The sequence below is a fragment of the Pleurodeles waltl genome, chromosome 1_2 (assembly GCF_031143425.1).
Source record: "Pleurodeles waltl isolate 20211129_DDA chromosome 1_2, aPleWal1.hap1.20221129, whole genome shotgun sequence".
In the NCBI taxonomy this organism is placed as follows: Eukaryota; Metazoa; Chordata; class Amphibia; order Caudata; family Salamandridae; genus Pleurodeles; species Pleurodeles waltl.
Window position 1 is genome coordinate 1,319,246,735 of NC_090437.1, and position 144,179 is coordinate 1,319,390,913.

The window sequence follows — 144,179 nt, forward strand, 5'->3', positions numbered from 1 at the left end:
TGGCTGTGCACAAAGGAAATCCTGGAAGAGTGCACAGGAGCCAGAGCAGCTGCAAATCATGCGGTACCCAGCAATGCAGTCTAGCGTGGGGAGGCAAGGACTTACCTCCACCAAACTTAGACTGAAGAGTCACTGGACTGTGGGAATCACTTGGACACAGTTGCTGAGTTCCAGGGACCACGCTCATCATGCTGAGAGGGGACCCAGAGGACCGGTGATGCAGTCTTTTGTTGCCTGCGGTTGCAGGGCGAAGATTCCATCGTCCCACGGGAGATTTCTTCAGAGCTCCTGGTGCAAGAAGGAGGCAGGCTAACCCTAGAGCATGCACCACCAGGAAACAGGCGATAAAGCGGCAGGAGAAGCGATACAAGGGTGCAGTAGTCGTCTTTGCTACTTTGTTGCGGTTTTGCAGGCGTCCTGGGCAGTCAGCGGTCGATCCTTTGGCAGAAGGTGAAGAGAGAGATGCAGAGGAACTCTGGTGAGCTCCTACATTCGGTATCTGAAGAATTCCCCAAAGCAGAGACCCTAAATAGCCAGAAAAGGATAGGCTAGTAAGAAAGGTAAGAGCCTATCAGAAGGAGGCTCTGACGTCACCTGATGGCACTGGCCACTCAGAGCAGTCCAGTGTGCCAGCAACACCTCTGTTTCCAAGATGGCAGAGGTCTGGAGCACACTGGAGGAGCTCTGGGCACCTCCCAGGGGAGGTGCAGGGGAGTGGTCACTCCCCTTTCCTTTGTCCAGTTTCACGCCAGAGCAGGGCTGGGGGATCCCTGAACCGGTGTAGACTGGCTTATGCAGAGATGGGCACCATCTGTGCCCATCAAAGCATTTCCAGAGGCTGGGGGAGGCTACTCCTCCCCAGCCCTGACACACTTTTCCAAAGGGAGAGGGTGTAACACCCTCTCTCTGAGGAATTCCTTTGTTCTGCCTTCCTGGGCCAAGCCTGGCTGGACAGCAGGAGGGCAGAAACGTGTCTGAGGGGTTGGCAGCTGCAGCAGCTGCAGTGAAACCCTGGGAAAGGTAGTTTGGCAGTACCCGGGTCTGTGCTAGAGACTCTGGGGATCATGGAATTGTCTCCCCAATGCCAGAATGGCATTGGGGTGACAATTCCATGATCTTAGACATGTTACATGGCAATGTTCGGAGTTACCATTGTGACGCAATACATAGGTAGTGACCTATGTATAGTGCACGCGTGAAATGGTGTCCCCGCACTCACAAAGTCCGGGGAATTTGCCCTGAACGATGTGGGGGCACCTTGGCTAGTGCCAGGGTGCCCACACACTAAGTAACTTAGCACCCAACCTTCACCAGGTGAAGGTTAGACATATAGGTGACTTATAAGTTACTTAAGTGCAGTGGTAAATGGCTGTAAAATAACGTGGTAGTTATTTCACTCAGGCTGCAGTGGCAGGCCTGTGTAAGAATTGTCAGAGCTCCCTATGGGTGGCAAAAGAAATGCTGCAGCCCATAGGGATCTCCTGGAACCCCAATACCCTGGGTACCTCAGTACCATATACTAGGGAATTATAAGGATGTCCCAGTATGCCAATGTGAATTGGTAAAATTGGTCACTAGCCTGTTAGTGACAATTTTGGTATACAGAGAGAGCATAACCACTGAGGTTCTGGTTAGCAGAGCCTCAGTGAGACAGTTAGGCATCACACAGGGAACACATACATATAGGCCACAAACTTATGAGACTGGGGTCCTGGCTAGCAGGGTCCCAGTGACACATAACAAACATACTGAAAACATAGGGTTTTCACTATGAGCACTGGGCCCTAGCTAGCAGGAACCCAGTGAGACAGTGAAAGCACCCTGACATATACTCACAAACAGGCCAAAAGTGGGGGTAACAAGGCTAGAAAGAGGATACTTTCTCACAGTACTTCATTTATGTCTCCCCCCCCTCCAAGCTCCAGTATCCCAGCCAGTCTATAGTAGTCACCATAACCTGCCGGCAGCCCTTCACCAGATGGCCCACATGGGACGTTCACCCAACATATCAGTTTTCTTCTCCTGTGGTTGATAGTCAATCAGGCCATGGCAGTGTCTGCATGGGCTTGCAGTCCTTCACACCTGTGTCTTTATTGAAGGTGGTGGGGGATGGGCAGCATGGTGAGGGTAGCCCTCTGAAATAGCACTGGAGTGGGAGCGGGCAAAGCCCTGGGGCCATGTCATGTCTCCAATACCTCCACAGTTGTGTTACAAGGGAGATAGGGCACGTAATTTAGGTCTCTCATGAGGTGTGGTAAAGATAATTGAATTGGGTAAACTATAGCTGGGCATTAAGGGACACCCGTTTAACCTGATCCAGGGTCATCTCCCACTGCTTAGTAGGCATTCTGCAATGCAGAGTCAGGGCCTCCCGACCCATCGTCTAGCTATTCCTGCTCACCATAACTAAAGCATTGTATGCAAGGAACTGTCCAGCTCTAGTGCGAAAGCCAGCTTGCAAATCTTCAAAAGAGTGCAGTATCCATTTGTGATACAGTTCTCCTGTTTCTGTCACCCCGTCTCTCTTAGGGTCATGCACTTCTAACAGAATTCTCATTCTAGGCATGCTCCAGAGCAAGAGAATACCTGGGGATCAGCCTTTGTAGTGGAAGAATCTTCCAGGTCTTTTTACTGTTTGGCTTTAGAATATTCCCTCTTCCCCTGACATGCTGCAATTGGTCTAGGATGAGAAAAGACTGATGCCAAGTTGTTTGTTACATAAGTGGGTGGACTGTAGCTCAGGCCCCACCCAACCCTGACAGAATGTCCTATGCTGTCAGCAATTAGTTCCCCTTTCTCTCACCATGTAGGAGGAATTTATGAAGGTTAACCTACAAAAAACCTAGTCAAGTGACCCATGGCACAGGCTGTTATCACCAAATGGTTAGAATGGAGGAAATGTCAAGTTTCTCAAGGTGGCATTTTCAGAATTGTGACTTAAAATCAGTCTTTACAATTAAAGAGGATTTTAAATTATAATTAATTCGAAATCAAACTTGACATTTCTACCAGTTTAACATTAGCACTAAATTTAATTAAGTAGCCTAATGTTATCTTAAGGGAGATGTAGACCTTGCAGTAGTGAACAACAAATTTAAGAGGTTTTCACTGCCAGGACATGTAAAACTTAAAGGTACATGGCCAACATTTTATATACACAGTACCCTGCCCTAGGGGTGGCTTAGGGCTTACCTTCAGGGTGAAGTATATATATTAAAAAGGACGTTTTAGGTCTTGCAGAATATTTATGCTACTCATTCTAACTGACAGACAGGTCCGAGAGATGTTTTAAAGGGCTACTTGAGTGAGAGGCACAATGGGCGCTGTAGGCCACCTAGCAGCATTTAATATATAGGTCCTGTGTACACAGAGTAGCATGTTGCTAGGTACTTAAAAGTAAATCAAATGCACCTATTGGGTGTAAGACAATTTTACAAAATTTGAAAAAGTGAGCATACTCACTTTAGCCAACAAAAACGCATTTCAGACAACTAGAGGGGAGAAAGCAAAACATTTCGGAGACTCTGACATGACCTGTAGATGTTCTGCTGCTCATCCCCCCACAGTGGCTTTCTGAAGAGGCAGCAGGGTCCTTGCTTTTGCTCCATCAGAAACATGCTGGCCAGGAGCTTCAGCAATGCACAGCTTTGTGCCAAGCTCTGACTCCTTGTTTGGGCCTTCTAAAGAAAATGCCATAAATGCCATGAGGTCTACAAATGCATCTGCCAAGCAAATCTTTCTGGTTGTGAAAATGACTGATTAATACATGCAGGTTAAGACCCCAGATAGAGGTCAATCCTCCAGGCAAGGTTTATAATGTAAAAATACAGATTGAGGGAGACATGGTGAGCACAATTAAAGCAATGATTAGACGGTATCTATCTGATGCCTATGGCATAATTGTAAGAGAGGACAACTGGCTTCCGCGGTGGGAGGAGGTGATACAGGTAGCCTTTTCCTCCATAGTACATGAGGTCTTTGGGAATATTTAGGCCTGCAAGTTGGCTGTGTAACAAGCCCCAGCCTTGTACGGAAACCAAGCAAGGTGGGCTAAGCATTCTATTCCCTATGTCATTGCCCTTACAGAGTGAGACCCACATACAGAAATAATATCCTCTGAAACCAATAGCAAAGCACAATATAAAAGCAATTTTAGATTAGTTTCAAAATCAGGCCATTATAGTTTCTTGTAATGCAACAATGCACACTAGATTGCCAATAGGGTACAGAACTATCTCTGGCTTATTTGCAGCAGTCATCATGGACATCTTTAAACGGGATTCCGAGGCATTATCTTTTATTGATTAAATGTACATCACATTTGACACACCTAACTAGAGTGGACCAGATAATGAAAATATTGACTTCACATATTAACAGAATAAAGTTTAAAAATCTAAGATCACTTACTTGAATGTGATTTCCTCGGATACAACTATCCATTGAAAGCAAAGGGTGGCAAAAGATTTCCTTCAGAAATGTGCTACGTTTCAGCCTCCAAACATGTGAAATAAGTTATAAGCCTTAATGGGGGTTCTCAACTTTGGACGGATCTATTTACCACACTGTCCTGAGTGAGCAAAGCCCTTGTATGTTTTGATTTCTCCCACTTTTTGGTCAAAATACTGAGCAACACACAGTTATGTTGCATGCACTACAAGCAGACATGGTAGATTCAAAATATTTACAAATTCAGGAAAATATGGCTAACCTAGATATTCTAATTGTACCAAGCACCCAAGGCTACCCATACATAGGTTATAATGAGGGACAGACACTCCTGTTGCTTACAAATCAAATTTGTATTCAACTTCAGAAGCATGATGTGCTACGACAGTGAAGATCCTGGCAGCTGTTATGAAGGAGCTCCATGTGGCACAGTGAAAGTTAATAATCATACTTTCTCCTGTTCCTACACTAGAAGTGGCTACTCAAACAAGTGATCATCATGCTCACTCTCTGCACCCACGTTGGGTGAGGTGAATCTCTTCATTAAGTACAGTTGATATTAAATGTGAGTATCTTCCTCCTGCCTGGATGCAAGAGTTTCTCCAGTACGCACAGAATATACCTCAGATTCCCAAATCATTACACATTGAGTAATAACACAGAGTATTTCAGACAGACTGCCGTGGGTAGGAAGCAGAAGTACTCTTCAGTCTGCACTGCAGGCAAGGATTACAGACAGTTAATTAAAGCAGCAACACACTTGCACCCACTTTTAGGCTGTTGCACTGCTCAGATAGCAGACATTCATGCTGTGTGCCTTGAGCTGTAGAAAGCTGATCTTTCAGTTCCCACTCTAATAGTTTTAGATTAATCTTTTTGCTCTCAAAGTGACAATGTTGATTTAGCACGTGTCAGCACCAAATCAAAGATTCGAAAGGGAAACCAATTACAAAAAAACTGCTTTTGGGAAAGGCAGCTTCCTTACAAGATGAACGTCTCCAAGTCCACGTCAGACACATCAGTGCCCATCAAAGTGAACAAACTCACACTAAAGGAAACTGTGCAGCCAGCTCAGCCCCAAAGGCAGTCATGCAAACTGGTGAACTAGCAGCAAAAGCCAGATGTCAAGCAAAGGTTGAAACAGACATATTGGCAGTAATACAGGCAAGATCAAAGGGTGAAAAAACCTCCATATGGCTTTACCTGTAAAGTAAATTTAATACTTTTGGGTAGTCACAAACTGTACGTTTGCTGTAACGTACACTTTTGTAGTAAGTCCAGCATTACACATGACCAACCACTTTTACTGCAACATACTCCTATAGCAAATAATAGAGGAAGGGACTTACTTGAAAAGTGTAAGTCACTATAAAAGTGCAGTTTGTAAATACCAAAAGTAGCAAACTTACTCAAAAGTGTAAGCCACTGCAAAAGGGCAGTCTCAGAATCACACCCAGTGTGGCAATGTAATATTTGCCAACAAATTAAACATTGTACTATTAAAAGGGCAGTGTAGGCCTGTCTTGTCATCTCTATTCACCTGATTGTTACCTTGTATTTAGCGAAAGTCTGATCAATACAATTTGCTAATCCATATATACATGTATATTGGTTGCATTAGATTCATGTTCTTGATTCTTGTGGGTTTAGCAGGAAATGCTAATGCTCAAGCTACATAAAGGACTTGCAGTGCCTAGTATCGAAGGGAGCAATTTCTACCCATCATTCAATGTCAGATATTACATAACTTGCCTAGATAAGCATTGGGTGATTGCATTCCATGTGAGTTGCTCTTCGGACTATTTGTGTACGTACCTGACCTGGATATTCCTGGGAGGGTGGCGTAAGAAAACAAATTGACCCATATTAACATTTAAATATTTTGCAGAACATCGAAGAGGTCACAGGCAAGCTATCTTTGAAGCATTCTGAGCCTCCCTTTGGTGAAGAAAAAGTTTTGCCAGCTTCTGATGGAAGCATCAGCAAAGTGGGCGATCTAGTGCAAGGGAAGATCCCCAATAACCAATTATTTGGGCAGTCATACAGACCACCTGTTCCAGTTCTTAGAGTAGAAGACATACAAACTGTAATCCTGACTCTATTGCCTGGTTGAAAGTGAAACAGTCAGGCCTTCATCAATCATGTTAGAAAGCACTATGGCACATATTTATACTTTTTTTGCGCAGCATTTGCGTCATTTTTTTACGCAAAAGCGGCACAAAAAAGAATAAATATGGGCCTATGTGGCTGATTCTCTATAGCAGAGCCTCTTGGACACCAAGGAGACTTCAGAGTAGAGCCAAGTGTCAGGAAACCAAAGGCAGTTCATGATCCCTCTCTCCAGGTATTGGGTGGGGCGCACTTCACTGAAGAGAATTTTGGAGACTGTAGCCTTTTTAAAGCTGTGGTAAATTAGAATGGTGTTTCAGGGACAGTGTTCGTAACGCTTGTCTGTCGAGCAGTTTAGGGTTATCCTTTGAGTGACAGCGCTGAACGGACGAAAATTCAAGGCTTCCACAAGGCCTCAAAAAAATAAGAATATCTGAGGTTAAGGCTGAGGAGACATACCGGCTCTTGAGGAGATTTTAAACTACCGAATAATCTCCCAATAAACTCGTTTCCAGTAAAGTAAGAATTGAAACCACAGAATAATCTCCTGACATACTCGTTTCCAGTCATGCAAGTATTTTCTATTTAAAAAAGAGTAAGGAGAACATATTATAAATGTTGCAGCCTTGACTAAGGTGATATCATTACATGTTCAGTACATGGTATTTAGTACTACAACTATTTACAAACAATTGAATGAAAAGAAAGAGCCTCCTAACACTGAGGTAGGTTATACAACAGTCTTAATTAGAATATAATGTTTGTTTAAAAAAGAGAGATAAAGACTAGTGCGGAGTGTATTAATGTTTTAATTAATTTTACAGATCGTGCAACATTCTCACTGAGTCCCTAAGAAGATAGACGAGGTGACAGACGAGTGAAGCGTAGGAGGTGAGGCAGTCTCATCTCTTATCCCCAACCCCTTTCCTCCCCTGGAGCCCTTTAGTCTCCATACATTAAGAATCTTAGTGGAGACTGAGAGCTTGGGAGAAGTATTGGGTGCCAGCATCATTCTGCTCCTGTGAAGTCTGGAAAATTAAGGCACCGCTCCTGACACCAAGAAACCTTTCCCTGCTCTGGATGATCTACATCTTGAAGAGTGCAGTAACATCAAGGGGTCTATTTGCAAGCCCCTTGAGTCATTGGAGCATCACTTTTTGAAAAGCTCAAGTGGCCTGCTCCATAAATACAAGGCAGCATTAAGCCGCTTTTTGTGGCTTAACGCACCCCTGTAGATATGGGTCACCCAGCGCAGTTTTCTGTGACAAAGGGCTGTGCAATGGGTGTTGCTGTGGGCATACCCACGCAACACCCATTGCTTTTTGACACTGCCAGAGTGGCACAACGAGGAGAAATACTTTCATTTCTACTTGTTTTTTGCTCGTTTACATGTGCTGCATTCTGCAGCACCCATAGAAGGAGCAAAATGGCATCAATGATTGTTTATGTGCATGAAGGTGTCCCTTCCTGCACATAAACAATCACCCCTGCAATGCAGGCATCCTTGCACCATTGTGCACGGGCGCCTGCGTTGGTTCAAGGCAGCTGACTAAATGCCTGCTCTGGGGAAAACACACAGATGCGTTGTATTCTGGTAAATACAGTGCATCCTTGCATTTTGGAAATGATCACCTTGGCTTAGCAAAATTGCTTCCTCCTAAATGAGATCCAACGAGGGCTTAAGGCCTGATTTCATCTCGCACACAAAGTGATATTTGAGTCTGCTGTGTCTTCATCTTTACACCAAACAATAGATTTCATGGAGGCATCTGATGCTGCAGTTTCCACAGTTGCAACTCTTCCAAATAATGCTGTGGTTTACTAAGAAACCCCAACAGTGCCAAGATCAATTGAAAAAAAGAAATAATGCTTTATGAAAATTACTGAATTGGATTCAGGTGATTTTCCAACACACTCCACAGTCACTGCACACCATCAATTTCTTCTTGTTCATAATTTGTTCCATGAAAAGTATTTAATGCCAACGTTGTCCAGCGTTTGGATTACTACAGGAGTGTTTTTCATTTTGTTGCTTTCTATGCTACTGTTTACGGGACATTACACTCCTGAAAAAACTGTGCCACTACCTATGATTCAAGAACTAGAGCTGCATTTGACCTCCTACAGAGCTCAATTAGATATATATGCTGGGAACATTAAGGTCTATCCTGTGCACAATGCATTGGTTTGGGAAAGGGTTCCTTATCAGGTTATGAGACCCACTTATCATTGAAGTTGCACTAGTTTTAAAGATTTGAATGGATGATATGATTATTCCTTGTTCTATTTCAGATAATTGGGACATTGGGAATGTTAAACACATGGGGACATATTCATCATTGTGTTGAATTGCCCTTGCAGCAACAAGGGGGTGCAAGCCTCAGTTGCTTGATAAATTTGGAGTAGCGCAAGGCAGCACACTGCCATTTGATACTCTGCCTCAGGGAGCCATTCCATGTGTGCAGCGTGGACATTCCCACGACTGGGGTTTGAAACATTCCCAGGTTTACCAACATTGGTATATGCCTGGGAATGCACTAAAATGCTACACCTTCCAAGGGGAGGCTCAACGAGGAGACACATTTTTATTTCTCGTTCTTGTTTTCCATTTCTAAATGTGCTGCATTCTGCAACACACTTAGAAAGAGGAAAATGCCGTAGAGTATTGTTTTTGTGCAAGAAGGTGCCCCTCCTAAACAAAAACAATCCTACCTGCAATGCAGGTACGTTTGCACTATGGTGTAAGGGTTGCTGCTATGGTTCAATGCAGCACATTGTGTGCCAGCCCAAGGAAAGGACAGGAATGCACTGCATCATGTTAAATATGGCACATCCCTGCCCTTTAGATTTTACAAGGCGCAGCAAGGTGGCTTGCTGCTCTGAGTGAAAGAATGATAAATCTGCCCCCTGGTGTCAAACTTGCAAGCATACACCCTCCTTGATTGGCAGGATCTGTATTTAAACGCGAATAAAAACCTAATCACCAAGAATAAACGTATTTATTCAAGTGAGTTTAACACAAATCTGGTCATACAAGGCTATGAGTGTTGGACAGAAAATATTGCTAAAGAAAGCTTCTATTTTCGGGAACCACATGTTGGCAAATTTGAGGCGAAGAAGTCCTATTCCTAGCATGCATAATAACCAAGGTAGTGACTTTCCTGAACATAATAATCCAGAAGATCACTTATTTGTAACTATGAAAGATCAGAAGTAATTCTGAGTCCTGCACCTGCCTATAGTGCAAAATGCTCACTTTAAAGGACAATCCTCACCATCTGAGCCACTACCGGATGATTGGCTTGAACCTTTGATGTCATTCGTGCTACAGCCTGAGGCACACTCATCACCTCTGAATGCCATAGAGCCAAAGGATTTATTCCAATGTGCTTGTCCATATCACAAGAAGCTGGTGCCCAGTCAAAAACACCTGTTCATCTCATTGATCATTCTTATGCTGCCTGCAGTCCTCATTCTGCTGAAGAAACTCTAAAGATAACTAGCATTGTTTGACATTGCACTTATTTGGAAAAAATGGACAAGTCCAATTTCAACTCCAGAAAAGGAAGAGAATGTTCATTGTGAGAAATCGGGTGTTGGTTGTCTGGGGTGTCATCCCTGGTCAAGAAGCAACTACAGTCCTTGTCAGGGGTAAATCACAAGCAAACCCCACCTACCCCACCTTGTAGCTTCACACAGAGCAGTCCGGCTTATTTTAGAGGCATTGTGTAAAGCATCTGTGCAACACTTCAAACAGTAAAACAGAGAAAACACCACAAATTAAGTCACCTCTGAAGCCCAATCATGGAAGACTCCACTGTTAAGTTAGCCTGACACAATCATGGACAATGTACAGATTGCACTACAGCACTTTTCAATAAATAGCACTTACACAACAATTCTGTCTCTGGGTAATGTGATACATCAACTCAATAGATAACTGAAATGTGCCTACTTTCAAATCATGTAGCTTGTCAATACAGCTGTCCTGATATCATGTAGTCAGATAAATCTGCACAGTGGCCAGGATTGCATCATACCCTGCCCTTCCTGAGGGTAATAACTGATGAAGTGAGAAACCATACACCATCATGCTGTGTTGGACAGAATAATGCTTCCTCAAGGGATATCTAAGTCATCAAATAGTGGCAGCTAAATGTTGTCACAATGCAATACTAACGCATATAACAGTGCACACAAATCTAAGCAAACACTACAAAACACTGCATGAATTAAGCTGTCTGAGTTAACATCCAAATAGGTAATCATGCTGAACAGTGTCACAAATTATCTATGTGAGTAATGAAGACAAGAAGACAAGACCCTAATCTACCCTGACTACTCATTACCCACAACTGTCCCTAACTAACCTAAGCTAAACTTACTCATCACATGTAACAAATCATTCTAAACATCACCCCCCACCCCCCATTATGAGACGGGACACATGGAGGACAACACATACTAACCTCCACACATACTATCCTAACCTTAACAATCATATTTGTTTTGTATTTTTGTTTTTTTATATTTTTTTCTTTTTTATGAAACACACAAGAACCCCAACATTGACCCCCACCCACCCACCCCCCACTAACACTAACTAAACTAACAGCCTATACTAACCTAACACTAATTCCCCAAGAACACTAACCATGAGAACAAGGAAAGAGGAGGGAGGGGAGGGAATTGTGTCCATTGCAACTCAATGTCTAGAGGTTGGCCCTCCGGAGGGTCCGCTTGATTGATTTGACCCGGCTGCTTATATAGCGGACATCCCGGGTCAGATTGCTGACCCGCCTCAAAACCCAGTCCATCTTCCTTTCCAAGTCCCGGAATGCCGCTGGGTCAACAGTTGGTGCTGGTGCTGTTTGGGTACCGGCGGAGGTGCTCTGTGGCCGTGTGGAGCCTAGGCCACTGGACTGTCCTGCAGCTGTCGCACTGCTGGGGCCTGGGTGTGCACCTGATGTAGGGACAACTGTCCCCGCTGTGGGTGGGGCCACCTGGGGAGAACCGGTGGTTGTGGTGGTGGATGCTGTGGTGGGCAACGTTGGGCCACCCTGTGGTGAAGCCCACCATGCTCCGGAGGTCCGTTAGGCCTGGTATGTACGGGCCATCCTTCTGAACCCCGACTGTACCTGCAGGATGTGTCGGTACCTCATGGCCTGCCTCGCAAACTCATGCTTCTGGCCGGGTGTCATGTTCGCAGCTGTGAAGACAAAGGCCAACAATTTACCATAGGAACTGCATTGTGTGAAATGGCACAAGCGGTCAATCTGACAATACATCTACTGTACTTCTAACAGCTCATATCACCATACAGATCATTGAAAGTCTCAGAGGAAGTACATGGAAAGCCTGCCTACAAAGGTCATCTCACACATAGCACACCCAAAACCTACATGATCGGTAACAACTGGCAATAACTTGCCGTCTGAGTTCTGACAGTTGTCAGATAACAATCATGCTGCACATCCTCCGCCAATGCCTGGGCTACATATATCAGTGTATGTGATGATAAACAAAAACCACAAGGTCTGCTATTTGTAATAGGACTTGCTAGTACAGTACTCATGTGCCATACCTGAGTGTGTATACTAGGGGCCAGATGTAGCAAAGTAGCAATTTGCGACTTGCAAATTGCGAGTCCCTGCGACTCGCAATTTGCAAGTCGCAGATTGCTATGCAGTACGGTGTCTCAGACACCGACTGCAACTCGCAATGGGGTCGCAATGACCCACCTCATGAATATTCATGAGGTGGGTCGCAAATTGCGGCCCCATTGCGAGTATAGGCACTCGCTAACATGGAGGCCTGCTGACGTCAGCAGACCTCCATGTTAGCGACCTGCTTTTAAATAAAGCAGTTTTTTTTTTTTAAGTGTAGACCGTTTTCCCTAAGGGAAAACGAGCTGCACTTAAAAAAAAACCGAAACCTTTAGTTTCGGTTTTTTTTTCAGGGCAGGGAGTGGTCCCTTGGACCACTCCCTGCCCTGAAAAAATATTTTGGGGTCCAGTCACAAACTGGAAGGGGTCCCATGGGGACCCCTTACAATTTGCGATTGGGTTACCATCCACTTGAAGTGGATGGTAACTGCGATGCCATTTGCGACCGCATATGCGGTCGCAAATGGTATTGCATCCCAATGTGACTCGCAAATAGGAAGGGAACACCCCTTCCTATTTGCGAGTCTGAAATGCATTTTGCGAGTCAGTAACGACTCGCAAAATGCATTTCTGCATTGGGATACGCGCTTAGCGAGTCGCAAACGGCAAATTTTGCCGTTTGCGACTCGCTAAACGTTTGGTACATCTGGCCCTAGGTTCCAAACAAACATTCAAATAGTCACAAGTATGTGTAACATACTGGTAGCATCAGTCCTAGGTACCCTATTCACACACCCATGCCTGTATTTGAGGTGGGGGTAGAACAACAAACAATTCCAAACAACATGCACACCCAGGAGTGTATAGAAACCTCAACACGTGTTTGACTCTACACACACACCACGGGTAAGGCCTATCAACAATTAGAAGTCAGCTAAACCTTCACCAATCCTAGCACCACACATGTCTGAAAATGCAGACCTTGGTCCACATCAAATACTTCCAGTGAGGCATGACTTTCAACAGACACAGAGTAGCAAGAACACCCATGATCATGATTAGCATGCACACCTAGGCCATTGCACTCTAGTTCCACACACTTGCAGTACTACATGTGGAAGTACATGCTACCAGAAGGTTCTACCTACAGTGTAATCAGTACATTGGTGAATAGGGAAGCAGCAGTCTTTTGGAAAGCAATTTGCAGTACCAATCTGGGAGAATGTGAGTCTGACATGCAGACTCAATCTGAGACGAGTCCCAGTGCAACTCTTATTGTTACAAGTGTAATACACATGACTCACCCCAGTTCTCATTGCGGGCCCTACAGGAATGGACTACAAACCCTAGATTATACAATTTGATAAGCATTGGGCAAGTCTAATTTTTAAAGACTGAAATCCCACTCATGGAACAAGACAAATGATTGGGCAGAGCATCACACCTTGCTATGTGTTCAACACACAGGAGTCCATCACACATCACCAGCACACACATACCATAACACACATGTCAACACTCACTGTAGGTGTCGAGGCCCTCAAATCGAGTCACCTCTCCCACTGTGTACGGTGCCGGTCTACCTGTAAAGCATGGAAGGAAGAATGTGCTCAGAATCTGTGCACTGATCAACAATTTCAATAACAAAAACAATGTGTAAGCTGACATAAGTAATGAAACCCTTTCAGACATGCTTATACTGCATCGAATATCTCACGGCCAACATGTACATAGGATGGGTCTCCTGCAACAGTTACACACAGTTCTACACACATGCAGTGGCCCTGACTATCATGTGGTGGCAAACATGCACCTTCATTAGTGAGCAGCAACAATATTGATGTGTATTCGTCTCATCATGTGCATCCAAGAGAGACATCCAAAGGCTGGTTACTTGAGGACTGCATTACCTGTCAAACAGCCTATGTGGTCATAACACATTTATGACAGATAGGTACAATGTACAGAGGGGCAGGGACTTTTGCAAGACCTCATGTTGTTACAGTTTCTTCATTTGATATGGCCAGCAATGGTGATTGGCACCAAACGTAGATATTTGGACCCTTGTGCATACCTTTGGACTGCCATCCCTAATCGGAATGTGGCACAACAAACACCAAATACCTGTCTAAGATGTTAGCTGAGGGCACCTTACTCCTTTTCCAAAATAGTTGAAGTCCAGATCTGATATGTATCCAAAAAATATGAAGGAGCACATTAATCCCTAACAGGCATAGCACTTCCGTGAATGCTTTCCTTACACACTCACCAGACACACATGAGACAAATGTCTGGGCCACATTACTATCATCAATTGACGTGAAGGCAGTACTCATTTTCTGCATCATGTAGTGTTTCCAAAGTCAGTCTAGCTATAGCGTCAACATATGTGGCAATTATGTTAGTACATCTACACTTCACTGGCAATTGTGACCTGTAGAGTCATGATTGGCTCATCTTTTTTTTGGTTGTCTGACACAAAGGCGGCACTAAATTACATTAAGCAACAAGCATCCTGTAAGTTTGCAGAGCATGAGCTGGCTGACTGCTAGCATTTGTGATCCTTCACATAGTGCATCAATTACCCTGTATGTTTCCGCAGCATTACACACACTCAGCAACTTAGCTGGCAGATTTTGTACCAATCATCTCATGTCACTACACAGCTTTTAATTGTGCACATTTACATGATCTGTACTCACCAAAAGGGCCACCAATCATGATTCCCAGGTGGTCCAGCAGATATTGCTCCCTGGAGATGAGGTCAGCCCAACGGTGCTTCAGCTGGTGGTCATTTCTCTGGCTCCCGTACACACGCACCAAGTGATGCAGCACCTTACCCCACTGGACTTTTCGGGCCTCAGTGTGATACCCCTGTATCACCCTGCCCCCTGCCTCGATCATCAGTGGGAGGAAATGGCACACCAGCCATATGAACCCCCCCAACTCCTCCTCACCCATCCTACCTGACATTTCAGTTCAGGAAAGGGAAAAAGGGGAAAAAAAAAGAAGAAAGGCGAAAAAGGGGGAAAGTAGGTGTAAGGAAATACAAAGTAAACTTAACAACTAAAAGAGCCCAACTATCCCCAAACTAGCACTACCCACAACAGACTCCCACAAACAACAAATTCACTACTGTACTGGACAAATGTAAACAACACACACTCAGACAGTATAATACAACAATATTTAATTCACAAACCAACAAGTAACTTGTATAGTAACTTGCACACAGGACACAAAAGCACAAGATCACTGGACAACACTCTGAACACAGCCACACAGTCTAGAAGAATCACAGACTGCAAAGTGAAAGTGAAAGTACACCCACTGTACAGATTCTGTAAACAGGATATCCTATTACATCACATCCAGCATAACATGGCTGCCGTTTTTTTTGACTATGCGTCATATTTTCACGCATACAGCTTGTGCGTCATATTTTTCGACGCACAGGAGTGCCTCCAAATAATATTAATTTTTGGTTAATATTATTTGGATGCAGCATAATTTTCACTTCTGTGTGTCGGAAAATATGCCGCATAAGCTGTATGCGTGAAAATATGATGCATAAGGAAAAATATGTCTTTTTTATGGCCAGATATTTCAAGCAATTTTGCATTCGCTAACGGTGCGATTCGCAAAATACTGCCGTTTGCAAATGCAAAAAGGCCTTTCAGGCTGTATGGAAGGCATTCGCAGTGCAATTGTAAGGAATTGGCAAAATAGCGATTCCTTAAAATTGCGCACCCATTTAGATTATCTCAAATTGCGACTCTCTAAATATGAATTTGCTAATAGGGTGTCCTTATTTGCAAATTTGTGAGCACCTGTATCAATCATTTCCTAAATGTGAATTGGGCATTTAGGAAATGCAATTACCACCAACAAAATTTTGGTTGTAACCATGTGCAAATTACAAAATACATTTTTAAGAATAATTTTTACAATTGACATGTAGCGCACACATGCCCCTAAAGCATGTGTGTGCTTCACGTGTCCGTAAAAATTATTTTTGGGGTGCAGCAGAGGGGGCCTTAGGCCCCCAGCAGCCTGGGATTTGCTGTTCCTAAATTGCAAATTCCTAAACGTAATTCGCAATTTAGGAAATGCTAAACCATTGGCAGCAGGCCCATAGATGCAAATGGAGTTGGATTCTCTATTTACAAATCAGTAATAGCATTTGCGCATTTTAAGTAGTCGCTATTAAGGCTTTGGAAAATTCATACATACCACTTAGCATTTCTTTATTAGCAATTTCTTCAAATTCCATATGTTAGAATAGCTATTTGTTTTTTTGATACATCTGGCCCTTAGTGCATTAACTGGTTTTAGTGGCATGTTTCAATCTTCATGTTAGGTTACTTTTGGGACACTACTGTGATAGGCTGCTCGCAACCACTTTGGTGATTGGTGGTGTATGTTCATATGTGAGACATCATACTGCAGCGGACAATTCACCACTACTTCCTTAACTGGAGTTTGACGGGAGGCTGACACACTAGATGACCATATGTGTGGCCTACATATATGTCTTGCACAATTTGGCCATGTTTGCCATCAGGAGAAGATAGCAAGGTGACGTACATGGGTACAATACCTCAATGCCTATGGCTCAATGTTTGTGCAGTGTTCACTAATGTAGTTGTAGGCCCAGTGTGTGTGCATCACAAGATGCATTATAGAAAATATACTTGTAGTATGTTTAGTCAATGTGTCCATACCATAGATGCAAGTCAATGTGGAAATGCGATAGGACATGTCTTAGTCATACATGTAGCAACATCCGTTGTGTGCCCCTCCAAGGTTTTGGGTAACGTAGACACCACAAATGGAAAAACATGCACCAGATAGATGGCTGACATTTGGTCATAACAATTGTCCACAGTTTCACCATCCTATGGTCCTAGATTTTTGTAAACTGCTTCCTAGGCACTTGTTGGTGAATCTAACAGTCAGTCAGGCAAATGCCTTGACGAAGTGGGTACCATGTAATTGGGTCAGATAGCCAAAGGTGAAGCAGAAATGTATTATGACACCACAGTTGAGGACATATTATGGAGCCACAACTCTCCAGTGGCTGTGGTGGAACAGAATACGAGGCAGCCCGTGTCCAGATATTTCCTGTGATCACTTGCACAGAGGTGTCATGTTCATGTGTGTGGTCCAATGTTGCTCCTGTATAAACTGTTGAGGTGTATGTTGTCACGGTTACGTCCAGGTCTCATCATGAGTTAGTGGCAGCTAATCGTGTATCTACTGAGTATCCTTCAGAGATAAAAGTGAGTAAAGTCATTGAGGACATGCGAACATACATGGGGATGGTCCCACACTGTCACTGAAGACGTGTAATGAGACTTTCAACTGGGCAACCTTGGTGTGCTGAGTGAGATAATGTCTCAGGTGTCATGTTCCGGCAGGTGTCATTATAACATTTGTACACAGGTTGGCCTCTGTGGATCCCACTGCATCTGGGAACATCATAGCCTCTGTGCAGATTAATTTGCCTGCTATTCACCACACACGGCACATCTATATGTTTTGGACAATGTAATTCAGCGTGTGAACTGTCAGGGTCCTAACATGTGTAGACTTTTCATGGACATTATCTGAGGTTGCTGGTTCTGCTGGAGGCCACGTACACAATCCCAGGCTTTGGCCCAGGTACACTGTCACACTTCGTAGTTCAGGCATTAATGAGACCCAGACAAGGGATGGGCCATGATTTTGCGATTCAAGGGCAATGTAACAAATATGGTACAAATAAAAGTCAGATGATGCTATACAATGTATTTGAGTATGCATTGATGAGGCACATGACAAATTAGCCTCTGAGGAATGAGAGGTTTTGTACAGCAAGTGTGGTACATATGTAGCCACAGGGAATCTTTAGGGTGACCCACGGACAGGTGCCAGTCAGGCTGACAGGATGCAGGGTCAATCAGGATCCAGCAATTTCACAAGTTACATGATCAGTGGTCTGACTAAGACTGGTTGGAGGGTGCAGCAGACAGTTGACATGTCAAACTGTGTATGTCCTGTATTTTTTGAAGGTGACACATGAACCCAGGAACTGTGTTACATGGCTTCATTAGTAGCAATGCTTAACGGTGTATTTGTCAAAATGTCAACTTCAATGCTGTTCGAGGCATCAGCAGGGGCAGTGCATGTTAAATTGGGTGGTGTGCATGGAGGTGATCACTGGTGTGGGCTGCATCAGTCTCTCACAAGTCCTGTAGGTGAGATTTGCATTCAAATGGCCGACAGTACCTTTCACACAGGAAGCAATCTACAGGTGATACCAGGCCTTAGAAACTCCAAGCCAGTGTATTATTTGACCTGACGTCCATGCAGTCAGATAGTACTATGACAATGGTATACCATAGGAAAGGGTGTAGCACACTGGATGACTCTTGTTAGTGTGTGTGTGTAGAGTAGGGAATATCAGGGTACACATATTTGTATTCCAGGGACCTCTTCAGACAGGTGGCTTGTGACCAGGCGCATGGGTGTGTCAGGATTTTAGAAATTGGCTGACATGTCGATGGAATGCCATGTGCGCAATGCTTGTCATATGTGTGGCACTTGTGCTGTCTATGTTCTGCTTATATGGAACTCTAGTCACAGATAGTCGTTGCAAAGATTGTATGTAGTTGGACTTACTGCTTACTCAAGGGTCTGGTCATACAATCCTGTTACTGAAGCAAAAGCACCTAAACTGCCTGATGTATGAGGCCTGTTTTCCCCTAATTGAGTGATGGTGTCTTAGTTGTGTGCCATATGCTGCGATGAACCATGTTTCCAACATTTATGTGTGTAATAGGTGTGGTCCTCTGCTCTTGCCCTTCAAAGGTGAAATTTACAGGATCTCAGTCATTTACAGTGTGTGTGTACAGTATGTGACCGTTGTATGATACACATCACATTTGTTGTGGGATTTTCTGTGTCCTGATTGGTATATCAGCAATGCTCCATGAGGCAACACTCTTCTTCTGATAGTTAGAGCTAAAGGTGTGCAGAAATAAATAGCCAGACCATGATGTGGTGTTTATTGTCAGTGTTTATTTACATTAGTTCATAAAGTGGTGATGGTGATTTAATTTAAAATAAATTGTTCATGATGTGTTGGTGCCTACGCACTCCAGCAGCCGTGTTTGGTTGTTCCCCCTCATATTGCAGGCCAGCATCCTCCTCTTCCTCCTCTTCAGGCATGTGTGGGTCTGGTTCTAGGAGGGGAATGTTCCTTCTTATGCAAATGTTGAGCAGGATGGCACATGTAAGGATGATCTTACAGACCATTTCAGGGGAATATAGGAGGCTACTACCAGTGATGTCGAGGCACCTGAATCTCGACTTGAGGATGACGAAGGTCCTCTCGACTATGCTGCACGTCCTCCTATGTGCATCATTGTAGGCACGCTCTGCTGCAGTACTTGGATTGCCAAATGGTGTCATGATCCATGGCTGGATTCCATACGCCTGATCAGCTGAAAGAGAAAGAGAATGGGATCATTTAGATGTAGCTTGGCCCATTTATATCAGCTTGCATGGCAGTAGTTGTCTTGTGTTGTCTGTGTCTCTTTTGTGTTATTGTGTTGCATCCTAGGCTTGTAGGATGTACCATCTGCATTGTGTTGTTTTGTTGGCTGACCGAGTGTTTGGCTGGTGAGTGAGTGTCAGCAGTATGTTTAGGAATTTGCAGTACAGTGTGCCCTCCCTTGCACTGTGACTTGTGATCCAGGTGTCCTTGTGTCTTCATTGGGGGTGAGATGATAGTTCCATACACAGGTTAATTTTCACAGTGTTGTTAACACGTTCCTATCAATGTACCATGTACATCCCATACCTTTAGACTTATGCAATGGATTGTTGTAAACATGATTGTGACGCTTACTATTTGCAGGGGACATTTAGGCAACCCACTCCAAACGTTGTGACTACAGATGTCTTAACATTAGGCTGTACAGTATTGTCAGATGTGTGACAGGTTCAATGGTGACCAATGAAACATGGCTAGCGATGTCACGACCTTAGTGTGTCCTTGTCGACATGTTGCAGTTGGGGTGTATGTGTTGTGTGTCCTATAGGGTTTCTGTGCAGTGTGTATATCAGTAGGGTTTCTGTACTTACCAACAAGTAGTCCATTGCCATAGCATCCATCCTGGAAGTGTTGATTGATGGTGCTGTTACGGAAGATGAAAGAGTCATGGACACTCCCAGGATATTTAGCCACAATGTTGATGATCATTCCTTGGTGATTGACAATGGCCTGCACATTGATAGAATGTGTGTGCTTCCTGTTGCGGTAGAGGTGTTCAGTTGCAGCAGGTGGCACAAGGCGTACATGTGTGCAGTTGACTGCACCAAGGACGTGTGGGAAGCCACTGATGAGATAGAACCCCTGTTTTGTTTCTGCTGCTTCTGCAGTGTGTTAGGGTAGCAGATGTGTTGGGGTGTGAGTCTGATGATGGCATCCAGTACTTTGGGCAAGAAGGCAGAGAATGACGGCTGTGATATTCCGGCAACCAGGGCACTAGTTGTTGGAAAAGATCCACTTGCCAGCATGTGGAGTACAGCAAGCAGCTTGGTTTGTGTTGGGATGGTGCGGGGTGTCAGCAAGATGGGTGCCAACTGTGGCTCAATGTTGCGCAGCAGGTGCTGAATGGCTTGCCAGTTCAACCTGTACCTCTGGATGATGTAGTGTTCCCTGAGGCCATGAAGTGTTGTTCTGGTGCGGAATATCCTCTCCTGCCTTTTGCGCTGCCTTTGGGGTCCCTGCTGGTGTTGTGGTAGCTGCTGTTGTTGTTGCTGTGCTCTGCGTCTACGTGCACGCAGGATGAGAAGCACCTCCATGTCTCCCTTTTGCTGCTCTGCTGTTGCTTCTGATTAAGTACAGGTGTGTTGGCCCCATTTTAACGCCTGCCCTGACCCAGGCGTTAAAATCGGTCTGTGCGTCATTTTTTGAGTCCGCATCACGGCCGTGCGTAATTTTTGCCCGGAGGCATAAATACGACGCACGGCCATTTGAGTCATTTTTTGGACGGGAACGCCTACCTTGCATATGATTAACGCAAGTGGGATTCCCGCCTCCCAAAAACGATGCAAACGCTTTGATTTTGACGCCCGCGGGCCTCAGAGTTTAAATATGGAAAATATGGCGCATCATGGCGCAGGGTAGGGGTCCATAGCATTAGAATTCCTGACACTATTGATGTACTCTGCAGGAGTAGCGCCAACATTTTGGCGCTACTCCTGCAAAGTACATAGGGGCTCATTATAAATAATGGTATGCCCCCTTTTCATAACTGCTCTGAGCAGGCGTTAAAGGTGCCAAAAAAATAGTGCAAGGAAATCTCTTTAAGGAATGACGCTAGCCTAGCTGGCGCTAAGGCCCGGTTAGCGTCAAAATAAATAATGATAACCGGGTAGGGGAGGCGTAGGGAAGACTGGAGGTTGTGCGTGAAAGAATGGCGCTAGTTAGGTGTTAGTTAGGTTAGCTGAAAAAAAAGGACACCAACCTGACTAGCGTCATTTTTTGACACAGAACCCCCACGGTCATGACTCCTGTCTTAGCAAAGACAGGAGTCATGCCCCCCTGCCCATGGCCATGCCCAGGGGACTTGTGTCCCCTGGGCATGGCCATTGGGCACAGTGCCATGTAAGGGGGCCCACGTTAGGCCCCCCTATGGTACTTTAAAAAAAAAAAAAAAAAACTTACCTGGACTTACCTTGGATGGGTCCCCCCATCCTTGGGTGTCCTCCAGGTGCGGGTGGGGGTGGCTGGGTGTGTCCCTGGGGGCAGGGAAGGGCACCTGTGAACTGCTTCCATGGTCTCCGACTATGGAAATTAGCCCACAGGCCCCCTAACACCTGCCCTGACCCAGGCGTTAAATAATGGTGCAAAACAGGCTTAGCGCCATTATTGAAGGCCCTCCTCCTCCTGTGCGTGATTTTTGCACGGGAGGATAAATAAGGTGCAATGGCCTTAGAGTCATTTTTTGCCCGGGAATGCCTACCTTGCATCTTATTGACACAAGGTAGGTTTCCACAGTAAAAAAATGACGTTAACTGCAATATTTTGACGCTAGACGGGTCTAGCATCAAAATTTAAATATGGAATTAAGTTTGCGCCGGATTTGCGTCAAAAAGGGCGCAAATTCATCACAGAGTATAAATATGCCCCCAAATGTCTTATCTCCAAGGGTTATTTGTTGTTGTGAGGGCCATTACTCGATCTCTGAAAGAAGAACACACACAGCAGTCGCTGTTTATAATGATTGGTTCTTTATTATGCATAATCAGCACACACACCTTGTGTATCATAATGATGAAAATTATTCTAATCTTAGCAGTCATAATATAAAACAAGATGAATATTAGAAAAGCCCAAAGCATATGATATCCCACATCCCTTCTATGTCTAATAATTAGTCTAACCTTTATCTAACAGTTAAATCTACATTGTCAGCCACCTGGTTATATTACTGTTGTAATGATCAGTACCTTCTCTCTCAACCTTATAAATTATCCCTGTATAACTCTAAAGCACTCTTAGGCTTTCAGATGGATATCAGTTCACCGGTATTCTCTCCAAACAACCAGTATTTGTGCCTACTTGCACCACATTCTTAGTCCTCTTTGCACCTTTCTTGTCTATAATTCTTTACGGACAAGGGAGGGAGTTATTCTGTAGGTTCATGTACCTATGCAAGCAATTGCATCAATACATGCTTCCCTCCACATTAGCTCTGTGCCCAGCCAAACAGATTTTAATGTTGCTCACTAAATATAATTTTCTAATTCGCAGAATGGAAGTTTCAGCTTTATGTCTTTCTGTTATATTTTTTATCATGATTAATGTCAAATTGTTTATAAAGTGGTAATCTCGCCCACTCTGTTAGCTATGATATAAATATTAGTTTTCTAGGCCCTAAGCTTCTCATATATACACCCTAAAAGAGTTAACATCATCATGTGTGTCATACAGTTAGACCTGATTGTATGTATAATGTGCATATCAGAGAAAACCCAGCCGCACACGTCACTACATTTCACATTTCAAATATTAAGACTAAGGGTGACATTAAGAACCCAGTGGGCAATCCTCCAATTCCCTCAGAGTGGGGGAGACCTCACCTCCAGACACCCACCAACATACTTGGGGGCATATTTATAGTCCCCTAGCGCCACCTTGTGCCACATTAATGTCATTTTTTTTTACTTTAATGTGGCCTGACGAGGCCGAAATCGATATGCTGTGTTTACAGAGTGGCGCAATGCATGCATTACGCCACTCTGTAACCCTTTACGGTAAATTATGCCTGCGTCAGACATAATGTATGCAAAGGGGGCTATGAGATTTCCTTGCGCCATTTTGTACGGCACTTTTAATGCCTGCTCAAGAGCGGGCTTCCATTCTTTAGAATAGGGACCTATGTACTCTGCAGGAGTAGCGCCAATATTTTGGCGCTACTCCTGCAGAGTACATCAATAGTGTCATGAGAAATGAGGCTATTGCCCCCTACCCTGTGACATGGTGCACCGTATTTTAAATACGGCGCACACGGTGGCGGTAGGGGGGTACTAAAGGGCGCAGGGAAAGTGGCGCTGCATGTGGTGCAGAGCCACTTTCCATAAATATGCCCTGTGTTTCCTTAAATTTAGTTGACGACTGCAATGACAAAAATGGTCTCACCAACATGGTTGTATGATTTGCATCAAAAAAGATTGCTAAGCATGTAGCATGATTTTAATATTGTTTTTCACAAATAAACTTTCAAAGGGAACTTAGTGAAAAAAAAAAAAAAAACAATAGCCCTGCCATGCACGTCTGCCATAACCCATATGGAAGACCCAGGCAGGTGTAAAGAGTGCCCCCCCCCCAATGATTACATCATTGTATTTTTGTAATAACTTTAAAGCTTTGATTTGCAATATGATGTAAGATATTTCTGAGTAACTAGGTGGTATGGAGGCTACTCACAATCCAGGACGATTGTCGAAACCAAATGTATGTGTACATGACGTCTTGTTAATGGCTTGGACAATGACTCATCTGCAACAGTGGTGGGCTTTTCTTCTATAGGCAGAAAACTGATAGGCAGAGGATTCTCCACACATTTTTAATGGACCACTGCCTGCTCTGAAAAAATGAAAGGAAAACTTTTCATTTTTGATTTTCAAATGCATCTTGTTTTCCTTTAAGGAAAATATCAGACATACCTTTGGTATCTGGCAATCGTGTTTGGCAAGCTTATGAGTTGAAACCAAGGGGCATATTTATACTCTGTTTGCGTTGAAATGGCATAATTTTTTTGACGCTATTTCAGCGCAAACTTAACTCCATATTAATATTTTGACCTTAGACCCATCTAGTGTCACAATATTGGAGTTAACGTCATTTTTTGCCTGCTGAAAACTACCTTGCGTCAATGAGATGCAAGGTAGGCCTTTCTGGGCAAAAAATGACTCTAAGGCCCTTGTGCCTTATTGATCCTCCCATGCAAAAATTGTGCAGGGGAGGGAGGTGGGCCTAAATAATGGCGCTAAGCTTGCTTACCACCATGATTTAACGCCTGGGTCAGGGCAGGCGTTAGGGGACCTGTGGGTTCATTTCCATGATGGAACACCATGGAATGAGTCCACAGGTGCCCTACCCAGGCCCCAGGGACACCCCCATCCACACCAGAGGGAAAGCGGAGGATGGGGGACGCCATCCCAAGTAAGTATAGGTAAGTAAAAGTAAGTAAAACACTGGAAGACAATAAAAATTCTGGTAAATAACTCTTTACAATTGTTGAGGAGTTCTCCCAGCTGGTAGGCCTTTCACAAGCCATTACTCCTATAGTCCCCCACTGTTGAAGTTTTTCAAATTACTTCGAAGATACAATTTACAACATTTATTTCTCCTTTGCTCCTCAATCGTCGCTTTCTGAGTTGGATTGGGACCGTTTTGGAGTACATTTTGGTGAATTTGCTACTATTTCAAGAGAACAGGTGGAAAAGATAAGGTTGGAGGTGAAATCTGGCTCACTATTTGACCCCGCCTTCATTCTGTTTTTTCCAGAAAAGTGTCCATTTTAAGTCTGTATTTTACTCAAATTTTTTATTTTTCCTTGAGAAGGGCCATTTATCCCAACACTTAGAGGCAAGCACTGATTCTTCATTTAGCTAAGAAAGCTAGACTAGATGCCTCTGTACTCTCTAACTACCGTCCAATGTCTTTACTTACTTATATGTCCAAGGTTCTGGAAAGACTAGTTAGCACGCGGTTGACAAAATTGTTAGAAGATTTCAATACTCTTGACTCTTCTCAAATAGGTTTCAACCCCAAGAAGAGTACCAAAACTACCCTTTTGGTGGACTTGGACAGTATACGATGGGAAGTAGATCAGGGAAAAGCAGTTGCCCTGGTTCTACTAGACAACTAGACAGCTTTTGACTGTATTGCAGTGGTTTTGTTCCTTCTTAGCTAATAGGACTCAGTCAGTTCAGTCAGGCACTATTAGCACTATTAGCACCTCCCCCTACTTGGTGAAGTGTTTGGTGCCGCAGGGTTCATTGTTCAGTCCAACCCTTTACAATGTATATGTTGCAGCCCTTGCTAAGCTGGTGCATAAGTGGGGTTTTGAAATGTGTTCTTACGCGGGTGATACTCAACTGATTTATTTAGGTGGACAAGATGAGAAAATTAGACATAACCTTTGAGATTGCCTTGAGGATGTTATTAGTTGGATGAAGAAACACTATTTGAAGCTAAATGCTGATAAAGCAGAGATTTTACTTTTTGGAGATGCCCAAAATACTTGGGACACAATGTGGTGGCTGGCCTCTTTAGGAAAGGTGCCTATACCACAAAAGGCGGTAAGGAATTTGGGGTTTCTAATCGACGACTCTCTATCTATGTCAGAGCAAGCGGTTGCTACCAGGGGCAGATGTTTTGGCCTATTGAAACTTCTTAGGAAACATATTTAATTGGATCCTGGTAGACTGGGGTAGAATCGTTGTCTATGCCCTTGTGATGAGCAGATTGGAATATGGCAACGCACTATGGCCCTCATTCTGACCCTGGCGGTCGGCGGAGAGACGGCGGTCGGACCGCGAACAGACCGGCGGTATTAAAAATGGCATTCTGACCGCGGCGGTCCCCGCCGCGACCGACCGCTACTTCTCCACTCCGACCGCCACGGCGGTCATGACCGCTGGGCTGGAGTTTGCGCACTCCGGCCCGGCGGTCGTCCCAAGACCGCCAAGGGTATTATGACCCTGCCTACCGCCGCGGTTTCTTGCGGGCGGGAACCGCCGTGCGAACCATGGCGGTAAGCACTATCGGGGCCAGGGAATTCCTTCCCTGGCACTGATAGGGGTCTCCCCCACCCCCCACTACCCACCCGAGTCCTCCCCCCACACCCTCCACCCCCCTGCCACCCACCAGAGGTGGTACGAACCCCCTCCCCACCCCCACCCCGACATGCACATACATGTACCCCGACATGCACACACCCCCAACATGCACATATACACACCCCCTACACACACATACACAACGGGGACACATACCCGCACACATACATGCCGACATGCGCACCTGCCGAACAGCACACATTACCCATAGACACAGCAGCACCCCCGCCCGCATACACGCACTCACACACCCCCTCTACACACTCACACGCACACCCCCATGCACGCCCACATCACACAACACCCCCCCACCCCCTCCCCTCACGGACGATCAACTTACCTTGTGCGTTGGTCCTCCGGGAGGCGACGGGAGCCATAGGGACGTGACCGCCAACAGAAGACCGCCAACAGAAGACCGCCACACGGAAATGTGGGTCGTAATTCTGTGGGCGGTGTTCTGCTGGCGTGGCGGTGGAGGTTGACCAGTCTCCACTTTCCCGCCGACCGCCAGTGTGGCTGCTGGCGGTTTTCCGGCGGAACGCTCCCAGCGGTCAGAATGCGCACAGCGGCACACCGCCGCGGTCGGCGTTCTTCACCGCGGCGGTAACTCAGCGGTCTTGCGAAAAGACCGCCAAGGTCAGAATGAGGGCCTATATGTTGGGATGTCAGACCATCTTTTCTCTCATCTGCAGATGATTCAAAATATGGCTGCTAGATTCATTTGCAACAAAGATAGATATTGCTCGGCTTGCCTGAAAACCTTGCACTGGCTTCCTATTCGTTCAAGGGCTTAATTCAAACTCCTGTGCCACGCACACAGGGCACTTCATAACACTGGCCCTGCTATTCTCCAATCACAGCTGGAGTTTTATTTCCCCGCAAGAAGATTGTGTTCTATGAATCTTGCCCTCGCTAAAGCTAAGTGAGTGAAAAAACTAGAACCCGGGGGCTGCTCTTTAACCCTTTTGGCGGCTTCTGGAACTCACTGCCATTAGACCTCTGTTCCACTAATGATTATCTCGGATTTACAAAAAAAGCTCAAAACTTGGCGCTTTCGCAATCAAAGGGCTGTCTGGCCTTGCTTCACTCAGTACTCGCTTATGGCAGTTGGCATGACTTGGCGCCGTAATATCCCTTGCGAATGAAATGAAATGAATTGACTTAAAATTCATGAAACTGAATATTGGTAATGCCTTTGAATTCAAGGCTGGAGATCAATATATGTAAGTGGACCAGCCCAGTGTGATGTCAGCCTATAGTTTCTTCACAGTTTCAGATTAAAGGCCAACATGTATTTAGTTAGAAAAAAATATACACACACCCCTAATGTAAAGAGGCTGCCCTCAACAAACATCCTTAAGAGAAGAATGATAAAATAGACATGAATTAAAGAAACTATGCTGGCCCTACTATAAAAAGTCATCCATGTTTAGATTGTTGTTGCTTAAATCTCCGGCAGCACTTGCCCCTGCCAGTACAGCCTCACTAATGCTCTTCTTTTCTGCTTCTGACATGGGTGGGATGGCTGCCCCCAGCTGGCAGTTGATTCTTTCAACTCTGGCCTCTACACTCATGTCAAACTCTTGTTTCTTTGAAATTACTAAGTTCTGGATTTCAGTTTGTGCTTCTTCACAGCCAGTTTGTAACTTCAGGCGCTCTAAGTTGAACTCTGGGTTTGAGGGATTCATACTGAGGAATATTCCTAAAGAGTTGACACGGTCCATCAGGAAGCGCTGAGACACTTCGGAGTAGGTACTTGATATCATGTGGACCAGGTAGCCTATGTGGCTAGCTTTAGATGCCTGCATGAATATCATGTCCTTCACGAAGGCTTCTGCAGAATAGCCGGTGATGCTCTGCACAGTTTGGGCAGATTCCACTAAGTCACTGACAGACTTCACAAGGCAGGACTCAATGAGGCTGGACATCATCTGGAAGAAGCAGGTCATCTTCTCCCACTGCTCCTTGGTTTTCGCCAGGGCATCCAAGCCTTTAATGAGCAGGTTCTTGGCTGAGTCAAAATCAATCTTGTCCAGTTTGTGTCTCCTCATTTCAACAAGGATTTCTGTTAGCTTTCTGTTTTCTTTTTTTAGATTTTCGAAGGTTTCCATATACATGGCCTGGGTGTTGTTTAATTGCACTCTGGCCTGTTCCACTCTGGCCCAGGCCATCTGTGCAGACTGAGATCCTATCCCACCACTGCTTGCAGCTGCAGACAGATTTGGGGGCCTTACCTGCAGAGGATGGCCACCTCTCACTTTTTTACAATGTGAATCAGCTTTCATTGAATTGGCAAATAGGGTTTTTATCTTTTCAGCAATGAGCTTCGAGTTCTTCAGATCGAAAGTGTCAGATTTGGCAGCTCTTTGCAATTCCTCACAAATAGCAATGCCACTTTGCAGAAAATCATGCATTAGTTTTTTTGCAGTACAAGTGCCTTCATCACTTATATCCTTTTGTAGGCCCAATAAACGATCTTTATAATAGTCTGTTGTGATGGTATGGTCTCTCTCATTGTAAACCTTTTTCATGTTAATGGTTTCCTCTTGACTGTCTAAGACATTTCGAAGATTCTTTGCGCTTAATGTCATCTCATCGGATCTGGCGCAGACATTAGTGTTGCAAAAGGTGGACTTCGCATCATCCTTGTCACCAGTACCATCTGCAGGACCACCTGCCTCTAACTCTTGTTTTACAGCTTTGCTTCCAGTGGAAGATGGTTGGTTAAGAATACTTCCTAGAATATCAGCACCAACAGTTTCCATCACAGAGGGCAATTTGTCCATTGTGTCCTTGTAGGCGTCGATTGCATCCTTTAGCTGTGACTCAATAGTCTTCTTAAATGCCTCGACCATCTGCAGAGATTGTTTTGAGGATGCTTCTTTTATGCTGAGCTGCTCCAGGGCGGTCTGCACATCGGTCAGCTTGTTCTCGTAGCCCTTCTTGGAGTTCACACAAGCTTCAAGCACCTCCTGGATTAGATATATTGTCTCATTAAAGCTTGCCTCCACAGACTGAGCTAAGGACGTGCACTCCTTGGACACGCGGAGTAAACCGTTCAGCTTCTTTGGGAGGAGGGCATTAACAGTGGCAGTCGGCATGAACAGAATCTTGACTACTTCTGCATTGGCCCTCGGGATGAAACCTGAGAGGAGCCTGATCTGGTCCATGTTTTTGTTTGCTGTGTTGAAGGCAAACCAGGCTGAATTGCAAATCTGCATTAGGGAGGCAGCAAAGGAGTCTGGGTATTTCATGAACTCGTGTCCACCTTTTGGTGAATTCAGGTTGATAGAGAAGTCCCCTCCGGCGGATGAAATGGCTGCCAGTTCTCCTAGGATAGCGATGGAGATGGGGGCGGGCATCAAGAACTCTTCCCAGCTGGCGTAGGGTTTCATCTTCAGCGCAATATCCACCTTTATGTCCTCGTCTCTGGAGACACTATTGATTGCATCGTTGAGATTAGCAGCTGTGGTTTTGCAGTCCACTTTTCTTCTGTGCCCTAGAGAAAATGCAGTTTCATAAATATGTTGTAATGGGCAAAACATGAATTTAAATCAACTGTTGTCTAGCAGTAGCAACAGGTGTACAAGGGAGTAGCCAGAAAATCAAAATATCATCCATTTTGAAACAAATGTTTGATGGCACCACACAAGCAAACCAAGTAAGCCTGCGTCTCCATAGAAGAGTTCATTTGTTTCTTCATTCCATCATCTATCCATTCATCCTTTCACCCTTCCATCCACCCACTGGTAGCCACCATTTCATCTTTTCAGTCTGTCATTCATTCATATTTTAATCCATCATGCAGTCTTTCACAATTCCATCTATCCATCCATCATTTGACTTACCCATCCAACAATAAACCTTTCATCCATCAATCCTTTGGTTTATCCATTATCTCAGACTTCCATTTACTCTGTCATACTTTCATCCACCCATCCATCTTCTCAGATTTCCAATTAATGTACCATTTTTTTAGCCATCCTTCTACCTGTCCTTTCTCCCACTCATCCTCCAATCATTTTACCCACCGATCTACCATCCTCTTACCCACCCATCTGGCCACCATCTTACCCATTCATCCATCCTTTCACTCTTCAAACAGTTCATCCATCCCTCCTTTCACCCACACATCTATTCTTTCAACCAGCCATCATTTCATCCCACCTATCCATGTATCCTTTCATCCCCCATCCGTTTAACCACTTATCCATCCACTCACTAACCAATTCTTTCATACACCATCTTTCCACCCACTCATCCATTCACTCACCAACCCATCTTTCACACACATACTTTTACCCATTCATCCATTCACCCTTTCACCAACCCATTCTTTAACACACTCATCCATCCATCCACTCACCCATCCATCATTGTTTACCTTTTCTATTAACCAATATTTATTTTGTCCTTAATTGTAAGCTTTTATCTGCCAAGTTGCAGAGAGAGGAAGACCATAAAGTAACTCACCACCTCTGTAGCTGCTAAATTGGAGGGTGCATGGTGCCACACCAGTGTGTCATAGAACCCAGTGCCCGGAAGGAAATAGCCTGGCTGCTAGTTGAATTATATAATATAACAATAACCAGGGTTCACTGGGACCCTGCATGTGCTGCACCAATGGAAGCTATGTTTTCTGATGTCCATTGATAAAGGTTAGGTCCACTGATGCTGCACATACATCTAACCCTCTGTACCTACTGTTTTGTTAATCTCTTGCACAAAATTAATCTTGTCATGTACAGAATCCTACACAACATTTATCCTCCCATATATGAAGTTAAGTTTACTACACAGTTTTGTGATATGAGTGAGGTAATATGACACCATTAAAATATCTACTGTGACGATCCATGAAGGAGAGGGGTCATCTCAGCCAGATGGAAAGTGTGCTGTTCCTGCCAAGTGGAAGTTGCACTCTCTATGACATCATACTTTGTGAATTTATGTTTCATTTTCTGTCTCGCTTTATTTTGAAAAGACTCACATTCTGAACAAAGAAGGCTTGTTCCAGTAAATCACCCATGAAATGTGGGGAAATGCAGGGCCAGTGACAAGAAGAAAAAACTAAAAGTATCAAAACAGCATGATCTCTCAGCAGAAAGGGCTATTAATGGCTTTGCACCTTGATAATTAAAGGGTCTGGACAAAGTAATGAACTATGCGGTAGTGAATTGGCCATTACATTGTCAAAAACCATTCGTCATAACCTCATTCAAAAGGCCAGGGAGCAAATAGGAGCTACTGGGTCCAACCATAGTGGTTGAGCCCTTTCACTTCTGATGTCCAGGGCCTGACCTACTAGGGGTCCTCAGCAAATGGGCCAAGTATCCTATCAGCACTTGAATCTCAGTGGTAACACTGGTCGAGCAGTCTATGGATTTTCAGGGGGGAGGTGGGTGCAGGGTGAGCACAGGCTGAAGACTGATAATACATCCAGCAACCCCAGCCAGATACTTGCTTTAATGACAAAGTAGTTTTAATATGTGAACACAAAGTGGAATCCGATACACAAACAATATACTGAGCTTTCCTAATGCTTGCAATTGGTTCTAATCTCTACTCCATCGGCAGTAGTTATTCTCCATTTGACATAAGTAACATTCAGGGATGGCCCCTCTAGTCAGTCTGAGTATTAGAAGTTCCGCAATAGCTTTGTAGAAGTCACAGATTTACTGTGGCATAGTGCTATGTGACAGAGCCCCACAGGGCTCCACAGCTTGGCGAGCAGAATTACCTGCTCCCACTAGTGTGGTGATACAGAAGACCATGGGAGAGTCCAGCATTGTGGTGGATTAGTTCAGATGCCAGTGTTGAGCAGTAGGCTTGTCACAGTAGGCAGAGCAGCTGGTTGCCCACAATACACCTCAGATGATGCAGTAAGCGCCTCTGATCCCTCTGACAGGTCGGGGCAGTCACTCTGCTTCCAATGCTTCAATCAGGGCTCAGGGGGCATGGGTCCAACCTCACTGCTCTTCGTGGTCTCGTTCTGAACACTGCAATGGTCCTTTTTCTTGACATATAGTCTAACCAGAATGATGGCCCATGCTCCTAATAGCAGGCAGCGCATGGGCGACGGGCCAATGGGTACAGTAACAATTATCTTCACTGCAGCCATTTCTGCAATATGGAGTCACTGACTCTGTGCAGGACTTCACAGCGGCTCCCTTTGGCATACAGTGTCACTGATTTGTTCAGCCCACAGCAATGGCCCAAGTAGTGCGATAGCAATTATCTCACACCTCGTGGCAGGGTTTAACTCGCCAGTATACCCCACTCCAGGCAGTCTCCTCTTCCTCACAGTGTCCTCTAGTCTTGAAAAGCAGGCGCTGGTGCTACAGGCTCCAGGGCAGGTGGTCTTGATTTTCCCTCACCCAGCTGAGGGACTGACAGTCCTTGATCCCCAGTCCTAGTCACACAAGGCAGAACTCTTGCTGATACTCTTCACAGTGAGGTGCGGGCACAGTTGACCTCATTGTGAGAATCAAGCTCCCCTTTTTATAATCTATATTTAGACACCAATTTGATTTTGTGTCTCAATCTTTGAAGTCCAGGTTGAGAGGTTGCATCCTTTGAAGTAACCACTCTTTTGTCCTGTTCTTTGCCCAGGAAGACATCTCAGCAGAAGTGACCGCAACCCCTTAACACAAGCCATGGGAATGACTTGAGGATCAAACTTGAATGCCAGCCTCACCAATATATGCCTAGGAAAAAGTTACAAAGGCCTCAGCCATACTCTTTATAATTCCCTGTCTCTGTAGTGTTGCTATTGTTAGCTCCATTTCCTTCCTCAGAATTTCCCATGCCCCTGAGACCTGTGACCTTTCCAGGAATCAAAGAGCCTCTTTGAAGTGCACTGGAGAGCTGGCTCTCTCTTCTTTAGGAGTGTGTTCCACCCAGATCACACATATGTAGTGTAATGACCCTGGTGTACTATATGATATGTTTGTAGTGATTTGTTGTGAAGTGCACTCACAGATACCCTTCTGGGTCATCAGTATCTTTTACTTAACCTTAGTTCAACCGTAGGTACGTGTGCCTGCAAGCAGTAAGCCTTGGCAAAGGAACTTAAGGCCTGATTAAATCTTAGCGAGATTCTCACCATGCCTCTATGGTGGCGCGTTTCAAATACTCAATCAAGCTGATGGAGTTTCGACTCCTGAATTTAGATGTATTGCAACTGAGACTCGAACCGCCTCAAAGGAGTGATATCTGTTGCATAAGAGGTGCCCTGCTGTTGGGGCAACAGACTCCTATGCTGACTAACATTACTAGGGGTAGTGTGGATGAGCAGCCAAGCCCTAACTAGGAGACATGCAAAGCTCATGCAATACCACTGTAGTCACACAGTACTCACACATATGAAAGAAAATACTCAGTGTTACAAAAATAAAGGTACTTTATTTTGGTGACACAAATGCCAAAAATACCATAGAGACTATACTCCCTTAGGAGGTAAATAATACACAAATTATATAAATTAGTATGCAGAAATAGTTGTAAAAACAGTTAGAAAACAGTGCAAATAGTGAAAATCGCAATAGTTAGAAATGGGCCTAGCGGGAACACAAATCTTATACCAAGAAAGTGGAATGCCAAAGTCGATTTCCCCGCTAGGCAAGTGTAGAATGTAGAGGGGCGCTGGGAGTATTAGAAAACACCAAAGGTAAGTAATAGAACCCACCCCAGAACCCAGCAAAGCAGGAGTAAATCACAGTAACTTTCCTTGAACACACAAGAACATGTGATAGAAGATATTGCAAGAACCAGAAAAGACTGCAAAACACCAATGATGGATGCCTGGACCTGAAGACTAATTCCAAGAAGCACTAAAGAAACCAGGGAGAACAGGAGCCCCTGCTAACCCGGATGACGGTGCAAAAGAAGATCCACCGGTGAAGAAAAACAGTCAGTACTACACCCAAGAAGACGGATGTGGGTTCCTGGTTGGTGCAGATGATGTCCCACGCCGGATGGATGATTGCAGTCTGGTTTGCATCACTGGATTCCGCCAACAAGCCTTGGGACACGCAAAGCTCATGGTTAGCGGAAAATGGTGCTGCCCGGGACCAGGAGGGACCTGGTGGACTCTACTCAGAAGGGGGAGTCAGAGGTGGCTCTCAGCAACTCAGTGATCCCTCAGGAGACCAGGCATAGGAGTCCCACAGCAGGAGGACAACGTAGGTGCAAAAGGATGCCCACGCACCACTACACAAAGGGATCCCACGCTGCTGGAGAACTGTGCAGGAAGCAGGATAGAGTGCTGGGGGCCGGAGCTGCACGGTGCATAAAGAACTTCGTGGAAGGATGCAACAAGTCTTGGCAATTGCAAAAAACGTGGTGCAAGGGGGAACTGTCTTGCGTGGGAAGGCAAGTTCTTACCTCCAACAAAGTTGGACAGTTGGACGTCTGGACAGTCTGGACCACTTCAGTCCACCACCCGTTTTGCTGGATCCATGCACTTCTTCAGGATAGGGGACCCAAACCACTGGTCGTCAATGCAGAGGGGTGCCTGCTGAAGCAGGGAAGTGACTCCTTCACTTCTAGGGAGATTCCTTTGTTCTTCTGGTGCAGGCTGAAGACAGGCAGTTCTCGGAGGATGCACCACCTGGAAACAGTTGCAGTTACAGTTTCTGGCAGGAGCTGAAGATACAATGTTGCAGAAGTCATCTATGCTTCTTTGTTGCAGTTTGTAGAGTTCGTGGAGGGTCCAGATGTGGTTCAGTCATTAAGAAGGTGAAGTAAAGGATGCAGAGGATTTTTGCTGGAGTCTTGCAATCTGAATCTGAAGAACCACCCAAGAGAGAGACCCTAAGTAATCCTGAAAGGGGGATTGGTCTGCTCCAAGATGGCAAACCCCAGGGACCCTCTGTAGGGTCTCTGAGCACCACCACTGGGGTGGTGATGGACAGGGGAGTGGAGTGGTCACTTCCCTTTCCTTTGTTCACTTTCATGCCAGAGCAGTGATTGGGGTCCCTGAACCGGTGTATACTGGATTATGCAAGGAGGGCACCATATGTGCCCTTCAAAGCATTTCCAGAGGCTCTGGGAGGCTACCCATTACATGCCTGTAACACCTATTTCCAAAGGGAGAGGGTTTAACATCCCTATCCCAAAGAAAATGCTTTGTTCTGCTTTCCTGAGCTTGAGCTGCTCGAGCTGCTTGAGCAACAGGAGGGCAGAAACCTGTCTGTGAGGTTGCAGCAGCTGGGGCTGCCTGGAAAACCTCAGAAGGCTATAATGGAAAGACTGGGGGTCCTCTAAGGAAGCCCCAGAGTGCATGGAATCATACAACCAATGCTTGCAAAAGCCGTTGGTATGATTCCAATATGTTTGATACCAAACATGACCATATTCGGAGTTACCATTGTGAAGCTGTGCATAGGTGACATGGGGACCTATGTCCAGTGCACGCATAAAATGGCATTGCCGCACACACGAGGTCTAGGAAAATGGTCCTGGATGATGTGGGGTCACCTCTGCTAGTGCACAGGTGCCCTCACACACAGGTACTCTGCACCCAGCCTTCAGGGTTGAAAGGCCTGGCATATGGGTGACTTATAAGTGACCTGGTGCAGTGTAAATGGCAGTGAAAGGGTGCATGCACCATTTCCCACAAGCTGCAATGGCAGTCCTGTAGAAGCTTCTGCATGGGATCCCTATGGGTGGCAAAAGAAATCCTGCATCTGATAGGGATCCCCTTGAACCCCAATGCCCTGGGTACCTAGGTACCATATACTAGGGACTTCTAAGGGGGCACCAGTACGCCAATTATGAGTGGAATACTGTGTTAGCAGTATCCAACAAGTTTAAAGGGAGAGAGCATAAGCACTGGAGTCCTGGTTAGTAGGATCCCAGTGACACAGTCAAACACACTAACAAGAGGCCAAAAAATGGAGGTAACCATACTAGAAAGAGGCTATTTTCTCACACCCTCTTTTTGGAAAGTTACTCCAATTTCTGCATGATGTCAGTGTGTTTGACTGTGTTCACTGGGATACTGCTAACCAGGACCCCAGTGATTTTGCTCTCTCTCCTCTAAATTTTGACACTGCATACTGGTAACCCAGGAGTTTTTTTATTTAAAACTCCCCAGGGAGACACGTAAGAGCTTCCGTGTCTCCTCCCCCACCCGCCCCTTTGTGCCATCAGGGCGGCGCAAGGTGCGCTGATGTCACAATCTGTTTTCCCCACTGGAGCAGGAAGCGGAGGTAAGGCCGCTTCCTGCTCCGGAAACGGGCCAAAGCGGGCCTCCCTACCATTCGGGAAGGCCTCATTTGAAAGGGGATATTCTCCCCTTTCAAATGAGGCCTTCCTGAAAAGGTTTCCTGGCCCCCTCTGAAACAGGGGTTAAAAAAATAAAAAATAAATCTTTTTTTTTTTTTTTTAAATGAAATTGACAGGGGGTCGTCCGTGAGCAGTGCAACCCCCTGTCGGGGCAACTTTTTTTTAATAGTTGTATGGTTTGCCTGGGGACCACTATCTATATATATATATGGAGAGAGAGAGAGAGAGAGAGCGAGAGAGAGATCACTTTTGTCAATGCATGTGTGGTTTCCCTGGGGGCTGCGATCGCCCCCCAGGAAAACCACACCCACATATAAAAGTGATCTCTTTACATATATATATATATATATATGGATTCTCACCCACGTTCATTTCACCCAGCATGGCGCGTTTCGGCTGATTGCCTTTCTCAAACCAGCATGACGCGTTTCGGCTGATTGCCTTTCTCAAATGCCGGTAAAAAATAGACATTTTCTCACAGGTGCTTTAAATAGTTTTCCTTCATTGTTATTTCATTATACTCATAAGTAAAAAAGGACTCAAATGTCTCCATAAATCACACAGCTAGCAGTGCCGCCATGACCACATGTACTTTCAGATGTTGCTTAGTCCCAGTTTAACTTTTCTTAAGTAGATTTAAATACCCAAATGGCTCTGGGCACCTCGCTGTTCACATTATAACTGGTGCGCTTTTAGCTGTAATCTTTCATCTTTCATGTTGTTTTAAAGCAAGCAAATGTCTCTTAGCACAATAAATAAGCTGAGCCTTTTAATCCAGCCGTCTCTTGCCCACTTTTCATATCTCCATACCTGAAAGCTGTAATCTTGTGACTAGCACAATAACAAGTAGCCATGTCCTGAACAAAAAGCCGGCATTTTAGACTTTCCAGGGCTGCGGCAGTTCTGGCAATAACAATTTAATCCTTTCACAAATGCCACCAATATTTGTAGGAGGCTGGACTGGCTTGTAGTGAGTACCAAGGGGTACTTGCACCTTGCACCAGGCCCAGTTATCCCTTATTAGTGTATAGGGTGTCTAGCAGCTTAGGCTGATAGATAATGGTATCTTAGCAGAGCAGCTTAGGCTGAACTAGGAGACGTGTGAAGCTACTACAGTACCACAAGTGTCACTTGCACAATACCATAAGAAAACACAATACACAGTTATACTAAAAATAAAGGTACTTTATTTTTATGACAATATGCCAAAGTATCTCAGAGTGTACCCTCAGAGTGAGGATAGCAAATATACACAAGTTATATGTACACAGTACTAAAAATATGCAGTATAGTCTTAGAAAACAGTGCAAACAATGTATAGTTACAATAGGATGCAATGGAGACACATAGGGATAGGGGCAACACAAACCATATACTCCAAAAGTGGAATGCGAACCACGAATGGACCCCAAACCTATGTGACCTTGTAGAGGGTCGCTGGGACTATTAGAAAATAGTGAGAGTTAGAAAAATAGCCCTCCCCAAGACCCTGAAAAGTGAGTGCAAAGTGCACTAAAGTTCCCCAGAAGACAAAGAAGTCGTGATAGAGGAATAATGCAGGAAAGACACAAACCAACAATGCAACACCGATGGATTTCCAATCTAGGGTACCTGTGGAACAAGGGGACCAAGTCCAAAAGTCAGAAGCAAGTCGGAGATGGGCAAATGCCCAGGAAATGCCAGCTGTGGGTGCAAAGGAGCTTCTACTGGACAGAAGAAACAAAGGTTTCTGCAGGAACAAAAAGGGCTAGAGACTTCCCCTTTGGTGGACAAATTCCCCATGCCTGGGAGAGTTGTGCAAAAGTGTTTTCTCTCCGAAAGAATGCCAACAAGCCTTGCTAGTTGCAAATTGTAACGTTAGCGTTTTTGGACGCTGCTGTGGCCCAGGAGGGACCAGGAGGTCGCAAATTGGACCAGGAGGAAGAAGAGACGTCGAGCAAGACAAGGAGTCCTCTCAGCAGCAGGTAGCACCCAGAGAAGTGCCAGAAACAGGCACTACAAGGATGCGGGAAACGGTGCTTGCCGAAGTTGCACAAAGGAGTCCCACGTCGCCGGAGACCAACTTAGAAAGTCGTGCAATGCAGGTTAGAGTGCCGTGGACCCAGGCTTGGCTGTGCACAAAGGATTTCCGCCGGAAGTGCACAGGGGCCGGAGAAGTTGCAAAAGTCGCGGTTACCAACAATGCAGTCTGGAGTGGGGAGGCAAGGACTTACCTCCACCAAACTTGGACTGAAGAGTCACTGGACTGTGGGAGTCACTTGGACAGAGTTGCTGGATTCAAGGGACCTCGCTCGTTGTGCTGAGAGGAGACCCAAGGGACCGGTAATGCAGCTTTTTGGTGCCTGCGGTTGCAGGGGGAAGATTCCGTCGACCCACGGGAGATTTCTTCGGAGCTTCTGGTGTAGAGAGGAGGCAGACTACCCCCACAGCATGCACAAGCAGGAAAACAGTCGAGAAGGCGGCAGGATCAGCGTTACAGAGTTGCAGTAGTCGTCTTTGCTACTATGTTGCAGGTTTGCAGGCTTCCAGCGCGGTCAGCAGTCATTTCCTTATCAGAAGGTGAAGAGAGAGATGCAGAGGAACTCGGATGAGCTCTTGCATTCGTTATCTAAAGTTTCCCCAGAGACAGAGACCCTAAATAGCCAGAAAAGAGGGTTTGGCTACCTAGGAGAGAGGATAGGCTACTAACACCTGAAGGAGCCTATCAGAAGGAGTCTCTGACGTCACCTGGTGGCACTGGCCACTCAGAGCAGTCCAGTGTGCCAGCAGCACCTCTGTTTCCAAGATGGCAGAGGTCTGGAGCACACTGGAGGAGCTCTGGACACCTCCCAGGGGAGGTGCAGGTCAGGGGAGTGGTCACTCCCCTTTCCTTTGTCCAGTTTCGCGCCAGAGCAGGGGCTAAGGGGTCCCTGAACCGGTGTAGACTGGCTTATGCAGAATTGGGCACATCTGTGCCCAAGAAAGCATTTCCAGAGGCTGGGGGAGGCTACTCCTCCCCTGCCTTCACACCATTTTCCAAAGGGAGAGGGTGTAACACCCTCTCTCAGAGGAAGTCCTTTGTTCTGCCATCCTGGGACAAGCCTGGCTTGACCCCAGGGGGGCAGAAACCTGTCTGAGGGGTTGGCAGCAGCAGCAGCTGCAGTGAAACCCCAGGAAAGGCAGTTTGGCAGTACCAGGGTCTGTGCTGCAGACCACTGGGATCATGGAATTGTCCCAATAATGCTAGGATGGCATAGAGGGGGCAATTCCACGATCTTAGACATGTTACATGGCCATATTTGGAGTTACCATTGTGAAGCTACATATAGGTAGTGACCTATATGTAGTGCACGCGTGTAATGGTGTCCCCGCACTCACAAAGTTCAGGGAATTGGCCCTGAACAATGTGGGGGCAACTTGGCTAGTGCCAGGGTGCCCTCACACTAAGTAACTTGGCACCTAACCTTTACCAGGTAAAGGTTAGACATATAGGTGACTTATAAGTTACTTAAGTGCAGTGTAAAATGGCTGTGAAATAACGTGGACGTTATTTCACTCAGGCTGCAGTGGCAGGCCTGTGTAAGAATTGTCAGAGCTCCCTATGGGTGGCAAAAGAAATGCTGCAGCCCATAGGGATCTCCTGGAACCCCAATACCCTGGGTACCTCAGTACCAATACTAGGGAATTATAAGGGTGTTCCAGAAAGCCAATGTAAATTGGTAAAATTGGTCACTAGCCTGTTAGTGACAATTTGAAAGAAATGAGAGAGCATAACCACTGAGGTTCTGGTTAGCAGAGCCTCAGTGATACAGTTAGGCACCACACAGGGAACACATACATATAGGCCACAAACTTATGAGCACTGGGGTCCTGACTAGCAGGGTCCCAGTGACACATAACAAACATACTGAAAACATAGGGTTTTCACTATGAGCACTGGGCCCTGGCTAGCAGGATCCCAGTGAAAACACCCTGACATACACTCACAAACAGGCCAAAAGTGGGGGTAACAAGGCTAGAAAGAGGTTACTTTCTCACACATCCCCCCCCAAACGAAGGACAATAAGGCTAACCTTGGCCATTTGAAACTTTATTGTCTAAGTGGTGATAAGTAGAGAGTAGCTCTGCAATAGACTGGTTACTCCCTTTATCATCCACTATATGGTTACTTTCCTGTGGGGATGTAAACCACCCTGTTTGAAGTTTTTTAGCTAAGCCACAATGTGAAGATGTATTTTCAGAGTTTCTATCAGTAAGTTTTAGTTTAGAGCAGTGGGAATTATCCACTGAACCTACTTGTAATGATGGAAATGCCAGACAGGGATGCTGTCTCAGTAAAGCCATAGCTGGGCAAAAACTTTGTCCATATGGCTGGAAGAGAGAACAGGGATGCTGTTTCTCTTGAGTTGGAGCAGGGCAGGGATGCTGTCCTATGAGCTCCACACTAGGGCAGGGATGCTGTCCTAAGTGTTGTGAGGCAGTGCAGGGTTTCTGCACTAAAGTTTCTCTGGGAGGGTTGGAGGGATGCTCCATGTTAACTAAAATGGTGCTCTTTTTGTCACCAATGTTAGTTATCCCACAGAGAGGTACTTCTACCTCAGGGAGTCCAGCTTTGCCAGCTGATGATTCCCTTGGAACAGGTGCCACCCCAGGAGAGGTTTCTCCCACCACAGGAATGGTATCCTGAATGGTAGGGTGGTTAGGGGATACTGTGATACCCTTTTTACCTGTTGATGGAGAGGGATCCTGAGTTTTCAGGCCTTCTCTCCTTTGCTTTTTCATTTCAGTAGAAATGAGAGGGAACAATTCCTCAGGGATGCCCAGCATGGCTGCATGGGCATAAAACTCTACATCAGCCCAACCTGAGGCCTCTAGGTCATTACCTAAGAGACAGTCTACAGGTAAGCTAGGTGATACCACCACCTGCTTAGGGCCAGTAACTCCACCCCAACTAAACTGAATTATAGCTAAGGGGAGAAACTTAGTGGAGTTATGGACATCAATAATCTTATACTGTTGTCCAATGATGTGTTGATCAGGGTGCACTAGGTTTTCAGTCACCAAAGTGATACTGGCACCTGTGTCCCTGTAGGCCAAGGCCTCAACACAATTTATTGAAACTGTCTGCCTGTACTTATCCATTGTAAGGGGACAAGCAGCCAGTGTGGCAAGGCCAATGCCACTAGGTGTGACAGAAACTGTCTTGGGACTGACTATCCCAGTTTCTATGATGGACCCATAAGTGAACCCAACTACACCCTTTGCTTGACTGTTGCCAGCAGTCCCACCACTAGTACCACTACTGCTAGGGGCACTAGAGCTTGATGTATTAGTGGTGGTAGGCTCAGGGGGTTTACCTGGACAGGACTTATCCCCTGGCCTATGGGCTCTATTTTTACACACAAAGCACCAAGGCTTTTTAAATTGTGTAGGTTGAGAAGAAGAGGAAGAATTTGTTTTATCCCCACCCCCTGAAGAGTGTTTAAGATTTGAAGTTGGATCTTTGGTTTTACCCTTATCCCCATGCTTATCTTGAGATTTTTCACCATCTTTCTTCTTAGTGTTCTCTTTGTCACCCCCTGTATGAACTTTTCTGTTCACCCTTGTTCTGACCCATTTGTCTGCCTTCTTTCCCAATTCTTGGGGAGAGGTCAGATCAGAGTCCACCAAGTACTGGTGCAACAAATCAGACACACAATTATTAAGAATATGCTCTCTCAGGATTAAGTTACAGGCTGTCATAATCAGTAACTTTACTGCCATGTAACCACCCCTCCAAGGCCTTCACTGAATGGTCAATGAAATCAACCCAGTCTTGTGAAGACTCCTTTTTGGTCTCTCTGAACTTTATCCTGTATTGTTCAGTGGTTAAGCCATACCCATCCAGGAGTGCATTCTTAAGAACATGGAAATTATTGGCATCACTTTCTTTCACAGTAAGGAGCCTATCCCTACTTTTTCCACTAAACGATAGCCATAGGATAGCAGCCCACTGCCTTTGAGGGACATCCTGTACAACACAGGCCCTCTCAAGTGCAGCAAACCACTTGTTAATGTCATCCCCCTCCTTATAAGAGGGAACTATCTTGTGCAGATTCCTGGAATCATGCTCTTTTACAGGATGACTATGGGGAATACTGCTGCTGCCACCATGGGTTTCAAAACCCAACTTCTGTCTTTCCTTCTCTAATTCAAAAGACTGTCTATCCAAATCCAGCTGTTGCTTTTTAAGCTTCAGTCTGGTTTGTTCCACCCTCAACTTATTGAGTTCCCTCTCTAACATTCTGTCATCAGGGTTGGTGGGAGGGACATTCCTAGATACAGAGGTATGATGGGAATGAACAGAAGGAGACCTGTCCCTTACAGAAGCCACCCTAACAGCTTGGCTGACAGTGTAATGTGAGAGCACATCATCTGGATGCTGTGACTCCACTTCAGAACCAACTATGCTAGACTGTCTAGTAATGGGCAGGCTAGGAAGTTTCTTCCTTGAATCTTTTCCTGGGAGAGTCCCTGGATCAGATTGGGAACCACTAGCTACCTTTTCAACAGATGTGGCACTTATTGCCTTATCTTGTTCTCTAAGCATGTTAACTAACAATTCCAAGGAAGGATTCTTCCCTACACTCAAACCTCTCTCTATGCAGAGACTCCTTGCTCCTTTCCAGCTAAGGTGATCATATGCATGTTTGGACAGATCAACATTTTGGCCTGTGCCAGACATTTTAAGAGAGAGTTAAAGTGATAGAAAAAGAGAAAAAAGTTTTCAGAACTTTTTGGAAAGACAGAAAAAAACTTTTTAAACTTTTAAGAACTTTTTGAAAGTTTAGAAGTACTTTTCAGCACTTAGAAAACAGTAAAAAGAGGAAATGCAAAACTTTTTAGCTATGTGTACACAAACTGAACTTGTTTTGTATATTTTTCTCTTATGAAAAGTACAATGACAAGATTGGTAAGTAGTCTCAAAGCACTTATCCCACCGCTGCACAACCAATGTAGGAGGCTGGACTGGCTTGTAGTGAGTACCAAGGGGTACTTGCACCTTGCACCAGGCCCAGTTATCCCTTATTAGTGTATAGGGTGTCTAGCAGCTTAGGCTGATAGATAATGGTAGCTTAGCAGAGCAGCTTAGGCTGAACTAGGAGACGTGTGAAGCTACTACAGTACCACAAGTGTCACTTGCACAATACCATAAGAAAACACAATACACAGTTATACTAAAAATAAAGGTACTTTATTTTTATGACAATATGCCAAAGTATCTCAGAGTGTACCCTCAGAGTGAGGATAGCAAATATACACAAGTTATATGTACACAGTACTAAAAATATGCAGTATAGTCTTAGAAAACAGTGCAAACAATGTATAGTTACAATAGGATGCAATGGAGACACATAGGGATAGGGGCAACACAAACCATATACTCCAAAAGTGGAATGCGAACCACGAATGGACCCCAAAACTATGTGACCTTGTAGAGGGTCGCTGGGACTATTAGAAAATAGTGAGAGTTAGAAAAATAGCCCTCCCCAAGACCCTGAAAAGTGAGTGCAAAGTGCACTAAAGTTCCCCAGAAGACAAAGAAGTCGTGATAGAGGAATAATGCAGGAAAGACACAAACCAACAATGCAACACCGATGGATTTCCAATCTAGGGTACCTGTGGAACAAGGGGACCAAGTCCAAAAGTCACAAGCAAGTCGGAGATGGGCAAATGCCCAGGAAATGCCAGCTGTGGGTGCAAAGGAGCTTCTACTGGACAGAAGAAGCAAAGGTTTCTGCAGGAACGAAAAGGGCTACAGACTTCCCCTTTGGTGGACAAACGCCTCTTGCCTTGGAGAGTTGTGCAGAAGTGTTTTCTTGCCAAAAGAATGCCAACAAGCCTTGCTAGCTGCAAATTGTAATGTTAGCGTTTTTGGACGCTGCTGTGGCCCAGGAGGGACCAGGAGGTCGCAAATTGGACCAGGAGGAAGAAGGGGCGTCGAGCAAGACAAGGAGCCCTCTCAGTAGCAGGTAGCACCCAAAAACATGCCAGAAACAGGCACTACAAGGATGCGTGAAACGGTGCTTGCCGAAGTTGCACAAAGGAGTCCCACGTCGCCGGAGATCAACTTAGAAAGTCGTGCAATGCAGGTTAGAGTGCCGTGGACCCAGGCTTGGCTGTGCACAAAGGATTTCCGCCGGAAGTGCACAGGGGCCGGAGAAGTTGCAAAAGTCGCGGTTACCAACAATGCAGTCTGGAGTGGGGAGGCAAGGACTTACCACCACCAGACTGTGGGAGTCTCTTGGACAGAGTTGCTGGATTCAAGGGACCTTGCTCGTCGTGCTGAGAGGAGACCCAAGGGACCGGTAATGTAGCTTTTTGGTGCCTGCGGTTGCAGGGGGAAGATTCCGTCGACCCACAGGAGATTTCTTCGGAGCTTCTGGTGTAGAGAGGAGGCAGACTACCCCCACAGCATGCACAAGCAGGAAAACAGTCGAGAAGGCGGCAGGATCAGCGTTACAGAGTTGCAGTAGTCGTCTTTGCTACTATGTTGCAGGTTTGCAGGCTTCCAGCGCGGTCAGCAGTCGTTTCCTTATCAGAAGGTGAAGAGAGAGATGCAGAGGAACTCGGATGAGCTCTTGCATTCGTTATCTAAAGTTTCCCCAGAGACAGAGACCCTAAATAGCCAGAAAAGAGGGTTTGGCTACCTAGGAGAGAGGATAGGCTACTAACACCTGAAGGAGCCTATCAGAAGGAGTCTCTGACGTCACCTGGTGGCACTGGCCACTCAGAGCAGTCCAGTGTGCCAGCAGCACCTCTGTTTCCAAGATGGCAGAGGTTTGAAGCACACTGGAGGAGCTCTGGACACCTTCCAGGGGAGGTGCAGGTCATGGGAGTGGTCACTCCCCTTTCCTTTGTCCAGTTTCGCGCCAGAGGAGGGGCTAAGGGGTCCCTGAACCGGTGTAGACTGGCTTATGCAGAATTGGGCACATCTGTGCCCAAGAAAGCATTTCCAGAGGCTGGGGGAGGCTACTCCTCCCCTGCCTTCACACCATTTTCCAAAGGGGGAGGGTGTAATACCCTCTCTCAGAGGAAGTCCTTTGTTCTGCCATCCTGGGACAAGCCTGGCTTGACCCCAGGGGGGCAGAAACCTGTCTGAGGGGTTGGCAGCAGCAGCAGCTGCAGTGAAACCCCAGGAAAGGCAGTTTGGCAGTACCAGGGTCTGTGCTACAGACCACTGGGATCATGGAATTGTCCCAATAATGCTAGGATGGCATAGAGGGGGCAATTCCATGATCTTAGACATGTTACATGGCCATATTCGGAGTTACCATTGTGAAGCTACACATAGGTAGTGACCTATATGTAGTGCACGCGTGTAATGGTGTCCCCGCACTCACAAAGTTCAGGGAATTGGCCCTGAACAATGTGGGGGCACCTTGGCTAGTGCCAGGGTGCCCTCACACTAAGTAACTTGGCACCTAACCTTTACCAGGTAAAGGTTAGACATATAGGTGACTTATAAGTTACTTAAGTGCAGTGTAAAATGGCTGTGAAATAACGTGGATGTTATTTCACTCAGGCTGCAGTGGCAGGCCTGTGTAAGAATTGTCAGAGCTCCCTATGGGTGGCAAAAGAAATGCTGCAGCCCATAGGGATTCTCCTGGAACCCCAATTCCCTGGGTACCTCAGTACCATATACTAGGGAATTATAAGGGTGTTCCAGAAAGCCAATGTAAATTGGTAAAATTGGTCACTAGCCTGTTAGTGACAATTTGAAAGAAATGAGAGAGCATAACCACTGAGGTTCTGATTAGCAGAGCCTCAGTGAGACAGTTAGGCACCACACAGGGAACACATACATATAGGCCACAAACTTATGAGCACTGGGGTCCTGACTAGCAGGGTCCCAGTGACACATAACAAACATACTGAAAACATAGGGTTTTCACTATGAGCACTGGGCCCTGGCTAGCAGGATCCCAGTGAGACAGTGAAAACACCCTGACATACACTCACAAACAGGCCAAAAGTGGGGGTAACAAGGCTAGAAAGAGGTTACTTTCTCACAATATTGCCGAACACTTAGGGATGGGTGCTTCCTCCGTGCAAGTGGCATGCACGTGAAATATAGCCACCAATCAGGCTCCACTTCAGAGCCAAGAGGAGAACTCTACGGATTCTCAGCCACATTCATTTCACCCAGCATGATGCGTTGTGGCTGACTGCCTTTCTTAAATGCCGGTGAAAAATAGACATTTACCCACAGGTGTTTTAAATAGTTTTCCTTCATTGTTATTTCATTATACTCATAAGTTAAAAAAAACTTAAAGCAGCGCAGAGGGTTTATATGCCTACTACGAAGATCAAATCTGTATTTTATCTAAATAGCTGAGTGGATTAATAAAGCCAGTCATTACTCGCGCTATAATACAAATGAAATGTATGTGCGGGGGGCTATGGAGAGATGAAGGGCACTTTTGTTGGGTGGTAGTGAGAGAATCCGAGGAGGAGGGAGTGGGAGCACCAATAATGATTGTTGGACTGGGTGCCCGAGGCGCTAAAGACTGTGATGACTGGTATGTGACAAGGTGAAGTAGTCTTGAGAGAACATGCTGATTGAGGGAAGAAGCAAAGGAAAGGTGACTGACCTTTACTGTTGCATGCATCGCACAGACACTCGCCAGCAATTTTGTGACTGTCTACATAGGCTAGTGTTTTAGAGCAACAGTTTAGCCAGTAGCAGAGATGGCGCCTCGTTGGATGACAGCTGCTCAAGCCCTAACTCAGGTTATAGAGGACAGCTCTGACGTGAGATCAGAGACTGAGGAGGCTTATACTGAGACAGCATCTGAGGGATAGGGCAATGGTTCAGACTCTGGGAGAGATTTTTCCGACAACTCCTCTTCCAGTGATTCTCAGGGAGGTGATGAGGACAGTCCTGCTGTCCTTTCGCAAGCACAGTCTGTGCAGCGGGACATTAGTGGGTTAGCCCAACACAGAGAGAAGGTACATGTGGCGGCAAGCTCCCCAATTTAGTTCAGCCCCACATTCCACTGCCCAAATCGTATTGTGGAGACATCAAAATTATCTATCACAAAACAACTTGGTTTTGTTAGGCAGGCACCTGCGTTTTTGGTCCTGGGCTCGGCGGCCATATAGGGAAACCTACCAAACCCAGACATTTCTGGAAACTAGACTGCCAGGGGAGTCCACTGAGTTGTCACTTGTGTGGATTCTCCAAAGTTTTCTTACCCATAAAACCCTGCAAAAGTGAACTGTTGAATAAAAACTCTATTTGTTCTTGCATTTCTGTCACAAAAACTATAGGAATATGCTGGGATCCACAAAATACATACCACCCAGTGTTTCCCCACCTGTCCTGATAAAAACACTACCCCACTTGAGTGCCTGTACCTAGTGGCTGCATCAGGAATGGATCACCCCAGGGTCAACAATTGCCCTCATGTAAGGACCGTTGTGTGATCCATTCCTGACGCGGGCACTAGGCCTACCCACACAAGTGAGGTACCATTTTTATCGGGAAACTTGGGGAAATGCTGGGTTCCAGATCTTTGCAGCACCTAAACCTGAGAGAAAACTGTTTTTTTTTTACAAATTTTGAGGTTTGCATGGGTAACAGAACCTGGTGAGAGCCCCACATGTCACCCCATCCTGGATTTCCCTAGGTGTCTAGTTTTACAAAATACACAGGTTTTGTAGGTTTTCCTAGGTGCTGGCTGTAGGAGGCTGGCCTGGCTTGTAGTGGGTACCAGAGGTACTTACACCTTGTGCCAGGTCCAGTTATCCCTTATTAGTGTAGAAGAGGTGTTTCTAGCACCTTATGCTGATAGAGGGTAGCTATAGCAGAGAAGCTTAGGCTGAACTAGGAGACATGCAAAGCTCCTACTATACCACTGGTGTCATTTGCACAATATCATAAGAAAACACAATACACAGATAAACTAAAAATAAAGGTACTTTATTTTTATGACAATATGCCAAAAGTATCTCAGTGAGTACCCTCAGTATGAGGATGACTAATATACACAATATATATGTACACAATACCAAAAATATGCAGTAATAGCAAAAGGAAGTAATGCATGCAGTGTAAAGTAACAATAGATTGCAATAGGAGCACATAGGTATAGGGGCAACACAAACCATATACTCCAAAAGTGGAATGCAAACCACGAATGGACCCCAAACCTATTTGAGCTTGTAGAGGGTCACTGGGGCTGTAAGAAAACAGTGAGGGTTAGAAAAATAGCCCACCCCAAGACCCTGTAAGGTAGGTGTAAAGTGCACCTACAACCCCCAGAGAGCACAGAAGTTGTGATAGGGGGATTCTGCAAGGAAAAGCAATACCAGCAATGCAACAAGAGTGGATTTCCGGACCTGAGTACCTGTAAGACAAGGCGACCAAGTCCAAGAGTCGCAACAGTGTCGAGAGTGGGCAGGAGCCCAGGAAATGCCAGCTGAGGGTGCAAGGAAGCTGCCACTGGATGGAAAAAGCTTGGTGTATTGCAAGAACGAAGAGGACTAGGAACTTCCCCTTTGGAGGATGGATGTCCCACATCGTGAAGAAGCTTGCAGAGGTATTCCCATGCAAAAAGACAACAAACAAGCAATGCTAGCTGCAAGAGTTGCGGTTAGGGTTTTTGGATGCTGCTGTGGCCCAGGAGGGACCAGGATGTCGCCACTTGGATGAGGAGACAGAGGGGGCATACAGCAAGTCAGGGAGCCCTCACAGAAGCAGGCAGCACCCGCAGAAGTACCAGATAAGTCACTTAGAAGAGGAGTAAACCAGAGTCCACACGAAGTCAGAAAAGGGAGTCCCACGACGCCGGAGGACAACTCAGAAGGTTGTGCACTGCAGGTTAGAGTGTCAGGGATCCAAGCTTGGCTGTGCACAAAGGAAGTCCTGGAAGAGTGCACATGAGCCGGAGCAGCTGCAAATCACGCGGTACCCAGCAATGCAGTCTAGCGTAGGGAGGCAAGGACTCACCTCCACCAAACTTGGACTGAAGAGTCACTGGACTGTGGGAGTCACTTGGATAGAGCTGCTGAGTTCCAGGGGCCATGCGCGTTGTGCTGAGAGGGGACCCAGAGGACCGTTGATGCAGTCTTTTGTTGCCTGCGGTTGCAGGGGGAAGATTCCGTTGACCCACAGGAGATTTCTTCAGAGCTCCTGGTGCAGAAAGGAGGCAGGCTACCCCCAGAGCATGCACCACCAGGAAACAGTTGAGAAAGCCGGCAGGATGAAGCGATACAAGGTTGCAGTAGTCGTCTTTGCTACTTTTTTTACGGTATTGCCGGCGTTCTGAGCAGTCAGCGGTCGATCCTTTGGCAGAAGGTGAAGAGGGAGATGCAGAGGAACTCTGGTGAGCTCTTGCATTCGGTATCTGAAGAATTCCCCAAAGCAGAGACCCTAAATTGCCAGAAAAGGAGGTTTGGCTACCTAGGAAGGAGGATAGGCTAGTAAGAAAGGTAAGAGCCTATCAGAAGGAGTCTCTGACGTCACCTGATGGCACTGGCCACTCAGAGCAGTCCAGTGTGCCATCAACACCTCTGTTTCAAAGATGGCAGAGGCCTGGGGCACACTGGAGGAGCTCTGGGCACCTCCCCTGGGAGGTGCAGGTCAGGGGAGTGGTCACTCCCCTTTCCTTTGTCCAGTTTCGCACCAGAGCAGGGCTGGGGGATCACTAAACCGGTGTAGACTGGCTTATGCAGAGATGGGCAGCATCTGTGCCCATCAAAGCATTTCCAGAGGCCGGGGGAGGCTACTCCTCCCCAGCCATCACACCTATTTCCAAAGGGAGAGGGTGTCACACCCTCTCTCAGAGGAAATCCTTTGTTCTGCCTTCCTGGGCAGGGCTGCCTGGAACCCAGGAGGGCAGAAACCTGTCTGAGGGGTTGGCAGCAGCAGCAGCTGCAGTGGAGACCCCGGAAAGGCAGTTTGGCAGTACCCGGGTTCTGTGCTAGACACCCGGGGGATCATGGAATTGTCTCCCCAATGCCAGAATGGCATTGTGGTGACAATTCCATGACCTTAGACATGTTACATGGCCATGTTCGGAGTTACCATTGTGACGCTATACATAGGTAGTGACCTATGTATAGTGCACGCATGAAATGGTGTCCCCGCACTCACAAAGTCCGGGGAATGTGCCCTGAACAATGTGGGGGCACCTTGGCTTGAGCCAGGGTGCTCACACACTAAGTAACTTTGCACCCAACCTTCACCAGGTGAAGGCTAGACATATAGGTGACTTATAAGTTACTTAAGTGCAGTGGTAAATGGCTGTGAAATAACGTGGATGTTATTTCACTCAGGCTGCACTGGCAGGCCTGTGTAAGAATAGTCAGATCTCCCTATGGGTGGAAAAGAAATGCTGCAGCCCATAGGGATCTCCTGGAATCCCAATACCCTGGGTACCTCAGTACCATATACTAGGGAATTATAAGGGTGTTCCAGTATGCCAATGTGAATTGGTGAAATTGGTCACTAGCCTGTTAGTGACAATTTGGAAAGCAGAGAGAGCATAACCACTGAGGTTCTGGTTAGCAGAGCCTCAGTGAGACAGTTAGTCATCACACAGGGAACACATACATATAGGCTACAAACTTATGAGCATTGGGGTCCTGACTTGCAGGGTCCCAGTGAAACATAACAAACATACTGACTACATAGGGTTTTCACTATGAGCACTGGGCCCTGGATAGCAGGATCCCAGTGAGACAGCGAAAAAACCCTGATATAAACTCACAAACAGGCCAAAAGTGGGGGTAACAAGGCTAGAAAGAGGCTACTTTCTCACACAACCCCTCCTCCCAAACGAAGGACAATAAGGCTAACCTTGGCCAGTTGAAACTTTATTGTCTAAGTGGTGATAATTGGAGAGTAGCTCTGCAATAGACTGGTTACTCCCTTTATCACCTATTATATGGTTACTTCCCTGTGGGGATGTAAACCACCATGTTTGAAGTTTTTTAGCTAACCAAAAATGTGAAGATATATTTTCAGAGTTCTATCAGTAAGTTTTAGTTTAGAACAATGGGAATTGTCCACTGGACCTATTTCTAGAGATGAGAATGCCAGACAGGGATGCTGTCTCAGTAAAGCCATAGCTGGGCAAAAACTTTGTCCATATGGCTGTAAGAGAGAACAGGGATGTTGTTTCTCTTGAGTTGGAGCAGGGCAGCGATGCTGTCCTATGAGCTCCACACTAGGGCAGGGATGCTGTCCTATGTGTTGTGAGGCAGGGCAGGGTTTCTGCACTAAAGTTTCTCTGGGAGGGTTGGAGGGATGCTCCATGTTAACTAAAATGGTGCTCTTTTTCTCACCAATATCAGTTATCCCACAGAGAGATACTTCCACCTCAGGGAGTACAGCTATGTCAGCTGATGATTCCCTTGGTACAGGTGCCACCCCAGGAGAGGATTCTCCCACCACAGGAATGGTATCCTGAATGGCAGGGTGGGTAGGGGATACTGTGATACCCTTTTTACCTGTTGTTGAAGAGGGATCCTGAGTTTTCAGGACTTTTTCTCTCCTTTGCTTTTTCATTTCAGTAGAAATGAGAGGGAACAATTCCTCAGGGATACCCAGCATGGCTGCATGGGTATAAAATTCTACCTCAGCCCAACCTGAGGTCTCTAGGTCATTACCTAAGAGACAGTCTACAGGTAAGTTAGGTGACACTACCACCTGCTTAGGGCCAGTAACTCCACCCCAACTAAGCTGAACTATAGCTAAGGGAAGAAACTTAGTGGAGTTATGGACATCAATAATCTTATACTATTGTCCAATGATGTGTTGTTCAGGAGCCACTAGGTTTTCAGTCACCAAAGTGATACTGGCAACTGTGTCCCTGTAGGCCTGGGCCTCAACACCGTTTATTGAAACTGTCTGCCGGTACTTATCCATTGTAAGGGGACAAGCAGCCAGTGTGGTAAGGCCAATGCCACTAGGTGTGACAGAAACTGTCTTGGGACTGACTACCCCAGTTTCTATGATAGACCCATAAGTGAACCCAACTACACCCTTAGTTTGACTGTTGCCAGCAGTCCCACCACTATTACCACTAATGCTAGGGGCACTAGAGTTTGATGTATTAGTGGTGGTAGGCTCAGGGGGTTTACCTGGACAGGACTTATCACCTGGCCTATGGCCTTTATTTTTACACACAAAGCACCAAGATTTTTTAATGTGTGTATGTTGTGAAAAAGAGGAAGAATTTGATTTATCCCCACCCCCTGAAAAGTGTTTAGGATTTGAAGAAGGATCTTTGGTTTTTCCCTTATCCCCATGCTTATCCTGAGGTTTCTCACCATCTTCCTTCTTGCCATCCTTGTCACCCCCTGTATGAACTTTTCTGTTCACTCTTGTTCTGACCCATTTGTCTGCCTTCTTTCCCAATTCTTGGGGAGAGGTCGGATCTGAGTCCACTAGATATTGGTGTAACAAGTCAGACACACAGTTATTCAGAATATGCTCTCTCAGAATAAGATTATACAGGCTTTCATAGTCAGAAACTTTACTGCCATGTAACCACCCCTCCAAGGCCTTCACTGAACAGTCAACAAAGTCTATCCAATCTTGTGAGGACTCTTTTCTGGTGTCTCTGAACTTAATCCTGTATTGTTCAGTGGTTAAACCAAGTCATTCCAAGAGTGCATCCTTCAAAACTGCAAAATTATTGGCATCACTTTCTCTAACAGTAAGGAGCCTATCCCTACCCTTTCCATTGAAAGATAGCCATAGGATAGCAGCCCACTGCCTTTGAGGGACCTCTGTACCATACAGGCCCTCTCATGTGCAGCAAACCACTTGTTAATGTCATCCCCCTCCTTGTAAGGGGGAACTATCTTGTGCAGATTCCTGGAATCATGCTCTCTCACAGGATTGCAATCAGGAATACTGCTGCTGCCACCATGGGGTCCAAACCCCAACCTCTGTCTCTCCTTCTCCAGATCTAGGGATTCCCTGTCTAGAGCCAGCTGTTGCTGTTTAAGCTTCAGTTTGGTCTCTTCCACTCTCAACTTTTTGAGTTCCCTTTCTAACATGTTGTCTTCAGGGTGGGTGGGTTGGGAATGCTTGGATACTGAGGATATGTTGGAATTAACAGAGGGAGACCTGTCCCTAACAGCTTGCACTCTAACAACCTGGCCTTCAGGAACAAAAACATCCCTACTATGACGGGAGCTTCTATTACTACCAGCATTGCTATGTGGTCTGCTAAGGGGCAGATTTGGAAGAGAACCCTGCACACCTCCCTCAAGGGGCTCCTCTGAGTCAGAGTGTGAGCTATCTACTAACTTCTCAGTTGAAGTGCCAGCTAGGGACTTATCATTCTCAATGAGCATGTTAAACAGAAATTCTCTAGAAGGGTTCTTTCCTACCACTAAACTTCTATCAATGCAGAGACTCCATAGGCTCGTAAAGTTAAGATTGTCATATGTTGTATTGACGATTTTAAGAGAAGTTCCTACATCAGACATGATAGAAGAAGGTTTAGAGACAGTGAGTAAAGAGAAAAAGTTTCAGGACTTTTTAAAGAACAGGAAAAAAAACTTGTTCAAACTTTTTGAAAGTTTAGGAGTACTTTTCAGCACTTAGCAGAAAGTGTAAGAGAAGAAAAGCAAAACATTTTGGTTAGGTGTACATACACTGAACTTGTTTTGTATATTTTTCTCTTATGAAAAGTACAAAATGACAAAGTGGTAAGTAGTTACAAGTACTTATCCCACCGCTGCACAACCAATGCAGGAGGCTGGCCTGGCTTGTAGTGGGTACCAGAGGTACTTACACCTTGTGCCAGGTCCAGTTATCCCTTATTAGTGTAGAAGAGGTGTTTCTAGCAGCTTAGGCTGATAGATGGTAGCTATAGCAGAGCAGCTTAGGCTGAACTAGGAGACATGCAAAGCTCCTACTATACCATTGGTGTCATATGCACATCATAAGAAAACATAATACACAGATATACTAAAAATAAAGGGACTTTATTTTTATGACAATATGCCAAAAGTATCTCAGTGAGTACCCTCAGTATGAGGATGACGAATATACACAAGATATATGTACACAATACCAAAAATATGCAGTAATAGCAAAAGGAAGTAATGCAAGCAGTGTAAAGTCACAATAGATTGGAATAGGAGCACGTACGTATAGGGGCAACACAAACCATATACTCCAAAAGTGGAATGCGAACTACAAATGGACCCCAAACCTATGTGAGCTTGTAGAAGGTCGCTGGGGCTGTAAGAAAACAGTGAGGGTTCGAAAAATAGCCCACCCCAAGACCCTGTAAGGTAGGTGTAAAGTGCACCTACAACCCCCAGAGAGCACAGAAGTCGTGATAGAGGGATTCTGCAAGGAAAACCAACAGCAGCAATGCAACAAGAGTGGATTTCCGGACCTGAGTACCTGTAAGACAAGGGGACCAAGTCCAAGAGTCGGTACAGTGTCGAGAGTGGGCAGGAGCCCAGGAAATGCCAGCTGAGGGTGCAAGGAAGCTATCACCAGATAGAAGAAGCTTGGTGTTTTGCAAGAACGAAGAGGACTAGGAACTTCCCCTTTGGAGGATGGATGTCCCACGTCGTGAAGAAGCTTGCTGAGTTGTTCCCAGGCAGAAAGACCTCAAACAAGCCTTGCTATCTGCAAGGGTCACGGTTAGGGTTTTTGGATGCTGCTGTGGCCCAGGAGGGACAAGGATGTCGCCACTTGGATGAGGAGACAGAGGGGGCACCCAGCAAGTCAGGGAGCCCTCACAGAAGCAGGCAGCACCCGCAGAAGTACCGGAAAAAGGCACTTGGAAGAGGAGTGAACCGGAGTCCACCCGAAGACACAAAAGGGAGTCCCACGACGCCGGAGGACAACTCAGAAGGTTGTGCACTACAGGAAGGAGTGTCGGGGACACAGGCTTGGCTGTGCATGAAGGAAATCCTGGAAGATTGCACAGAAGCCGGAGCAGCTGCAAATCATGCAGTACCCAGCAATGGAGTCTAGCGTGGGGAGGCAAGGACTTACCTCCGCCAAACTTGGACTGAAGAGTCATTGGACTGTGCGGGTCACTTGGACAGAGTTGCTGAGTTCCAGGGACCACGCTCGTCGTGCTGAGAGGGGACCCAGAGGACCGGTGATGCAGTCTTTTGTTGCCTGCGGTTGCAGGGGGAGGATTCCGTCATCCCACGGGAGATTTCTTCAGAGCTCCTGGTACAGAAAGGAGGCAGGCTACCCCCAGAGCATGTGCCACCAGGAAACAGTTGAGAAGGCGGCAGGAGAAGCGATACAAGGTTGCAGTAGTCGTCTTTGCTACTTTGTTGCGGTTTTGCAGGCGTCCTGATCAGTCAGCGGTTGATCCTTTGGCAGAAGGTGAAGAGAGAGATGCAGAGGAACTCTGGTGAGCTCTTGCATTCGGTATCTGAAGAATTCCCCAAAGCAGAGACCCTAAATAGCCAGAAAAGGAGGTTTGGCTAACTAGGAAGGAGGATAGGCTAGTAACACAGGTAAGAGCCTATCAAAAGGAGTCTCTGACGTCACCTGATGGCACTGGCCACTCAGAGCAGTCCAGTGTGCCAGCAACAAATCTGTTTCCAAGATGGCAGAGGTCTGGAGCACACTGGAGGAGCTCTGGGCACCTCCCCTGGGAGGTGCAGGTCAGGGGATTGGTCACTCCCCTTTCCTTTGTCCAGTTTCGTGCCGGAGCAGGGCTGGGGTATCCCTGAACCAGTGTAGACTGGCTTATGCAGAGATGAAGTTCTGGTTAGCAGAGCCTCAGTGAGACAGTTAGTCATCACACAGGGAACACATACAGGGCACACTTATGAGCACTGGGGCCCTGGTTGGCAGGGTCCCAGTGACACATACACTAAAACAACATATTTACAGTGAAATATGGGGGTAACATGCCAGGCAAGATGGTACTTTCCTACAGTCACCAACTTAGTAGACCTTGGCACCCCCAGGAATCCCCACAGGGTCCTGCATGTCAATAGACTAAAACCCCACCAAGACAGGGCAGGCACAATCATACTAATGGTCACAGATGAAGAAGGATATGAGGAAAGTGAGTCTTTACGAGACCTACTCTCCAGCAATGTGCTAGATGGGTCAGTGGAGGAAGTTGTACTCTCTCCCAAGTTGACAGACCTACAACAGTAAGACTACAGACAAGTGTCAAAGTAGTTTGTGGGCTGTTCTCCATTACTCCTGGGATCACCACTTGGTGTGTTCATGATATTGACACTGATGACAGCCTACCTCTCAAAAATAAGCTGTACAGGTTGTCTGACCAGTTAAGAGCCAACATTAAGGCTGAAGTAGCCACAATGCTGGAGTTGGGGGTAATTGACCCCTCTGACAGTCCTTGGGCCAGTCCAAACCACCAGTAAGTGGAGAAGAACGAATTAAGATTTTGTGTGGACTACAGAGGTTTGAATGCAGTCATCAAGACTGACAATCACCTTCTACCTAGAGCTGATGAGCTCATTGATATGTTGGGGGATGAAAGTACCTGAGTACATTTGATCTGATCTCAGGCTACAGGCAGATTGCCTTAAGTCCAGGAGCAAAGGAGAGTTCAGCATTGTCCACTCCAGAGGGCCACAAAGTGATACCCTTTAGTATAAAGAATGCACCTGCCACCTTCAAAGGGTTGGTGAACATTGCCAGCTCAGCGACGATGCATTGCTGCTGTGCAACTGGATTTTCCATGCATTGTCCCTTGGCGTCAAATCTTCAACATCACCAGACGGACCCGAGGTTGCTTGTCCGGAAATTGACACATCCCTTCCCTGCGAGGAAAGAGTCAACGCGTCTCTGAGAATCGATGCACAGCCTCACTTGTGAGTAAGGAATCAACGCATTGCTTTCTTTTCTGATGCTCGCTCGCCTATGAGGCTTTATTGACGACGCCTACCAGGTACTTTGTGCTAAAACAAAGCATCCATTGATTTCTATGGATTAAAACTCTTTTCACTTTAAAAGTTGATATCTATGTTTATGTATGTTGGATATTTTTCATTTTGGTCTTATTTGATTTAGATAAATATTGGTTATTTTTCTAAACTGGTGTAGAGTCCTTTTGCGGAGTTTTCACTATGTTACTGTATATGATTGTGTAAATACTTTACACATTGCCTCTGAGATAAGCCTGACTCCGTGTACCAAGCTACCAAGGGGATGAGCAGCGGTGGAAAGTCTCTTGGAGCTGGTGCAGGGCCACAGAGGGGGGAAAACTTGGAAAAGGTCTTCTCTGCTCAAGTTGAAGGTGGTTCCTTGGAGTCCCCTTGGAGTGTCAAGATCAAGATCACAAGAGGTGAGGGACACCTGGGGCACAGCTGGTTCTCAATGCAGGGCAGCTGGATGCAGAGCGAATCAGTGAGCCAGAGTCTGTGCGCAAAGGTGCCCCTTGGATCTGGAGGTAGGTCTCTTTGTAGGTTGCTTACAGGACAACAGGGACACTCTGGTGGGAGGTCTGGGGTGTTCATGAAGTCCCTTGACTAGGGATTCCCCCTGGTCCTTATTCAGCTCCGAGTGAGCTGTTTTTCCTGGGGTCCAGCGTCCACTGACCAGTACCCAGGGCATTGGTATGGTCTGGATACTGGAGGGTGCAGTGCCACCAAACTTGGCACACTTGCAGGGTTTGTCCTCATGGTCATTGGTGTTTAGTCAAGACTTGCTGCAACGTTTGGTTCTGTAGTTATTGGCCAGTCAGTGAAGTGACCCTCACTGGGTTCATGGTTCTTGAGCTGTTGCAGAGTGGTACGTCCACTCTGGAGGGGGATCTTGGGTGATTGGTGAAGCCTGGGGGTCCTCTGAGTTTCTGGAGGTCAGTCTAGTGTCCAGCATCTTCGCAGCAGCGATTGTCAGGTCTTGGGTGCAGCAGGCAGGGTTTGGTGCCTTTTCTTGTTGCAGCAGGTCGACGGTATTCGAGCCTTGGATCTTCTTGGTGCTGGTCTTCTTTGTGTACTTCACATCTGATTTATGGGTCTCGGATGCCCACTAAATACGGACTTTAGTGGGCATTTTAGGGGCAACCTGGTAGTGTCCAATGGGACACTAACCTTGTGGTGGCTACACCCACTAAAGTGACCACTTCCTGTGAGAAGGCTCACTTCTCTAAACCTGATTGGCTATTTTCCTTCCATCTAAGATAGAGGAAAATGAAACAGAGTGTCCACCTCGCAGGCAAAATCTTGGGGTGGTACATGCCAGGTGGGGCCACTCCTCCTACCCTTTGTGTGGTTTCCCACCTTTGCCCCTACCAAAAATGGGAGCTTGCAACGGGGGAGCCATTTGCTGCATGCAGCTGGCCTGAGGGTTGAGTTTCAAGAGAGGTAAGTGTAGGAGGCTGGCCTGGCTTATAGTGGGTACCTTGTGGTACGTACACCCTGTGCCAGGCCCAGTTATCCCTTATTAGTAGAATAGAGGTATTTCTAGCAGCTTAGGCTGATAGAAGGTAGCTATGGCAAACCAGATTAGGCTGAACTAGGAGACATGCAAAGCTCCTACTATACCACTTATATCATATAACACAATATCATAAGAAAACACAATACTCAGAGTTACTAAAAATAAAGGTACATAATTTTTATGACAATATGCCAAAAGTATCTCAGAGAATACCCTCACTTAGAAGGTAAGTAATATACACAAGTTATATGTACACAACCCCAAAACAGGTAAGTAACAGTAAGAAAAGTAGTACAAACACTGTAGAATCATAATAGGATGCAATAGGTGAACATAGGTCTAGGGGCAACACAAACCATATACTCCAAAAGTGGAATGCAAATCACAAATGGACCCCAGGCCTATGGGAGCTTGTAGAGGGTCATTGGGACTGTAAGAAAACAGTCAGGGTGTCCAAGATACCCCAACCCAAGACCCTGAAAAGTAGGAGTAAATTTACCCTACTACCCCAGAAAGACACAATAGTCGTGATGGGGGATTCTGCAAGAACCACAAGCACCAGCAAAACACTGAAGACAGATTCCTGGACGTGAGGACCTGCAAGGCAAGGAGACCAAGTCCAAGAGACACGATAGTGTCCAGGGGGGGCAGGAGCCCAGGAAACCCCGGATGAAGGTGCAAAAGGGCTGCCTCTGGGTGGAAGAAGCCAAGGATTCTGCAACAACGAAGAGGGCTAGGAACTTCTCCTTTGGATGGATGGTTGTTGCAGAAGTATTTCCACACAGAAATACCGCAAACAAGCCTTGCTAGCTGCAAGGGTCGCGGTAGAGGTTTTTGGGTGCTGTTGGGGACCAGGAAGGACCAGGATGTTGCCCCTTGGAGGAGGAAACAGAGGGGGCGCTCAGCAACTCAGAGAACCCCCACAAAAGAAGGCAGCACCCGCAGAAGTACCGGAGCAGGCACTTAGAAGATTTGTGAAACTGGAGTCACAAAAGGAGGGTCCCACAATGTCGGAGTTCAACTCAGAGGGTTGAGCACTGCAGGACTTATTGGAGAAGTGCACAGAAGCCAGAGCAGCTGCAAATCATGCAGTACACAGGTTTACAGTCTAGCGTGGGAGTCAAGGATTTACCTCCACCAAACTTGGACTGAAGGGTCACTGGACTGTGGGGGTCACTTGGATCTAGCTCATGTGTTCCAGGGACCACGCTCGTCAGGATGAGAGGGGACCCAGAGGACCGGTGATGCAGTCTTTTGGTGCCTGCGTTAGCAGGGGGAAGATTCCATCGACCCACAGGAGATTTCTTCTTGGCTTCCAGTACAGGGTGAAGGCAGACAGCCCCCAGAGCATGCACCACCAGGAAACAGTCGAGAAAGCCGGCAGGATGAGGCGCTACGAGGTCGATGGGAGTCTTCTTGATACTTTGTTGCGGTTTTGCAGGCGTCCTGGAGCAGTCAGCGGTCGATCCTTGGCAGAAGTCGAAGAGGGAAGTGCAGAGAACTCTGGTGAGCTCTTGCATTCGTTATCTGAGGAAAAGCCCACAAGAGAGACCCTAAATAGCCATCAGAGGAGGATTGGCCACCTAGTCACACCTCTGGATTCATGGTGGCAGAGGTCTGGGACACACTGGAGGAGCTCTGGTCACCACCCCTGAGCCGGTGTAGGCTGGTTTATACAAGGAGGGCACCATCTGTGCCCTTCAAAGCATTTCCAGAGGCCAGGAGAGGCTACTCCTCTCAGGCCCTTAACACCTATTTCCAAAGGGAGAGGGTGTAACACCCTCTCTCAGAGGAAATCCTTTGTTCTGCCTTCCTGGGACTAGGCTGTCCAGACCCCAGGAGGTCAGAACCCTGTCTGTGGGTTGGCAGCAGCGGTAGCTGCAGTCAAAACCCCAGAGAGCTGGTTTGGCAGTACCCGGGGTCCATGCTGGAGCCCCAGGGATGCATGGGATTGGCACCCCAATACCAGATTTAGCATGGGGGGACAATTCCATGATCTTAGACATGTTACATGGCCATATTCAGAGTTACTATTGTGAAGCTACATATAGGTATTGACCTATATGTAGTGCACATGTGTAATGGTTCCTCGCACTCACAAAGTCTGGGGAAATTGCCCTGAACTATGTGGGGGCACCTTGGAGAGTGACAGGGTGCCCTCATACTTGGCACCTAACCTTCACCAAGTGAGGGTTATACATGTGGGTGACTTATAAGTTACTTAAGTGCAGTGTAAAATGGCTGTGAAATAACTTGGACGTTATTTCACTCAGTCTGCAATGGCAGTCCTGTGTAAGAACTGTCTGAGCTCTCTATGGGTGGCAAAAGAAATGTTGCAGCCCATAGGGATCTCCTGGAACCCCAATACCCTGGGTTCCTAGGTACCATATACTAGGGAATTATAAGGGTGTTCTAGTGTGCCAAGTAGAATTGGTAACAATGGTCACTAGCCTGTAGTGACAATTTTAAAGGCAGGGAGAGCATAAGCACTGAGGTTCTAGTTAGCAGAGCCTCAGTGACACAGTTAGTCACTACACAGGGACACACATTCAGGCCACAAACTATGAGCACTGGGGTCCTGGCTAGCAGGATCCCAGTGTGACAGGCAAAAACAAACTGACATACAAGTAAAAATGGGGGTAACATGCCAGGCAAGATGGTACTTTCCTACACATGTGCACTGGTAATCGCAAATAGGTATTCCCTATTTGCGATTACCTATTTAGGGAATCGCAATTTGCGATTCCCTAATGGAGTCCAATTTCAGGGCATCGCTAATTTAGCGATTCCTTGAAATTGCACTGCGAATGCCTTTCATACATTCTGAAAGGCATTTTTGCATTTGCAAACAGTGGAATTTTGCGATTCGCACCGTTTTTGAATGCAAAAATCTTTGATACATCTAGCCCCTAGTCTTTTCACTTTCTTTCTAAAAAGACTAAGGATTAGGTAGAGTAGGTTTTCTTTTCCTTTCACTCTACTCTAACTCACTACACTATGTCTTCCTCTGAGGCCACCCCTGGAGTCATGGGAACTCTCTATGAGAACATGACTTTCAAAGTACTAAGAGTGCTTTGCTTAGAGAGAAGCTTAGCGGTAGGGAAGAACACTAATAAGAACTTCCTTTTACGTCTTCTTCTCCAGGATGACCAGGAGCAGTCTGGTAACCAGGAGGAGGAGAGGGAGGGGGATTCTAACCGTTTAGACTCAGGGGATCAGCCTAAAGGTTCAGGGGAGGGCTCTTCACAAAATCTTCCTCCTAGCAAACCAAATAGTGTAGCTGGCAGTGGGAGTGGTTCACACACAAATAGGGCTCCCTTTCCACCTAGCGGTCAGGTCACTAGGGTTACCAAAGCTAGGGAAAGATCTACCTCTGCACATTCCCATGTCACCTCAGTTTCTGAGGGGTCCCACATATCCAATCCAGGTGATGACTCCATAGACAGGGAGCTCTGGGGTTGGAGGAGGCCTGGCTGAGGTTGCAGCAGCAACAGCTGGTCCTAGATAGGGAGGCCTTTGCTGTGGAAAGGGAAAGGCAGGGGTTGGGGTTAGTTCCCCATGGTGGCAGCAGCAGTGTCAGGAGTTATGGGGTCAGGGAGGACACCATTGACTCTAGAAACTTACATAAAATTGTTACCCCATACAAGGTGGGGGATGACATCCAAAAGTTTGCTGCACTTGAGAGGGCCTGTAAAGTACAGAGGGTCCCTCATAGGCAGTGGGCTGCTATTCTTTGTTTGTCCTTCTCTGATAAAGGGAGGGACAGACTCCTCACTGTCAGAGAGGAGGACTCAGATAACTATGATTTTCCAAAACATGCACTCATAGATGGTTTTAGGTTCACCACAGAGCAATACAGAATAAAGTTTAGGGAAACCAAAAAGGAATCCTCACAGGATTGGGTTGACTTTGTGGACTGTTCTATTAAAGCTTTAGAAGGTTGTTTACATGGCAGCAAAGTGTCTGACTATGAGGGTCTATATAATCTTTTATTGAGAGAGCATATTTTGAATAACTGTGTGTCTCATTTGTTACACCAATACTTGGTAGACTCAGATCTGACCTCTCCCCAAGAATTGGGAAAGAAGGCAGACAAATGGGTCAGAACCAGGGTGAGCAGAGACGCTCATACCGGGGATGACAAGGAAAAGAAGAAAAATGGTGAAAAATCTAAGGACACGCATGGGGCAAGCATAAACATAAAGATGCCTCTTCAGGTCAACAACACTCCTCTGGGGATGGGGATAAAACGTCTTCTTCTTCCTCTTCTACACACAATAAAAAGCCTTGGTGCTGTGTTTGCAGAGGTAAAGGCCATAGGCCTGGAGATAAGTCCTGTCCAGGTAAAGCCCCTGAGCCTACCACCAGTAATACGTCCACTTCAACTTCTAGTGCCCCAAGTAGTAGTAGTAATAGTGGTGGGACTATTGGCAATAGTCAAAGCAAAGGTGTGGTTAGGTTCACTTTTGGGTCCATCAGAGAAACTGGGGTAGGTGTAGAAACCCCCAAGACAGTTTCTGTCTCACCTGGTGGCACTGGCCTTACCACCTTGGCTGCTTGTCCCCTTTACATGAATAAGTACAAGAAGTCAATTGAAATAAATGGTGTTGAGGCCCAGGCCTACAGGGGCACAGGTGCCAGTATCACTTTAATGACTGACAACTTGGTGTCACCTGCACAACACCTCCTTGGACAGAAGTACCAGGTTACTGATGTCAACAACTCCACTCAGTCTCTCCCCTTAGCTGTAGTGCAACTTGGCTGAGGTGGCATTACTGGCCCTAAGCAGGTGGTGCTACCATCTAGCTTACCTGTAGACTGTCTCTTAGATAATGACCTAGAGGCCTCAGGTTGGGCTGATGTAGAGTTAAGGACCCATGAATCTATGCTGGGTACCCCTGAGGAATTGTTTCCTCTCATTTCAAGTGAAATGAAAAAGCACAGCAGCGAAGGAGCCCTGAAGCCCCAGCATCCTCCTCGCCCCACAGGTAAAAAGGGTATCAAAGTATCCCTTCCGCATCCTACCACTAAGGATACCGTTCCTGTGGTGGGAGATAGCTCTCCTAGGGTGGAATCTGTACCAGGGGAGTCCACAGCTAAACTCCCAGAGGTAAAAGTCACTCTCTGTGAAAACTATGAAACAGACAAGGAAAACTGCACCGTTTTGGTAAATTTGGAGAAACCCCCCAGCCCTCCCACAGAAACGTTAGTGCAGCACCCCTGCACTACCTCTAAAAACATAGGACAGCATCCCTGTACTTATGTGGAGCCTTTTGGACAGCAGCCCTGTCCTGCTCCAATCCAAGAGGGACAGCAACCCTGTCATCTCTTAGAGCCATAAGGACAAACTTTTTGCTCTGCTCCAGCCTTGCTAAGACAGCATCCCTGTCTAGCAGTGCAATCCTTAGAACAGGAGCCCTGTCTTGACATAGGATCCCATGGACAGTCACATTGCCTTACATCAAAACTTTTTACTCTTACAAATAGGAAATCTCAGAGTACGCACTTGCACTGTTCTTTAGCTAAAAATCTCCAAACAGGGTGGTCCGCCTCCCCACAGGGAAGGGACCATACAGTGGATGATAAAGGGAGTAACCCCTCTATTACAGATCTACACTCTACTTATCACCACTTAGACAATAAAGTCTCAACTGGCCAAGGTTAACCTTATTGTCCTTTGTTTGGAGGTGGAGGTTGTGTGAGAAAGTAGCTTCTTTCTAGCATGGTTACCCCCATTTTTGGCATGTCTGTTGATGTATTTGACTGTGTCACTGGGATCCTGCTAGCCAGGACCACAGTGCTTATGGTTTTTGGCCTGTCTGTCATTATGTTTTAATGTTTTTGTCAGTATGCTTGACTGTGTCACTGTGATCCTGCTAACCAGTATCCCAGTGCTTATGCTCTCTCTGTTCTCAAATTTGTCACTACATACTGGTAACCCAGTTTTTCATCCAAAATGGCATACTGGTGCACCCTTATAAGTTCCTAGTATATGGTACGCAGGTACGCAGGGCATTGGGGTTGCAGGGCATCTCTATGGGCTGCAGCATTACTTTTGCCACCCAGAAGGAGCCCATGCAAAGGATTCTGCAGGACTGCCATTGCAGCCTGCGTGAAATGGTGCATCTACCCTTTCACAGCCATTTTTACTGCACCAGGTCACTCATAAGTCACCTATATCAGGCCTTCCAACCCTGAAGGCTTGGTGCAAAGTACTTGTGTGTGAGGTCACCCCTGCACTAGCAGAGGTGCCTCAATGTCATCCAGGACCATTTTCCCAGACTTCGTGAGTGCGGGGACATCATTTTACTCGTGCACTGGACATAGGTCAATACCTATGTCCAGCTTCACAATGGTAACTCTAAATATGGCCATGTAAGGTGTCTAACACCTGGGAATTGCACCCCAATACTGATTCTAGTATTGGTTTTACAATTCCATGCACTCTGGCGGCTCCACAGTGGACCCCCAGTACTGCCATACCAGCCTTCTGAGGTTTTCCAGCCAGCCCCAGCTGCTGCCACCTCACAGACAGGTTTCTGCCCTCCTGTTGCTTGGGCAGCTCAGGCCCAGGAAGGCAGAACAAAGCTTTTCCATTGGGAGAAGGGTGTTACACCCTCTCCCTTTGGAAATAGGGTGTAACAGGCATGGGAGGGGTAGTCTCCCAGAGCCTCTGGAAATGCTTTGAAGGGCACAGATGGTGCCCTCCTTGCATAATCCACTCTACACTGGTTCAGGGACCCCCAGTCCCTGCTCTGGCGCGAAACTGGACAAAGGAAAGGGGAGTGACCACTACCCTGTCCATCACCACCCCAGGGGTGGTGCCCAGAGCTCCTCCACAGTGTCCCTGGGTTTTGCCATCTTGGATTCCAAGGTGGTGGGGCATTCTGTGAGCATCTGAGTGGCCAGTGCCAGCAGGTGACATCAGAACCCTCCTCTGATAGGTGCTTACCTGTGTAGCTGACCAATCCCCCTTTCAGGGCTATTTAGGGTCCCTCTCGTGGGTGTTTCCTCAGTTTCGGATTGCAAGACTTCAGCAGGAATCCTCTGCATCCTTTACATCATCTTCTACCGACGAAACTGCATCTGGACCATCCATGAACTCTACAAACTGCAACAAAGAAGCAAAGATGACTTCTGCAACATTGTATCTTCAGCTCCTGCCAGCAACTGCAATTGTTTACAGGTCGTGCATACTCCGAGAAATGCCTGTGTTCAGCCTGCACCAGGAGAACAGAAGGAATCTCCCGTGGAGTGACGGAGTCACTTCCCTGTTTCAGCAGGCACCCTTCTGCAGCGACGACCAGTGGCGTGGGTCCCATCTCCAGACGATGAGCGTGGATCCAGCAACATGGGTGGTGGACTAAAGTGACCCTGACAGTCCCAAGGTCCAGCTGTCCAACTTTGGTGGAGGTAAGAGCTTACCTCCTCACGCAAGACAGTACCCCCTTGCTCCGCATGACTTGCAGTTGCAAAGGCTTGTGTGCGACCTTCCAAGAAGTTCCTCATGCACAGCACAGCTTAGGCCCCCATCACTCCATCCTGCGATGTACAGCTTACTCAGTGGTTCTCTAATGGTGTGGGATCCCTTTGTGTTGTGCGGCGTGGGCCTCCATTTGCACCTTCTTGGTCCCCATGCTGTGGGACTCCTGTGTGCACTTCCAGGTCTTCTGAGGGCTTTCTGAGTTGCTGAGAGCCTCCTCTGTCTCCTCCTCCTGGGTAGAGGCCACCAGGTCCCTCCTGGTGCCGGGCTGTGCCATTTTCCTCTAACCAAGAGCTTTGCACGTGCCAAGGCTTGTTTTTGGAATCCAGCGACACAAACCAGACTGCAATCTTCCATCCAGTGTGGGACACCTTCTGCACCAACAAGGAACCAGCATCTGTCTTCTTGGGTGCATAACTGACTGTGTCTTCTCACCGGTGGTTCTTCTTTTGCACCTTCATCCGGGCTAGCAGGGACTCCTGTTCTCCCTGGACTCTTCAGTGATCCTCGACTTGGCCCCCTTCTTCCACAGGTCTTCAGGTCTAGAAATCCATCATTGTTGTATTACAGTCTCTTCTGGTTCTTCCATAATCTTCTATCACAACTTCTTGTGTGATTCAGGAAACTTACTGTGATTTACTCCTGTTTTCCTGGGCTCTGGGGTGGGTTCTAGTACTTACCTTTGGTGTTTTCTTACACTCCCAGCGCCCCTCTACACACTACATTTGCCTAGGTGGAAACTGACTTTGGCATTCTACTATTTTAGTATATGGTTTGTGTTCCCCCTAGGCCCATTGTAACCTGTTGTGATTTTCACTATTTGCACTGTTTTCTAGCTGTTTTTACAGCTATTTCTGCATTCTGGTTTATATACTGTGTATATTACTTACCTCCTAAGGGAGTATAGTCTCTAAGGTATTTCTGTCATTATGCCACTAAAAATAAAGTACCTTTGTTTTTGTAACACTGAGTATTTTTTTCATGTGTGTGAGTACTGTGTGACTACAGTGGTATTGCATGCGTTGCATGTCTCCTAGATAAGCCTTGTCTGCTCGGCTACAGCTACTCCTAGACAGCCCGGCTTCTAGACACTGACTACATTTCACTAATAAGGGATAACTGGACCTGGTATAAGGTGTAAGTATCTTTGGTACCCACTACAAACCAGGCCAGCCTCCTACATACAGACCCTATGTTGGAAGACCACTTGCAGTTTAACATCCCTGCTCTTGTGGGAGAATTGTGCACGACTGCTTCCTCAAGCACCCTGATAATTCTGGACTCTGGGGTGGTGCTCCTGGGGGAGGGTACAGGGCCCCAGTGGGAAGGACCAGGGTCAGGCTGCCATCTCTGACCTGGTGGAAGGGAGAGTGGACAAAGGGTGCCAGTCACCTAGGGCTACCGCCCCCCACCCTCTGAATTCACAGTGGTTAGAGAGCCCTGAAGGACCTAGGGTCTGGCCCTTGTCACTGACAGCTGTCCTGGCAAACAGAGTTGCCCCTTATGAGGGCAGGAGTCGCAACCCAGGGGTGGAGTGGGACACGCCATTGTGTTGGCCAGGGTGGTACTGTCTCCCCCCTGGGATACATCTGTGAGAAAAGTAAGATTAGGTGCTGCACAGATTGTATCTGCAGGTGAGAAAAGCCCCATGTTTTAGCTTAGTGGGCCCTATTAGAAAGGACAGAGGGATCCAGCTGGGTTCAGGGAGGAGTGGCACGGGAACATTCCCCGCTGTTGCGGGTCAGGGTCCATGTACTATTCCCGCAATGGGGGAAGTCCTCTAAGGTACTGATTGGTCTCCCCTGGCTTAGGTTGGTGGGGGTTGTGTTGGACATGGCCCTTTTTTGCAGAATAATTGCCAAATTGTAGGAGGCTGGACTGGCTTGTAGTGAGTACCAAGGGGTACTTGCACCTTGCACCAGGCCCAGTTATCCCTTATTAGTGTATAGGGTGTCTAGCAGCATAGGCTGATAGATAATGGTAGCTTAGCAGAGCAGCTTAGGCTGAACTAGGAGACGAGTGAAGCTCCTACAGTACCACTAGTGTCACTTGCACAATATCATAAGAAAACACAATACACAGTTATACTAAAAATAAAGGTACTTTATTTTTATGACAATATGCCAAAGTATCTCAGAGTGTACCCTCAGTATGAGGATAGCAAATATACACAAGTTATATGTACACAATACCAAAAATATGCAGTATAGTCTTAGAAAACAGTGCAAAAAATGTATAGTTACAATAGGATGCAATGGGGACACATAGGGATAGGGGCAACACAAACCATATACTCCAAAAGTGGAATGCGAACCACGAATGGACCCCAAACCTATGTGACCTTGTAGAGGGTCGCTGGGACTATTAGAAAATAGTGAGGGTTAGAAAAATAGCCCACCCCAAGACCCTGAAAAGTGAGTGCAAAGTGCACTAAAGTTCCCCAAAGGACAAAGAAGTCGTGATAGGGGAATAATGCAGGAAAGACACAAACCAGCAATGCAACAACAATGGATTTCCAGTCGAGGGTACCTGTGGGACAAAGGGACCAAGTCCAAAAGTCACAAGCAAGTCGGAGATGGGCAGATGCCCAGGAAATGCCAGCTGTGGGTGCAAAGAAGCTTCTACTGGACAGAAGAAGCTGAGGATTCTGCAGGAACAAAAAGGGCTATAAACTTCCCCTTTGGAGGACAGATCCCTCTCGCCACGGAAAGTCGTGCAAAAGTATTTTCCCGCCGAAAGACCGCCAACAAGCCTTGCTAGCTGCAAATCGTGCGATAAACGTTTTTGGATGCTGCTGTAGCCCAGGAGGGACCAGGATGTCGCAAATTGCGTCAGGCAAGAGAGGGGACATCGAGCAAGACAAGGAGCCCTCTCAGCAGCAGGTAGCACCCAGAGAAGTGCCAGAAACAGGCACTAAGAGGATGCGTGAAACGGTGCTCAACCGAAGTTACACAAAGGAGTCCCATGTCGCCGGAGACCAACTTAGAAAGTCGTGCAATGCAGGTTAGAGTGCCGTGGACCCAGGCTTAGCTGTGCACAAAGGATTTCTGCCGGAAGTGCACGGAAGCCGGAGTAGCTGCAAAAGACGCGGTTTCCAACAATGCAGTCTGGCGTGGGGAGGCAAGGACTTACCTCCACCAAACTTGGACTGAAGAGTCACTGGACTGTGGGAGTCACTTGGACAGAGTTGCTGGATTCAAGGGACCTCGCTCGTCATGCTGAGAGGAGACCCAAGGGACCGGTAATGCAGTTCTTTGGTGCCTGCGGTTGCAGGGGGAAGATTCCGTCGACACACGGGAGATTTCTTCGGAGCTTCTAGTGCAGAGAGGAGGCAGACTACCCCCACAGCATGCACCACCAGGAAAACAGTCGAGAAGGCGGCAGGATCAGTGTTACAGAGTTGCAGTAGTCGTCTTTGCTACTTTGTTGCAGTTTTGCAGGCATCCAGCGCGGTCAGCAGTCGATTCCTTGGCAGAAGGTGAAGAGAGAGATGCAGAGGAACTCTGATGAGCTCTTGCATTCGTTATCTAAAGTTTCCCCAGAGACAGAGACCCTAAATAGCCAGAAAAGAGGGTTTGGCTACCTAAGAGAGAGGATAGGCTAGCAACACCTCAGAGAGCCTATCAGAAGGAGTCTCTGACGTCACCTGGTGGCACTGGCCACTCAGAGCAGTCCAGTGTGCCAGCAGCACCTCTGTTTCCAAGATGGCAGAGGTCTGGAGCACACTGGAGGAGCTCTGGACACCTCCCAGGGGAGGTGCAGGTCAGGGGAGTGGTCACTCCCCTTTCCTTTGTCCAGTTTCGCGCCAGAGCAGGGCTAAGGGGTCCCTGAACCGGTGTAGACTGGCTTATGCAGAAATGGGCACATCTGTGCCCAACAAAGCATTTCCAGAGGCTGGGGGAGGCTACTCCTCCCCTGCCTTCACACCATTTTCCAAAGGGAGAGGGTGTAACACCCTCTCTCAGAGGAAGTCCTTTGTTCTGCCATCCTGGGACAAGCCTGGCTTGACCCCAGGAGGGCAGAAACCTGTCTGAGGGGTTGGCAGCAGCAGCAGCTGCAGTGAAACCCCAGGAAAGGCAGTTTGGCAGTACCAGGGTCTGTGCTACAGACCACTGGGATCATGGGATTGTGCCAACTATGCCAGGATGGCATAGAGGGGGCAATTCCATGATCATAGACATGTTACATGGCCATATTCGGAGTTACCATTGTGAAGCTGCATATAGGTAGTGACCTATATGTAGTGCACGCGTGTAATGGTGTCCCCGCACTCACAAAGCCTGGGGAATTGGCCCTGAACAATGTGGGGGCACCTTGGCTAGTGCCAGGGTGCCCACACACTAAGTAACTTTGCACCTAACCTTTACCAGGTAAAGGTTAGACATATAGGTGACTTATAAGTTACTTAAGTGCAGTGAAAATGGCTGTGAAATAATGTGTGCATTATTTCACTCAGGCTGCAGTGGCAGGCCTGTGTAAGAATTGTCAGAGCTCCCTATGGGTGGCAAAAGAAATGCTGCAGCCCATAGGGATCTCCTGGAACCCCAATACCCTGGGTACCTCAGTACCATATACTAGGGAATTATAAGGGTGTTCCAGTAAGCCAATGTAAATTGGTAAAATTGGTCACTAGCCTGTTAGTGATAATTTGAAAGAAATGAGAGAGCATAACCACTGAGGTTCTGATTAGCAGAGCCTCAGTGAGACAGTTAGTCACTACACAGGTAACACATTCATATAGGCCACAACCTTATGAGTACTGGGGTCCTGACTAGCAGGGTCCCAGTGACACATAACAACCATACTGAAAACATAGGGTTTTCACTATGAGCACTGGGCCCTGGCTAGCAGGATCCCAGTGAGACAGTGAAAACACCCTGACATACACTCACAAACAGGCCAAAAGTGGGGGTAACAAGGCTAGAAAGAGGCTACTTTCTCACACAAATGTTTTGCCTCCTTCCTCTTATTTTTTCTGACCTGTTTTTGGTTGGCTTTAGGACTCTGGGCACTTTACCACTGCTAACCAGTGCTAAAGTGTACATGCTCTCAGTCTAAATTGTATTGGTGATTTGTTTCCATGATTGTCTGATGCAGTGGATGGTTGCATCACAGAGCAATTGCTACAGGGGCTTTACAACAGCCATTATGTAATTGTTGGACATATTTCAGTAAAGTAGACATGAGTGACACAGCAATTTCAATGTTCTTTGATCTCTTTTGGGTTTCTTTGGGGACTGTATTCCTTTCTTTTCAGTCCTATTTTCCTCCAGTCCCTTTAGGACCTCTCCTTTACATCAAAGAGATTAATGAGCTAGGGGAAAAGTGGAAGGAGTTTTAAAAAAGAATAAAATTGACTGTTCCTTGGTAGATATGCTGGGGTACGTCATGAGAAGCAAGTTGTCTTAGGAACCGGTTAGTTTTTTTGTGCCCTGGACATGGACTGGGGTGGTGTATACCAGGTCATCGGTGATTGAGAGCAGGCGGATCTGTGTCCACAACTGATGTGTCTGTGCAGAAATCCCTGGCAGTGGACATGTTCATGAACCCAGGCCCAGGCGAGGGATGCTCTTACATTTGTGCAGCCACTACATTGGTTGACACCAGATGTCCAATGGGAGAGCTGATAATATTGCATAATTTTGTCAGCAGTCCGAACTCATGGCTTTGTTTCCTCATAAAGTTTCATTTGTGAGAGCAACTCTAAAGGATACTGTGCTTAATTGCCATAGAGCAGTGTACGCAACAGAAACATGTAATTCAGAGGTCCTAGTTATTCAGTGCACATTCCACCTATCAACAGTGTCTCAAAGACATGAACATAATCAGTATATTCAGATTGTTGAACAGACATTGTAAAGAGTCACAGGTCAATGGATGGTCCACAGATGCTCTTGCGCTCTTTGGCACAACCCATAACAGTGCAGCAACTGCTAAAACAGTCACTGGTGAGTAAAGTGAAACCTCAGTGAGCTAGGGCGTATTATTTGCTTGATTATGAGGTGGGCATGGGAGAGGACCTATGGGTCTTTCTTAAGTTACTGATTCTGGACAGTAATTCCTCCAACCCATGCCCAGTTATAAGGCCCTTGCTGATTCACCCTAACAAGCACAGCATCTGTTGATCAACAATTTTGGATGCATCATTGATTTTGAAAATCAACATTTTCATGGGAACTAAGAAAGTGTTGCATTATATTTCACTTGTAATTGGTATGACACCTTGGGTGAATGTTTGAGCATGTTATTAGGAATATTAGGAGAAAGAGAGAAGTTCTAGAACATCTTTCAACATGCGTGCATTGGATTTCTGTGCACAGGAACTTATTCCAGCTGCACAATCAGAATTATCCCTGTAGTTTTAATCAGGGCATGTGTTTAATATATTTATTTGTAGCAATGCAGCAGCTAACTCTTGCAAAACATGCTTCAATAGTACCAGAGGGCAGCTTAGTTCACATCCTTAAAATTGAGAGCTGCTTGAGTGTGACATTGATATATCAAACACTATAGAGAGTTAGGCTTGTGATTGTCTGTTCCCTTTATATTTATTCTCCTTAAGGCTGACATGGTTTCGCTCTCTTTAGAGTTGTGAAAGTACCACTGTAGGATAATTATTGGCCATGGCTACATTCAGTCACTGTTAGATATCTCAATTCAGTCCCCTGAATCAAATCACTTACTGTAAATGGAAACTGGTCCAGAATAAGAACTTTCCAGGGTGGAGAACAAGAAGACCAGGGTGTAAAAGAATATGTTGAATTCCATAGTGCCTGCTTGTATTGATCTGCTATCTTTACCTTCTTCCTATGATGGGGAAAGAGAAATACAGTATAATTTTACATAAAATACAGATATACTTTTAGGAGATTGAAGTAAAGAACTATGTGGCAAGACGTCTACTACTATATTTTCACATGCAACAGGTATCCATGCTACATCCGCAAAATGCCTGATTGTCACATTTAAACAAAGTGCAAAAATCACTGCCATATCTTTGTGCCTATATATACAAATATGTATTACCCAGTGATAGTTGCCTCTGGGTAGCTATGGTTAGGGCCATGTTTCCATAGGAAAAGCATTTTTTGGTGTACTGATAACTTGGGTGCCCTTTGATGAATCTTCACCAAACTTTAGAAAGAATGGTCTTCCACCTCAGCCCCTTTCTGGAAAGTTATGGTGTTATCTGTTAAGTGGTTGCAGAGAAAAAGGGGGGTGCAAAACGCATGTTGCCCATTCATTTTTCTCCAGGAATATTAAACACAGCTAAAAATTAAAACGCCTGAACAAATTTATACCAAACCTGGCAGAAAGTTAGATTTTGGTCCAGAATCAGTGTTTTTTGTGATTTGGTGTAAATCCGTTCAGTAGTTTTTGAGCCATTAAAGCCCATATTTATACTTTTTTAGCACCACATTTGCGTCATTTTTTTACACAAAAGCGGGGCAAAGTTACAAAATACAATTGTATTTTGTAAGTTTGCACCGCTTTTGCATCAAAAAGCGGCGCAATTGCAGCGCTAAAAAAGTATAAATATGGACCTAAGGCTCAAAAACTTTGCATATGTTACACGCGGGCTGACAACCCTCAAGGTGAAAAGGGAGAGGGTGTGACATAATGGCCTGAGCTGCCGCCATCTAAGTTGGGGAAACCAGGTTCAAGTCTCGGCGTCAGTCAACATCCTGTGATTATGGGCAAATGACTTAGGGCCTGATTTAGGTTTCAACGGATGGGTTACTCTTTCACAATTATGATGTCTTGGAAAGTGGATTATTGATAAGGGCACATAAGTACCTACACTTAGCAATAAGCAACAAACTCCCCCTAGATCCAGTTAGGTCTCAATAAATTAATCCCAGTTCAACCCTTGGTAGCTTGGAAATGAGCAGTTATGCTTAACTTAGGAGACTGGTGTGTAAAGCATTTAAAATCACAAAACAGTAAATAAGCGAAACACAAAACACAATAAAATTCCAATCCTGAATTAGATGAATAGATTATAATGTTATCTTTAAAATGTCACTAAAATGACAAAAATTGAATAAAGGGAGACGGAGATATGATTTTTTAAAGAAAATAGCACATAGAAACTAAGGCTCAGATTTAAGAGGGCCTAGAGCCATTCTAATGCCACATTAGCCCCATTTTTTTACGTTAATGTGGAGTTGGAAGGCCAAAATGCTGCCACATATTTGCAAAGTGGCGCAATGCTTGCATTGTGCCACTTTGTAACTCCTTTCACCACATTATGCCTGTGCCAGGCATAATGTATGCAAGGGGGCGTACCGGCGCTAGGGGGGGCGAAAAAATGGCGCAAACAAATCAAAAAGATTTATTTCCGGCATTTTTATTGGCATTTTTAACGCCAGCTACAAGCAGGTATTAAAGGGAGGCTCCCATTGTTTTCAATGGGCCTCTTGGTGCTTTGCAGGATTAGCGCCAACATCTTTGAAGCTAATCCTGCAAAGCGCTGGATTATCGTAAAACATTATGTCATTAGTACCTCTGACTACCGCCATGGTGCACCATATTTTAAATACAGCGCGTACATGGTGCCGTTAGAGGGGCGCTAATTGGCGCAAGAAAAGTGGCCCTGCACAAGGTGCCACTTTTCATACATCTGCTCCTAAAAGTGCCAATGTAGACATCTGGTCGCACTCGACCAGGACAAATCAAAATTTGAGGCCTACCACGATGGAGTCCTGCTCGGCTACAGTGAGCTGGAGGCCTTAGTCAAAGTTTTACCTTCTGACTTAGGGGTTTCTTATGACCCCGGTGGTCGGTGGTAATATGGAGGAAAGTACTGCCAACAGACTGGCGGTACTTTCCTACATATTATGACATTGGCAGTTTGGCAGAAGCCAAACAACCATTGTACCCCACCGCCCACCAAGGCAGTAACGGCCGCTGGGCTGTAGATAACAATCTCCACCCCTGCGGCTGTCACTATGCCGCCTGCGGGATCATGACCCCACCTACCGCCATGGTTTCCGTGGCTTCCTTACTGCCACAAAAAACATCCCCCCACACACACACAGCACCCACCGCCCCGTTCCCCTTTCGGAGCACCCACTTACCTGTGTTCAGGGGGTCTTCCAGCAGCAGCGTCCGCCAGCAGAACACCGCCAGGCTGTATTATTAGTCATAATACTGACGGCGGCAGACTACTGGCATGGCTCTGGACAACGGTCTTTTGGCGGCCATCGCCGCGGTGGTAGGTGGTTATTACCGCCAGGGTCCAAATGAGGGCTTTAGTCTTTTTTCAGGACGAGTTTCTTCACTGGGACGAAATCGCAAGTTCGATCTGACCTACCTGGAGCCCTCTTCGGATACACATCGCAGGAGACCTTGGTAAAGAATTTTATCTTTGGATTTATACAATGTTTTGCGATGGAAATGTTCATCTGAGCCGAACTTGAAATTGGATCTGACCTACTTGGAGCCCACTTCGGATACGCTTTGGGGGAAACCTTGGTCAACATTTTGCGATGTTGGGCGACCCTCCAAAGCAAGCCGATTTTGAGTCGACATTGTCAGATTATCTTTCCACAAGCCCCCGGTAGGTTCCTGGAAGTCTGGGGCTCTGGAGCTTTTCAGCGGTACGAACCTGCAAGTGAGGCCGGGTAGCAGTCAACATAAGCCAGCTTGATTCACATCGGCCGATCGGTCCACTTATTGTAGGAAAGTACCATCTTGCCTAGCATGCTACCCCCATATTTCAATGTATATATGTTGTTTTAGTCTATGTGTCACTGGGACCCTGCCAGGCAGGGCCCAAGTGCTCATAAGTATGTGCCCTGTATGTGTTCCCTGTGTCATGCCTAACTGTCTCACTGAGGCTCTGCTAACCAGAACCTAAGTGGTTATGCTCTCTCTTCTTTCCAAATTTATCACTAACAGGCTAGTGACTACATTTACCAATTCACATTGGCATACTGGTACACCCATATAATTCCCTAGTATATGGTACTGCGGTACCCAGGGTATTGGGGTTCCAGGAGATCCCTATGGGCTGCAGCATTTCTTTTGCCACCCATAGGGAGCTCTGACAATTCTTACACAGGCCTGCCAGTGCAGCCTGAGTGAAATAACGTCCACGTTATTTCACAGCCATTTAACACTGCACTTAAGTAACTTATAAGTCACCTATATGTCTAACCTTCACCTGGTGAAGGTTGGGTGCAAAGTTACTTAGTGTGTGGGCACACTGGTACTATCCAAGGTGCCCCCACATAATTCAGGGCAAATTCCCCGGACTTTGTGTAGTGCAGTTACACCATTACACGTGTGCACTGTACATAGGTCACTACCTATGTACATCGTCACAATGGTAACTCGGAACATGGCCATGTAACATGTCTAAGATCATGGAATTGTCACCCCAATGTCATTCTTGCATTGGGGGGACAAATCCATGATCCCCCGGGTCTCTAGCACAGAACCCGGGTACTGCCAAACTGCTTTTCCGGGGTCTCCACTGCAGCTGCTGCTGCTGCCAACCCCTCAGACAGGTTTCTCCCCTCCTGGGGTCCAGGCAGCCCTGGCCCAGGAAGGCAGAACAAAGGATTTCCTCGGAGAGAGGGTGTAACACCCTCTCCCTTTGGAAATAGGTGTGATGGCTGGGAGGAGTAGCCTCCCCCGGCCTCTGGAAATGCTTTGATGGGCACTGATGGTGCCCATCTCTGCATAAGCCAATCTACACCGGTTTAGGGATCCCCCAGCCCTGCTCTGGCGCGAAACTGGACAAAGGAAAGGGGAGTGACACTTCCCTGAACTGCACCTCCCAGGGGAGGTGCCCAGAGCTCCTCCAGTGTGTCCCAGACCACTGCCATCTTGGAAACAGAGGTGTCTGTGGCACACTGGACTGCTCTGAGTGGTCAGTGCCAACAGGTGACGTCAGAGGCTCCTTCTGATAGGCTCTTACCCCTCTTGGTAGCCAATCCTCCTTCCTAGGTAGCCAAACCTCCTTTTCTGGCTGATTAGGGTCTCTGCTTTGGGGAATTCTCCAGATAACAAATGCAAGAGCTCACCAGAGTTCCTCTGCATCTCTCTCTTCACCTTCTGCCAAAGGATCGACCGCTGACTGCTCAGGACACCTGCAAAACCGCAACAAAGTAGCAAGACGACTACTAGCAACCTTGTATCGCTTCATCCTGCCGGCTTTCTCGACTGTTTACAGGTGGTGCATGCTCTGGGGGTAGCCTGCCTACTCTCTGCACCAGAAGTTCTGAAGAAATCTCCCGTGGGTCGACGGAATCTTCCCCCTGCAACCGCAGGCACCAAAAGACTGCATCACTGGTCCTCTGGGTCCCCTTTCAGCACGACGAGTGTGGTCCCAGGAACTCAGCAACTCTGTCCAAGTGACTCCCACAATCCAGTGACTCTTCAGTCCAAGTTTGGTGGAGGTAAGTCCTTGCCTCCCCATGCTAGACTGCATTGCTGGGTACCGTGTGATTTGCAGCTGCTCCGTCTCCTGTGCACTCTTCCAGGATTTCCTTCGTGCACAGCCAAGCCTGGGTCCCCTTCTGAGTTGTCCTCCGGCGTCGTGGGACTCCCTTTTGTGAATTCAGGTGGACTCAGGTTTTCTTCTAAGTGCCTGTTCAGATACTTCTGCAGGTGCTGCCTGCTTCTGTGAGGGCTCCCTACGTTGCTGGGAATCCCGTCTGGCTCCTCATCCAAGTGGCGACATCCTGGTCCCTCCTGGACCACAGCAGCTTCCAAAAATCCTAACCGCAACTCTTGCAGCTAGCAAGGTTTGTTTGAGGTCTTTCTGCATGGGAACACCTCTGCAAGCTTCTTCATGACGTGGGACATGCATCCTCCAAAGGGGAAGTTCCTAGTCCTCTTCGTTCTTGCAGAACACCAAGCTTCTTCCAACAGGTGGCAGCTTCCTTGCACCCACAGCTGGCATTTCCTGGGCATCTGCCCATCTCCGACTTGCTTGTGACTTTTGGACTTGGTCCCCTTGTTCCACAGGTACCCTCAACTGGAAATCCATCGTTGTTGCATTGCTGGTTTGTGTCTTTCCTGCAGAATTCCCCTATCACGACTTCTATGTCCTTTGGGGAACTTTAGTGCACTTTGCACTCACTTTTCAGGGTCTTGGGGTGGGCTATTTTTCTAACCCTCACTGTTTTCTAATAGTCCCAGTGACCCTCTACAAGGTCACATAGGTGTGGGGTCCATTCGTGGTTCGCATTCCACTTTTGGAGTATATGGTTTGTGTTGCCCCTATCCCTATGTGTTTCCATTGCATCCTATTGTAACTATACATTGTTTGCACTGTTTTCTAAGACTATACTGCCTATTTTTAGTACTGTGTACATATAACTTGTGTATAATTGCTATCCTCATACTGAGGGTACTCACTGAGATACTTTGGCATATTGTCATAAAACTAAAGTACCTTTATTTTTAGTATATCTGTGTATTGTGTTTTCTTATGATATTGTGCAAGTGACACTTGTGGTACTGTAGTAGCTTCACACGTCTCCTAGTTCAGCCTAAGCTGCTCTGCTAAGCTACCATTATCTATCAGCCTAAGCTGCTAGACACCCTATACACTAATAAGGGATACCTGGGCCTGGTGCAAGGTGTAAGTACCCCTTGGTACTCACTACAAGCCAGTCCAGCCTCCTACATTGGTGGCAGCGGTGGGATAAGTGCTTGAGACTACTTACCACTCTTGTCATTGTACTTTTCATAAGAGAAAAATATACAAAACAAGTTCAGTTTGTGTACACATAGCTAAGAAGTTTTGCATTTCCCCTTTTCACTGTTTTCTAAGTGCTGAAAAGTACTTCTAAACTTTCAAAAAGTTCTTAAAAGTTTAAAAAGTTTTTTTCTGTCTTTCCAAAAAGTTCTGAAAACTTTTTTCTCTTTTTCTATCACTTTAACTCTCTCTAAAAATGTCTGGCACAGGCCAAAATGTTGATCTGTCCAAACTTGCATATGACAACCTTAGCTGGAAAAGAGCAAGGAGTCTCTGTGTAGAGAGAGGTTTGAGTGTAGGGAAGAATCCTTCCTTGGAATTGTTAGTTAACATGCTTAAAGAACAAGATAAGGCAATAGGTGCCTCATCTGTTGAAAAAGTACCTAATAGTTCCCAATCTGATTCAGGGACTCCCCCAGGAAAAGATTCAGGAAAGAAACTTCCTAGCCTGCCCATTACTAGACAGTCTAGCATAGTTGGTAATGATGATGAGCCACACCATACAAATAGTGTTGTCTCACATCATAGCAAAATCATTTATTCTCACCATACTGGTAGTGAAGTTTCTGTAAGCCAAGCTGTTAGGATGATTTCTGTAAGGGACAGGTCTCCTTCTGTTCATTCCCATCACACCTCTGTATCTAAGAATGTCCCTCCCACCAACCCTGATGACAGAATGTTAGAGAGGGAACTCAATAAGTTTAGGGTGGAACAAACCAGACTGAAGCTTAAAAAGCAACAGCTGGATTTGGATAGACAGTCTTTTGAATTAGAGAAGGAAAGACAGAAGTTGGGTTTGGAAACCCATGGTGGCAGCAGCAGTATTCCCCATAGTCATCCTGTTAAAGAGCATGATTCCAGGAATCTGCACAAGATAGTTCCCCCTTACAAGGAGGGGGATGACATTAACAAGTGGTTTGCTGCACTTGAGAGGGCCTGTGTTGTACAGGATGTCCCTCAAAGGCAGAGGGCTGCTATTCTATGGCTATCATTTAGTGGAAAAGGTAGATTTAGGCTCCTTACTGTGAAAGAAAGTGATGCCAATAATTTCCAAGTTCTTAAAAATGCACTCCTGGACGGTTATGGCTTAACCACTGAACAATACAGGATATAGTTCAGAGAGACCAAAAAGGAGTGTTCACAAGACTGGGTTGATTTCATTGACCATTCAGTGAAGGCCTTGGAGGGGTGGTTACATGGCAGTAAAGTTACTGATTATGACAGCCTGTATAACTTGATCCTGAGAGAGCATATTCTTAATAACTGTGTGTCTGATTTGTTGCACCAGTACTTGGTGGACTCTGATCTGACCTCTCCCCAAGAATTGGGAAAGAAGGCAGACAAATGGGTCAGAACAAGAGTGAACAGAAAAGTTCACACAGGTGGTGACAAGGAGAACACTAAGAAGAAAGATGGTGAAAAATCTCAAGATAAGCATTGGGATAAGGGTAAAACCAAAGATCCTTCTTCAAATCTTAAACACTCTTCAGAGGGTGGGGATAAAACAAATTCTTCCTCTTCTTCTCAACCTACACAATTTAAAAAGCCTTGGTGCTTTGTGTGTAAAAATAGAGGCCATAGGCCAGGGGATAAGTCCTGTCCAGGTAAACCCCCTGAGCCTACCACCACTAATACATCAAGCTCTAGTGCCCCTAGCAGTAGTGGTACTAGTGGTGGGACTGCTGGCAAAAGTCAAGTTAAGGGTGTAGTTGGGTTCACTTATGGGTCCATAGTAGAAACTGGGGTAGTCACTCCCAAGACAGTTTCTGTCTCACCTAGTGGCATTGGCCTTGCCACACTGGCTGCTTGTCCCCTTACAATGGATAAGTACAGGCAGACAGTTTCAATAAATGGTGTTGAGGCCTTGGCCTACAGGGACACAGGTGCCAGTTTCACCTTGGTGACTGAAAACCTAGTGCACCCTGATCAACACATCATTGGACAACAGTATAAGATTATTGATGTCCATAACTCCACTAAGTTTCTTCCCTTAGCTATAATTCAGTTTAGTTGGGGTGGAGTTACTGGCCCTAAGCAGGTGGTGGTATCACCTAGCTTACCTGTAGACTGTCTCTTAGGTAATGACCTAGAAGCCTCAGGTTGGGCTGATGTAGAGTTTTATGCCCATGCAGCCATGCTGGGCATCCCTGAGGAATTGTTCCCTCTCATTTCTACTGAAATGAAAAAGCAAAGGAGAGAAGGCCTGAAAACTCAGGATCCCTCTCCATCAACAGGTAAAAAGGGTATCACAGTATCCCCTAACCACCCTACCATTCCGGATACCATTCCTGTGGTGGGAGAAACCTCTCTGGGGTGGCACCTGTCCCAAGGGAATCATCAGCTGGCAAAGCTGGACTCCCTGAGGTGGAAGTACCTCTCTGTGGGATAACTAACATTGGTGAGAAAAAGAGCACCATTTTAGTTAACATGGAGCATCCCTCCAACCCTCCCAGAGAAACTTTAGTGCAGAAGCCCTGCACTACCTCACAACACTTAGGACAGCATCCCTGCCCTAGTGTGGAGCTCATAGGACAGCATCCCTGCCCTGCTCCAAATCAAGAGAAACAGCATCCCTGTTCTCTCTTCCAGCCATATGGACAAAGTTGTTGCCCAGCTATGGCTTTTCTGAGACAGCATCCCTGTCTGGCATTTCCATCATTACAAATAGGTTCAGTGGATAATTCCCACTGCTCTAAACTAAAACTTACTGATAGAAACTCTGAAAATACATCTTCACATTGTTGCTTAGCTAAAAAACTTCAAACAGGGTGGTTTACATCCACACAGGGAAGTAACCATATAGTGGATGATAAAGGGAGTAACCAGTCTATTGCAGAGCTACTCTCTACTTATCACCACTTAGACAATAAAGTCTCAACTGGCCAAGGTTAGCCTTATTGTCCTTCGTTTGGGGGGGGGGGTTGTGTGAGAAAGTAGCCTCTTTCTAGCCTTGTTACCCCCACTTTTGGCCTGTTTGTGAGTGTATGTAAGGGTGTTTTCACTGTCTCACTGGGATCCTGCTAGCCAGGGCCCAGTGCTCATAGTGAAAAGCCTATGTTTTCAGTATGTTTGTTATGTGTCACTGGGACCCTGCTAGTCAGGACCCCAGTGCTCATAGGTTTGTGGCCTATATGTATGTGTTCCCTGTGTGGTGCCTAACTGTCTCACTGAGGGTCTGCTAATCAGAACCTCAGTGGTTATGCTCTCTCATTTCTTTCAAATTGTCACTAACAGGCTAGTGACCAATTGTACCAATTTACATTGGCTTTCTGGAACACCCTTATAATTCCCTAGTATATGGTACTGAGGTACCCAGGGTATTGGGGTTCCAGGAGATCCCTATGGGCTGCAGCATTTCTTTTGCCACCCATAGGGAGCTCTGACAATTCTGACACAGGCCTGCCACTGCAGCCTGGGTGAAATAACATCCACGTTATTTCACAGCCATTTTACACTGCACTTAAGTAACTTATAAGTCACCTATATGTCTAACCTTTACCTGGTAAAGGTTAGGTGCAAAGTTACTTAGTGTGAGGGCACCCTGGCACTAGCCAAGGTGCCCCCACATTGTTCAGGGCCAATTCCCTGAACTTTGTGAGTGCGGGGACACCATTACACGCGTGCACTACATATAGGTCACTACCTATATGTAGCTTCACAATGATAACTCCGAATATGGCCATGTAACATGTCTAAGATCATGGAATTGCCCCCTCTATGCCATCCTAGCATTATTGGGACAATTCCATGATCCCAGTGGTCTGTAGCACAGACCCTGGTACTGCCAAACTGCCTTTCCTGGTGTTTCACTGCAGCTGCTGCTGCTGCCAACCCCTCAGACAGGTTTCTGCCCCCCTGGGGTCAAGCCAGGCTTGTCCCAGGATGGCAGAACAAAGGACTTCCTCTGAGAGAGGGTGTTACACCCTCTCCCTTTGGAAAATGGTGTGAAGGCAGGGGAGGAGTAGCCTCCCCCAGCCTCTGGAAATGCTTTCTTGGGCACAGATGTGCCCAATTCTGCATAAGCCAGTCTACACCGGTTCAGGGACCCCTTAGCCCCTTCTCTGGCGCGAAACTGGACAAAGGAAAGGGGAGTGACCACTCCCCTGACCTGCACCTCCCATGGGAGGTGTCCAGAGCTCCTCCAGTGTGCTCCAGACCTCTGCCATCTTGGAAACAGAGGTGCTGCTGGCACACTGGACTGCTCTGAGTGGCCAGTGCCACCAGGTGACGTCAGAGACTCCTTCTGATAGGCTCCTTCAGGTGTTAGTAGCCTATCCTCTCTCCTAAGTACCCAAACCCTCTTTTCTGGCTATTTAGGGTCTCTGTCTCTGGGGAAACTTTAGATAACGAATGCAAGAGCTCATCCGAGTTCCTCTGCATCTCTCTCTTCACCTTCTGATAAGGAATCGACTGCTGACCGCGCTGGAAGCCTGCAAACCTGCAACATAGTAGCAAAGACGACTACTGCAACTCTGTAACGCTGATCCTGCCGCCTTCTCGACTGTTTTCCTGCTTGTGCATGCTGTGGGGGTAGTCTGCCTCCTCTCTGCACTAGAAGCTCCGAAGAAATCTCCCGTGGGTCGACGGAATCTTCCCCCTGCAACCGCAGGCACCAAAAAGCTGCATTACCGGTCCCTTGGGTCTCCTCTCAGCACGACGAGCGAGGTCCCTTGAATCCAGCAACTCTGTCCAAGAGACTTCCACAGTCCAGTGACTCTTCAGTCCGAGTTTGGTGGAGGTAAGTCCTTGCCTCCCCACTCCAGACTGCATTGTTGGTAACCGCGACTTTTGCTACTTCTCCGGCCCCTGTGCACTTCCGGCGGAAATCCTTTGTGCACATCCAAGCCTGGGTCCACGGCACTCTAACCTGCATTGCACGACTTTCTAAGTTGGTCTCCGACGACGTGGGACTCCTTTGTGCAACTTCGGCGAGTACCGTTTCACGCATCCTCGTAGTGCCTGTTTCTGGCCCTTTTCCGGGTGCTACCTGCTTCAGAGAGGGCTCCTTGTGTTGCTCGACGTCCCCTCTCTCTTCAGGTCCAATTTGCGACCTCCTGGTCCCTCCTGGGCCTCAACAGCATCCAAAAACGCCAACCACGATTTGCAGCTAGCAAGGCTTGTTGGCACCCTTTCGGCGGGAAAACACTTCTGCACGACTCTCCAATGCAAGAGGGATCCGTCTACTAAAGGGGAAGTCTCTAGCCCTTTTCGTTCCTGCAGAAACCGCAGCTTCTTCTGTCCAGTCGAAGCTTCTTTGCACCCGCAGCTGGCATTTCCAGGGCATCTGCCCATCTCCGACTTGCTTGTGACTTTTGGACTTGGTCCCCTTGTTCCACAGGTACCCTAGATTGGAAATCCACAGTTGTTGCATTGTTGGTTTGTGTCTTTCCTGCATTATTCCTCTATTACGACTTCTTTGTCTTCTGGGGAACTTCAGTGCACTTTGCACTCACTTTTCATGGTCTTGGGGAGGGCTATTTTTCTAACTCTCACTATTTTCTAATAGTCCCAGCGACCCTCTACAAGGTCACATAGGTGTGGGGTCCATTCGTGGTTCGCATTCCACTTTTGGAGTATATGGTTTGTGTTGCCCCTATCCCTATGTGTCTCCATTGCATCCTATTGTAACTATACATTGTTTGCACTGTTTTCTAAGACTATACTGCCTATTTTTAGTACTGTGTACATATAACTTGTGTATAATTGCTATCCTCATACTGAGGGTACTCACTGAGATACTTTGGCATATTGTCATAAAAATAAAGTACCTTTATTTTTAGAATATATGTGTATTGTGTTTTCTTAAGATATTGTGCAAGTGACACTTGTGGTACTGTAGTAGCTTCACACGTCTCCTAGTTCAGCCTAAGCTGCTCTGCTAAGCTACCATTATCTATCAGCCTAAGCTGCTAGACACCCTATACACTAATAAGGGATACCTGGGCCTGGTGCAAGGTGTAAGTACCCCTTGGTACTCACTACAAGCCAGTCCAGCCTCCTACAGGTTACATGTCAGAAATGAATCGCGCACTCTGCCGATTCGGACAAGAATATGCAAATGCCATGAAATGATTGCGCACACTGTTGCCTATCTGAATGCCAAGGTTTACATGTCAGAAATGAATCGCGCACTCTGCCGATTCAGACAAGAACATTACATGTCAGACATGAATCGTGCACTCTGCGATTCGGACAAGAACATGCAAATGCCATGAAATGATTGCGCACACTGTTGGCGATCTGAATGTCAAGATTTACATGTCAGAAATGAATCGCACACTCTGCCGATTCGGACAAGAACATGCAAATGCCATGAAATGATCGCGCACACTGTTGCCGATCTGAATGCCAAGGGTTACATGTCAGAAATGAATTGCGCACTCTTCCGATTCAGAAAAGAATATGCAAATTCCATGAAATCACACTCACGCACACAGAGAGTTTCACAACTAGGCCCAAAACTCGAATGTCTTTGAGAACGGGGGTCAGGGGCCCAGCCCGACCGCTGCCTTACCGCCGTGCTTAAGGATCACCAAATATAATGAGGGCAGGCCTGGAATATCAAAGTAGGCCTCCGGAACAGAAGCTCAGGAAGTTGCTGCTGCTCTGCACCGGGACCTCTGAATAGTGAGCATGTGGAGCTGGGTTGGCTCCCTTATATAGAGTCAAGCCCAGCCCACACACCACACCCAGTCATGCTGCAGGGAAAGCTTCTAGAAGGTCCTAGAAAGGGACAACACCTTAACACACTCAGTATGCCTGCAGCAATACCTTGCAAATGAGCAGTTATTGCAAATATCATTAATAGTGTTTTTCAAGGTTAAACTCTGCAATGCAAAAGGTTAACATACTGCATATAAAAACAATGCATGAATTATGCTCTTGCATAAAGACTGGGTTTTTGCATTTTTGTCGCCCGTAGAGCGTGCACTGTCCTGATGTTGACAAGTACTTTTAATTTCAAAGTCGAATTTGGGGTTAACTTTAGCCTAATTTGCATAATACATTTTACACAGAGCAGTGGCCCTGTGACAGGTTAGCAGTACTCACAGCACAGCCAAGAGTCAGTGACCACCAGTATCTGTCCAAAAATTGTGGGGGTAACCAGGGCAAAAAGGAGGATTTTCCTACAGGACGGATATTGTGTCCGTCTAAATATCATAGGAAATAATGGTATTCAGTTTGACGGAGTAACCTGTCTTCCCAAATCTAAATTCGGCCCTTAATCTCCCCGTGCCTACAATTCAGTGCCTTGCAATCTTCATGGGTGATTTGCTGCACTTTAAAACCATGGATGTATTTATTAATTTATAGATCTGAGTGGCTGCCACCAGATCAACAATGTGGCAGCAGCTATCTTAAGACTTAGGCTAGGTACTTATTCCAAAAAAAAAACACAGAAAGGCATAAGGGTGTGGTATAGGCATACCCTAACCACCTAGACCTGGTGGTAGGGTCCAGAAGGACCCTGTCTGGGGTTAAACATTTTATTTAAATATTGCCACAAAATTGCAGAGGATCTGCAAATCCACAGCAAACTAAAAAAAGTGTGTGCTCAAACACAGTTAAAAAACAAGAAAACCTAGGTGGGCCAGCACCTGGCTGGTGCAGACAATGTTCATTTTGGGGAGAGGGGCATGTTCCCCCACTCTTCTTCTTCTGTGATAATTTTACCTGCAAGATGGGAGATAGCGAATATAGCTGCAAAGTCAAGACTGGTGTGAGAGAGGGATGTGTGATATCAGTGTTTCTCTTCAACCTAGACATCAACTTGGTGATGTGACACACAACAGAAGTACAAGCTAGAAGCATTAGATGGACCTTATTATCTACTCTGAAACGCCTTGACTATGCACCTGACCTAGCCTTGCTCTCTCACACACACCAGCATATGCAGGAAATTACCTATCACCTAAACATCTGTGCACAGCAAGTGAACCTGTAGATCAACACAAGAAAATCTGAAGTCATGCCACTCAACATTCCAAAACCTTCTCTAATCAAAGTGGATGAAGAGAAACTAATCATGGCAGAAGGGTTCATTTACCTAGACATATTGGAAGGGCAGGCAGTCACATCAAAAGCAAACTGATTAAGGTCAGGAATGCCTTCAGGATGCTAAAAAAGTGTGTAGGTCATCTCAGAACAGCACCAACATCAAGGTGAGGCTTTATCAGAGCTGCATTCTGTCCACAATCATGTATGGATGAGAATGACGGTAGATGATGAAAAACAATATCACCAAACTGTTAGACTTCTGCACCAGTAACCTGAGAAGAATAATGCAAACTTTTTGGCCACAAGCCATCTCCAATGAGGAACTGCTCACAAGATGCAAGCAAGAGAACATGGGCACCATTATTTTGAGAAGGAGAAGAAGATGCAGATGGATAGACCAAACCGCCTAAAAAAGAAAAAGACTCCATCACAAGAACATCACAAGATATTCACCAGACCATTTCTTTATTGGACCCCAAAAGGCAAATGAAAGAGAGGCAGGCCAGATACTGAAACACAGCTAGGTACTGTACAGAAACATCTCCAAGATTGACAGAAGTGGGTGCTCCTTCATTGCTGCCCTACAGGTCAGTGGGCATAAAGGGTAGTAAGTATTACATCATTATCTGAAGACAGGCCTGCTTTGTCAAGAGGTGATCATATCATGTTACGTATTCAAGGGGCAACCACATCATCCACATGAATATAGAAAGCAAGCTTACTAGCTTTGTCAAGGGGTCATCACATAATTTTATAACGGCAATCCTATTGGCCTTTGGCCATGCACAGTGGGTGTTGGCATGCAAGCCACCCCCCTATAACTACCCACCCCGCACCACACATGGTCCCTGCGGCCAACCAGCCTAGCCACCCAACCTCACACCGCCCAATACATTTTGCCTTGCTGCAGGAGGAATTGACTGCATTGCCTGTCTCTCTGAATGGGAGAATAGGTGCAAGAGGGTGTCTCTGGGTGTGACAATGGCTGTGAGAGTGTCTGTGTGTGAGAGCAGGTGTGAGAGGGTCTATGTGGGTGTGAGAGTGGGTGTAAGAGGTGGAACTTTCTGCTGGTTAGTTAGTAAGTGCTACCTCGTTGGGTGAATGGCTAGTGTGGGGGAGGTAGGTCTGCACGGCCCCCCTCCCTTGGCTGACATTTGTGCCAGGGATGCCAACCCCTAGCCCTGGCCTCCATTAAATGGAGGAGGGGCCACACAGTCCCCCTCGCCTGACTGATTTCGGCTTGGGGGAGCCCATTCCCCGGAGTCTGGGCTTATACATTTTTTGGGGGGTCACATGGCCCCCTCCCTGGGCCAATCTCTGCCCCAGGGACCCCATCCTCCAGGGCCCAGCCTTAACATTATTTTTGGGGGGGAGGGCCATGCGGCCCCCGCCTCCAGATGATCTCAGCCCCGGGGAGCCATTCCCTTGGGTCCCAACCTAAAAATATTTTCAATTTTTTGGGAGGGGGGGCCATGCGCCCACCTCCCTGGGCCGACTTCGGCCTAGGGACCCCTTCCTGCCAGGCCCAGCCATCTGTCCTGGGTGCCCCACAAGGCACCCAGTGTGCAATGGGACCATAGGGGGAGCCTCAAGGCCCCTGCGGTCCCAACTGGCTCCCTGCCTCTTACGGGAGCCGACATTGCTGTCACAGAGAGGGAGCTGCTAAAGATGCAGCCCCCTCTCTGTGAGAGCAATAGTTTCCTTTGTTTCCCTGCCTGCATATGCAAGCAAGGAAACAGAGGAAACCTCCACTTCAGGCAAGTGAGAGCTGTTTGACAGGTCTCACTTGCTGGAACTGGAGTATTTGCTCTGACTTGGCAGGAGATGTCAAAGTTCCTGCCCAGTCAGAGCAAACAGCTATGTTCCAGCGGTGGGCAGCCCAGGACATAGCAGGAGTCGGCCCTGGGGTTGGTGGTTCCCATGGCATTATTGGCTCCACGAGGGGAGCTGCACCGCCCACTTCCAACATTAGAATTTGCCCCAAGGAGGTAGTTGTTCCTGGGCTGCGGGGGAGGGCAAGCGGCCCTCTGCATTTCATTCAAAGGTAGCCCCAGGGTGGTGGCAGTCCATGGAGCTGTGGGTGACCACCTGCCCCCTCTGCATTTCATTCAAAGATAGACCTAGGGAGGTGGGGATCCCTGGGTCTGGAGAGAGGCCCACGGCCCTCCCGCATTTCATTGACCCTTTGCCCCGGGGATGTCCCAGTCCCCAGGGCTGCATAGGGGAGGAGGCCTGTATGAAAATAAATGTTTGCCCTGGGGGGATGGTGGTCCCTGGGTCTCCAATAAGCCCCAGGAGGGGGGCCTTGTGCGCCCTCTCCTTTATGTTAACATGCCCCCAGGACCTGGTTCACCTTGTTCATTAAAACAAGCACAGGAGATCACATTTAGTTTTTCAAAACATTTTGCCATGGATTCGGAAGCCTGCAGTGAATTTGCATGAAACATTTTTTAAAAAATGTCTTTTATGCTCTGGGGGGGGGGGGGGGGGGATCAGAACTAGAGCTAAGAGGTCAAGGAGTCCCTACCCTGTCCCCCCCCCCCCTTTTTTAACCTTTTTTTCTGGGACTCCGCTGAAGCTGAGTCCCAACATGGCTGCCCATACCTTCTTGAAGTGTTGGCAGCCAATCAGATCTCAGCATGTGATCAGGAGGGTTTGCGGATCCTTTGTATCCCTATATATACAACATTGAATTTTCTTTAGTATCTGGAAAACTACTGAATGGATTTACACCAAATAACAAAAACTGTGCTTTCTGGACCAAGAGCTACCTTTCTGCCAAGTTTTCCAGTCCAGTGATTCAGGTGCTTCAGGTACTATTCCTGTTCAAAATCCCAACAGGAATTAACATGGAGAAAACACATTTTGGGACTCCCCCCTCATTCTCGACCCCTCCTTAACGGATCATCCTGAGACTTTCCAGAAAGCAGCTGATGTGAGTGTAGAACATTTTTGGAAAATTTTGTGAAGGTTCATCAGATTTGTCAACCGGCGGCAAAGATATAGGCAAGTAAAAAACTTGTTTTCTATAGAAACTAGGGGCCTGGTTACGACCTTGGCACGTGGGATACTCCGTCCCAAACGTGACAGATATCCTGTCCACCGTACTACAAGTTCCATTATTTTCACTGGAACTTGTAAAACAACGGGCGGGATATCCGTCACACCAAGCACTACACTACAAACATAATCAGGTAGATATTCCATTCCACATAGCTACAAAACAAGTGGGGATTTTGGAAGGGGAGGAGGTGGATCCTAACAAAAATACTCCCTTGCCCATTGACATTAAACAGCTACATGGGCCAAATATTGATGGGACTTTTACAATAAGCCCACCTCTATCCAGGAGAAAGGCTCCCCCTGTCTCTTGAAAAGTTGAACAGTGATTAGAGCAATTTCATTGATGGATACAAACTTTTTATGGGCCGTACACTTTGTTTACAGGGTTGGCTTCAAGTCTGCTGCTCCTTCAGGTGTAGGGAGGCCCTCAGGAGGCCTTGTAGTCAGTGGTGGAAGTGTGTTAAAAAAAGGATGGGAACTGTGATGCTTCATGCAATGGGGCAGAGGCAGTGAGTGTGGCAGCAGGGTCAAAGGTGTGTGTGGTCTTTCACCGTCAGGTAGCTACATATAAAATAACACCCAGCTTAAATGAAAAACACATTTTAAAAAGTTACTTAATGAGGAGTATTTTTAGTGTTACGAGGTCAGAGCCTGTGTGAATATCTCATTATTTTAAACTTGCATTACACACAGTATAACATTGACTGCTACAAAATTCACAAGCTATTAGGACTACCCAGACTGTAGGTAATGTAATTCTTTTTTACATAACACTCCCTTCAACACCTCTTCAGGGGCAGTAAGTGCTATATAAATACAGTTTCAATTAAAAACACACACGTTAAAGCCCCTACCTGCTCCCAAGCCTCCTTTACATTTGCAGAGTACCCTATACATTAGCAGATTAACTCATTGCACACATTTGCACTTCTTTCAGGGAAGCAGGCACCTGGCAGGCAGGCTTGTTTAGCTGCCTGCCTGGCTTCGGTCTCACAACACAGGAGGCTCATTGCATGATGCTTTAGCTGAATCATTTAAAATATCAGAATTTACCGTCCCGTTCACTAAAAGTAGACAAATGGTTTTCCATAAATCAGAAAAGGAGGGATAAGTCTTGCCCCCTCCGATACTCCCACTTCGACCACAGCTTGTAGTGTGGATAAATGTTTCCCTACTGTGCACTGTAAGAGAGCTAGATATGCACATTAGATATAGAGGTTTGGGGGGTTATATTCAGTCACAATACACCTCTTCTTATATTTAATGTTTTTAATAGAGGCACAAATATCATTATATTATTATAGGCACTTTTGAGATCAGCATGGTATGCTTGCTTCACTGCAGGCATAGTAACCCTCTGAGATACATTTTTATGAGTCAAAACTTCCACTAGACAAAACTTCAATCTCTCTCCAGCAGTTCCATTATTCACTAGACTTATCTTGACATTTTTGTTGTTGCCTGAAGATTGCGGAAGGCAGGGAACTCTGCAGCCACTGCTTTTACATATATACTATGGGCCATATTGATAATCCTGTAGCGCCACATTAATGTCATTATTTTTTACGGTAATGTGCCCAATTGTGGTTGTATTTACAGAGTGACGCAATGCATGCATTATGCCACTCTGTAACTCTTTGCGCTACATTTTGCCTGCGTCAGGCATAATGTAGGCAAAAGGGGCATTCCCCCATTAGGGGGGCCAAAGAAATGGCACAAGGAAATCTAAGAGATTTCCTTGTGCCATTTTTTATGGCACTTTTAACGCCTCCTCAGAGCAGGCGTTAAAAGGGGGGCTTCCATTATTTAGAATGGGCCCCAATGTACCCTGCAGGAGTAGCGCCAACAGTTTGGTGCTACTCCTGCAGAGTACCTCAATAGCGTCACAATATTGCCCCCTACCCTGAGCCATGGTGCGTCGTATTTTAAATACACACGGCGGCGGTAGGGGTCGCTAAGGGGCGCGGGGAAAGTGGCGCTGCAGTCGGTGCATAAATCTGGCCCCCATATTTGAAAACTCTGCGCCCTCAATGGTCTGCGCCCTGTGCGGTGGCACCTGTCGCACCGCCGCAAAGCCGGCCCTGCTGAGCATCACACCACTCACTCCAAAGTACCTGTATCTCTTACACCCTCAAGAGGGGCGGGGGGGTTGTGTTAACCCCTTTCCGTACTCGCTCTTCAACTATGAAATTCTTTGGAACTGAGCAGTAAAAGTATCCTGTTTCGCTTCTGATCACGGCAGCCCCGGCTCTCCTCACACACGCATGTTACCTGCACTTAGAGCTGCCGAGAAGTAACATGTGAACCATGCACTGCAGCAGAGACAGACCTGGCACCTTGAGATGGGGCACAACCCCACAGGGAGAGGTGCAGACGTCACTTCCACGCTCCATCATTTCTCATCAGGTTAGTCGCGTGACGTCACTAGCGGGCAGTGTCACACCTCACTGGAAGTGCAGCGAAGCGCTCGAGCGCCTAAAGGGGAATCTGAGTCTGGCTTCAGGATGGCGCCGGGCCCTTCTCACAGCAGATGTACCAGTGATATCGGTGCAGTGTCGGGGGATGTCGGGGGTGTGGGGGGTACAGCACATAGACCTTAACAGTGCTACACAGAAGAGGACAGCAGCCACCCTGACACAGTGACTCCCGCACCCTCCGATCCCCCCAACACTCATTCAAAGCACTCCCGCGCAGATGTGCGTGGGATTCTGGGACAAGGACATTTGGCAAGGGAGGAGGCTCAGTCTGAGCATCTCACAGGCAGCGCGGAGGGCGCATGGGAAGGCGTCTACCTGGGAAGAGCAGCCTAAACCTCTTCACTCCACTTTCGTGCATGAGTTTTCCACTCAGAAGAAGGGTTTGTAATACAGAGAGGATACACTCGTTACTATGTTCATGCTTTCTGCTTAGTTTGCGTTTAATGACTCGGGGTCAGGACTCACCGCTGCCTGCTGCCCTCTTCCCTCAGCTCCGGAGGGATCTCCCTCACCCGGTGAGTGATGATGTCAGGTCTCCCTCCTTCCTCCTCCTGCGTCAGCTCAGCTCCGAAGGGATCTCCCACACCCGGTGAGTGATGGTGTCAGGTCTCCCTCCTTCCTCCTCCTGCGTCAGCTCAGCTCCGGAGGGATGTCCCTCACTCGGTGAGTGATGGTGTCAGGTCTCTCTGCTGCTGGTCTCTTCCGTCAGCTCCAAACTGATTCTGTGGCAGACCTCTAGATATAGACCCTGCAATGCAAATTAGGTGCACACTCTGGAGGAGAACGAACATCAATCACCAGCAAGAAATTATCGCCCTTCAGCACGTCACCTGTGAATAATCTTGGCAAACATCTGGGAGTAAAGAATGTTTGTATCTCTTTGAGCCCAGCGGCGTGTTATCTGCAGCTCAGATCCCAGGTCTGTCAATCTTGTCATACACAGTAAACACATCCAAGCTACTTCTAGCCCTGACACCTCCCGGCTTACTCAGTCATGGTAACCATGGCGGAAGCACGTGTAGGAATCGCTCATCTCTCTCACAACTGATGGACAGATGCTCCAGCCCTGGACAGAAGAAAAATCCAAACACTGGAGACATCTGACATGTATCTACAAATGTATCTACGTGTATCTATAAAACAGGGCCAAATAACTACTGATTTGGCTAAAACTGATTTTAAGTATTGGTTTTTATTGCATTTGATTACAGTGCATAATAATGTCAATTTGTATTTAATTGTTTATTTTTTTTTGCTATTTAGAGTTTTCACAAATTAGAATATACCTACAACCAAGTAGTAGTAGATTACTTGAGAATTAATCGAGTTGAGACCCTATCAGTCGCCCCAATGCTGAGCCAGAAGCAGAAAAATAAAACAATAGTTTAATATCATTTTATGTTTGTGCTTCTGCCACAGCCAGCAGTGCAGGGAGGGGTGAGGCTGGGCCACGGGAGGTGGGAGGGGGGAGGACGGGAAAGTGCACCTAAGTGCGCACGTGTATTTGGACTGCCGTCTGAGCCCAGCCAAACACACATGGGCACTTAGGTTTCTCCAGCCTGACTGTGTTTAACAGCCGGGCTGGAGAAACTGCACATGCCCCAGGGCTGTGTCTGAGCTGCAGTCCGAGCCACTCAGACCAATCCTGGCGCTGCTTTCATGCTAGGTTTAGCATTAGAGCACCGCCAGGATTGCTGGGGAGTCTGTGCTGGTGGACCAGCAGTGAATGCTGGGACACCACAAGAGGAGCGGCGAGCGAGGTGGCAGGGATGGAGGCAAGGTAAGTGCATTTTATTAATTTTTTTATTTTCACCTCGTCTCCATTCCCCCAACCCCATTTTATTAATTTTTTTATTTTCACCTCGTCTCCATTCCCCCAACCCCTATCCTTCAGTTATGCAGCGGCCGCGGCTGGGCCCTACACACAGGAAAGAAAATATGAGCTGTTTTAAGAATATATTAGCTGTCCCAGTTCAATCAGGCTTAAACTTTCGCAATGGACGTCGAGTACCACCTTGGGGGGAGATTTATCAAACTTTCACACACCGTAATGCAGAAAGTCACCTTGCTGCGCTGCATGAAAGGACAGGAATGCACTGTATTTAACATTATACGGTTTATTCCTGTCCTTTCCTTTCACTGGCATCCTTTTGGCTGCCTAGCACTAATGCAGGCGCCCTTACGTCATGGTGCAAAGGAGCCTGCATAACAGGAAAGATTGTTTTTGTGTAGGAAGGAACTTCTTGCAGAAATTAAAATAGAGCTATGAATTTGTACACCCCTATTTTCTCTCGTGCTCACAAGTAAGTGGCCATCTAGTGAGTTTGCTACACCGATGTGCAGCATCCTTGCCTGGCCGTCACTCTTGTACATTGTTTTATCATCATTCCCCAGCCTTCATCAGTTTCTACCCCCTTGTAGGAAAGTGGTTTAATAGTAGGTGCAGGTAGGTACCTACAACTAGTGATAATATCACAATCACAAATAAGGTTAGTCAAATCTCAATAAATTAATCCTTGCTCAACCCTTGGTAGCTTGGCTCACAAACAGTCAGGCTTAATATAGGAGTTAATTGCGTCAAGCATTTAATAGCACCAAAACAGTGCACGGCTGGTTTTTAACATGACAGCAGGCACCAAAATAGTGCACACTTAAGTACATTAAATTTACTGGGTCTCAAAACCAACATGCCCTACCAGATACTAGGGACTTACAAGTAGGTTGTCAGAGCTAATTGTAATTATGCCTAACTACCATATACTTTTTAAACAGATCACTGTCCCTGGACCTGGTTAGCAAGGCCCAGTGTGCAATCAGAGTCAGAAAACACCAGTATCAGTCAAAAATGGGGGGAAACAGTTAGGGGGGATCTGCAGAAAGCTATTTTCTTACACAACCACCCCAACCTGAGGCCCCCGTGGCATCCATCTTTCCCATACCTCACATAACGCTCTCTGTATAGATAACACTCCTGCATCTCAACTCCCTTAGTCAATCACAGTTGATTGCCTTCCTCCACCGCACTCAAATCTTCCATTTTGTCTTCTCATACTACCACCACACCACCACCTACCTTACCCCATAGTAGCCCTCCTGTTGTCCCTCCACCTTCTGGAGCTATCGACATTCCTTGGATGTTTATCTTCTGCCCCCCTATATCACCCCTTTCTTTCCTACCAATTACATTTTCCTCTACCCGTTCAGCTCCCATTGCAACCCCCAGCGCCTTCCTCCTTAGACGTGTTGCTTGATTCCTCCCCCAATAGCCCTCTTCCCCCCTTTGCATCCAACTTGTCATCCTCCTCGTAGGCTCTGGCCTACTTAATTTTCCTCCTGCTTTTCTTTCGCTGCTGCATCTCCTTATCTCTACTCTCTCTTCTTTCATCTGGTCACTACTCATGTTCTTCACTTCTTCTTACTCATCACCTAGTTCTGTCAGCCCTCTGTATTGCTATGAGCCGCTTCTATTTAACCTAGAAGTCAACCGTTAACGCAGTGGATCTGGGAGCAGCCCTGTGCTCCTACGCCATAAAAACACCTCCATCCTCCTCACACACCTTTTCCCATTCAAATCCATATCTCCTTTACCTACATTCTCTGTCCACGCAATACTGTGTGTCCAAGTTCAAATGTCCCCTGCATCACTCACATGGCCTCGCTTTCTCCTCCTCGTAGTTTGAAAATCCTGAGGGTCTGGCAGCCCATGGACACCTACCTCTTATGGTTGGGATCCTGGACCAGTACCACTGTAGATGAGTTCAGCACCACTCCTGTGACTCATGCCTCAATTCTACACACCCTCGGGGGTGGAGCTGTGTCTGAGTCACTGCCCATTCCTGCAGATCATCTACTTCAATCCCCTCTTACAAGTCCCCCTGCAGTGGAGGTCCTTTTAGCCCCACACTTCTGCGCTCCTCATGCACCCTCCCTGGTGGAAGGTGTGGTGGCCCTTCCTCTGCCAATGTGGCCCCCACCCACTTTCTGAATGATATGACCCAATTTCTTAATGCTGATTGTTAGGAATGGGGTCTTTGGTTGGCAATCAGGTTACCCCCTGTCCAAGCAAGGATTCTCACTCTAGTCAGGGTAAGTCACACACAATCCAAATTATCCTGTGCCCACCCTCTGGTAGCTTGGTACTGAGCAGTCTTAGAAGGCAATGTGTAAAGTATTAGTGCAATAAATCATGCAATAACACAGTAGAATACCACAAAAATACACCACACAGTGTTTAGAAAAATATATAATAAGATTTATCTGAATAAATGCAGGTCAAAACGATGAAAATGCAATAAGAATATGTTGAAATATCATTCTAAAAGCAACATAAAGGCAGTCATTACAACATTGGCGGTAAAAGCCGCTTACCGCCGTGCAGAAGACTGCCAACACACTGCCGCGGCCGTGGAATTCCGCCACAGCTATTATGACCCACAGTTCGGAATCTGCCAAAATTCAGACACCCACACAAGTCCGCCACACCAAAGGTCAGTGATAAACTGGCGAAAACAAATCCTCCACCGTCACGCCAACAGAAATACGCCCACACTATCACGACCCACGAATCCACGCGGCGGTCTTTCAACCGCAGTATTCCATTGGCGGTACACACCGCTGTGCTCAAAATACACACACACATACAAAACACAGCCACATTGGACAATTAGAAATACACACACCTGATACACATACACACACCACTCCCACACACTCAATACACTATAAAACACACACCCACATCACCCACAAACCCTTACAACCACAAATCACGAACGAAAGCCAGAGAGAGACACCACCATCAACAACACTAGAATCCACAGGCACACAACACCATCACCCACATAACTTCCACGCACCTCACACAACACCCCACTACATATCAGCACACGTATCACCCCACACATCACCTACATCACCCCATGGCACGGCAAAGACACCCCAGGTTCTCGGAGGAGGAGCTCAGGGTCATGGTGGAGGAAATCGTCCGGGTAGAACCACAGCTATTCGGATCACAGGTGCAGCACACCTCCATTGCAAGGAAGATGGAGCTATGGTGAAGAATAGTGGACAGGGTCAACGCAGTGGGACAACACCCAAGAAATCGGGAGGACATCAGGAAGAGGTGGAATGACCTACGGGGAAGGTGCGTTCCGTGGTCTCCAGACACCACCTGGCGGTTCAGTGGACTGACTTCAGACCCGCACCTCCTCCCCCACAACTAACAACATGGGAGGAGCAGGTCTTGGCGATTCTGCATCCTGAGGGCCTCGCAGGAGTAGGTGGAGGAATGGACTCTGGTAAGTCAAAGCTTTACTATTACATCCCCCACCCTCCCTGCATGCCAGCACATACCCCCACCCTCACACTCACCCCCATCACTCCTACTCCTCACAAATGTCCCAACATCACAAACCACACATCCCAACACCAAGCCCTGCATGCAACAACAAAGCATGTACACCCATCACTAAAGCATGCCCACTGAACATACCCATACACCCACCTAAACCATCATCATACAAGGTCGCACACAGGAATACCAACACTGGGGTACACGGTCAACCACCCATTGCACACCTTCACACACACAGATGCAATAATCATGCCTTTATACCCCTGCAGGACCCCTACCAAACGTCACCGGACAGGAGGGACAACACTTGTCCACACCACCAACAGAAGAGGTCCACAGTGATGACAGCACCTCTGTCCAACTGGATCTAGATGACTAACCCAGCCCATCGGGGAACTCGGGGCAGTCGGTTCCTGTAGGAAAGTACCATCTTGCCTGGCATGTTATCCCCATATTTCACTGTATATATGTTGTTTTAGTCATTGTGTCACTGGGACCCTGCCAGGCAGGGCCCCAGTGCTCATAAGTTTGTGTTCCCTGTGTGATGCCTAACTATCTCACTGAGGCTCTGCTAACCAGAACCTCAGTTGTTATGCTCTCTCTGCTTTCCAAATTTGTCACTAACAGGCTAGCGACTAAATTTACCAATTCACATTGGCATACCGGTACACCCATATAATTCCCTAGTATATGGTACTGAGGTACCCAGGGTATTGGGGTTACAGGAGATGCCTATGGGCTGCAGCATTTCTTTTGCCACCCATAGGGAGCTCTGACAATTCTTACACAGGCCTGCCACTGCAGCCTGAGTGAAATAACGTCCACGTTATTTCACAGCCCTTTACCACTGCACTTAAGTAACTTATAAGTCACCTACATGTCTACCTTCACCTAGTGAAGGTTGGGTGCAAAGTTACTTAGTGTGTGGGCACCCTGGCACTAGCCAAGGTGCCCCACATCATTCATGGCAAATTCCCCGGACTTTGTGAGTGCGGGGACATCATTACACGTGTGCACTGCACATAGGTCACTACCTATGTACAGCGTCACAATGGTAACTCCGAACATGGCAATGTAACATGTCTAAGATCATGGAATTGTCACCCCAATACCATTCTGGCATTGGTGGGACAATTCCCTGATCCCCCGGGTCTCTAGCCCAGAACCCGGGGACTGCCAAACTGCCTTACCTGGGTCTCCACTGCAGCTGCTGCTGCTGCCAACCCCTCAGACATGTTTCTGCCCTCCTGGGGTCCAGGCAGCCCTGGCCCAGGAAGGCAGAACAAAGGATTTCCTCTGAGAGAGGGTGTAACACCCTCTCCCTTTGGAAATAGGTGTGAAGGTTGGGGAGGAGTAGCCTTCCCCAGCCTCTGGAAATGCTTTAATGGGCACAGATGGTGCCCATCTCTGCATAAGCAAGTCTACACCGGTTTAGGGATCCCCCAGCCCTGATCTGGCGCAAAACTGGACAAAGGAAAGGGGAGTCACCACTCCCCTGACCTGCACCTCCCAGGGGAGGTGCCCAGAGCTCCTCCAGTGTGTCCCAGACCTCTGCCATCTTGGAAACAGAGGTGTCTGTGGCACACTGGACTGCTCTGAGTGGCCAGTGCCAGCAGGTTACATCAGAGGCTCCTTCTGATAGGCTCTTACCTCTCTTGGTAGCCAATCCTCCTTCCTAGGTAGCCAAACCTCCTTTTCTGGCTATTTAGGGTCTCTGCTTTGGAGAATTCTTCAGATAACGAATGCAAGAGTCCACCAGAGTTCCTCTGCATCTCCCTCTTCACTTTCTGCCAAAGGATCGACTGCTGACTGCTCAGGACGCCTGCAAAACCGCAACAAAGTAGCAAGACGACTACTAGCAACCTTGTATCGCTTCATCCTGACGGCTTTCTCGACTGTTTCCAGGTGGTGCATGCACTCGGGGTAGCCTGCCTCCTTTCTGCACCAGGAGCTCTGAAGAAATCTCCTGTGGGTCGACGGAATCTTCCCCCTGCAACCGCAGGCACCAAAAGACTGCATCACTGGTCCTCTGGGTCCCCTCTCAGCACGACTAGCGTGGTCCCTGGAACTCAGCAACTCTGTCCAAGTGACTCACACAGTCCAGGGACTCTTCAGTCCAAGTTTGGTGGAGGTAAGTCCTTGCCCACCCACGCTAGGCTGCATTGCTGGGAATCGCATGATTTGCAGCTGCTCCGGCTCCTGTGCACTCTTCCAGGATTTCCTTCGTGCACAGCCAAGCCTGGGTCCCTGACACTCCTTCCTGCAGTGTACAACCTTCTGAGTTGTCCTCCGGCATCGTGGGACTCCCTTTTGTGACTTCAGGTGGACTCTGGTTCACTTTTCTTCTAAAGTTCTTGTTCAGGTACTTCTGCGGGTGCTGCCTGCTTCTGTTAGGGCTCTCTGCATAGCTGGGCGCCCCCTCTGTCTCCTCCTCCATGTGGCTACATCCTTGTCCCTCCTGGGCCACAGCAGCACCCAAAAACCCTAAGTGCGACTCTTGCAGCTAGCAAGGCTTGTTTGTGGTCTTTCTGCATGGGAACACCTCTGCAAGCTTCTTCACGAGGTGGGACATCCATCTGACAAAGGGGAAGTTCCTAGTCCTCTTCGTTCTGGCAGAACACCCAGCTGCTTCCAACAAGTGGCAGCTTCCTTGCACCCTCAGCTGGCATTTCCTGGGCTCCTCCCCAGTCTCGACACTGTCGCGACTCTTGGACTTGGTCCCCTGTCTTACAGGTACTCAGGTCTGGAAATCCACTGTTGTTGCATTGCTGGTGTTTGTTCTTCCTGCAGAATCCCCCTATCACGACTTCTGTGCTCTCTGGGGGTAGTAGGTGCACTTTACACCTACCTTTCAGGGTCTTGGGGTGGGTTATTTTTCTAACCCTCACTGTTTTCTTACAGTCCCAGCGACCCTCTACAAGCTCACATAGGTTTGGGGTCCATTTGTGGTTCGCATTCCACTTTTGGAGTAAATGGTTTGTGTTGCCCCTATACCTATGTGCTCCTATTGCAATCTACTGTAACTTTATATTGCTTGCAATCCTTCCTTTTGCTATTATCTTCATAATTTTGGTTTGTGTACATATATCTTGTGTATATAACTTATCCTCATACTGAGGGTACTCACTGAGATACTTTTGGCATATTGTCATAAAAATAAAGTACCTTTATTTTTAGTACTTCTGTGTATTGTGTTTTCTTATGATATTGTGCATATGACACCAGTGGTATAGTAGGAGCTTTACATGTCTCCTAGTTCAGGCTAAGCTGCTTTGCCATAGCTACCTTCTATCAGCCTAAGCTGCTAGAAACACCTCTTCTACACTAATAAGGCATAACTGGACCCGGCACAAGGTGTAAGTACCTCTGGTACCCACTACAAGCCAGGCCAGCCTCCTACAGTTCCCCACACCCAGTCACAGGCCACTACAGAGTTTCCTCCCTCTGGAAACACTAGCACAGCACCCACCCAGTGGGCCCATACCTCCGTCCCCAGGACACGTCAATCAGTAGTGTGTCCACCACTACAGGGAACCTAGACTAACCCACCACCCCAACAACAACAGGGACCTGGGGGCATTGGTAGTGGGCACATGGTCCAGGGGACGGAGGCCCAGGAACACAGGGGAACTGGGAGGGCTGCTGTGCGACAGGGGGCGGACAGGCCCAGGGAACCCACTCTGAACGAGGCCCTCTCCTCCATCATGGGAGCCTTCCACCACTCCCAGGAGACGATGGCAACGGTACTGGCCAAGTTTCAGGAGACCCAGCGCCTGCAGGAGGAACAGTATATGGGCTTCAGGGAGGAACTCAGAACCATCAGTTCCACCCTTGGCACCATCGTAGGGGTGCTGAAGGAAGTACTCAACACCAGGAGGGACACTGTGGCACTACAAGGGGCCCCTGACACTAGCCTGGACGATGAACTGCCCACCACCTCCGCCGGCGCTAGTGGACAGGAGGCACTGCCACAGGACCACCACACCAGGGCCCACCCCCTGCAGAGGGAGAACCACCTCGCAAACGGTCCCTGAGATCCAGGAACAAGACAGAGAACGATGCCAACACCCCCGCCAAGGAATGAGACCACCCTGATTGTCATCCTACTGTCCCAGTTTGTCACCCTGTCCATCCTAAAACTGCCCCAGCTCCACTTCCTATGCCCATTTGGGCAATGCACCTCTGAGACTAATAGACTGGACTCTGCCATGGATATTCCTCCGCCATCACCATTTTGCTACCCCCTCCAATTTTGAGCACTAAAATAAACACCCTTAAAGCACAAAACAATCTGGAGTCTGTCTGTGATTTCAGAATACTGTATTAGCAATAACTGTGGCAAAAAGCTCTTTCATTTGTAATGTCAACATACCTATGTCACACAGCTCTAGACTATGAGGAATCAAAGCAGATGTCACACTGTGGGACCCAGATCTGTGAAATCGTAAGGGAAATTGACAACTCAGTGACCATACACTGGGTGAAAAAGACAGACAGTAGAGAGGCAGTAGTGTATAAGTACATGTAGTAGGCAGGTTTGTATTCTTACCTGTGTTTCACTGGAAATATTGCTGGATCACTGAGTCCCTGTTGTCCATGTCTTCTTCCTCTGCTTCCTCGTCTTCACTGTCCACAGGCTCCACAGCTGCAACAACACCGCCATCTGGACCATCCTCCTGCAGAAAGGGCACCTGTCGTCGCAAAGCCAAGTTGTGAAGCATACAGCAGGCCACGATGATCTGGCACACCTTCTTTGTTGAGTAGAATAGGGATCCACCTGTCATATGGAGGCACCGGAACCTGGCCTTTAGGAGGCCGAAGGTCCGCTCAATCACCCTCCTAGTTCGCCCATGGGCCTCATTGTAGAGTTCCTCTGCCCTTGTCCTGGGATTCTTCACTGGGGTCAGTAGCCATGACAGGTTGGGGTAACCAGAGTCACCTGCAAATGGCGAGGGACAACTGTTAGACACACACTAACCTGGAGGGATATCCCCAGACCCAGACAACCATTCCCACTGACTAGCTTTCAGGTGCCCACCTAATAGCCACACACGGTGACTCTGGAGTTTATCCATCACATAAGGGATGCTGCTATTCCGCAGGATGTAAGCGTCATGCACTGAGCCAGGGAATATGGTATTCACATGGGAGATGTACTGGTCTGCCAAACATACCATCTGTACATTCATCGAATGATAACTCTTCCGGTTTCTGTACACCTGTTCACTCATGCAGGGGGGGACCAAGGCCACATGTGTCCCATCAATGGCACCTATGATGTTGGGGATATGTCCCAGGGCATAGAAATCACCTTTCACTGTAGGCAAATCCTCCACCTGAAGAAAAACGATGTAGCCCCACATGTGTTTCAGCAGGGCAGACAACACTCTGGACAACACGTGGGAAAACATAAGCTGGGACATCCCTGATGCTATGGCCACTGTTGTTTGAAATTACCCACTTGCAAGGAAATGGAGCACTGACAGCACCTGCACTTGAGGGGGGATTCCTGTGGGATGGCGGATAGCTGACATCAGGTCTTGCTCCAACTGGGTACACAGTTCCTGGATTGTGGCACTGTCAAGCCTGTATGTGATTATCACATGTCTTTCCTCCATTGTCGACAGGTCCACCAACGATCGGTACACCGGAGGATGCCGCCATCTCCTCACATGTCCCAGCGGACGGTGCCTATGAAGGACAACAGCGGGCACAGAGTCAAACAACTCAGAGGTACGTACCCACAGTTTACACAGAACACCATTCATACTCAAAAATTGGCCTGTATGTGTGTTGAGTCTAGGCCTAGGTATGTGTGACGCAGTTGGAAATGAAGCCATGTGGGCCCCTGAAATGGTAGCTGCCTGACCTCTAAAGTGGGACAATGGGATGTGAGGTAACTGCGCTGGCGTTGTACACCGTCGCGGTCGAAAACCGCGGAACAATGCTGCATTGGTTAACATTGGACCCTATGGGTCCCAGGAGCCAATGGCGATGTACGCCGGCGGTGACTGTAGGAAAGTACCATCTTGCCTGGCATGTTACCCCCATTTTTCACTGTATATATGTTGTTTTAGTTGTATGTGTCACTGGGACCCTGGTAACCCAGGGCCCCAGTGCTCATAAGTGTGCCTGAATGTGTTACCTGTGTAGTGACTAACTGTCTCACTGAGGCTCTGCTAATCAGAACCTCAGTGGTTATGCTCTCTCATTTCTTTCCAAATTGTCACTGACAGGCTAGTGACCATTTTTACCAATTTACATTGGCTTACTGGAACACCCTTATAATTCCCTAGTATATGGTACTGAGGTACCCAGGGTATTGGGGTTCCAGGAGATCCCTATGGGCTGCAGCATTTCCTTTGCCACCCATAGGGAGCTCTGACAATTCTTACACAGGCCTGCCACTGCAGCCTGAGTGAAATAACGTCCACGTTATTTCACAGCCATTTTACACTGCACTTAAGTAACTTATAAGTCACCTATATGTCTAACCTTTACCTGGTAAAGGTTAGGTGCAAAGTTACTTAGTTTGAGGGCACCCTGGCACTAGCCAAGGTGCCCCCACATTGTTCAGAGCCAATTCACTGAACTTTGTGAGTGCGGGGACACCATTACACGCGTGCACTACATATAGGTCACTACCTATATGTAGCTTCACCATGGTAACTCCGAATATGGCCATGTAACATGTCTATGATCATGGAATTGCCCCCTCTATGCCATCCTGGCATTGTTGGTACAATTCCATGATCCCAGTGGTCTGTAGCACAGACCCTGGTACTGCCAGACTGCCCTTCCTGGGGTTTCTCTGCAGCTGCTGCTGCTGCCAACCCCTCAGACAGGCAGCTGCCCTCCTGGGGTCCAGCCAGGCCTGGCCCAGGATGGCAGAACAAAGAACTTCCTCTGAGAGAGGGTGTGACACCCTCTCCCTTTGGAAAATGGTGTGAAGGCAGGGGAGGAGTAGCCTCCCCCAGCCTCTGGAAATGCTTTGTTGGGCACAGATGTGCCCAATTCTGCATAAGCCAGTCTACACCGGTTCAGGGACCCCTTAGCCCCTGCTCTGGCGTGAAACTGGACAAAGGAAAGGGGAGTGACCACTCCCCTGACCTGCACCTCCCCTGGGAGGTGTCCAGAGCTCCTCCAGTGTGCTCCAGACCTCTGCCATCTTGGAAACAGAGGTGCTGCTGGCACACTGGACTGCTCTGAGTGGCCAGTGCCACCAGGTGACGTCAGAGACTCCTTGTGATAGGCTCCTTCAGGTGTTAGTAGCCTTTCCTCTCTCCTAGGTAGCCAAACCCTCTTTTCTGGCTATTTAGGGTCTCTGTCTCTGGGGAAACTTGAGATAACGAATGCATGAGCTCAGCCGAGTTCCTCTGCATCTCCCTCTTCACCTTCTGATAAGGAATCGACCGCTGACCGCGCTGGAAGCCTGCAAACCTGCAACATAGTAGCAAAGACGACTACTGCAACTCTGTAACGCTGATCCTGCCGCCTTCTCGACTGTTTTCCTGCTTGTGCATGCTGTGGGGGTAGTCTGCCTCCTCTCTGCACCAGAAGCTCCGAAGAAATCTCCCGTGGGTCGACGGAATCTTCCCCCTGCAACCGCAGGCACCAAAAAGCTGCATTACAGGTCCCTTGGGTCTCCTCTCAGCACGACGAGCGAGGTCCCTCGAATCCAGCGACACCGTCCAAGTGACCCCCACAGTCCAGTGACTCTTCAGCCCAAGTTTGGTGGAGGTAAGTCCTTGCCTCACCTCGCTGGGCTGCATTGCTGGGAACCACGACTTTGCAAGCTTCTCCGGCCCCTGTGCACTTCCGGCGGAAATCCTGTGTGCACAGCCAAGCCTGGGTCCACGGCACTCTAACCTGCATTGCACGACTTTCTAAGTTGGTCTCCGGCGACGTGGGACTCCTTTGTGCAACTTCGGCGAGCACCGTTTCACGCATCCTCGTAGTGCCTGTTTCTGGCACTTCTCCGGGTGCTACCTGCTTCAGTGAGGGCTCTTTGTCTTGCTCGACGTCCCCTCTCTCTGCACGTCCAATTTGCGACCTCCTGGTCCCTCCTGGGCCCCAGCAGCGTCCAAAAACGCCAAACGCACGATTTGCGTGTAGCAAGGCTTGTTGGCGTCCATCCGGCGGGAAAACACTTCTGCACGACTCTCCAAGGCGTGGGGGATCCATCCTCCAAAGGGGAAGTCTCTAGCCCTTGTCGTTCCTGCAGTATTCACAGTTCTTCAGCCTAGTAAGAGCTTCTTTGCACCAACCGCTGGCATTTCTTGGGCATCTGCCCATCTCCGAGCTGCTTGTGACTTTTGGACTTGGTCCCCTTGTTCCACAGGTACCCTCAGACAGGAATCCATCGTTGTTGCATTGCTGATTTGTGTTTTCCTTGCATTCTCCCTCTAACACGACTATTTTGTCCTTAGGGGAACTTTGGTGCACTTTGCACTCACTTTTCAGGGTCTTGGGGTGGGTTATTTTGCTAACTCTCACTATTTTCTAATAGTCCCAGCGACCCTCTACAAGGTCACATAGGTTTGGGGTCCATTCGTGGTTCGCATTCCACTTTTGGAGTATATGGTTTGTGTTGCCCCTATCCCTATGTTTCCCCATTGCATCCTATTGTAACTATACATTGTTTGCACTGTTTTCTAAGACTATACTGCATATTTTTGCTATTGTGTATATATATCTTGTGTATATTTCCTATCCTCTCACTGAGGGTACACTCTAAGATACTTTGGCATATTGTCATAAAAATAAAGTACCTTTATTTTTAGTATAACTGTGTATTGTGTTTTCTTATGATATTGTGCATATGACACTAAGTGGTACTGTAGTAGCTTCACACGTCTCCTAGTTCAGCCTGAGCTGCTTTGCTAAGCTACCATTATCTATCAGCCTAAGCTGCTAGACACCCTATACACAAATAAGGGATAACTGGGCCTGGTGCAAGGTGCAAGTACCCCTTGGTACTCACTACAAGCCAGTCCAGCCTCCTACATTGGTTGTGCAGCGGTGGGATAAGTGCTTTGAGACTACTTACCACTCTTGTCATTGTACTTTTCATAAGAGAAAAATATACAAAACAAGGTCAGTGTATATACACATAGCCAAAAAGTTTTGCATTTCCTCTTTTCACTCTTTTCTAAGTGCTGAAAAGTACTTCTAAACTTTCAAAAAGGTCTTAAAAGTTTAAAAAGTTTTTTCTGTCTTTCCAAAAAGTTCTGAAAACTTTTTTCTCTTTGTCTATCACTTTAACTCTCTCTAAAAATGTCTGGCACAGGCCAAAAAGTTGAACTGTCCAAACTTGCATATGATCACCTTAGCTGGAAAGGAGCAAGGAGTCTCTGCATAGAGAGAGGTTTGAGTGTAGGGAAGAATCCTTCCTTAGAACTGTTAATTAATATGCTTAGAGTACAGGATAAGGTCATAAGTGCCCAATCTGTAGAAAAAGTAGCTAATGGTTCTCAATCTGATCCAGGGACTCCCCCAGGAAAAGGTTCAGGAAAGAAACTTCTCAGCCTGCCCATTACTAGACAGTCTAGCATAGTTGGTACAGAGGTTGAATCACATCATACTGATGATGTGCTCTCACATTATGCTGGTAGCCAAGCTGTTAGGGTGCCCTCTGTAAGGGACAGGTCTCCTTCTGTTCATTCCCATCACACCTCTGTATCTAGAAATGTCCCTCCCACCCACCCTGATGACAGATTGTTAGAAAGGGAGCTCAATAGATTGAGAGTGGAGCAAACCAGACTGAAGCTCAAGAAGCAACAGCTGGATTTGGATAGACAGTCTTTAGAAATAGAGAGGGAAAGACAGAAAATGGGTTTAGATACCCATGGTGGCAGCAGCAGTATTCCCCATAGTCATCCTGCAAAAGAGCATGATTCCAGGAATCTGCATAAGATAGTTCCCCCTTACAAGGAGGGGGATGACATTAAAAAGTGGTTTGCTGCACTTGAGAGGGCCTGTGCTGTACAGGATGTCCCTCAAAAGCAGTGGGCTGCTATCCTATGGCTATCATTTACTGGAAAAGGTAGGGATAGGCTCCTTACTGTAAAAGAAAATGATGCTAACAATTTCCAAGTTCTTAAGAATGCACTCCTGGATGGTTATGGCTTAACCACTGAACAGTACAGGATAAAGTTCAGAGATACCAAAAAGGAGTCTTCACAAGACTGGGTTGATTTCATTGACCAGGCAGTGAAGGCCTTGGAGGGGTGGTTACATGGCAGTAAAGTTACTGATTATGACAGCCTGTATAACTTGATCCTGAGAGAGCATATTCTTAATAATTGTGTGTCTGATTTGTTGCACCAGTACTTGGTGGACTCTGATCTGACCTCTCCCCAAGAATTGGGAAAGAAGGCAGACAAATGGGTCAGAACAAGAGTGAACAGAAAAGTTCATACAGGGGGTGACAAAGATGGCAACAAAAAGAAGGATGGTAAGTCTTCTGACAAGGGTGGGGACAAATCTAAAAATGAGTCTTCATCAGGCCCACAAAAACACTCTGGTGGGGGTGGTGGGCCCAAATCCTCCTTTAATCAGAACAAGGAAAAGAAACCATGGTGCTATTTATGTAAAATAAAAGGCCATTGGACAACAGATGCCAGTTGTCCAAAGAAAGGCACCACAGCTCCTACCACTACAACCCCTACTGCTACACCTAGTGTCCCTACTAATAGCAGTGGTGGTGGGAGCAAACCTACTAATAGCCAATCCAAGGGAGTAGCTGGGCTCACTTTTGGTAATTTAGTTGGGGTTGGTCTGATTAGGGAGACCACAGAGGCTACTTTAGTCTCTGAAGGGGCTATTGACTTAGCCACTTTGGTTGCTTGCCCCCATAACTTGGAGAAGTACAAGCAACTAACCCTAATAAATGGTGTTGAGGTCCAGGCCTACAGGGACACAGGTGCCAGTGTCACAATGGTGATTGAGAAACTGGTGCACCCTGAACAACACATACTTGGACACCAGTACCAAGTAACCGATGCTCACAACATAACACAAAGCCACCCCATGGCTGTTGTAAATCTCAACTGGGGGGGGGTATCTGGTCCAAAGAAAGTTGTGGTAGCTTCAGATTTACCTGTAGACTGTCTATTAGGGAACGATTTGGAGACATCAGCTTGGTCAGATGTGGAGTTGGAGGCCCATGCAGCAATGCTGGGCATCCCAGGGCATATTTTTGCTTTGACAAGGGCTCAGGCCAAAAAGCAAAAAGGACAGGGAAGCTTGGATCCTGGAACAATGGACCAAGTGCTCCCTAAAGCTAGGGCTAGTAGAAGCAAACCACTTCCTACTATCCCTCCCTCTACAGTGGATTCTACTTCTGAGGAAGAAGAATTCCCTCCCTGTGCAGAACCTACACCAGAGGAGCTGGAAGCAGACACTGCTGAGCTTTTGGGTGAAGGGGGGCCTGCCAGAGAGGAGCTGAGTGTGGCACAGCAAACCTGTCCCACATTAGAGGGTCTCAGACAGCAAGCTGTCAAACAGGCTAATGGGGATGTCAGTGACTCACACAGAGTTTACTGGGAGGACAACCTCTTGTACACTGAGCATAGGGATCCTAAACCTGGAGCTGCCAGGAGATTAGTGATTCCTCAGGAGTACAGAAAGTTCCTCCTAACACTGGCACATGACATTCCCTTAGCTGGGCACCTGGGTCAAATGAAAACTTGGGACAGATTGGTACCACTGTTTCATTGGCCTAGGATGTCTGAGGACACAAAAGAATTTTGCAAGTCCTGTGAAACCTGTCAAGCCAGTGGCAAGACAGGTGGCACCCCAAAGGCACCCCTTATCCCACTGCCTGTGGTTGGGGTTCCCTTTGAAAGGGTAGGGGTTGACATAGTTGGCCCCCTTGACCCTCCTACTGCTTCAGGCAATAGGTTTATCTTGGTGGTAGTGGACCATGCCACAAGATATCCTGAAGCTATTCCTTTAAGGACCACTACAGCTCCTGCAGTGGCAAAAGCCCTCCTGGGAATATTTTCCAGGGTGGGCTTCCCAAAGGAAGTAGTATCAGACAGAGGAAGCAATTTCATGTCTGCATACTTAAAGGCCATGTGGAAGGAGTGTGGTGTAACTTACAAGTTCACAACACCCTATCATCCACAAACAAATGGACTGGTGGAGAGATTTAATAAAACTCTCAAAGGCATGATTATGGGACTCCCTGAAAAACTCCGCAGGAGATGGGATATCCTTCTACCATGCCTCCTTTTTGCCTACAGGGAGGTACCCCAGAAAGGAGTGGGCTTCAGCCCCTTTGAACTTCTTTTTGGACACCCTGTTAGGGGTCCACTCACACTTGTAAAGGAGGGTTGGGAACAACCTTTAAAAGCTCCTAAACAGGATATTGTGGATTATGTACTTGGCCTCAGATCAAGGATGGCTGAGTACATGAAAAAGGCCAGTAAAAACCTTCAGGCCAGCCAAGAGCTCCAAAAGCAATGGCATGATCAGAAGGCTGTTTTGGTTCAGTACCAACCAGGGCAGAAAGTGTGGGTCTTGGAGCCTGTGGCCCCAAGAGCACTCCAAGATAAATGGAGTGGACCCCACACAATTGTTGAAAAGAAGGGTGAAGTCACCTACTTGGTTGACTTAGGCACTGCCAGGAGTCCCCTTAGGGTGCTCCATGTCAACCGCCTGAAACCCTACTATGACAGGGCTGATCTCACCCTGCTCATGGCAACAGATGAGGGACAGGAAGAAGACAGTGATCCTCTACCTGATCTCTACTCTTCCACAGAACAAGATGCTCTTGTGGAAGGTGTAGTTTTGGCTGATTGTCTTACTGCTGGGCAGAAAGATAATTGCATAAATCTCCTAGGACAATTTTCAGAACTCTTCTCCATTGTGCCAGGCACCACTTCTTGGTGTGAGCACACTATAGATACTGGAGACAGTTTACCTGTCAAAAGTAAGATCTATAGGCAGCCTGACCATGTCAGGGACTGCATAAAGCAAGAAGTTCAGAAAATGTTGGAACTAGGAGTGGTTGAGCACTCTGACAGTCCATGGGCTTCTCCTGTGGTACTGGTACCAAAACCCAATTCTAAAGATGGAAAGAAGGAAATGAGGTTTTGTGTAGACTATAGAGGTCTCAACTTGGTAACCAAAACTGATGCTCACCCTATACCCAGGGCAGATGAGCTCATAGATACACTGGCATCTGCCAAGTATCTAAGCACTTTTGATTTGACTGCAGGGTATTGGCAGATCAAATTGTCAGAAGATGCTAAATCTAAGACTGCATTTTCTACCATTGGAGGACATTACCAGTTTACTGTAATGCCTTTTGGTTTGAAAAATGCACCTGCCACTTTTCAGAGGTTGGTGAACACAGTCCTGCAAGGGCTGGAAGCTTTCAGTGCAGCATATTTGGATGATATAGCTGTGTTTAGCTCCAGCTGGGATGATCACCTGGTCCACCTTTGGAAAGTTTTGGAGGCCCTGCAAAAGGCAGGCCTCACTATCAAGGCTTCAAAGTGCCAGATAGGGCAGGGTAAGGTGGTTTATCTGGGACACCTTGTTGGTGGGGAACAGATTGCACCACTGCAGGGGAAAATCCAGACTATTATTGATTGGGTTCCCCCTACCACTCAGACTCAGGTGAGAGCCTTCCTAGGCCTCACTGGGTATTACAGGAGGTTCATCAAGAACTATGGCTCCATTGCAGCCCCTCTTAATGACCTCACATCCAAGAAAATGCCTAAAAAGGTATTATGGACAGCAAACTGTCAGAAAGCTTTTGAGGAGCTGAAGCAGGCCATGTGCTCTGCACCTGTCCTGAAAAGCCCTTGTTACTCTAAAAAATTCTATGTCCAAACTGATGCATCTGAATTAGGAGTAGGGGCAGTCCTATCACAACTTAATTCTGAGGGCCAGGATCAACCTGTTGCTTTTATTAGTAGGAGGTTGACCCCTAGAGAAAAGCGTTGGTCTGCCATTGAGAGGGAGGCCTTTGCTGTGGTCTGGGCTCTGAAGAAGTTGAGGCCATACCTGTTTGGCACTCACTTCATTGTTCAGACAGACCACAAACCTCTACTTTGGCTAAAACAAATGAAAGGTGAAAATCCTAAATTGTTGAGGTGGTCCATATCCCTACAGGGAATGGACTATACAGTGGAACATAGACCTGGGAGTAGCCACTCCAATGCAGATGGACTCTCCAGATATTTCCACTTAGACAATGAAGACTCATCAGGTAATGGCTAGTCTTATTGTCCTTCGTTTGGGGGGGGGTTGTGTAGGAAAGTACCATCTTGCCTGGCATGTTACCCCCATTTTTCACTGTATATATGTTGTTTTAGTTGTATGTGTCACTGGGACCCTGGTAACCCAGGGCCCCAGTGCTCATAAGTGTGCCTGAATGTGTTACCTGTGTAGTGACTAACTGTCTCACTGAGGCTCTGCTAATCAGAACCTCAGTGGTTATGCTCTCTCATTTCTTTCCAAATTGTCACTGACAGGCTAGTGACCATTTTTACCAATTTACATTGGCTTACTGGAACACCCTTATAATTCCCTAGTATATGGTACTGAGGTACCCAGGGTATTGGGGTTCCAGGAGATCCCTATGGGCTGCAGCATTTCCTTTGCCACCCATAGGGAGCTCTGACAATTCTTACACAGGCCTGCCACTGCAGCCTGAGTGAAATAACGTCCACGTTATTTCACAGCCATTTTACACTGCACTTAAGTAACTTATAAGTCACCTATATGTCTAACCTTTACCTGGTAAAGGTTAGGTGCAAAGTTACTTAGTGTGAGGGCACCCTGGCACTAGCCAAGGTGCCCCCACATTGTTCAGAGCCAATTCACTGAACTTTGTGAGTGCGGGGACACCATTACACGCGTGCACTACATATAGGTCACTACCTATATGTAGCTTCACCATGGTAACTCCGAATATGACCATGTAACATGTCTATGATCATGGAATTGCCCCCTCTATGCCATCCTGGCATTGTTGGTACAATTCCATGATCCCAGTGGTCTGTAGCACAGACCCTGGTACTGCCAGACTGCCCTTCCTGGGGTTTCTCTGCAGCTGCTGCTGCTGCCAACCCCTCAGACAGGCAGCTGCCCTCCTGGGGTCCAGCCAGGCCTGGCCCAGGATGGCAGAACAAAGAACTTCCTCTGAGAGAGGGTGTGACACCCTCTCCCTTTGGAAAATGGTGTGAAGGCAGGGGAGGAGTAGCCTCCCCCAGCCTCTGGAAATGCTTTGTTGGGCACAGATGTGCCCAATTCTGCATAAGCCAGTCTACACCGGTTCAGGGACCCCTTAGCCCCTGCTCTGGCGCGAAACTGGACAAAGGAAAGGGGAGTGACCACTCCCCTGACCTGCACCTCCCCTGGGAGGTGTCCAGAGCTCCTCCAGTGTGCTCCAGACCTCTGCCATCTTGGAAACAGAGGTGCTGCTGGCACACTGGACTGCTCTGAGTGGCCAGTGCCACCAGGTGACGTCAGAGACTCCTTGTGATAGGCTCCTTCAGGTGTTAGTAGCCTTTCCTCTCTCCTAGGTAGCCAAACCCTCTTTTCTGGCTATTTAGGGTCTCTGTCTCTGGGGAAACTTGAGATAACGAATGCATGAGCTCAGCCGAGTTCCTCTGCATCTCCCTCTTCACCTTCTGATAAGGAATCGACCGCTGACCGCGCTGGAAGCCTGCAAACCTGCAACATAGTAGCAAAGACGACTACTGCAACTCTGTAACGCTGATCCTGCCGCCTTCTCGACTGTTTTCCTGCTTGTGCATGCTGTGGGGGTAGTCTGCCTCCTCTCTGCACCAGAAGCTCCGAAGAAATCTCCCGTGGGTCGACGGAATCTTCCCCCTGCAAACGCAGGCACCAAAAAGCTGCATTACCGGTCCCTTGGGTCTCCTCTCAGCACGACGAGCGAGGTCCCTCGAATCCAGCGACACCGTCCAAGTGACCCCCACAGTCCAGTGACTCTTCAGCCCAAGTTTGGTGGAGGTAAGTCCTTGCCTCACCTCGCTGGGCTGCATTGCTGGGAACCGCGACTTTGCAAGCTTCTCCGGCCCCTGTGCACTTCCGGCGGAAATCCTGTGTGCACAGCCAAGCCTGGGTCCACGGCACTCTAACCTGCATTGCACGACTTTCTAAGTTGGTCTCCGGCGACGTGGGACTCCTTTGTGCAACTTCGGCAACACCGTTTCACGCATCCTCGTAGTGCCTGTTTCTGGCACTTCTCCGGGTGCTACCTGCTTCAGTGAGGGCTCTTTGTCTTGCTCGACGTCCCCTCTCTCTGCAGGTCCAATTTGCGACCTCCTGGTCCCTCCTGGGCCCCAGCAGCGTCCAAAAACGCCAAACGCACGATTTGCGTGTAGCAAGGCTTGTTGGCGTCCATCCGGCGGGAAAACACTTCTGCACGACTCTCCAAGGCGTGGGGGATCCATCCTCCAAAGGGGAAGTCTCTAGCCCTTGTCGTTCCTGCAGTATTCACAGTTCTTCAGCCTAGTAAGAGCTTCTTTGCACCAACCACTGGCATTTCTTGGGCATCTGCCCATCTCCGAGCTGCTTGTGACTTTTGGACTTGGTCCCCTTGTTCCACAGGTACCCTCAGACAGGAATCCATCGTTGTTGCATTGCTGATTTGTGTTTTCCTTGCATTCTCCCTCTAACACGACTATTTTGTCCTTTGGGGAACTTTGGTGCACTTTGCACTCACTTTTCAGGGTCTTGGGGTGGGTTATTTTGCTAACTCTCACTATTTTCTAATAGTCCCAGCGACCCTCTACAAGGTCACATAGGTTTGGGGTCCATTCGTGGTTCGCATTCCACTTTTGGAGTATATGGTTTGTGTTGCCCCTATCCCTATGTTTCCCCATTGCATCCTATTGTAACTATACATTGTTTGCACTGTTTTCTAAGACTATACTGCATATTTTTGCTATTGTGTATATATATCTTGTGTATATTTCCTATCCTCTCACTGAGGGTACACTCTATGATACTTTGGCATATTGTCATAAAAATAAAGTACCTTTATTTTTAGTATAACTGTGTATTGTGTTTTCTTATGATATTGTGCATATGACACTAAGTGGTACTGTAGTAGCTTCACACGTCTCCTAGTTCAGCCTGAGCTGCTTTGCTAAGCTACCATTATCTATCAGCCTAAGCTGCTAGACACCCTATACACTAATAAGGGATAACTGGGCCTGGTGCAAGGTGCAAGTACCCCTTGGTACTCACTACAAGCCAGTCCAGCCTCCTACAGTGACGGTACGCACCGGCGCGGACGTGACCACCATTTTCTCTCTGTTCAATCACTCGATACCTGATCTTCGACAGAAGAGGACCTACACTGCAAGTGCTGCTGTGACCTCGGTCTGGAAGAAACAATGGCTCGAGTGTCTGGGGAAAGAGCCCCTGCCTTCACATCGGAGGAGTTGGAGAAACTCGTGGATGGGGTCCTCCCCCAGTACACGCTACTCTACGGTCCTCCAGACAAACAGGTAAGTACACGGGAGCATGATGTATGGTCTATGCCTGTGTGGAGTGGGGTGGATATAAGATGGGGGGGGAGATTGCAGCGTGCATGAAACGACGGTGAGTGCACGTGCCACATGGCAAGGGTAGGGGTGGGGGCCTATCACTTTGACGGTGCAATTGGTAATAACTTTCTCTTCCCCCTGTACAAATCATGTAGGTCAGCGCCCACCAGAAAAAACATATTTGGCGTGCCATCGCCAAGGACGTCCGGAGCCTGGGGGTCTACCACAGACGGAGCACCCACTGCCGGAAAAGATGGGAGGACATTCGCCGCAGGAGCAAGAAGACAGCGGAGGCTCAGCTGGGGATGGCCTCCCAACATGGGAGGGGTGCCGGTCCCACCCTGACCCCCCTGATGTTCAGGATCCTGGCGGTGGCGTACCTGGAGTTGGATGGGCGCTTGAGGGCATCACAGCAGCCACAAGGGGGTGAGTACTTTCGCATTCTGCTGACTTTGCGCTCAATGGAGGGGTCTGGGTGAGGGAGGTTGGCTGTGGGTTGCCCTAGGCCAGGGCGAGTTCCGTAGGCAAGGTCCCTCCTTATGGCAGGCCATGTGGCACCCCACCCCACCTCTGTAGAGTGACAATTACACCTAGTCATGCCCCTGTGTCATCGATGTGTGCAGATGTCGTCCATAGCCCTGTAGGCTGTTTCCCAGGAATTGAACAGTGGAGCCCAAGAGCACAGTAGTGCAGGGGGCTTCTGTGTCTGTCGTGTCCGCCAGCGGTACTGCATGCACTCAACATGTCTTTCTTCTGTTGCCCCTCCCCCTTTTTGTGCTCTCCCTGTTCTTGTGTGCATTAGCATCATCAGGCGGAGGAGCAGTGGCACTGAAGCAGGAGGGAGCTGCATCCCACATGGCCATGGAGGGCCACACTACGGACTCGGAGTTCACCAGTGAGACGGAGGGCGAGGTGAGTTCCACGGCAGGGACAGGAGCTGAGACCAGTGACACAGACTCGTCCTCTGATGGGAGCTCCCTTGTGGTGGCGGCAACATTAGTGCCACACCCATCTACAGGTACAGCCGCCACCCCCCCTTCCAGCACCGCCCTCCCAGCAGCCCCTCAGCCTTCGCACCGTGCCGCTCACCCGGGAGGGTGGGCATCACCTTCGCCCCAGGCACCTCCGGCCCTGCCCCAGTCACCCCTGCTGCCCTCAGTGAGGAGGCCATTGACCTCCTCAGGTCCCTCACTGTTGGGCAGTCTACCATTTTGAATGCCGTCCAGGGTGTAGAAAGGCAGTTGCAACAAACAAATTCATTCATGGAGGGCATTCATTCTGGTCAGGCGGCCCTTCAGCTAGCTTTTCAGACTCTGGCCTCAGCACTGATGACAGCCATTGTCCCTGTGTCTAGCCTCCCCCCTCCAACTTCCTCCACCCCGACCCAATCCCCTGTACCTCAGCCTATCCCAAGCACACCTACAGACCAGCCATGCACACACGTCAACACACAAGGGAAGCTCAGGCAAACATAAGCACCACACATCCCTCAGGCAATCATGCAAGCATCAAACACATGAAGACATACCAACATCCACTGCCTCCACTGTGTCCCCCTCTTCCTCGTCTCCCTCCTCCCTCCCTGTCTCTTCTACACTCACACCTGCATGCACTACCTTTACAGCCACTGCGTCCCTCTCCAGCACACCCACCACCACACCCCGCTCACGTGCAGTCACCACCCCCACTACCATTCACACGTCTCCTGTGTCCTCTCCCAGTGTGTCTGTGACGCCCCCTCCGAAGATACACAAACGCAGGCACACACCCACCCAACAGCCATCCACCTCTCAACAGCCTCCAGCGCATGCACCTTCACCCAAAGTCAGCAAACAAACACCTCCTACAGCCACAACCTCTTCCTCCACTCCCAAACCCCCTCCAGCTACCCATCCCAGTGTGTCAAAAAAACTTTTCCTGTCCAACCATGACCTCTTTCCCACACCTCCCCCACCCCGTCCGTCTCATAGGTCCCGAACTAGCACCTCAGCCACAACATCTCTGGGACCAGTGGTGCCTGTAGTCACCGGAATCTGGAGTGCACCGGCCACCAGGGCAGCCAGTGTGGCACAGAGCCACAGCACAGAGGGTCCCCCACCTGTGAAGCATCAGAAGTTGGCCAGTGCCCCGCGGGGTAGCGGGAAGACTCCAGCCACCAAAGCCTCTCCCAGGGGTCCCGGTGGGAGTGTGGAGTCAGCTGTGACACCTTCCAAGGTGGGGAAGGGCCACAAGAAACCCGGCAAGTCTGGGAAGAGCAGCACGACGGAGAAGACCGCCATCATCCCCGCTGCCCAGGAGGCCACCGCCAGCACCAGCCCAGCTGCCCAGGACAGGACCGCCAGCACCAGCCCAGCTGCCCAGGAGGCCACCGCCAGCACAAGCCCAGCTGCCCAGGAGGCCACCGCCAGCACCAGCCCATCTGCCCAGGAGGCCACCGCCAGCATCAGCCCAGCTACCCAGGAGGCCACTGCCAGCACAAGCCCCGCTGGGCCATGAAGGACCGCCAGCAAAAGCCCCGCTGGGCCATGAAGGACCGCCAGCAGCTGAGTCCCTGCAATGGAGACTGCTGTCTAAAGCACCGCTGAACAGGGCACCGCCATCTCAAACACCGCTAAACAGGGCACCGCCGTCTCAAGCACGGCTGAACAGGGCACCGCCATCTCAAGCACCGCTGAACAGGGCACCCCCGCCTCAAGTACCGCTGGCCCATGAGCGCCAGGGGCACTGACGCTACTGAGACCATCACGGGGAGAATGAAGCACTCTGGGCACCATGCCCCCTCCAGAACCTGTGGAGAATCACATCCACTACCTCGGTCCTTGGCAGGATGAAGCACTCTGGGCACCATGCCCCCTCCAGAACCAGTGGAGAGATACATCCACTGTAGGAGGCTGGCCTGGCTTGTAGTGGGTACAAGAGGTACTTACACCTTGTGCCAGGTCCAGTTATCCCTTATTAATGTAGAAGAGGTGTTTCAAGCAGCTTAGGCTGCTAGAAGGTAGCTATGGCAAAGCAGCTTAGGCTGAACTAGGAGACATGTAAAGCTCCTACTATACCACTGGTGTCATATGCACAATATCATAAAAAAACACAATATACAGAAGTACTAAAAATAAAGGTACTTTATTTTTATGACAATATGCTAGAAGTGTCTCAGTGAGTACCCTCAGTATGAGGATAAGATATATACACAATATATTTGTACAGAAACCAAAATTATGCAGGTAATAGCAAGAAAGGTAATGCAAGCAGTGTAAAGTTACAGTAGATTGCAATAGGAGCACATAGGTATAGGGGCAACACAAACCATATACTCCAAAAGTGGAATGCGAACCACAAATGGACCCCAAACCTATGTGAGCTTGTAGAGGGTCGCTGGGACTGTAAGAAAACAGTGAGGGTTAGAAAAATAGCCCACCCTAAGACCCTGAAAGGTAGGTGTAAAGTGCACCTACTACCCCCAGAGAGCACAGAAGTCGTGATAGGGGGATTCTGCAGGAAGAACAAACACCAGCAATGCAACAACAGTGGATTTCCAGACCTGAGTACCTGTAAGACAAGGGGACCAAGTCCTATAGTCGCGACAGTGTCGAGAGTGGGCAGGAGCCCAGGAAATGCCAGCTGAGGGTGCAAGGAAGCTGCCACCTGTTGGAAGAAGCTTGGAGTTCTGCAAGAAAGAAGAGGACTAGGAACTTTTCCTTTGGAGGAAGGATGTCCTACGTTTTGAAGAAGCTTGCAGAGGTGTTCCCATGCAGAAAGACCGCAAACAAGCCTTGCTAGCTGCAAGGGTCGCGTTTAGGGTTTTTGGGTGCTGCTGTGGCCTAGGAGGGACCAGGATGTCGCCATTTGGAGGAGGACACAGAGGGGGCGCCCAGCAACGTAGGGAGCCCTCACAGAAGCAGGCAGCACCCACAGAAGTACCTGAACAGGCACTTAGAAGAAAAGTGAACCAGAATCCACCCAAAGTCACAAAAGGGAGTCCCACGACGCCGGAGGACAACTCCGAAGGTTGTGCACTGCAGGAAGGAGTGTCGGGGACCCAGGCTTAGCTGTGCACGACGGAAATCCTGGAAGAGTGCACAGGAGCCGGAGCAGCTGCAAATCACATGGTACCCAGCAATGCAGTCTAGCCTGGGGAGGCAAGGACTTACCTCCACCAAACTTGGAGTGAAGAGTCACTGGACTGTGGGAGTCACTTGGACAGAGTTGCTGAGTTCCCGGGACCACGCATGTCGTGTTGAAAGGGGACCCAGAGGACCAGTGATGCAGTCGGTAACCCAGGGTCGAGATGTTTTGGATGGGAACACTTTTTTACAAGAACTTATGAGAATGAAACGGGGCAAATTCATACAAAACAAAGGGATAAGAAAACAAGGAGAGGCAGCAGAGGAACAGGGAGCAAGGACAAAAGAAGTAGACGGGGTACAAACGAGATGAGGTACAAGAAAACCTAGACTGTGAAACATCTTCTGGAGGTACCGCACATTGTTGTGATTAGGTTTGAGGTTCTATTGAACCTTTTGGAGGGTTGGGTGAGTACCCTCGTGCAGGCATCCTCTTTTCTTGAGATCTTCAGCCTATTTGAATCCTGAGCGCCTTGTGAACCCTAGCATTTCACCCCATTAGTAAGTTTATTTTGAATATAGGGGGCTGCTCGGATTTGGGCTAAAACACGTAGTTACTTCAATAAGGATAGAACTAGAGTAGCTGAGGAACTATTTGACAGTCTTGCTAGAGGAGATACATTCCTTGGGACATCTCGTAATAATTCACATATACGGAATGATGGCTTAAAAAGCAAATTTATGAGATTAGAAAAACTAAGAAAAAGTGAACTTTCTAAATGGTGGGAAGGGGCCACACTCAAACAGTACAAAAAACTAAATCGCATTCCCCGTGGGTTAAGATCACAAATTTTTCCTACGTATGACGACTTGGATTCTGACCTACTAGCTCTATGGCATGAAGAACTCACGATGAGTTCAATGAGACTCATGGATATTTTAATCACGAATGCAGAAAGGAAAGTGAGTCAGCTACAAGCTAAGATCAGGGATCTAGAAAAAGAGATTGAAGATTTAAATTTAAAAGATGCGACTGATAGAAACTACAAAATTCTAGAAGAGGTTTTACTTAAATTCCAAGAAGACATTACACAAAGAAAGGCACGTAAGCTCAAACGAGACGAAAAAGATTATATGATAGGAAGAGTTTTTACTTTTTCTAGTAAATATGACCATCTGATACACACTAATCCAACACCCAGTAAATCAAGTATGTCTAATGTTTCTGATTCAACATCTACGGGTACTTCCATAACGAGTGATAGTGAAACAGAAGGGGCCGTGAGCATGGTAACCCAGGGTCGAGATGTTATGGATGGGAACACTTTTTTACAAGAACTTATGAGAATGAAACGGGGCAAATTCATACAAAACAAAGGGATAAGAAAACAAGAAGAGGCAGCAGAGGAACAGGGAGCAAGGACAAAATAAGTAGACGGGGTACAAACGAGATCGAGGTACAAGAAAACCTAGACTGTGAAACATCTTCTGGAGGTACCGCACATTGTTGTGATTAGGTTTGAGGTTCTATTGAACCTCTTGGAGGGTTGGGTGAGTACCCTCGTGCAGGCATCCTCTTTTCTTGAGATCTTCAGCCTATTTGAATCCTGAGCGCCTTGTGAACCCTAGCATTTCACCCCATTAGTAAGTTCACTTGGACAGAGTTGCTGAGTTCCAGGGACCACGCTCGTCATGCTGAGAGGGGATCCAGAGGACTGGTGATACAGTCTTTTGTTGCCTGCGGTTGCAGGGGGAAGATTCCGTTGACCCACGGGAGATTTCTTCAGAGCTCCTGGTGCAGAGAGGAGGCAGACTGCCCCCAGAGCATGCACCACCTGGAAACATTTGAGAAAGCCGGCATGATGAAGCGATACAAGGTTGCTAGTAGTCGTCTTGCTACTTTGTAGCAGTTTTGCAGGCGTCCTGAGCAGTCAGCGGTCGATCCTTTGGCAGAAGGTGAAGAGGGAGATGCAGAGGAACTCTGGTAAGCTCTTGCATTCGTTATCTGAAGAATTCCCCAAAGCAGAGACCCTAAATAGCCAGAAAAGTAGGTTTGGCTACCTAGGAAGAAGGATTGGCTACCAAGAGAGGTAAGAGCCTATCAGAAGGAGCCTCTGACGTCACCTGCTGGCACTGGACACTCAGAGCAGTCCAGTGTGCCCCCAACACCTCTGTTGGCAGAGGTCTGGGACACACTGGAGGAGCTCTGGGCACCTCCTCTGGGAGGTACTGGTCAGGGGAGTGGTCACTCCCCTTTCCTTCGTCCAGTTTCGCGCCAGAGCAGGGCTGGGGGATCCCTGAACCAGTGTAGACTGGCTTATACAGAGATGGGTACCATCTGTGCCCATCAAAGCATTTCCAGAGGCATTTCCAAATGCAATAGGGAGAAATAGGCCTGGGGCAACACAAACCATATACTCCAAAAGTGGAATGTGAACCATGAATGGACCCCAGGCCTAGTGTAGTGTGTAGAGGGTCACTGGGCGTGTAAGAAAACACTAAGGGTGTCCAAGATACCCCACCCCAAGACCCTGAAAAGTAGGAGTAAAATTACCCTACTACCCCAGAAAGACAGTAAAGTCAAGATAGGGGATTCTGCAAGGACAACAACTGACTGCAAAGCACTGGAGATCGATTTCTGGACCTGAGGACCTTTAAAGGAAGGGGACCAAGTCCAAGAGTCACACAAGTGTACAGGGGCGGCAGGAGCTCACTAAACCCCAGATGAAAGTGCAAAAGGGCTGCCTCTGGGTGGAAGAAGCCAAAGATTCTGCAACAACAGAAGGTTCCAGGATCTTCTTCTTTGGTCAGAAGATGTCCAACGGCGTACTGGAGGATGCAGAGTTGTTTCTACACAGAAGAACTGCAAGCAAGCCTTGCTATCTGCAAGTGTCGAAGTTGAGGATTTTGGGTGCTGCTAGGGCCCAGGAAGGACAAGGAGGTCGCCCCTTGGAGCAGGAGACAGAGGGGTTCCTCAGCAACACAGAGAGCCCACGCAGAAGCAGGCAGCACCCACAGAAGCACCTGAACAGGCACTTAGAAGATCTGAGGACGACGGTCGACTCAGAGTCACAAAAGAGGATCCCACGACGTTGGAGCCTAACTCAGCGAGTTGGGCAATGCAGGACGGAGTGCTGGGGACTTGGGCTAGGCTGTGCACAAAGGAAGTCTTGCAAAAGTGCACAGAAGCCCGAGTAGCGGCAGTTCACGCAGTACACAGGATTACTGTCTGGCGCGGGGAGGCAAGGGCTTACCTCCACCAAATTTGGAAAGAAGGGCCATTGGACTGTCGAAGACTCTTGGACCCAGCTCCTGTGTTCCAGGGACCACGCTCATCAGGATGAGAGGGGATCCAGAGGACCAGTGATGCAGAAGTTTGGTAGCTGCGTTAGCAGGGGGAAGATTCTGTCGACCCACGGAAGATTTCTTCTTGGCATGCAGTGCAGGGTGAAGGTAGACAGCCTTAGGAGCATGCACCACCAGGAAACAGTTGAGAAAGCTGGCAGGATGAGGCGCTACAATGTTGCTGGTAGTCTTCTTGCTACTTTGTTGCAGTTATGCAGGCGTCCTGGAGCAGTCAGCGGTTGATCCTTGGCAGAAGTAGAAGAGGGAAGTGCAGAGGAACTCTGGTGAGCTCTTGCATTCGTTATCTGGTGAGATACCCACAGGAGAGACCCTAAATAGCCCAAAGAGGAGGATTGGCTACAAAGAAAGGTAAGCACCTATCAGGAGGGGTCTCTGACGTATTCTGCTGGCACTGGCCGCACAGAGCTGTCCATTGTGCCCTCACACTTCTGCATCCTAGAGGCAGAGGTCTGGGACACACTGGAGGAGCTCTGGGCACCTCCGCTGGGAGGTGCTGGTCAGGGGAGTAGTCACTCCCCTTTCCTTTGTCCAGTTTCGCGCCAGAGCAGGGCTGGGGGGATCCCTGAACCGGTGTAGACTGGCTTATGCAACGAGGGCACCATCTGTGCCCTTCAAAGCATTTCCAGAGGCCAGGAGAGGCTACTCCTCCCAGGCCCTTCACACCTATTTCCAAAGGGAGAGGGTGTAAAACCCTCTCTCAGAGGAAATCCTTTGTTCTGCTTTCCTGAGACTGGGCTGCCCAGGCCCCAGGGGGGCAGAAACCTGTCTGAGGGTTGGCAGCAGCGGTAGCTGCAGAGGAGACCCCGGAAAGTTAGTTTGTCAGTATCCGGGCTCTATGCTGGAGACAAAGGGATGCATGGAACTGTCCCTCCAATACCAGAATGGTATTGGGTTGACAATTCCATGATCCTAAATATGTTACTTGGCCATGTTCGGAGTTACCATTGTGACGCTACATATAGGTATTGACCTATATGTAGTTGCCGCGTGTAATGGTGTCCCCGCACTCACAAATTCCGGGGAATTTGCCCGGAACAATGTGGGGGCACCTTGGCTAGTGCCAGGGTGCCCTCACACAAAGTAATTTAGCACCTAACCTTCATTAAGTGAGGGTTAGACATATAGGTGACTTATAAGTTACTTAAGTGCAGTGTAAAATGGCTGTGAAATAATGTGGACGTTATTTCATTCAGGCTGCAGTGGCAGGCCTCTGTAAGAATTGTCTGAGCTCCCTATGGGTGGCAAAAGAAATGCTGCAGCCCATAGGGATCTCCTGGAACCCCAATACCCTGGGTACCTGGGTACCATATACTAGGGAATTATATGGGTGTTCCACTGTGCCAATCAGAATTGAAAAAATGAGTCACTAGCCTGCAGTGACAATGTCAAAAGCAGAGAGAGCATAAACACTGAGGTTCTGGTTGTAGGAGGCTGGACTGGCTTGTAGTGAGTACCTAGGGGTACTTGCACCTTGCACCAGGCCCAGTTATCCCTTATTAGTGTATAGGGTGTCTAGCAGCATAGGCTGATAGATAATGGTAGCTTAGCAGAGCAGCTTAGGCTGAACTAGGAGACGAGTGAAGCTCCTACAGTACCACAAGTGTCATATGCACAATATCATAAGAAAACACAATACACAGATATACTAAAAATAAAGGTACTTTATTTTTATGACAATATGCCAAAGTATCTCAGAGTGTACCCTCAGTATGAGGATAGCAAATATACACAAGATATATGTACACAATACCAAAAATATGCAGTATAGTCTTAGAAAACAGTGCAAACAATGTATAGTTACAATAGGATGCAAAGGGGACACATAGGGATAGGGGCAACACAAACCATATACTCTAAAAGTGGAATGCGAACCACGAATGGACCCCAAACCTATGTGACCTTGTAGAGGGTCGCTGGGACTATTAGAAAATAGTGGGGGTTAGAAAAATAGCCCACCCCAAGACCCTGAAAAGTGAGTGCAAAGTGCACTAAAGTTCCCCAAAGGACATAGAAGTCGTGATAGGGGAATTCTGCATGAAAGACACAAACCAGCAATGCAACAACGATGGATTTCCAGTCGAGGGTACCTGTGGAACAAGGGGACCAAGTCCAAAAGTCACAAGCAAGTCGGAGATGGGCAGATGCCCAGGAAATGCCAGCTGTGGGTGCAAAGAAGCTGCTACTGGACAGTAAAAGCTGAGGATTCTGCAGGAACGACAAGGGCTAGAAACTTCCCCTTTGGAGGATGGATCTCCCACGCAGTTGAGAGTTGTGCAGAAGTGTTTTCCCACCAAAAGATTGCCAACAAGCCTTGCTAGCTGCAAGTCATGCAGTTAGTGTTTGTGGATGCTGCTGTGGCCCAGGAAGGACCAGGATGTCGCCAATTGCGTCTGGGGACAGAGTGGGCGTCGGTCAAGACAAGGAGCCCTCTCAGAAGCAGGCAGCACCCACAGAAGTGCCGGAACAGGCACTACGAAGAGGAGTGAAACTGTGCTCACCCGAAGTTGCACAAAGGAGTCCCACGTCGCCGGAGACCAACTTAGAAAATCGTGCAATGCAGGTTAGAGTGTCGTGGACCCAGGCTTGGATGTGCACAAAGGATTTCCACCGGAAGTGCACAGAGGCCGGAGTAGCTGCAAAAGTGGTGGCTCCCAGCAATGCAGTCTGGTGTGGGGAGGCAAGGACTTACCTCCACCAAACTTGGACTGAAGAGTCACTGGACTGTGGGAGTCACTTGGACACAGTTGCTGGGTTCAAGGGACCTCGCTCGTCGTGCTGAGAGGAGACCCAGGTGACCGGTGATGCAGTTCTTTGGTGCCTGCGGTAGCAGGGGGAAGATTCCGTCGACCCACTGGAGATTTCTTCGGGGCTTCTAGTGCAGAGAGGTGGCAGACTACCCCCACAGCATGCACCACCAGGAAAACAGTCGAGAAGGCGGCAGGATCAGCGTTACAGAGTTGCAGTAGTCGTCTTTGCTACTTTGTTGCAGTTTTGCAGGCTTCCAGCGCGGTCAGCAGTCGATTCCTTGACAGAGGGTGAAGAGGGAAATGCAGAGGAACTCTGATGAGCTCATGCATTCGTTATCTAAGGAATTCCCAGAGACAGAGACCCTAAATAGCCAGAAAAGAGGGTTTGGCTATTTAGGAGAGAGGATAGGCTAGTAACACCTGAAGGAGCCTATCAGAAGGAGTCTCTGACGTCACCTGGTGGCACTGGCCACTCAGAGCAGTCCAGTGTGCCAGCAGCACCTCTGTTTCCAAGATGGCAGAGGTCTGGAGCACACTGGAGGAGCTCTGGACACCTCCCAGGGGAGGTGCAGGTCAGGGGAGTGGTCACTCCCCTTTCCTTTGTCCAGTTTCGCGCCAGAGCAGGGCTAAGGGGTCCCTGAACCGGTGTAGACTGGCTTATGCAGAAATGGGCACCATCTGTACCCATGAAAACATTTCCAGAGGCTGGGGGAGGCTACTCATCCCCTGCCTTCACACCATTTTCCAAAGGGAGAGGGTGTAACACCCTCTCTCAGAGGAAGTCCTTTGTTCTGCCATCCTGGGCCAGGCCTGGCTGGACCCCAGGAGGGCAGAAGCCTGTCTGAGGGGTTGGCAGCAGCAGCAGCTGCAGTGAAACCCCTGAAAAGGCAGTTTGGCAGTACCAGGGTCTGTGCTACAGACCACTGGGATCATGGGATTGTGCCACCTATGCCAGCATGGCATAGAGGGGGCAATTCCATGATCATAGACATGTTACATGGCCATATTCGGAGTTACCATTGTGAAGCTACATATAGGTAGTGACCTATATGTAGTGCACGCGTGTAATGGTGTCCCCGCACTCACAAAGTCCGGGGAATTTGCCCTGAACAATGTGGGGGCACCTTGGCTAGTGCCAGGGTGCCCACACACTAAGTAACTTTGCACCCAACCTTTACCAGGTAAAGGTTAGACATATAGGTGACCTATAAGTTACTTAAGTGCAGTGGTAAATGGCTGTGAAATAACGTGGACGTTATTTCACTCAGGCTGCAGTGGCAGGCCTGTGTAAGAATTGTCAGAGCTCCCTATGGGTGGCAAAAGAAATGCTGCAGCCCATAGGGATCTCCTGGAACCCCAATACCCTGGGTACCTCAGTACCATATACTAGGGAATTATAATGGTGTTCCAGTAAGCCAATGTAAATTTGTAAAATTGGTCACTAGCCTGTTAGTGACAATTTGGAAATAAATGAGAGAGCATAACCACTGAGGTTCTGGTTAGCAGAGCCTCAGTGAGACAGTTAGGCACCACACAGGGAACACATACATATAGGCCACAAACTTATGAGCACTGGGGTCCTGACTAGCAGGGTCCCAGTGACACATAACAAACATACTGAAAACATAGGGTTTTCACTATGAGCACTGGGCCCTGGCTAGCAGGATCACAGTGAGACAGTGAAAACACCCTGATATACACTCACAAACAGGCCAAAAGTGGGCGTAACAAGGCTAGAAAGAGGCTACTTTCTCACACTGGTTAGCAGAGCCTCAGTGATACAGTTAGGCACCAGACATGGAATACATATAGGCTACAAACTTATGAGCACTGGGGTCCTGGCTAGCAGGATCCCAGTGTCACATATCAAACACACTGAAAACATAGGGTTTTCACTATGAGCACCGGGCCTTGGCTAGCAGGATCCCAGTGAGACAGTAAAAACACCCTGACATATACTCAAAAACAGGCAAAAAGTGGGGGTAACAAGGCTAGAAAGAGGCTACCTTCCTACTCAACCCTCCCCCCCAAACAAAGGGCAATAAGGCTAACCTTGGCTAGTTAAGTCTTTATTGTCTAAGTGGTGATAAGTGGAGAGTAGCACTGTAATAGATTGGTTACTCCCTTTATCATCCACTATATGGTTACTTCCCTGTGGGGATGTGAACCACCCTGTTTGAAGTATTCTAGCTAGCCAACAATGTGAAGTTATATTCTCAGAGTTTCTATTAGTATGTTTTAGTTGAGAGCAGTGGGAATTGTCCACTGGACCTTTATCAAATGATGAGAATGCCAGACAGGGATGCTGTCTCAGTAGAGCCATAGCTGGGCAAAAACGTTGTCCATATGGCTGTAAGAGAGAACAGGGTTGCTGTTTCTCTTGAGTTGGAGCAGGGCAGGGCTGCTGTGCTATATGCTCAACACTAGGGCAGGGTTGCTGTCCTAAGTGTTTTGAGGCAGTGCAGGGTTGCTGCACTAAAGTTTCTCTGGGAGGGTTGGAGGCATGTCAACTAAAATGGTGCAGTTTTTCTCACCAATATTAGTTATCCCACAGAGAGGTACTTCGACCTCAGGGAGTACAGTTGTCTTAGCTGATGTTTCCCTTGGTACAGGTGCCACACTAGGAAAGATTTCTCCTACCACAGAAATGGTATCCTGAATGGCAGGGTGGGTAGGGGATACTTTGATGCCCTTTTTACCTGTTGTTGGAGAAGGATCCTGAGTTTTCAGGCCTTTTTCTTTCCTTTGCTTTTTTCATTTCAGCTAAAATGAGAGGAAGCATTTCCTCGGGGATACCCAGCATGGCTGCATGTGTATGAAACTCTACCTCAGCCCAACCTGAGGCCTCTAGGTCATTACCCAAGAGAAAGTCTACAGGTAAGCTAGGTGATACCACCACCTGCTTTGGGCCAGTACTCCACCGCAACTAAACTAAAATTACAGCTAAGGAAAGGAACTTAGTGGAGTTAGGGACATCAATAATCTTGTATTGCTGTCCAATGATGTGTTGTGCAGCAGACACTAGGTTTTTAGTCACCAAAGTGATACTGGCACCTGTGTCCCTGTAGGCCTGAGCCTCAATACCATTTATTGAAACTGTCTGCCTGTACTTATCCATTGTAAGGGGAATAGCAGCCAGTGTGACAAGGCCAATGCCACCAGGTGTGACAGAAACTGTCTTGGGACTGACTATCCCAGTTTCTATGATGGACCCAAAAGTGAACCCAAACTACACCCTTATTTTGGCTGTTGCCAGCAGTCCCACCACTATTACCACTACTGCTAGGGGCACTAGAGTTTGATGTATTAGTGGTGGTAGGCTCAGGGGGTTTACCTGGGCAGGACTTATCCCCTGGCCTATGGCCTTTATTTTTACACACATAGCACCAAGGCTTTTTAATGTGTGTGGGTTCTGAGGAAGAGGAAGAAGTTGATTTATCCCACCCCTGAAGAGTGTTTAGGATTTGAAGAAGGATCTTTAGTTTTACCCTTATCCCCATGCTTATCCTGAGATTTCTCACCATCTTTCTTCTTGCCATCATTGTCACTACCTGTATGAACCTTTCTGTTCACTCTTGTTCTGACCCATTTGTCTGCCTTCTTTCCAAGTTCTTGGAGAGAGGTTAGATCTGAGTCTACCAAGTACTGGTGCAACAAATCAGACACACAATTGTTCAAAATATGCTCTCTCAGGATTAGATTATACAGGCTTTCATAGTCAGTCACCTTACTGCCATGTAACCAACCCTCCAAGGCCTTCACTGAACAGTCTACAAAGTCTGTTCAGTCTTGAGAGGACTCTTTTCTGGTATCTATGAACTTAATCCTGGATTGTTTAGTGGTTAAGCCAAATCCATCCAATAGTGCATCCTTCAAAACTTTGTAGTTATTAGCATCACTTTCTCTGACATTAAGGAGCCTATCCCTACCCTTACCAGTGAAAGATAGCCACAAGATAGCAGCCCACTTCCCTTGAGGGACCAACTGTACCATACAGGCCCTCTGAAGTGCAGCAAACCACTTGTTAATGTCATCCCCCTCCTTTTAAGGGGGGGGGGGCTATCTTATGCAGGTTTCTGGAATCTTGCTCTCTAACAGGATTACTATAAAAAACACTGCTGCTGCCCCCATGGGGAACTTACCCCAATCTCTGCCTTTCCCTCTCTACAGCAAGAGATTCCCTGTCTAAGGCCAGATGCTGCTGTTTAAGCTTCAGCCTGGCATCTTCCAACCTCAGCTTTCTGAGTTCCCTTTCCATTAAGTTATCCTCAGGGTCAGAGGCTTGGGAATGGTGAGGTACAGAGGAAATCTGGGAATTGGCAGAGAGAGACCTGTCCCAAACTAGCTGGACCCTAGTAACCTGGCCTTTATGAGTGAACGATGCCCTACTAATGTGTAACCCCCGCCACTACCAGTGTCACTAGGTGGCCTGCTAGGTGGCAAGTCTTTGTAAGAACCCTCCCCAATCTCTTCAGGGAATTCTTCTGAATCTGACTGGGTACCTTCCCCTCCCACCTCCTGTTCCTGGGATAGGCCAGACTGGTTCTGGTCATTTTCTAGAAGAAGGTTGAAGAGAAAGTCTTTGGTAGGATTCTTACCAATGATTAAACCTCTTTCTATGCAGAGACCCCTCAAACTTTTAAAGTTTAAACTCACATAGCTTGCTTGAACAATTTTTGGAGTGAGTTCTACTGCAGGCATGATAGAAAAGGTTTAGGACAGAGAGAGAAAAAGTTTTAGAACTTTTGAAAGTACAGAGAAAAGGTTTTTTTCAAACTTTTTGAAAACTTTTAAAAGTTTTCAGAACTTTTCAGAAACTTTGTAGAAAGTTTTTAGAGCAGAACAGTAAACTGTTTTGGTTCAATGTGTGTATATTGAAGCATTTGGTATATGTTTTTCTCATGAAAAGCACCAATGACAAAGTGGTAAAGCAGTTACAAGTACTTATCCCACCCCTGCCACCAATGTAGGAGGCTGCCCTAGCTTATAGTGGGTACCTTGTGGTACTTACACCTTGTGCCAGGTCCAGTTATCCCTTATTAGTAGAATAGAGGTGTTCTAGCAGCTTAAGCTGATAGAGGTAGCTATAGCAGAGCAGCTTAGGCTGAACTAGGAGACATGCAAAGCTCCTACTATACCACTTACATCATATAGCACTATATCATAAGAAAACACAATACTCAGAATTACTAAAAATAAAGGTACTTTATTTTAGTGACAAGATGCCAAAAGTATCTCAGAGGATATACTCCCTTAGGAGGTAAGTAATATACACAAAATATATAGACACAAACCAAAATCAGGTAAGTAACAGTTAGAAAAGTAGAGCAAACACTGTAGAACACAATAGAATGCAATAGGGAGAAATAGACCTAGGGGCAACACAAACAATATACTCCAAAAGTGGAATGCGAACCACAAATGGACACCAGGCCTAGGGTAGTGTGTAGAGGGTCGCTGGGAGTGTAAGAAAACACTAAGGGTGTCCAAGATACCCCACCCCAAGACCCTGAAAAGTGGGAGTAAAGTTACCGTACTACCCCAGAAAGACAAGGACACCAACTGACTACAAAGAACTGAAGATATATTCCTGGACCTGAGGACCTGTAAAGGAAGGGGACCAAGTCCAAGAGTCACACAAGTGTACAGGGGAGGCAGGAGCTCACTAAACCCCTGATGAAGGTGCAAAAGGGCTGCCTCTGGGTGGAAGAAGCTAAAGATTCTGCAAAAACGGAAGGTGCCAGGAATTTCTCCTTTGGTCAGAAGATGTTTCACGGCATGCTGGAGGATGCAGAGTTGTTTCCACGCAGAAGGACTGCAAACAAGCCTTGCTAGCTGCAAGAGTTGCGATTGAGGATTTTGGATGCTGCTAGGGCCCAGGAAGGACCGGGAGGTCACCCCTTGGAGGAGGAGACAGAGGGGGCACTCAGCAACACAGAGAGCCCATGCAGAAGCAGGCAGCGCCCGCAGAAGCACCTGAACAGGCACTTAGAAGATCTGAGGACTACAGTTGACTCAGAGTCACAAAAGAGGGTCCCACGACGTCGGAGTCCAACTCAGTGAGTTGGGCAATACAGAACGGAGTGGTGGGGACCTGGGCTAGGCTTTGTACAAAGGAAGTCTTCCAAAAGGCACAGAAGCCTGAGCAGCTGCAGTTCACGCAGTAAACAGGATTACTGTCTGGCGTGGGGAGGCAAGGACTAACATCCACCAAATTTGGACCGAAGGGCCACTGGACTGTCAAAGACACTTGGACCCAGCTCCTGTGTTCCAGGGACCATGCTCGTCAGGATGAGGAGGGACCAAGAGAACCAGTGATCAGAAGTTTGGTGCCTGCGTTAGCAGGGGGAAGATTCCGTTGACACACGGGAGATTTCGTCTTGGCTTCCAGCGCAGGGTGAAGGCAGATAACCCTCAGAGCATGCACCACCAGGAAACAGTCGAGAAAGCCGGCAGGATGAGGCGCTACAATGTTGCTGGTAGTCTTCTTTCTACTTTGTTTTGCGGTTATGCAGGCATCCTGGAGGAGTCAGCTGTCGATCCTTGGCAGAAGTCGAAGAGAGAAGTGCAGAGGAACTCTGGTGAGCTTTTGCATTCGTTATCTGGTGAGATACCCACAGTAGAGACCCTAAATAGCCCACAGAGGAGAATTGGCTACAAAGAAAGATAAGCACCTATCAGGAGGGGTCTCTGACGCCACCTGCTGGCATTGCCCACTCAGAGCTGTCCATTGTGCCCTCACACCTCTGCATCAAAGATTGCAGAGGTCTGGGACAAACTGGAGGAGCTCTGGGCACCTCCCCTGGGAGGTGCTGGTGAGGGGAGTGTTCACTCCCCTTTCCTTTGTCCAGTTTCACGCCAGAGCAGGGCTGGGGGGGATCCCTGAACTGGTGTAGACTGGCTTATGCAAGGAGGGCACCATCTGTGCCCTTCAAAGCATTTCCAGAGGCCAAGAGAGGCTACTCCTCTCAGGCCCTTCACACCTATTTCCAAAGGGAGAGGGTGTAACATCCTCTCTCAGAGGAAATTCTTTGTTCTGCCTTCCTGAGACTGGGCTGCCCAGGCCCCAGGGGGGGTAGAAACCTGTCTGAGGGTTGGCAGCAGCGGTAGCTGCAGAGGAGACCCTGGAAAGTTAGTTTGGCAGTACCCAGGCTCTATGCTGGAGACCCAGGGATGCATGGAATTGTCCCCCCAATACCAGAATGGTGTTGGGGTGACAATTCCATGATCCTAGACATGTTAGATGGCCATGTTCGGAGTTACCATTGTAATGCTACATATAGGTATTGACCTATATGTAGTGCACGGCTGTAATGGTGTCCTCGCACTCACAAAGTCCGGGGAATTTGCCCGAGTGCCAGGGTGCCCTCACACTAAGAAACTTTGCACCTAACCTTCACTAAGTGAGGGTTATACATATAGGTGACTTATAAGTTACTTAAGTGCAGTGTAAAATGGCTGTGAAATAACATGGACATTATTTCACTCAGGCTGCAGTGGAAGTCCTGTGTAAGAATTGTCTGAGCTCCCTATGGGTGGCAAAAGAAATGCTGTCCCTAGTATATGGTACCCAGGTACCCAGGGTTTTGGGGTTCCAGGAGATCCCTATGGGCTTTAGGGATCTCCTGGAACCCCAAAACCCTGGGTACCTGGGTGCCATATACTAGGGAATTATATGGGTGTTCCAGTGTGCCAATCAGATTTGATAAAATTAGTCACTAGACAATTTCAAAAGCAGAGAGAGCATAAACACTGAGGTTCTGGTTAGCAGAGCCTCAGTGATATAGTTAGGCACCACACAAGGAACACATACAGGCCACAAACTTATGAGCACTGGGGTCCTGGATAGCAGGATGCCAGTGACACATATCAAACACACTGACAACTTAGGGTTTTCACTATGAGCACCGGGCCCTGGCTAGCAGGATCCCAGTGAGACAGTAAAAACACCCTGACATATACTCAAAAACAGGCAAAAAGTGGGGGTAACAAGGCTAGAAAGAGGCTACCTTCCTACACCTGGGAGCTCTCATCACTAATGCGGAAGCATCTGGAGAGACCATCAGCGTTGACGTGGTCAATCACCGGGCGATGCTCCACCGTAAAGTCCATCCCCTGTAGGAAAATGGACCACTTCAAGAGTTTAGGATTTTCATCCCTCATCTGCATGAGCCATTTGAGGGGCCTGTGGTGTGTCTGAACCCGGGCATGAGTCCCAAACAGGTATGTGTAGGAGGCTGGCCTGGCTTATTGTGGGTACCAAGGGTACTTACACTCTGTGGCAGATCCAGTTATCCCTTATTAGTGTAGAAGAGGTGTTTCTAGCAGCTTAGGCTGATAGAAGGTAGCTATGGAAAAGCAGCTAAGGCTGAACTAGGAGGTATGTAAAACTCCTACTATACCACTGGTGTCATATGCACAATATCATAAGAAAACACAATACACAGAAGTACTAAAAATAAAGGTACTTTATTTTTATAACAATATGCCAAAGTATCTCAGTGAGTACCCTCAGTATGAGGATAAGATATATGCACAAGATATATGTACACAAACCAATATTAGGCAGGTAATAGCAAGAAAAGTAATGCAAGCAGTGTAAAATGACAGTAGATTGCAATAGGAGCATATAGGTATAGGGGCAACACAAACCATATACTCCAAAAGTGGAATGTGAACCACAAATGGACCCTAAACCTATGTGACCTTGTAGAGGGTCGCTGGGACTATTAGAAAATAGTGAGAGTTAGAAAATTAGCCCTCCCCAAGACCCTGAAAAGTGAGTGCAAAGTGCACTGAAGTTCCCCAGAAGACAAAGAAGTCGTAATAGAGGAATAATGCAGGAAAGACACAAACCAACAATGCAACAACTGTGGATTTCCAATCTAGGGTACCTGTGGAACAAGGGGACCAAGTCCAAAAGTCAAAAGCAAGTCGGAGATGGGCAGATGCCCAGGAAATGCCAGCTGTGGGTGCAAAGAAGCTTCGACTGGGCAGAAGAAGCTGCGGTTTCTGCAGGAACGAAAAGGGCTAGAGACTTCTCCTTTGGTGGACGGATCCCACTTGTCTTGGAGAGTTGTGCAGAAGTATTTTCCCGCCGAAAGGACGCCAACAAGCCTTGCTAGCTGCAAATAGTGCGGTTGGCGTTTTTGGATGCTGCTGAGGCCTAGGAGGGACCAGGACGTCACAAATTGGACCAGAAGGAAGAAGGGACGACGAGCAAGACAAAGAGACCTCTCTGAAGCAGGTAGCACCCGGAGAAGTGCCAGAAACAGGCACTACAAGGATGCGTGAAATGGTACTCACCGAAGTTGCACAAAGGGGTCCCACGTCGCCGGAGACCAACTTAGAAAGTCGTGCAATGCAGGTTAGAGTGCCGTCGACCCAGGCTTGGCTGTGCACAAAGGATTTCCGCCGGAAATGCACAGGGGCCGGAGAAGTTGCAAAAGTCGTGGTTACCAACAATGCAGTCTGGAGTGGGGAGGCAAGGACTTGCCTCCACCAAACTTGGACTGAAGAGTCACTGGACTGTGGGAGTCACTTGGACAGAGTTGCTGGATTCAAGGGACCTCGCTCGTCGTGCTGAGAGGAGACCCAAGGGACCGGTAATGCAGCTTTTTGGTGCCTGCGGTTGCAGGCGGAAGAATCCGTCGACCCACGGGAGATTTCTTCGGAGCTTCTGGTGCAGAGAGGAGGCAGACTACTCCCACAGCATGCACAAGCAGGAAAACAGTCGAGAAGGCGTCAGGATCAGCGTTACAGAGTTGCAGTAGTCGTCTTTGCTACTATGTTGCAGGTTTGCAGGCTTCCAGCGCGGTCAGCAGTCGATTCCTTATCAGAAGGTGAAGAGAGAGATGCAGAGGAACTCGGATGAGCTCTTGCATTCGTTATCTAAAGTTTCCCCAGAGACAGAGACCCTAAATAGCCAGAAAAGAGGGTTTGGCTACCTAGGAGAGAGGATAGGCTACTAACACCTGAAGGAGCCTATCAGAAGGAGTCTCTGACATCACCTGGTGGCACTGGCCACTCAGAGCAGTCCAGTGTGCCAGCAGCACCTCTGTTTCCAAGATGGCAGAGGTCTGGAGCACACTGGAGGTTCTCTGGACACATCCCAGGGGAGGTGCAGGTCAGGGGAGTGGTCACTCCCCTTTCCTTTGTCCAGTTTCGCGCCAGAGCAGGGGCTAAGGGGTCCCTGAACCGGTGTAGACTGGCTTATGCAGAATTGGGCACATCTGTGCCCAAGAAAGCATTTCCAGAGGCTGGGGGAGGCTACTCCTCCCCTGCCTTCACACCATTTTCCAAAGGGAGAGGGTGTAACACCCTCTCTCAGAGGAAGTCCTTTGTTCTGCCATCCTGGGACAAGCCTGGCTTGACCCCAGGAGGGCAGAAACCTGTCTGAGGGGTTGGCAGCAGCAGCAGCTGCAGTGAAACCCCAGAAAAGGCAGTTTGGCAGTACCAGGGTCTGTGCTACAGACCACTGGGATCATGGAATTGTCCCAATAATGCCAGGATGGCATAGAGGGGGCCATTCCATGATCTTAGACATGTTACATGGCCATATTCGGAGTTACCATTGTGAAGCTACATATAGGTAGAGACCTATATGTAGTGCACGCGTGCAATGGTGTCCCCACACTCACAAAGTTCAGGGAATTGGCTCTGAACAATGTGGGGGCACCTTGGCTAGTGCCAGGGTGCCCTCACACTTAGTAACTTTGCACCTAACCTTTACCAGGTAAAGGTAAGACTTATAAGTTACCTAAGTGCAGTGTAAAATGATTGTGAAATAACGTGGACGTTATTTCACTCAGGCTGCGGTGGCAGGCCTGTGTAAGAACTGTCAGAGCTCCCTATGGGTGGCAAAAGAAATGCTGCAGCCCATAGGGATCTCCTGGAACCCCAATACCCTGGGTACCTCAGTACCATATACTAGGGAATTATAAGGGTGTTCCAGAAAGCCAATGTAAATTGGTAAAATTGGTCACTAGCCTGTTAGTGACAATTTGAAAGAAATGAGAGAGCATAACCACTGAGGTTCTGATTAGCAGAGCCTCAGTGAGACAGTTAGTCACTACACAGGTAACACAGTCAGGCACACTTATGAGCACTGGGGCCCTGGAGAACAGGGTCCCATTGACACATACAACTAAAAAAACATATATACAGTGAAAAATGGGGGTAACATGCCAGGCAAGATGGTACTTTCCTACACCCGGGTACTGCCAAACTGCCTTTCCCGGGGTTTCACTGCAGCTGCTGCTGCAGCCAACCCCTCAGAGAGGTTTCTGCCCTCCTGGGGTCCAGCCAGGCTTGGCCCAGGAAGGCAGAACAAAGGACTTCCTCAGAGAGAGGGTGTTACACCCTCTCCCTTTGGAAAAAGTTGTCAGGGCTGGGGAGGAGTAGCCTCCCCCAGCCTCTGGAAATGCTTTGATGGGCACAGATGGTGCCCATCTCTGCATAAGCCAGTCTACATCGGTTCAGGGATCCCCCAGCCCTGCTCTGGCGCGAAACTGGACAAAGGAAATGGGAGTGACCACTCCCCTGACCTGCACTTCCCAGGGGAGGTGCCCAGAGCTCCTCCAGTGTGCTCCAGACCTCTGCCATCTTGGCAACAGAGGTGCTGCTGGCACACTGGACTACTCTGAGTGGCCAGTGCCAGCAGGTGACGTCAGAGACTCCTCCTGACAGGCTCTTACCTGTGTTGCTAGCCTATCCTCCTTTCTAGGTAGCCAAACCTCCTTTTCTGGCTATTTATGGTCTCTGCTTTGGGGAATTCTTGAGATAACGAATGCAAGAGCTCATCAGAGTTCTTCTGCATCTCTCTCTTCACCTTCTGCCAAAGGATCAACCGCTGACTGCTCAGGACGCCTGCAAAACCACAACAAAGTAGCAACGACGACTACTGCAACCTTGTATCGCTTCATCCTACCAGCTTTCTCGACTGTTTCCAGGTGGTGCATGCTCTGGGGGTAGCCTGCCTCCTTCTTGCACCAGGAGCTCCGAAGAAATCTCCTGTGGGTCAACGGAATCTTCCCCCTGCAACCGCAGGCAACAAAAGACTGCATCACCGGTCCTCTGGGTCCCCTCTCAGCACGACGAGTGTGGTCCCTGGAACTCAGCAACTCTGTCCAAGTGACTCCCACAGTCCAGTGACTATTCAGTCCAAGTTTGGTGGAGGTAAGTCCTTGCCTCCCCACGCTAGACTGCATTGCTGGGTACTGCGTGATTTGCAGCTGCTCCGGCTCCTGTGCACTCTTCCAGGATTTCCTTCGTGCACAGCCAAGCCTGGGTCCCTGACACTCTAACCTGCAATGCACAACCTCCTGAGTTGTCCTCCGGCGTCGCGGGACTCCCTTTTGTGTCTTCGGGTGAGCTCCAGTTCACTCCTCTTCGTAGTGCCTGTTCCGGCACTTCTGTGGGTGCTGCCTGCTCCTGTGAGGGCTCCCTGACTTGTGGGGCGCCACCTCTGTCTCCTCATCCAAGTGGCGACATCCTGGTCCCTTCTGGGCCACAGCAGCATCCAAAAAACCCTAACCGCGACCCTTGCAGATTGCAAGGCTTGTTTGCGGTCTTTCTGCGTGGGAAAACCTCTGCAAGCTTCTTCACGACGAGGGACATCCATCCTCCAAAGGGGAAGTTCCTAGTCCTCTTCGTTCTTGAAGAATCCACAGCTTCTACCATCCGGTGTCAGCTTCTTTGCACCCTCAGCTGGCATTTCCTGGGCATCTGCCCAATCTCGACTTTGTCGCGACTCTTGGACTTGGTCCCCTTATTCCACAGGTACTCTCGTTCGGAAATACACTTTGGTTGCATTGCTGGTGTTGGTCTTCCTTGCAGAATTCCCCTATCACGACTTCTGTGCTCTCTGGGGAATATAGGTGCACTTTACACCTACTTTTCAGGGTATTGGGGTGGGCTATTTTTCTAACCCTCACTGTTTTCTTACAGTCCCAGCGACACTCTACAAGCTCACATAGGTTTGGGGTCCATTTGTGTTTCGCATTCCACTTCTAGAGTATATGGTTTGTGTTGCCCCTGTACCTATGTGCTCCTATTGCAATCTACTGTAATTCTACATTGCTTGCATTACTTCCTTTTGCTATTACTGCATATATTTGGTATTGTGTACATATATCTTGTGTATATTTGGCATCCTCATACTGAGGGTACTCACTGAGATACTTTTGGCATATTGTCATAAAAATAAAGTACCTTTATTTTTAGTATATCTGTGTATTGTGTTTTCTTATGATATTGTGCATATGACACCAGTGGTATAGTAGGAGCTTTGCATGTCTCCTAGTTCAGCCTAAGCTGCTCTGCTATAGCTACCTTCTATCAGCCTTAACTGCTAGAAACACCTCTTCTATATTAATAAGGGATAACTGGACCTGGTACAGAGTGTAAGTACCCCTTGGTACCCACTACAAGCAAGGCCAGCCTCCTACAACAGGGTCTTGGGGTGGGCTATTTTTCTAACCCTCACTGTTTTCTTACAATCCCAGCGACCCTCTACAAGCTCACATAGGTTTGGGGTCCATTCGTGGTTCGCGTTCCACTTTTGGAGTATATGGTTTGTGTTGCCCCTATACCTATGTGCTCCTATTGCAATCTATTGTAACTTTACACTGCTTGCATTACTTCCTTTTGCTATTACTGCATATTTTTGATATTATGTACATATATGTTGTGTATATTTGGCATCCAGTGGTATAGTAGGAGCTTTGCATGTCTCCTAGTTCAGCCTAAGCTGCTCTGCTATAGCTACCTTCTATCAGCCTAAACTGCTAGAAACACCTCTTCTTCACTAATAAGGGATAACTGGTCCTGGTACAGAGTGTAAGTACCGCTTGGTACCCACTACAAGCCAGGCCAGCCTCCTACACCATTCCATTGTGTTCCACCATGGAAATGGGCCTACCTGCACCCTAACACTTGGTCTGACCCCATGCCACTGGAATCAAGCTAGCCTGGCTGATGAAAGGTGATACACTGAAACTGTCGTAGGATGCTTGTTTTCAGTCCAGGAAGGACCTGGCTTGGTAGTTCGGGCTAGACTGTTCCCATGGGGAACAGGGTCAAGACTGATTTGCATATGGCTGGGTCTAAACGGGAATGGCATGGGTAGCAAAAAAACGATGGTTTTAGGTCCAGGTCTCTGTACTGGGGGGTGAATGTTTGACATTGTTCAGCATTCCGTCCATCTCTTGTTGTTTTTGCATTTGCTGCCCCAAGTGGGAAGGGTATGCCAAGACGTGGGTCCCTTGATCCCCATGCCACTGGAATCAAGCTAGCCTGGCTGATGAAGGGTGATATCCTGAAACCTGTCCTAGGATGATTGTTTTCAGTCCAGGAAGGACCTGGCTTGGCAGTTCGGCCTGGACTGTTCCAATGGCGAACAGGGTCAAGACTGATTTGCATATGGCTGGGTCTAAACTGTAATGGCATGGGTAGCAAAAAAATGATGGATTTAGGCCCAGATCTCTGTACTGGGGTGAATGTTTAACATTGTTCAGCATTCTGACCATCATTTGTTCTTTTCGCATTTGCTGCCCCAAGTGGGAAGGGTATGCCCAGATGTGGGTCCCTTGCTCCCCATGCCAATGGAGTCAAGCTAGCCTGGCTGATGATGGGTGATACCCTGAAACCGGTCCTAGGATGCTTGTTTTCAGTCCAGGGAGGATCTGGCTTGGCAGTTTGTGCTGGACTATTCCCATGGGGAACATGGTCAAGACTGATTTGCATATGGCTGGGGCTAAACTGGAATGGCATGGGTAGCAAAAAAACTATGGATTTAGGCCCAGATCTCTGTACTGGGGGTGAATGTTTGACATTGTTCAGCATTCCATCCATCACTTGTTCTTTTTGGATTTGCTGCCCCAAGTGGGAAGGGTATGCCCAGACGTGGGTCCCTTGCTCCCCATGCCACTGGAATCAAGCTAGCCTGGCTGATGAAGGGTGATACCCTGAAACTGGTCCTAGGATGTTTGTTTTCAGTCCAGCCAGAACCTGGCTTGGCAGTTCGGGCTGGACTGTTCCCATGGGGAACAGGGTCAAGACTGATTTGCATATGGCTGGGTCTATACTGGAACAGCATGGGTAGCAAAAAAATGATGGATTTAGGCCCAGATCTCTGTACTGAGGTTTAATGTTTGACATTGTTCAGCATTCCATCCATCACTTGTTCTTTTTGCATTTGCTGCCCCAAGTGGGAAGGGTATGCCCATACGTGGGTCTCTTGCTCCCCATGCCACTGGAGTCAAGCTAGCCTGGCTGATGAAGGGTGATACTCTGAAACTGGTCCTAGGATGCTTGCTTTCTGTCCAGGGAGGACCTGGCTTGGCAGTTCGGGTTGGACTGTTCCCATGGGGAATAGGGTTAAGACTAATTTGCATATGGCTGGGTTCAAACTGGAGTGGCATGGGTAGCAAAAAAACAATGGATTTAGGCCCAGATCTCTGTACTGGGGGTGAATGTTTGATATTGTTCAGCATTCCGTCCATCACTTGTTCTTTTTGCATCAGGTTGACTTACAGGCAGGGCAGCTGGGAGGAGTTTGCTGCTCTTTGCACAGAAAGGCCCATATTTATGAACAATGATGCAATGACAGTTTTGCGTCATCTTTTCTTAACGACGCAAGATGGCGAAGGAATGACTAGCGTCTAAATAGGACACCTCAGCGATGACATTAGGGAACATGGTGCTAGTTAGTCTGAAATGACGTTAGGCTGGTGGCAAAAAGTATGCCGCTAACCAGCCTAGAGTCATTTTATGACACCCAAGCAGCCATAAAATGACTCCTGTCTAAGTGTAGACAGGAGTCATCACGTCCACCCCAATACCCATCACAGGGGACTAGTGTCCTCCGGGCAAGCCCAACATACCAGTGCCAGGCAGGGGGCCCCATGTTAGGCGCCCCAATGCCACTTACAAAAAAAAAAAAATCATATTTACCTAATCTTACCTGGGATGGGTAATGTGGTGTTCATGTGGTGTGGATGGTGGTGTTCCTGGGGTTCGGGTGGGCATCTTTGTGCCCATTCCAAGGTGTTCCACCATGGAAAGGGGCCTACCTGCACCCTAACGCTTGGTCTGACCCAGGCTTTAAATAACGGCAGTAAGCAAGCTTCGCACCAATATTTAGGGCCGCCTCCTCCTTGCGCGTTGTTTCTGCACCTGGAGATAAATATGGTGCTAGGGGGTTAGAGTTGTGTTTAGGACAGGAATGCCTACCTTGCATCTCATTGACGCAAGGTAGTTTTGCACATCCTAAACATGGCGCTAACTCCTAGATTTTGATGCTAGACGTGTCTAGCATCAAAATATAAATATGGAGTTAGGTTAGCGCTGTTTTAGCACCAAAATAAATGGTGCTAAAGTGACGCTAACCATCCATAAATATGGGCTAGAGTGCGCACTTCACCACATATCCTTTTCCTCTGAGTCACTCAGGGAAAGTGAAACCCAGTTTGCCACTAGTGTAGTGACACAATGTGTCACAATGGGCTCCATTCTCCCGTCAAACCACCAAGGCTCCAAGGGTGGTTGCTTCCCCATCCTTTAGGGCTCTCCTTGCAGTTAACCCCACCTCATTGTTTGCACACTTAGCTTCCAACATTTTATTTTTTAATCATGTTAAAAGGAATTGTAGGTAAGTGTAATACAATAAGGATATTATACAGCGATAGTCACCACTAGGTTGTTATATTTAGGTCAGCTGTTGTATAGGAAAAGCTTTTTTTGTGTTGTTAATAACTTTGGCCCCGTTTAATGGATCTCCATGAAACTTTAAAAAAGTGCTACTTTTGGACTAGTTTCTGCATGGAATGTTTTGGGGTGATCTGTCAAGTAGAGGCTGAGAAAAAGGGGGTCGCAAAATCCCCATGCATTTTCCATTGAAAAAAATGCAGAATGGAAATATGCCAAATTTGGCAGGAAGCTAGATCTTGGTATGCAGATTGTGCTTTTTGTGATTTGATGTAAATCCAGTCAGTACTTTTTGAGAAATCAAGATTAAAAAAATATAGATATCAGCACAATTGGTGTCCAGATATGCTCTGATAGCCCAATTTAAAAAGGGACTAGTCAATCGTGATTGGTTAGTTTCAACCTGAACAATGTGCTTTGACAGCCATTATAAGACCCAGGGATTTAATCCCTGTGTCCTGTAAATGAATTAAAAATATATGTAAGGGTGCAGATTGAGTACAGCCAGACCACATAGGGCATGTGTGGGGGGGTCCTAATGGGACCCACCTTTATTGACTGACCAAAACATGAACAACATGCTGTAGCAGCCATTACGCCACACGCCAAATTTGTGTCTTTTTTTCCAACATTCCGGGGATTTTAATGGTACACAGGGTTCGTGGATTCCCCTGGAGAAGACTGAAATTAGGCAAAATATAGCGGGAGGTTGTTTTTTGTGGGAAAATGGGAATAAAGTGTTCCAGAAGAAAGTGTCTGTTTTTTCCTGCAAATTATATTAATGAAAGGTTTGTGTTGCTAAAATCACCATCTTCCCAGCTTTCAGGCACAGGCAGACTTGAGTTAGAACACCACATTTTGTAACACAGATTTGGCATTTTACTGGGAGATAGCCCATTTTTCCTATTTTTCTGTTTTCAACCTCCTTCCAGTTTTAATGAAAATGGGAGTAAAACCCATAGTGGATTCCGGAAAGCTATACATTTCTGAAAGTTAGACAAAAATTCTGAATCCTGCAAGTGGTCATTTGTGTAGCTCCTTCAAGATTTTCCAAAAGAAATCAAGTATTAAAATAAAAATAATATTGAAAATTAGTAGGAAAAACAGGCATTTGTGACAATGTTTTTATTTGTAACTTCTCATCACGATGGCCGATTTATAAACAGCTATATACCATTACATCTGCTAGACCTTTATGGTTGTGGGGATATATATGGTCTGTGGGTTTTCCAAGAACATGAGCAACCCACAGCCATTAACTGACCTACACCTACACAGGAAACGGCCCAAAACGTAACATGGACACCACATTTTTCCACTGAAAGCTGACTCATTTTTTGCAATGTACCTAGCTGTGGATTTTGGGCCCTAGCTCAGCCAGCACGTAAGCAAACCTGTACATTTCTTAATTCTAGAAACCTAGGG

General features: G+C 47.5%; 1 protein-coding gene across 1 annotated transcript; it reads right to left on the reverse strand.

Moving 5' to 3' along the window:
• Positions 1 to 26,935: 26,935 nt before the first annotated feature.
• LOC138251300 (uncharacterized) lies at positions 26,936 to 93,489 on the reverse strand. The gene is made up of 3 exons (XM_069205639.1): positions 93,446 to 93,489; positions 73,411 to 73,534; positions 26,936 to 30,066 (listed from the first exon to the last, which is right to left on the reverse strand). Exons 2-3 carry the CDS (start codon positions 73,493 to 73,495, stop codon positions 27,977 to 27,979), a joined length of 2,175 nt encoding a protein of 724 aa, XP_069061740.1. The 5' UTR covers positions 73,496 to 73,534; positions 93,446 to 93,489; the 3' UTR covers positions 26,936 to 27,976.
• Positions 93,490 to 144,179: the final 50,690 nt, after the last annotated feature.

What these genes read in the sequence shown, in the direction of transcription:
- LOC138251300 (XM_069205639.1), bottom strand. Translation starts at nt 73,495, where the DNA reads ATGGAATTCAACATATTCTTTTACACCCTGGTCTTCTTGTTCTCCACC. An exon ending in TGGACCAGTTTCCATTTACA is followed by an intron (nt 30,067 to 73,410) that starts GTAAGTGATTTG and finishes CATTTTCTCTAG; the next exon opens with GGCACAGAAGAAAAGTGGAC.